Genomic DNA, 143,664 nt, shown 5'->3' with positions numbered 1-143,664 from the left:
CGGCATCTCTCCTTCCTTCAGTCTCTGTTGGGTGAGAAATGACCCACGGCAGACTGTTCCCCAAAATCAGCCGAGCTCCTCCCGAGCTTTGCCCTGTTTGCGAGGCATCTTCTTGGTGCTGCTGTCTTCTAGCTCTTTGCTTTTGTAGTAGTGAGGAGCCACCTCTAAGAGCCAGCTACTGTCTATTTCAATCACCTGAAAGAGATGAGGAAATTAATAGAACAAAAACAAGAGAAGGAAAAAAAAAGGTGGCCTACAGGGCAAGGCTTGTCCAGGGCAATACGGGCAAGGATAGCAAATATTAGTAAATCCATTGTGTGTTCCTTTGGATTCTGTGGTTTCCTCCTACCTTCAAAAACAGGCCACTAGAACATGCCAATTCTATAAATGACACCTAGGTGTGAATGTGTGTGCAAAGAACTCTGCAATTAAATGGCATCCGGTTTAAGGTGTGTACTCCTATCTTACAGCCGGTATTCTCAGGATATGCACCTGATCCACCACGACCCTGACCAAGATGCAGAGGCTAATGGGTAGGAATGAATAAAGGAATAGTTACACCAAATAGCTTACACCAAAATATTACTTAAAATGTAAAGATGTCTGTCCGCCATGGTCCCGCCCCCACTTATGGATGGCAAAAGGGACATTACGTACCAGTGACAAAACCCACAATCATCATTAATCATACAGTAGTAGCACATTATGTCATTTTAAACAACACTAATTGCTTTAAAGTCTGAATTGCCTCTAAACCATCAGTGTTGTGTTTTAAGTTACAACACAGGGCTCTATCGCAATTTTTCAGTTTAATCCTGATAAGGACTGCTGTCAATCTGTAACCTATCCTGGGAAAACAGGCCTCAAAGCAGGAACACACCTTGAATGAGGTTCTAGATCACTCACTCACTTAGCATCCATCTGTATTTTAATTATCATGTTTCCGGGAGGTGGGAGACAAATAGAAAAACCAGAGAAAACCCACTTAGATGGAAAAAAAATATACAAACCTGCATATAGACAGAAATCTGAGGTCAGGATTGACCGTCAACCTGTGAACTGTGAGGTACTCTGCCCAGGTTAAACTTTAATAGCTTATGTTAAAGTCATAGAATCATCAAGACAGACCCTTACGCTGCACCAACACAGCATTATAAAAGACATCCAAAAAAAAAAAAAAACTCCAGTTAAAAGTAAAACTGTAGCACCATTTACTGGTCTGATGTGTCTTATCAATAATGCAGTAAGAACTAACTAATCAGCAAAAGAGGCTGTGCAATAAAACTCTTATAGTGTTCAAACATTAGTTTTTTCCTGCTGGAACCCAGCAGACCATCACAGCTGTAATATACCCTGAAGCTTCTACTCAGAAATGCGTATAAGAGTGTGGGCAAAGCACCTGAGGCTTAGACTTATACTCATGGGAAAAATAAAGTACACCCTCATTAACTGGCATGTTTTCATCAGGGCTAAATAACAAATGTGTGTTCCTCACCAACTTCTCTACACAAACAATTAACCTCAAGTGATGACAAAATCTCATATTTCAATATGTAATCCCTTTTTTTTTTCCAGAAAACGTGATCTGACCAGAAGAAACCATGTGAGAAAGTATACCCTTCCAACTTCTAATATCATTTAGAGTAATTAGCACCCAGGTGTAATGCAAATGATTGTTTAATCCTCAGGAAGTGCGACTACATCCAAAAACCCTTTTGGTAGATTGGTGTTCCAGAAAACTCTGAGGTCAAAGCAAATATCCTTTGTTCTTGGCATGAAAAAGGGATCTATTTATCTATTTATCTGAAGATCTGAGAAGCAACTGTTGTTGCTTATCAAGCTGGAAAAGATTATAGAGCTGACTTTAAACAATATGAAACTCACCCTTCTACAGTGAGGACTGTTACAAATGGACAGACTTCCAAGGAGTAAATGTCCCAGCAAATTCAGTCCAAGATCAAGCCATTAAATCAAGAGCTGAACAAGTAAGCTCAAGAAAATTATGATAATAAAAAAAAAGAAAAAGAAATTGTGGGCCAAAATTTCACCAAAATTGATGTGCAAGACTGATAAATTCCTACAGAAATAAACTTTACTTTAAGTTTACCCATAAAAAAAATACTATCGCCAATACTACGCGGTAGCTCAGTAGGTAGGCTGTTGAACTGTTGGGGCCTTAAGCATGGGCCGTAACCTTAAATTATTCGACTGCATCAAGTTCTTAAAACAATTGAGGTGATTTGAAATTCAGCCCCTGAGTGGCACTGTACAAGCCTGTGGAGGCAGTGTTATGATCCGGCTTTGCTTCACATTATGTGGCAATAAAATGAAGTCAGCTGACGACCTGAATGTAATGAATGGCCAGGTTATCACATCTAGGGACTTTAAATTAACAAATCTTAAAGCATGAGGAATAATTTTTAGACATTGCACCGTAATTAAAGCTAAAGGCGGTCAATGAAATCTTGAAGTGTGTGACTTTTTGCCTTGGCTGGGGAGTGTACTATAATAATTACTAAAGTAATTGATATTATTATTTTTATGGGTGTTACTAAAGGTGGTTCTACATATTACATAATTGAAGGGTGTATTAATTTTTCCCCACCCAGCTAGAGTATACGTTGTGAAAAAAAAAAGTATGACTACATACTGTGACCTGTTGTGTTTTCATGTTGCCTGAGGTTGGTTGTTTGTTTAAAGATATTGCTGAGACTTATTTAGGTCCTGATAAATAAAAACAGTACTAAAGGAAAGAGTACTTCCTTTTTCCCATGGAAAAAAACTGAAAAAGAATGCATAAAGAATAAACAATGCTGTGTAAAACGCAAATAAAATAAGAGTGACGTGATGATGGTAGAACAGACCTGTCTCATAAACTCCTTTGTGGTAAACACCAGCTCATGATAGATGAGCCAGCGTGGCTGTTCCTCAAATAACGAGCTGTTGGGGTGCACAAACACAGTTTGTTGATGTTTCACGGTCTTATAGCCTCCCTTGCTGAGACGGGACGTGTGATAGAAATACCCAGCAGTGATTGCCTACAAGATACACAATGAGGTACAAATGACGTAAAAAACAAAAGAGAAAGTTCTAAATGTTTAACAGGTTATGACAAGACTTATCTAATAAAAGTGTGAGTCAGACTATTTTAATCTCTTCTTTAACTTGAAGCAAACATTCCAGGAAAACATAAAAGTTTTTAAAAATAAGTAATTCGAGTCTAAAAAAGAAATTATGTATTTGAAAGTATTATTAAGTATTAGTCAGTTTGAATTGTGATGTAATATACAATAAGTTTTTTTTTTTAATTACCTTATTTGTCTCAACATCAAGAAAAACAAATGTGTCACCAAAATATCCAAATAATTCATTTGAGTTCATTACTAAGATTAGAACAACCCCAGCAGCATTCCAATGAGTTTTGTAGCTGCTCTAAAGGCAATATGCAGATGAACATAGCAGTATTCTCTGCTACAGAATATTCTTTATTCATTCCCTCCGGTGCTTCTTAACTATTTTACTCACTTTGGCATTTGTCATATTTAGACATTATATTTTTCCTTTAAACCCATTTTTGCTACCTTCTTTTTGATGACATTTTTTTTGCTTTATTCTTGAAATGAAAGAATGAAATAAAATGAAATATAACCTTCTTGCTTCGCCTTAATGTGAATACTATATATTGCTGTAGGTTTGTGTGTGTGGACACAAGTGCTACTAAATGAGAACATCAGAATTTAGGTAATGGCAAGGCAGTATAACACAGGCAATAAAAAAAAGCCATGCACCTATAAACACACATCGTCTCTGTGCGTGTGCGCACGTATGTTTGTGTGCACGTATGTTTGTGTGTACATGTTTCAGAGTCTAAAGATGGAAAGGGGGAAAAAACAGTGGAAAAACACAAAGGAAAAACAACTGTCAGAGAGTTAAGAAAGTGAAAGTTTGATACATTTGACTGCTTAATGACAGTGCAAAAAATTTATTAGATAAATAATTTATTAATTGATCGAATATTGATTAGTTGATTTATTGCCTGGTTGGTTGATTGGTTAAAAGAATATAAAATTAATTTAGTTGTTATATATTTTACTTAAGTATATGACGTTTACTGCATGAATTATTTTGTGCTAGACGTTTAGTCATTATTCATCCTCTGTGTTACAAGAGCTTTGACTACCTTGGGGATACCTTAGGGCAAATACCTTACGAATGCCAGTGTTGTCACCGTTGGCGCTGCACAATTCCACCTCAATTCTGTCCATCAACCCCTCCAGCTGCTCCCTCACATCACGTGCCCGCCTCATCGAGCGGAACTGGATGAAGTTTTCAAAACACCACTGGGTGGAATAACCGCTTTCTACCCACTACAAAAGAAAATGAAGAGAGAGGGAGAGAGAAAGAGAAAGGAAAAAACAGTTAAATAAATGTGATTTAAAATTGACCTCAGTCTATTTGTCTGCTAAGTCAGTACTAAGTGATTGTCATTAAGATTAGTATGTTACTGGTTCTTGATACTACTTTCGAGGTTTAAAATGAATAAACTGAAAATGTATCAAATCTGCACGTCTTGTTTGTATGTAAGTAGATCAAAACAATGTCATGTCAGACAAATTGTGCCATTATATCAGTGCCATTATATCAGGGATTTTTATTGCAATTCTTTAAATATCATGATTTCATAAAAATCTCAATTTGATATAAAGTTTTCTCATGGTTTTCTTACAATTTTAAGATGTTTAACCTTTAAAAAAAAGTTGAGTTATACAGTAATTTAAAACTTTTATACCTCAGCTTTATTTTACTGCTTCAAAACTGTAAAAAACTTTTTATTCATTCCATATACCATTAGTTTTTCTGCTTAAAAACCAAGGACGGCATTTCACCTACCTACAAACTACCTTCACAAAAAAACGGTTTAAAATTTAACTTAAATTAAATGAAAAGAAAAGCTACATTTTACTAAGCAGCATGTACCTCTGTTATGTCATCAGATATAATTGTTATTTCTATACAAACTTAGCAAATAATTCACGCCCATTAAATAGGATGCTATTGCGTAAAGGCCCGCAATTTTCTAGAATATTCATGTTCAAGACTCGTAATGAGTGGGTTTGAGACGGAGTCCGGAGAAAAAGGCAGATCAGAGGTTTTTTTGTGTTTTTTTTTTCTTTCGTGTGTGACTTTTAAAAATGTAACGCAATAAAATTTGTTCCTGTTGGAGGACACATCCGAGGCATATTGGTCATGAATGATCAAGCTGAAAAATAGACAATACAGAGTTCTGGTCACTGACCGATACCGGTTCAACTGTATAATAAATGTTCAAAATAATTTGTGGGGAAATCATTGGCGGTACGTGAATCGCCCCACTAAAGAATTGTAATGCATAACTCTAGCGATTATTTTCCGCCATTTCTAGGGTCCAACACAAGCCGTCCGAAATCAGTACTTCATGTCATCAAGGAACTAGAAACTTATATATGGTGACTGGAAACTAGAAACTATGTGGTCATACTATAACAGTATTGATGCAACCCAAAAGCTTTTTGGAAATGTCAAGCATGAAGTATCAAAAGGAAACCTTATCTTCTAGACGATCCGAACAATGAAAATAGTGTTGTTGCTCCATGTTCATGTCATTATGAGACAGCAAAAAAATAAATCTCCTGCTATAGTTCCTGATGTAACAAGTCAAACCAGTTTCATCAATAACACATACAGTCGCTGCTATGGCTGGCATAAGGAAGTAAAAACCTTCCGCTTAATAACACCACCTGAGTGTAAACATTGAGGAGCATCAGATGGTCTCCTCCTGGCACCACGAAGTTCATCCGGGCATTGTCCGCATGCACCACTTTATCTTTTGGTCTGTAAAAGATGGAGTTGTTGACGGACAGCATGGCGCCGATAGTCAGCACCTCCTCTGTGCATTTATACCTGAGACAGATGAAATAAAATGACAATGAAGCATAATCATAGTGATGGATTATTTGATAGCTTTGTGAGAAACATGAGTGTAGACACTTACTGTTCAGAGGCCAAGATCATCTTACTCAGCATGGGGTCAACAGGAAGCTCAGCCATCTTCCTTCCCAACTAGTACACGGCAACAGAACTATGTTATTCACTTTGTACACAAATGTCACATGACAACTCACAGAATCGCATTGTCTATTTATCTACTGAAAGCCTTAACTGTAAACACCAGTTATTGGTTGTGCAATGTCTAAGGTCAGAACACAATGCCCCAGTTTTATTTATTTTAAACACTGGTGTCTACAAACTTCTGCAGTCTTGTTTATGATGCTAACCACAATGAACTGAGACAAAAATAATTTTTAGGGAGGGTTCGAGAGCTGGGTTCAATGATGGCGCAATTGCATCACTTGTGACTATGAGTAGCACCTTTGTACAGAGTAGACCATGTGTAACTTGAAGGACCTACGTCAATTATGTCCACTTTTGCATTGCTTTTGGTACAGCCTCTGCATTCAGATCAATTTATTTTTTACATACCCTTTCATATTTTGTAGTTGGATTCACAGATTTAGTTTTTCAGATCATTACCATTGATTAATTTAATAATTAAGATATATAAAAAAATAAATAAATGTAAAAATTCAACAGCCCTATGGCATTTGTCTTTACTACAGCTCATTTCGTTAGACTAAAGGAGCGCTGACATACCTTAGTGAGTTCTCCAAGGTGGTTAAGGGCACCCAAGGCGTAGAGCTGCTCAAGAGCCAACACCAGGGTTTCGTGTGGAGGAGGGTCCATGAAGTCAAAATGGACCAGGTCGTTTATGCCTGTCAATCATTCAAACAGGTACCGTACAATTATTTAGAGATCACGCAAAAACAATGTTACAGAAAATACATATCAGTCCATGCAGTCAACTAAAATACACTGTTATTATCATTATTATTATTAGTATTATTATTATTATTGTAAAATTACATAATCCTGTGCTGCTGAGTATTTAAAAAATGATGAATTTATATAACTGAGTAAACTGTTCCATAGACAATATTGATGAATGTCTGTCTGGTCCCAAAAGTAAAAAAAATTAGGTAATCTTTGCCCAAAATAATTCTTTGAAATGTTTAGTAGCAAGTAATGCACCCAATCAAGTTTAACAGGCATTTCAGACATGTGCTTCTAAATTAAGCTTCATTTTGTTTTTTTACCCGCTCTACCTCTAGTTCCTGCATGTCTTGCATGCACATGGAGACAATCAGCAAGTTTACGAAAGAATGCTAGAATGGCGCTGTTTCGTGTTATGAAGCTAAAAGTGTGATGATGCAACATTGTGATAAAGCGGAACTGGAGCATCTATGACTCAGAGAAGTTAAACAACAAATGAGAAGTTCGATATGACCAAACTGATCAAAATCATCCACAGGAGACCTGATTTATGTGAACTTATGTGGTAGCTATGACATTTAAATACTTGCTTAAGGTAAAACAAGACAAACTTCAAGTGATATAAAATACTACTCCATGAAGTAGATGGTGTTTCACGTCATACCCAGACTCTTTAGGAGCAGGACAACGTTGCCCAGGTTGGTTCTCTGAATTTCAGGAACTGTGGATTCCTCCATCTCGTGTTTAAAGGCCCAGGCTGTGTAGAGTCTGAAACATTTGCCCGCAGCCACTCGACCTGCACGGCCTGCCCGCTGATTGGCTGAGGCCTGTCAGGGGAAAAAAAAAAAAAAGCTTTAACAGGACTATTCAACATAAAGTAAAACAAAACAAACCAACAATAAGGTCAAACAATCCAGACATATTTGGTGTCCAAAATCTGTGGCTGGAGCTATAAGGTTAATGCGGCTAAAATTAAGTTGTTTTCCTCCAATTTATGTTTGTCATGTAAACTGAGTGTGATCACTACACGTTATAACACAATAATAAACACAGTTGCTAGTGCTTTAGCAAAACTGAATTTAAATACATGACTGAAATAATTAAAGTTGATTTGAATTTAAAAATTGTACTACTTATCAAATGTTTGTACACAGCTTCTAATTCCATGGTCTTTCCTGATTTGTACTTCTTTCTACATTGTAAAGCATCTAAAATACATTCGATATGCTCTTTAAAGCCTTCATAACGGCTCCAATCAAGGTTAATTGTTAATTTTTGAAACTGGTGACTCTAAATGAACTTCTCCTCTCCAGCAGAAGTACGTTTTGGTCTTGCTTTCCTGTGATAGCCTTGATGAGAGTCAGTCTTATCATGGTGCTTGATGGGTTTGCAAATGTCCTATACCTGTATTTTAAAATAATAGACAATTTTACTATGAGAATGTCTATATGGTGCAACTTATAAGACTTTGTCTGTGACAGCAGTGACATGTGAGTGAAGTAGAGGGAAAAAACATGACTGAATTTGCAAGATGCTTTTAGATAAATCCTGGAGCGACAGTAGAGAGCACGGAGCACTTTTTGTTTGGCTCAGAGACGGGGACATTTCAGTGTGGCTTGAGGTGAGTAAATGAGGATTTACATGTACAGTTTGTGCAATGTTTAGGTGTTTAACTATTAGCTTGTCCTAACCCTGCGTAAGACCATGTGGACGCATGTTAATATCGTCAGTGCAACTATTTTCATTATTTATCAAAAAGCACTTTTGTTGAACAAACAAAAAAAAGTTTTAGCTTTTTTAAAAAAAGATCTCTTTACCCGTGAGCATGGCGTAACAATCAGCGACTCCATCCCTGTTCGAGCATTGTAGCTCTTCTGTTTGCAGAAGCCTGGGTCGATCACATAGATGATGCCGTCGATAGTAAGAGAGGTTTCTGCAATGTTTGTGGCTACCACAACCTGAAAGAAAACAAATAAATAACAGGTTATTATATATTATATTTAGCAAGATTTTCCAGTTACAGTGTAATTATTTCTGTAATTATTATAAATCACCCATCGACAATCATATCAATAAGAAATAATAACCATTACAATCATGCTTTCATGCATTTCAGAAACACACGATATGTCAAACCCTGAGACAGCAGTAGTCCTGTCAGCCAGAAATCTGAGGCTATAGTAGGCTTAAAGTATTCAAATAGCGATTTGGATATAACCGCCCTGTTGTAATTAACATGTACCCACTGTGGCCTCAGACCTGCATATGAAGCTTAATTAATTCTTACATGGAGACTCTAAAAGAGTAGATGGAGTGTTAGTGTAAGTACCTTACGAGCTCCAGGGGGCGTGGGGTTAAAAATCTTAGCTTGCATGTCTGAGGGCAGGTTGGCATAGATAGGAAGGACAATAAGCTCAGAGATCTTTGAGCCAAGCCTCCTACACCTCTCCTGCAGAAGCTCACAGCACGCCTCAATCTCTTCCTACAACACACACAATCTGCTTTTAAAAAGAGATCCAAGGTACAGTGTATAAATCACAACTAATTTCAGGAGATCTGTGTAGTGTAGTGTTTGTTTATCCTGCGCCAGACTGACCTGTCCAGTGAGGAACACAAGGACGTCTCCAGGAGGCTGCGTCACATGTATCTGTAGCACCGATACCACACACGCCTCCAGATAATCAGCCTCAGGAGCCTAGTCACACATATCGATCAAGTCTAAATCATGCAAATAGACCATTCATAGAGCTAATATGTATATAAATTGACCATTCATAGAGCTAATATGTATACAAATTGACATCAGAGTAAATGAGTGCAGTCATTGCACAGATCGTACCTTGGTGTAGTAGATGTCGACAGGAAACCTGCGGCCCGGGATCCTGAACACAGGAGCATCATCAAAGAAACTGGAGAAACGCTCTGTGTCCAGGGTAGCACTAGCAACCAGCACCTTCAGGTCCGGCCTGAAGCGTGCAATGTCTTTGATCAGCCCAAACAGTATGTCTGTATGTAATGTCCTCTCATGAGCCTCGTCAATGATGATCACGCTAAAGAGAGGAGAAAAAGAATACAGATTCAGCAATGTAGAGGTTATGACTGAGAATCATACAGTACTTTTAAGACATGAGATTTTGATATTCTCACAAAACTGGCTTTTACTGTTTTTAGCTATTATTATTATTATTTTTAAATCATGCAAGCAAGAAATCTTGCTATGAAATAAAGGTTTGCCAAAACTGAAAAGTGATCACACTATGGCAGTCTAACATTACGTATCTAGTAGTAGACAGTACATAAATAAAGCTCTGGTAAAATGTTGATGCATGCGCTTCTGTTTGCATTACGTTTCAACCTGTGAAAGTGACACCAAGGCCACTAATATTAGTCTTAGCCTTAATACAGAGTCACAGAAACAGTTTTATACATGGCACATCAGTGACAACTACCAACCAGTGAGAGCGTAGTCCAACATGTGCTTCTAACCAACGGATTTAACGCCACCGACCGCATCTTTTCGAACTCTCTATACCTGGCCAACCTGGTTTGGCTACAGATGTCTGTAGCATCACCTTGGAATTAAACTGGCAATATCTGGATGATAGTGTTCAGGTAATTTTACTGCTACACCACTCAGGAGCTCTACAACAACCATATCAACCACTTGTCTGTTTACCCACATGCACCATTTCTCATCAGGCATCAACTTCAGCCACTATGCAGCGACACGGATGGACTGTATTTTATAAGTGTACCAAAAATGAGATAAAAAGCAGACTGCGTACTTTTTGGTTTGGTCTAATGTGAGTGAATGTTTCAGTACAGGACGTATATAAAACATTAGACTGGCTTGTGCAGCCAGTGCAACAGATATTATCAAAAAAATACAAAATGATCATAAAAATGTGTATTAACATTATGTTACTGTTTAAGATAATGAAAATATCATGAAATTCTGGCTGAATGTCTCATCTCACCTGTAACTAGCCAAGTCGGGCTCTGTTAGGAACTCTCGCAATAACATTCCATCAGTCATGTACTTGAGCACTGTGCGTTCTGAAGTGCAGTCCTCAAACCGGATACTGTATCCCACCTAAGAAAGAAAATAAGATAACGAGCCAGCCTTAACACACGAATATTACAGTTAAAGTCATATTTCTGCGTCACTGTTTCGAAGTCAACCGTCAAGATTTATTGTACAACAAGTGACTCACTAAATACAGGAACTGAAAACCCCACAAAACCCGTGGTACATGTTACAGGTAGTCCCTGACTTACGAACATTTGAGTTACGAATTTCTGCAGATACGAACGGACCACAGTTCTACTTCAGGTTCAACCACGGAAGTGGATCAGCGTGTCGGGGATGCGGGAGAAATGAGTTGGCCTCGCCAGTTTTAATGAATCAGTCCAAAAGCACAATGATAGAAAATGGCTGTCCTGTAAAGTTGTCCTGATTGTGAATTTTAAAAACAGTTCAATACTGTGGAAAATTGCTCAGAGACAAAATGGCGTCCAGGATTCCACTGTTACATTTGTGTGAGATTTATTTGCTTTAGTGTCAAAGGCTCACTTTGTCGGACTTGAAAACAATTCGGACTTATAAACGAGCTCCCAGAAGGGAACTTTCATAAATCGGGGACTACCTGTAATTTCCAGTATACTCACCTCATTCCCTAGCTTCACCGCCACTTCCTGAGCCACTCTAGCTGCTACAGACATAGCTGCTACTCTGCGAGGCTGGGTACACCCCACCTTCAAACCTCCTCTGGTGTAACCCTAAAGACAGATACACAATGACACCCAAAACTGATACATGAAAAATGCAGAAAACAAATGATGGGCATTGATTTGGATTAAAAAGTCACTAATGGGAAAGTATCCCATTCTACAGTAAATACTTACGTCCTCCATGAGGTACTGAGGAATCTGTGTTGTCTTGCCCGAGCCAGTCTCACCCTCGATAACCAGGATCTGGTGGTCTCTGATGGCCGCGAGGAGGTCCTCTCTGTAGGGGAATATGGGCAGGCTGCGTCTCACTTCCTGGATCGACTGCTTTTGTTTTTCAGCCTGAGAAAGCTCAGGTTCAGAATCCTGTCAGCGATCAGAGTGAGAGGAAACATAAATACATATAAAAAATACAACAGGCAGTAAGTATCAGTATAACAGGCTGATAGGATTTTTAACAAAACCTTAAGTTTGACTGATTTTCACAATGAACATAAATTTAAAAATTCCATAAATATGATACACCACAGTGAATCTGAATTCTGATTGGTCAGAAGGTATTGATCAGTTTTCTGTCATCACGCCTGTGAGAGTGCGTGCTGGCTGCAATGGAAAAAAAAAAAAATCACACGCTTTTCTAATACGCTTTATACTGTACATATGGTATCGGTACATATGACATTCCACAGTAAAGGATTTAAGAAAGTGTTATTCTTGCGATGGAGTTGTTTGACTAAAGAGAGACATTTCTGATGTAAACATTATTGATAAATAAAGCCTTAAACAAAGTATGACTAAATTAAAAAAAGATCCTTAAATAATAGCTGCTCTAAACCCAATCTTTTTTTTTATGAAATTTTTTATCACTGATAGGCGTTGCATTTTACAGTGAAGGACTAAACTTATTTATTAGGAATGGGACTCACCAGTCACCACCCGATACACTATGATCACTGTATTTAGGTGGCAATATGATTAATACTGCAATTGTTTATGTATTGTGATTTTATAAATATCATGATTCAATATAAAAAAACAATTTTAGACCTTGAAAATATTTCAAGTGTATCGTAAATCAAACATTTATACATTAGCTTTCATCACCAGCTTCACAACTGAGTTGAATGTAAGTGAATGTACTGTAGTCCACGCCTTATGTTAATTTTCTCACTTAAAAACCAAGGGCAACCTTCAAAATAAATAAACTTATACAAGACAAACAAGAGTTCAACATTTAACTACAATTTAAACAAAAAGCTACATTTTATATAATTATATTCATATTGATAATTATTATTTCATTTCATTACAATTTTATATTTCATTATAATATTAATAATCATAAATATTTCTAAACAAACTTGGCAAATATTTACTCCTACCACATGGTATGCCAGTGTGTGAATAGTGTAGAGTGTACCACCTGTTATAAAAAAAAAACTGTTATGTTTTACCACCTCAAATGCCTCCTAAGTCTTTACTTTTGATAATGTAACGCCATAAAATGTGTTTCTGTTGCACTACTTGAAAGCTCATGCACCCGATGCAAAATCTTATATCTGAACCGAACTGGAGTGATGCCTGATCAAGCTGAAAACTAGCCGATTCTGGTCACTGGCTGATCAACCGAAGCGCATCTATTAATATCTAGAAGTTAATGTGAAGAAATGCAATTCATAGCTAAATAAATTTTTCCACAATCAGTTATTTATGTACCAACCTTGTCAGCGAGCGTTCCTTTCATAGTGATAGCAGTGCTCACAAAGTCAATCATCTCATCATCTTCTAGCACTAACTGGTATTTATCTTTTTCCTCCTTCATACGCCGCTCTCGTTCCTCTCTGGCCCCGAACTTTAGTGTGGCTGTGGCGACCCGTGCCTCCTCCCACCGCCCCTGCTCACCCCCACCCTCTCTGGGTTCCTCATCAAACTCCAACTCCATGTCCCTCTGAGGGATGTTCTGAGGGTGAGAGCAGAACCGTTAAGACAACAAAGTAAGAATAAAAAATATATAATAATTTTTTATTCTCAAACTTAAAAAAAAAAAAATCTACTTTACATGTAATTCAAACTTTGTGACATTACTTTATTGCGTATCTCCTCGGGCATGTAGTAGCGGTTTTTCCTCTCTTCCTTCTCCTTTGCGCCAGCTTTCTTATAGTCTCGAGCCAGGTCTCTGACCTTCTTCTTGTAGTCCAGTTCTCGCTTTTCACGTTCTGTGAGAGCATCACCAGCAAAAAGGTACTCCTCATCATTAATCTCAGCCTCCAGGTCCTCCAGCTTTTCCTGCTCACGTTTGGTAAGGTATTCACGCCGCGACTGTTTACGCAGCTCTGGCAGCTGTGAAAGAAGATGCAAGAACATACATGTTTATGTTGTTTATTACATACAGTGGAACCTCGGATTGCGAGTAACGCAGTTTGCGAGTGTTCTGCAAGACGAGACAAGTCTTGGTTTACGAGTACCGAGTATCCCGTATTACGCATGAGCTTCTTGTTTTAATGCCGTGCATCACGTAATCACAACTGAGATAATGTTTTTTTTCTCTCTTGCGCTTCAGAATTGTGGGTAATCGTCTCCCCTGCTGGGTCTTGGTGCGCGTCTCTTACTGGTATAATCAACATCCGTGCACGTGTGTACTGTTTACTATAACATTGTGACCACGTTGTGTAAAACATATTTTATTTTGTGTTTGTTTGCATGTGTGTACAGCGCGTGTGTACTGTATATTATAAACGTGTGTAAAGCAAAATAAAGTCTCATTAGACAATCTATATGCTATCTGTTTCACCCAATTGCGGAAGGGATCCCTGTTGAGTCTGGTTCCTCTCAAGGTTTTTTCCTATTACCATCTCAGGGAGTTTTTCCTTGCTACTGTCGCCCTCGGCTTGCTCACCAGGGACAATCTGACCATTTTGATTCATACACATTTACATTCCATAAAAACTTAAATAATTCTTTTGATTATGTAAAGTTGCTTTGCGACAATAACAATTGTTAAAAGCGCTATAAATTTTTTTTTATTGAATTAGAGAGGTTAAAGATCCATTTTCTCTCTCTCTCTGTATCAGCCTGAAGTTATGTGTGCACGCGCGCTATTGGACACCATGCCCCTTCACACACACACTCTTGCCTTTACAGACTTCATCGTCTTTCGCGATGTTCCTTGCTTATTTTTCCAACAAAACAGTCTCAGTTTTGGGTGTCATTGTTTGAGGAGCTAATCCCTCCTCTTCTTCCACCTTATCTCCACACACACACACACACACACACACACACACACACACACACACACACACACACACACACAGAGCGCCTGAGTGCAAAAACGGAAATACTGTACTTATTTGTCAGGATTTGTTTTTTACTTTTTAAAGGTAAAGTGCAGGTTAATTTGTTTTATTTTCACTTTAAATTTTGTATGAATTATTTTTATGTAGTTATTTTTTGGGCTGTGAAACAAATAATTGGAGTTTCAATTACTTCTTATGGGAAAATTTGTTTTGATTTATGAGTGTTTTTGGAATACGAGCCCATTTCTGGAACGACTTATGCTTGTGATCCAAGGTTACACTGTACTTCATTACACTCTTTTTTTTAATCCTTTTAACACAGACATTACAGGTAAATAATGTAACATGGCATGTAAGTAGGAAGCATTTAAAGGCAAAAGCTTTTGTGGATTCTTCGGTAGACTGTACATGAACATGCAGGACAGGGTGAAAGTAGAAATTTATTACCATTCTCCTCTTATCTTCTTCAGCCATCTTTAGTCTCTTCTGCGCCTCCTCATACGCCTGAACAGAAGACAGATTAAGATTTCGTTATATGACACATGATCCTAAAGGTTTTTTGTTTTTTACTTTTTACATTGATTCTACCTTTTTGTCATTTCTCTCAAGTATGTGCCTCGTCTTCTCTTTGTCCCTTTGCTTCACTCGTTCTGCAAAGGCATCCCTCTCCTCCAAATCCTGCAGTCTTTCTCTCTCTTCCTTCTCCCACTCCTCTTCCTCGTCATCTTCCTTCTGGCTTTTCTTCTCCTTGTGTAAAGATGATTTGCTGGTGAAGAGTGGAGAAAGTGTGATACGGATGAATAAAAAGAAAAAGCTATTCAAATAAAGCTCCTAGGATTAACTGACTTGACAGAATGTACTTTTATTTTTACTTTTTTTTACACCAATATTAAATAAACAAAATAACAAAATTTTGTTTATTTATGAACATGTTCCACCCACTAGACTGAACTCCATATGTTGCACATTAGTTAACACTCTTGGGACAATGCTATGCAATCATGTACCGATCCACTACTGAGCTGAGAGGAGCCTAAAAAATTTAAGGGGATAGAACGAGGTTTAACTGTTAACTAAATGTACGTAGGATGACTGCTGTACATGTACATTTATTTGCTATGCTAAACCAATGTAGAAAAGGGATGCATTAAAGCAGCATGTCAAAATGCTCCATCTGAGTTATTAAACAGACATCACGTCTCAAAACTTATTTGTCATGTACTAATTTACACTGCTATTCAGTACCATAACTGAAAACAGTTTTCCTATTACAGTTACATGTTTAAGTTTTAAAAGCCTCAGCATTTTTTTTTTCATTTGAAGCAGATCATCACAACCAAGTAAACAGCAGAAAGGACAAACAGAGCTTGGCAGTCTGTTTAACACTGCTGGTCACCTGATAAACAGAGATGTTTTGTCTCTGACGTGGCAGCAAGTGGCTACAATTTTGAATCTTTTAGTCAGTTTCAGATGACTATGAGATAAGCAAGCGACATAGATACGTTGTGCATGTGAACAATGCGGTTCATGTAGGAGCTGCGTGACATAAGCATGCTGAGGTATCTATGCCTTTTTTTTTTAACTCAAAATGAATTATGGCAGCAATGTGTAATTTTATGCTTCCTCTAGAAATGTCAGTATTCGCACCACCATTGGTTATTTCATGTGACTGTCAGAAGAGAGCCAAAGAAAATGGTTGGCTGGAGATATTGTACATAAACACTAAAGCACTGTAAAAACCACATACACTGGCTGCATTATGGGAAGAGCAGTCAAGTATCATGCAAAATCCCTGTGGAGACTCTAGGCAATGTTGTCTGGATGCTATATATAATTAATAATTTAAAACTGTAAAGTTGGCATATCTATACCCTAAAGATATTTGCAAAAAAAATAATTTAGGGGAAGATAAGATGAGTAATAGAACACATCAGGATGTTTTTTTTTCTTCTAGAATTTTTATCCGCCTGTTTGTTTGTGTAGGCATCATAAAAACTGCTGAACGAATTTTAATGGGGTTTTCCCAGATGTATTTGGCCAAGCTTGAAGTAACATATAGGCGATGTACATTTTTAAAAACGCTCTTGTATTTAATTAAATTAAGGTCACAAAGAAAAATTATTAAGTAAAAACACAGTAATTCAAATATTTGGTGTGAAACTCTTTGCTTGATAATAATCAGTAGTGTTAGATACAGACTTGTGCAGTTTTATAAGTAAAACAGCTGTTAGGTTTAACTGAGTGTGTCGGAGAATATGTCTGAGTTCTCCTGGTAACTTTGTCACACTCACTCCTTTCTACTCTTATGCAAATCCCCCAAGCCTACATTAAGTTTTTGTTTTCCATTTGAAAACTGGTCTGTCATGTAATATGTTGCTTTCTTTTCAGGTGTGCAAATATTCTTCTGTAATGTAATGTATTAATTAACTTTTAAGGAACGTTTGGAAATAGTCAGTGTTTTGTACATAATTATGCAGACTTGACAGACAAAAAAAAGAGCATTTGTACTAAATATAACACAGTGCCTAAGACTTTTGCACAACACTGTGCATGTAAATTATATATATATACACACACACACACATTCATTTTTTTTCTCTATCCTCTCACCTCTTCTTTTGATCTTCCTCACTCGACAAGGGACTTTCTTTTCTTTTTTGCCTAAGGTGCTTCCTCTTTTTTCCTCTGTCCTTGTCTCTACTCTTCTTCTCCTTCCCTGCTTCTTTGGATGCCTCTCCATCACTGTCACTGTCCTCTAACAGAGTGTAGGTCTTGTTCTTTCTTTCCATCTCAATCACCTGTCGCTCGATGGCTCTTGATGGTTTTTCTACCACCTGTTTCTTTGGAACCTGAACAGAAAAAAAAACAGAATAATTAAAACTATGGCTCTGTGGCTGTATTAAGCAGTTTCTCTGATTGTGAGACATTGTACCTTGTTGTATAACTCATTAGCAAATGCAGTTACTCTCTGGTCAATGTCGATGGTGCCGGTCTGTTGCAGACGAGCCACGAAGTCCTGTGGGGCGGAGGATTTCTGTGCCAGGCCGATCATAAACTGGGCCACGTATCTGTCACTTAGGCCCAGGATCTCATGGAGCCTGTCGCTGACCCACTGCTCCAGATTGGCCATGGTGAATGCTGCAATATAAAAAAATAAATATAATAATATAAACAAACAGTTGGATTAAGAAAGTATTAGTGCTGCATGATTAATCACATAAAAGCTGAAATTGCAATATGGACCTGTGCAATTATTTAATCACGAAAGGCTGCAATTCATTACTGATAATATACACATAGGCAGGAATTTAAGTACCATTTGTCAACTTATTAAGTATCTGTTTATTTTTAAATACATTTGAGGTGATAAATTAGCATTAGAAGACATCCTATTAATGGGATCATTTGTGCCATTACTTGCTGTTAACCAAAATAAATACGTTTGAATATAAAACAGTACATTTAATGGTTAGATAATAGCAGTTTTATAGCAGTCAATTATTAGAGATGGGGAGAAAAAATGTGATTAAATCAAGAATCGTGATTAACATTTAAAAAAAAATTAAAATTGTGACAAAAGGGAGGGGGGGGTTGTCGAATTGGGATATTTGTAAAACTTAAAAGAATTACAATTTTAATCGAATTGGCACCTAGGTATCATGATTATATCGTTTCAGGAGATGACTTGTGATCCCCAACCCTTTTGATTATATTTCGTTAATGTTAGATAATAAAAGCATTTTCCAATAGTTTGTCAGTTAAAAACTAAAGAGCAAATATCGCGAGACATATCGTGCACCCTAAAAACACCCTAAGTATCGCGAGATTTCCCTCATAACATATATAATTCTGTGAAGTACACTGTGAATGTCTACAGCATTCACAGTTTAAAAAAACAAAAACACAGAGGCAGTTGCACTACCTAAAGAGACGCCAAAACACACAACAAAACACGGGGTAAATTACACCTACTGTAACTGTAAGCAATTTACCTCTAGCAAATTATCCTGATTTAACAACAAGCTAACCGCTAAACAGTTCAAACGAGACACCTCGTCTAACCTAACCTGCATGTAAAATAATTACGAAGTGTATTCAACTCATATCCAAACTAGCTATTAAAAAAACATTAAAAATTAATATGTTTATAGAATAAAGTTCCCACATCTCAGGTTAGCCCTTGCTGTTCACGCGCTCCTCCTTCGTCCGTGATGTTTACTTCCGGGTTACGATTGGTTCCGGTGCGCGGCAAAATAAAAGTCTTCATACTACGAAGGTCAGTGTGAAGAGTGCACAAGAAAACACAATGTCTGTGTAAATGTGTAATTTAGAGTTCTCCCTCTGGTTGCATCCCATGTTCATTTACTTGTCTTTAGGTTTTACATATTATATTTGGCACTTGACATATTCCTTAATTAAAGCAAATCAGTGCACATGCATGGATCACAGGATAAACAAGGAGAAGCGAAATGTTTCGCCTTCTGTTAAAACAAACTAAAACAACCTTAAACAGCCATTTAAAGCAAGAAGTAATTTAGCATATTACTTCTAAAAATTTGATAAAAATTGGTGCCAATCCATCGCAGGGCAGACACATACAAAATCACACGCTCATTCACACACTATGGCCAATTTGGAAACAGCAATTTACATATGGAAGGAAACCGGAGAAGCTGGAGGAAACCAACCAAACATGCGGAGAACATGCAAACTCCATGCACACACACCTGAGGCAGAAACAAACCCAGACCCTAAAGGTGCAAGGTGACACTGCTAACCATTAAGTCGCCATGCCAAGTTCAGTTTGTTAAACGTTAAACAACTATACAAACATGACTGAGCAAAAAAACATTTTAAATAAGTGTCACATATGCAAAGAAATAGCACAAATACACATTTCTTTTTGTTTTCAGGTGTTTCTATAACGAAAAAAAAGATAATAATAATAATATGCTCTTTTTGAGAGATAACTAATACAAATATATTCCCCCTTTTAGTGCTTCTGTACTGAGAGATCTTAATGTTCCTTTGTCCAATGTGTGCAATATCATCAAGAAGTTTACAGCATATGGCACTGTAGCTAACTCCCAGGACAGAGAAGCAAAATTAATGAAAAATTACAACAAAGGATTGTTCGAATGGGGGATAAATGACCCTGATTATCTTCTAAACAAATTCAAGCTGATTTGCAGACACAGAGTAAAACAGTGTCAGCTCGCACTATTCATTGCCATCTGAATAAAACGGGGCACAGCAGCTGGGAGAAGGCATCCTTTAAATCTGAATGACCTGGAGCAGTTTGCAAAAGAGTGATCCAAAACTCCAGTAGAGGGGTCTAAGAAACTTATTCATGGTTACAGGAAGGGATTGATTTGGTGCTACCAAATAATAAGTTAAGGGTGCCAATAATTTTATCTAGTGCATTAAACATGTGAGTACCAAAACATTTGGCACTGCAACAATTTTCTGATTTGAACAGAATTGCAAGGGTGCTGATATTTTTGGCCATTACTGTCTATATTATATTATATTCCCTGCAAATCAAAGCAGGTAAATTTTTTAAGGCTTCTACTTATATGTGCTTATTTTTGTTTAAAAATGGCTACCCTATCTTTAAAAAATTAAGGGAAGTGATGTTTAACTCTGATCCGCCACAACCTATAAGAAAGCAGAAGAGAAACATGCAGCTTCAGGCTCAGATGTGATGAGATTGCCTGTCAGTGAGCCTCATTTCACTTTTCTGCATCAATCTGAGCCAACCTGTGTCACCTGCTTTGACTTTCACTCTCAGTTTGCACCCAATGTGCAAAGGAAAAAAATCATTTCAGTTTATTAACTTTGGTGACTTTGCAGGAGATCAAATGATGAAGAAAAGTCCTCATTTATTGCTAAATGTGATTGTTTTAAGTGTTATATTTGTGATTGCAGATGGATATCGACCCGTCATTATAGTTCATGGATTATTTGATGGGCCAAGACAGTTCATCAAGCTGGCCAGCTTTATCAATAAGGCAAGTAAATAATTTCTTTCATATTTGTTTACTATAAATAATTTACTGGTCAGGGACACTTGTGATTTATAGGCCTGATTAATTTGAATGAATTTATTTGTACTGATATTTAGTTGAATCTACTTTTCTATATTTAATTACAATACTTAATTTTGTGATGCCTTGGCATTGCACTAAATTTGTGATTATGCCAATAAAACTTGTAAAATTTATTTGATTGAACTGACAAAGGGGAGAGAGAATTTTAAATGTATCTTTACATGATGATGAAAAAACATTTGTTTGTTCCATATGAAGAAAAATGTATTAAGGTTTTTGCAACAACAACAAAAAAAGACTTAGAAAAAATACACAAATTTCTATGGGGTACTTATACTTAAGAAAAGGAAAACAGAAAAGTTAAGTACTTGTTACAGTAATTTTGATTTGCTTGGTAAAAGTTTTTATTGATCTTTTTTTTGAATGCTGCCAGCTGGGGGCGTTATAAACACTATTGGCAAGTGCATGTGCCTATGCCTTGTTACTGAACATGCAGTACATGTGAAGTTTAAGCCACACTGCCTGATGTAAAGTGCAACTATGCCACACTAACATGTCAATAATTCTTTTGCCATAGCAACACTATTATTATTTTTTTAAAGGTTTAGCATTGCTGTCATCTTGACATCATTCTAAACAAACTTGCTTCCAATCCATTAGAAGGCATATATTAAAGGTTTGATAAAGGTGTGTTAAAATGCAAACAACCCAAAATGCTGACTTCCTGTTGGGCAGAGATGAAGAACGTGGTGGTAAAAAGCAATATTCCTACCACATTGGGTGTGTATGTGAAACTGGATGCCCCCTGTTGAAAAAAGAGCCTCAGCACCAAGCCAGAAATTCTGCTCAATGTGGCAAGTTTTGCATAGCAAGCATTTAAAAAGGCCAAACTTGATGGTCAAAATTATGTTGCCACCACTGTTTACATGCAACCTGACACCAGTTCATTTTTTTTCACCTTTCAGTTCTGAATGAAACTCTGCATCTTCTCCTTTTTAAATTTTTTTTTTAAAGACTCACCCAGGGACCAATGTGACTACAATAGACATGTATGATGACATGGCCAGCCTGAAGCCTCTGTGGCAGCAAGTCCGGGGTGTCCAAAAATCAATTGGACCTATAATGGAGAACGCAAAAGATGGCATCCATCTCATCTGTTTCTCACAAGGTCTGCCTCACCACCACCTCATCACCTCTATTTCCTGACATTCCTAACTACTAACTTTGTGAGCAAAAATATAACTTACTAACTTTAATTTATCCTTTATTTGTATACATTATTCTTTATTTTAATTACATAAATCTGGATGCATTTTTTCATACATTTCATATACTTATAGGAATACTGTAAATAATACAAAAGATAAATAGTATACCTGAGTTTAAAAAGGTCAGGTTTAAAAATTGGGTGTGAGGAATGTTTTAAGACATAAAAACCTTTACATTATTCTTGAATTTGTGTATACGTACATGCAGTGGTGGCCGAAAGTATTAAGACAACATATGCCATCCATTATAGTTCTCCCTGTGCAGAAAACAGGTGATTATACTAATTAGCTTTAGCCTATCTGGCTAGGAAAAAAAATTTGCTATGTGGCAATGGTCTTCAGCTTTTGGACCGATGATCTGAGACGACATCTAACCTAAACCCAATAAAAAAAACTGTTGGACAATGGTGAAGAATTCAGTAGCTGCTAAGAAAACATTTTATGTACAATACCATCAGGAAACAATTAATCAGGCATGGACTGAGTGAGTGACAGAGTACTGCAGACGTCTTTTTGACTCTATGCCCAGCCAGATCTGGCAGGTTTTGAAGGATAAAGGACTTTATGCTAAATATTGATTGTTGTAGAGCATTTTCAGTGCAAATTAACAAACTACTCTTATCTTGATTATCATTAAAAAGAGGAAGAATGTCATCAAAACATTGAATTTCATTTCTGTGGATACAGAAACCCCGCCTATGACATCAAAAACTAATGCTGGATAAGACTTATGCTTTTTAAAAGTTAACAAAACTGTCATTATCTATCGATAATATAACAAGTTTGATTTTATTTTGGTACTTATAGTGAGGACATGTTCATCCTGACTTTAATAATTGACTATAAAATCTCTGAATCGAATCTCTATGTTCAAATGAAACAATTCTGCAGGGGGTTTGGTATGCCGTGGAGTTATTGCAACACTTCCCAGGCACAATGTCCACTCCCTGATCTTCCTGTCATCACCGCTGTCTGGCCAGTACGGAAGTGAGTACAGAATCTCGTCATAGTCAAAAGTATACTATTTTTTTTATTGTACAGTACGTTCAAATGGAACACTTTTATTTTAAACAGTTACATCATACCTGAGGCATGCCTTTCCTGACTGCTTTAGGAAGCTTGTTTATCAACTGTGCTATAACATCTTTGGACAAAAGATCTCGATCTGCAACTTCTGGAATGGTAAGGGATTGAAATGAGGCCTTTTGCTGTTTTGTTTGTATTTTAAAGCACTCAGTGCTTTATATATATTTTCTCATGCCCATTGTCTAGCTCACACTTCCTGACACTCCCCCCCCACCCCCATTATTTTTTTTGGTCTGTACTTATACTTTAGATCCACACCAGAGAGAGAAGTACTTGAAAAGCAACAAATATCTTGCCCCACTGAATGGTGAGATCAACCATCCCAATTTGACAGGTATTCACACTTTGAAATATATTGTGTAAGAAAAGTTTTATATGAAAAAAAAAATCTGTTTGGAAAACATTACAGTACCCTTTTCATTTTACATTGTTTTTTGATACTGTTTAAACCTGCAAGTGGCCTAAAGCCATGTTCTTAATCTTGCCGCTGTTTATAGCATGGCGAGAACACTTTTTGGATATTAAGCAGTTGGTGCTGATTGGAGGACCAGATGATGGCGTCATTACACCCTGGCAGTCAAGGTATCAAGCTTTATATTTAACTGCATAAAGGAGAAGAATGTTCAGCATGTTGCACAAATAATTGCACAAATTTGACTTAGTTAATACTATGAAGATGGGATTAGTCACATTAACAGTCGTGTAATGTTCAAGTTATAGAATAAATGTTTAAAAGGGTTAAGCTGAGTTAGGACTTGGTAGACCAGAATAAATATGAGAATTTCAGAAAGTGATGTGAAGATTTGGAGGGCTTATATACAGCAAAGCATTTTGATAACATATGATTCCAGCGAAAAAATTCTAAAGATGTGCATGCCTGGAAAAATTCATGTGTGAATCAAGATTCTTTTTCTTTCTCTTTCCACACAACAGTCAATTTGGATTCTATAACAGCAATGAAACTGTGGTTGAAATGAAACAACAGGATGTAAGCTGAAGCAAAAATTTACACGTAACCTATTTATATGATCAGAGTATTAGTCTGATGCCTGCATTGGTAATCTATTTTTTTTCTTTAGTGGTACCAGACGGATGTGTTTGGACTGAAGACACTTGACTCCAGAGGAGACCTGGCCCAGTGTGTTTTCTCAGATGTTGAACACATTAACTGGCATTCAAATTTCACTGTGTACGAAAATTGTATTGAGAAGTGGCTCACATAAGTAAGAGAAATTGTGACAACCATGAACCATGACTGTTACCATTCTGCATTCACAGTTTTACAGAAAAATGTCTGTGCTTGTGCATATACTGTACATCGACTATCCTTTAAATGACGACTATCTGATTTGATTTAGCTATTTATAAATTATTTACAATGTAAAAGAGAGAATTTTAACTGGATGTCAAACATACATATTGTTTTCCACACTAGACAGATGAAGCTTGTTGTAAAAAATAAAAAATTATATTTGTGCAACTACTTCCTGTTATTGTTTTACCTACACTAGTATGTTGCATTAGTTTTTTTTATAACCATTTCCGTACCTCAAGTGGACAAAACATCTTGATAAAAAGTTGTTGAGCTAGTTTATCCTGGGCTAAACATATATGTTGTTGATGTGACTGATGTAGAAAAATGTAAGAGTCATTTTATAGCACTGCTAAAAGCTGAGATCCAATGATTACATTCTGCCATCAATAATAATCTAATGTTGTTGTTGTTGGTCTTTCGGCAAGGGGTCGCCACAGCGGAATACCCAGTCCGCATTCCAAGTTGGCACAGGTTTACGCCGGATGCCCTTCCTGACGCAACCCTCCCATTTTTATCCGGGCTTGGGACCGGCACTGCATCCAGTGGCTGGGGTTTGGGCACTGGCTGGGAATCGAGCCCTGAAAGGAAGTATTTCTGGCTATCTGGCGGGCGAATTTGTGGCTTTACCCCAAAAAGTGCCAGCTATTGCAGCAAGACCGCTTTTCTGGGTCACGTAATTAGTGCTAAAGGGATTGCTACCGATCCAGCCAAAATTGCTGCTGTAAAGAATTGGCCCGAACCTGTAAATGTGTCGCAGTTACGGACTTTTCTTGGGTTAGCCTCTTACTACCGCCGTTTCATGAAAGACTTCGCCACGATCTTAAGCCTGCTGAACGAGCTAACGAAAAAGAACCAACCGTTTCACTGGGACATTGTGTATGCGCGTGCTTTCACTCAGTTGTGTGAAGCTTTGGTCACGTCTCCCGTTCTCAATTATCCGGATGCATCTCACACGTTCATCCTCGACACGGACGCAAGCGATGTGGGGCTGTACTGTCTTAGGCTTCCGAAGGCAAAGAGCGTGCTATGGCCTACTTCAGCTGCGCGTTGTCTGGACCCGAGATGAATTACTGCGTCACACGATGGTCGTCACGGCTTTAAAACATTTCTGGGCGTACTTATACGGGCAACCCTTCTTGCTGCGGACTGTCACGCTTCGCTAGTTTGGCTGCTCAGTTTTAAAGGGCCCAAGGGGCAGCTAGCACATTGGCTCGAGCGGCTACAAGACTACAGTACAGCTTCACCATTCAACACCGAGCAGGAAAACTACACGCTAACGCCGACGCTTTATCCCGCTGGCCGTGCAGCAAAGCGCGTTGTCGGTACTGTGAGCAGGTTGAAGAGCGCGGGTGCGATTGCGACGTAGACCAATCTCCGAAACCATCGATCCAGAGCATTCCCCCCACGCAGTCCTCCAGACTCTCTGGCGGTGATCAGCCGTCCGAGCCGGTGTGCAGCCGAGGTTACTGCGTCGTCTAGGGCATCACCCATAGTCGCTTTGCCTGTGCCACAGCTGGACCGTGATCAGCTTATTGTCGAGCAGGAGAAGGATCCGGTTCTGCATAGGGTACTAGGTTGGGTTACAGCGGGCCTGAGACCGGATTACACTGCAGTCGCTCATCTAGGGCAAGAGGTATAAGCTCTCCACTCTCAGTTTACAGTACTCACCTAGCATTGCACGAAGGTTTACTCTACCGCCGCTGGGAACGGCCGTGCGGCAAGGGCTTTGAGGACATGTGTACTGGGTAGGGCTGCAACAACTAATCAATAAAATCGATAAAAATCGATTAATAAAATCGTTGGCAACGAATATCATAATCGATTCGTTGTGTGAGCGCAGTAAACACACTTGGTCTCGCGCACTGATGCTAGCAGAGTACGGCGCCTCGTAGACAGGGCGGAGCAAAGAAAAAAAAAAACGAGCAGAGGTAGAGGAAAGATACATAGCGGAGGCTGCTGGGTCTTAGTGCGCAACTTCTACTGGTATAATCAACATCCGTGCATGCGTGTACTGTTTACTATAAAACTGTGACCACATGTATGCGCACGTAAAACATATTTTATTTTGTGTCTGTATGCGTGTGTGTACAGCGCGTCTGATAAGCAAAAGTAAGTCTCATTAGAGACGTTAAAAACCCATGTTCTCTCTCTGCTCAAGGCTTAGGCTGCTCTTTTGCTGGTGTGTGTGCGCGTGTGCGTGCGCGTGCATACGCGTGGGTCACTGGACATCGTGCCTCACACACACAGACCCCGCCTTCTTTTGCTTTCACAGACACACACACACTCTTTCTTTCTGCTCTACAGAGAAACACTGCTCTGTTGAGATTCTTTTTGTTTTATTTTGATTTGTTTTATTTTTACTTTACAGCAGTTATTCCGTTAGTGTGTTTTTGAAAATTAAATTTGGTTTTCGAGTGTTTTGGAATATGAGTTGCTTCCGGAACGAATGATCCAAGGTTCCGCTATATCTATTTGGCAGATGTAAAGCATACATGTCTATGTTTTTTGTGTTAGTCTATTTTTATTTTATTTTGTTGTTATTATTATTATTATTATTATTATTATTATTATAACAGCTTAAGGAGCACCATGTTTGTGCACTTTCTAAAGATTTTAGTTTTGTTTTTGAATAAAGGGTTGGAAATGAATGCTTTTCTTGGGTTTTTGGTTTCTATCCGATTAATAGAAGAAAAAAATCTAATCGACAGATTAATCAATGATTAAAATCGAGTTGGCGCGTAAACACTTGGAGGACACCGGTGTAAAGCAGAGGAGCGCAGAGTACTTGAGGAGGATAGCTACATAGATGACATCCTTACATCCCACAACGACCGGGAGAAACTGACCAGGATAATAAATGGAATTGAAGAGATTCTGACAGCTGGCGGATTTGCACTCAAGCCGTGGGTTAGGTCAGGGCAAAGTGGGAGGCAAGTGAGTGGTGCACAAACTCAAAGTCAAACGATCATACTTCCAAACCAGATGAAGTGACCCCTAGAGGGAGATGTCAAACGCTGGAAGAATCACAGTCAGGTTATCAATGAAAAATAACTATAATATTTTAATATTATATTTAGGCCAAAAAGTTTACAATAATTAAGTAAAACTAAACTGCGGTTAGTCCTCATTTATGTGGAAAATGCAATTTATCAGGAAGTGTGCACCATGTGAACAGTGTGCAAAAGAAAGAATAAAGCGCTGCATCGTAACTTTGTAAAGTTAGCAGGAATGTAGGATGAGTCGTAGGATGAACAAAAAACACGATCCGATAGGCTGCTGGGAGAAGCTCCTTCTCAATCTCTCAGTCTTGCCCTTCAGGGAGCGAAAGCACTTTCTCAACAGAGAGAACTTTCCATTGTTAGAGTGGCTAAGGACCTTCACTATCTTTCTTGGTCCAACATTAAGTGCTGGTCAGGGAGCTCAGTGCGGATGATGTGCTCAACTAATTAAAACAGTCTGTAATGTTACCTAACAGGATGCTCTCTATGGTGCAGGCTAAAAAGTTCCTAAGCACCTTGGAAGGCAGTCTAAAGTCTCAAGCATCTGAGTAGGTTTAACTTCAGACAAATACCCAACTGCTGCCAAAGTGTCATTAAATTCTGTCCAGCCACTTGGACAGATACAGTATACAGACATACATTTTTCTTAGCCTCGTTTCAGGTCCTTTAATAAATGAAACATAAAGATATCATTCAAAGAGCGAATCCTGATCAATGTACAGACAAAACCTTTCTTTTTTTATTTTGTATAGATTCTGTGCCAAGTGAATGAGCTTCCGAATGGTGCAGCATATACTGTACACATTTTTCAGCGTTACAAGTTTGTATGTAACAAAGCCTCTGACCAGTCGCTTTCTTCAAACTCTGCACGAGAATTAGTCTGGAAACCCACTCTGGTCTATACTTGGTTATAATTACAATACTTACTTATAATTATGTTCATAGTAGAAAAAGCTGACGCACAGCTTTAAGTACTGTATATCCAAACATGTTCAAGATGTGTAGTGCTACCTTGGTTTAAACCAAGAAATCAGTCTTAGGCACAGTCTGTAGCTAGAAACTATCAGGATCAGTTACTCCAAAATGCTCTCTTAGTGCAATTTTTGTTTACAGATCAATTATTTCTGTCTAAAGCGATCCAGCATGTGCCCACTTAAAGGTCATTAATTTCAAAAACTTAGACATCGCTAATGAGGAGTGAATTCTGGATGAGCAGGAGTAGCTGCTGTCCAAGCCTGAAGCTGTCAAGTTGTCTACTGTAGTTTTTAAATGAATTTACTTATAAAGTCAATATATAGAGAAATGCACACAATCCCCTTGAAGATCTTCCTTGAAAATCCCAGTTTCCTCTGAAAGAAACTGCTGTCATCAGATTACTAATGTAATTAATTCTGCTCTGCAGCTTTAAAACAAGTTCATTTAGGTGTTATGTCTACTAAAAAAAGCAATACTATTCTTTGTGCACTCTTTTTGTAAAAAAAAAAAAAAAAAAGTGAAAACTGTTTTGCTTTCTGACTTTTTGAGCTGTACTAAGAAAGCTGCTATTTCCTTCCAAAGGGACTAAAAGCATTCCAACACATTTGAACACAGGTCCTAACACATTTCAGTGCTTTTTTTGTGAAAAAAAAAAAATCTTACACCAAAAGCAGGTTACATGTGTTGATTTATCATTAGCTATGGAAATGTATACTGCACTCTGAATAGGTTTTTGAGTCGTGCTAGTACATCATCCAGGCAAAATGTGTCATTTTTGTTGCTGTTGAAGCTGACATTGGGATTTGGTTGAATTTTATTTATTTTATTTGATTCCCATACAGCGCAGCATGTCTTTTTGTTTACTTTTTTTCATGTTTCTCCAAAATTTGTGCTACTTTTAAGTGAACATTTATTTGTTGCTGGGCTCTAAAGGAATCTGAAAAGACTCTGGTTGCTCTGTCATACTGGGCTCTCAATTCGGTTATTTTACATGCCTTCACCTTTTGGAGTTTTGTCTCATAGTGCCGCTTCATGTTACTGCTTTTATTATGGACACAGTTTTAGAATATGAAACAAACTGGTTTTAAACTGCCTTCTATCTCTAAGTTCTATGTTTCCTTTTTTTGTCGTATGCCATTAAGTTTCACACTTCCGTTTCTGTTTCTTCCACATATTATGTCTGTACAAGGTAAAGTACACAGTACACTGTCACAGGTGCTTTCACCCCATATTTTTCCTAAAAAGTACCAAAATAAATTAGCTATAACATGCCAATTTAAAATAGGTAAAGCCTACTCTTTGCATCACATAATGTTACTTAGCTAATTTATTTTGGTACTTTTTAGGAAAAATATGGGGTGAAATGTACCTAAACAAACTGAATGCAAATTGTTACCTTACATTTACATTCATGTGTTAAGGGTGATTATATGTTTTTCATGTGGATTCTATTTAAGAAATAATACTGAAAAGCCTACAGCACTTGATATTTTCAGAAGATCTCCCAAGCAAGTACTGTACTAACCAGGCCCAAGCCTGCTTAGCTTCGGAGATAAGACAAGATCTGGCACTCTCAGACTGATATGGCCCAAAGTGAAAGTGGGTTTGAAGTGAGGCCTATTTGAACAATATTTATGCATTCCAAAAAAAAAATTATAATCTATATGGGGAATGAAACTGAAAAGCTTACACCACCTGGTATTTAAGGCAGTCTCCCATTCAAATACTAACCAGGCCCAAGCCTGCATAGCTTCTGAGATCAGCCGAGATCTGGCAATCTCAGACAGGTATGGCCCAAAGTGAAAGCTGGTTTTAAGTGAGGCCTATTTGAACAATATGAATGCAGTTTTAACTTTTTCTTCTATTTTCTTTTATTGAATTTTTTGTCACTATACATATCACATTTTCATTACCTTTTTACATGTTTAAATATAATTCTTTTTTAAGAATTTATTTAAATATTCTCTAATAGTAACATTAAAATATTATCAAGAATACTCAAAACAGTAATACTGAAAATCACAATAAATAAATATATAAATAAATAATACATAATCATTTTAATTTTTTAGCATTATTCAATAAAATTTCAACCATATTTTTATGCACTTCATTTGTTAAAACATATTCATCTAATATATTTCCTATGTTTCATTTTGTTTAAAAAAATATTTCACACCTCTATATATCTTTTCTCATATCGTTGCAGATTCCTCCTAATCCAAATTGCATTCCTTGCTACTGCCATTATAAAAATAAAACCACATGCTTTATGTTTTTTACTGTTTATACCAAATAATTTTTTTTTTCCCATTCTTTATTTGTCATATTTTCTTTCTTTCTTTCTGACATCAATATTTCATTAGTCTCCAATTCTTTAACTGAATATAAGTCTCCTTTAATTTTTATGCCTTCGAGCAGGTATTCAGCTTCTGTTTTATCAGTAACTGTGACTTCATATTCAGAGGTCTGTGTTGGGCGAACTGCCAGTAACAATCTGTGGACTGCGTCATTCATTCATTTTATTATGTCTTCTGCTTTATTCGTTTTCTTTTGACTTACATTGATTACTAGCATTGCTTCTTTTTTAAAAATGAAAGGATTTTTTAAAGAAATGAAAAAAGAAAAAAAAAGAAAAAATTCCCCTAGCAGGTAAACTGCAGGCGAGTTAACGTAACAATGTTTTCAAAAAACGATAAATGCGTAAGTATACTGTTTTAAAAAAAAATTTTTTTTTACAAACAAATCTGTAGTAGGGTGGGCCTCTCCCACCTTCTGCACCCGCTCACAATCGAGATCAATAGCGCCCTCTGGTGCTCTCAGACTGGTATGGGCCTAAGTGAAAGCTGGTTTAAAGGGAGGTCTATTTAAACAATATCAATGCAGTTAAAAAAAATAAAAACAAAAAATCCATATGAAGAATAAAACTGAAAAGCTTACAGCACCTGGGCCCGTATTCACAAAGCTTCCTAGAATTCTTTTAGAGAGCTCCTATCTTAGCCTAAAATGTCCTAGCTGGGAGTCTTAGACTAAAAGTGATTTAGAAAACTTCTTAGAGCAACTTTGAGTAGGGAAAGTACAAAAACCTTTATCTCAGTGAGGGGGTGTGGTTGACCCCGTTGCTAGGGATGATGCAGCAATTCAAGGACTGTGATTGGTTAAAAAAAAAAAAAAACTCTGACCTCTGCAAAGGTCTTGAAATACACCCTGTGAAAATAGAATACATGATATCATATTGTTTGTATATAATTAAATTGTATAATCATGACTACAGGCTACTTTATGCAAATTGTTCGTTATAGACTAAATATCTTAAAAATTATTAAACAGCCAAATGTTGAAAATATGTCTACTTTAGAAGCAACCAATTTTCACACAGTAGTTACTATATTAAAGTTCTTACATTTATTTACTATACTGATTTTATTATTACTTTTATTATACCATTTCAGATTGATTGGAGCAAAATGGCTGACCTTTTGCCAATTTACATGATTGCAGGACAGTCTATTTAAGTTGCACTTTTGGATGGTATAGTGAACAATCCAAGAGAGATGTAAGGGAGTAAAACAACAAGAAAACCAAATTGGACAGAAAAGCAGTGTTTTCTTTTATCTTTATGTTCAGTATTTGGAGAATATTACTTCTTTCCACCATTTTGTCCTCTGCTATAGAAACTCTTAAGCCTATTAAAAGTCCTCCTCTCTACTCTTAACAATTTTTTACCTTAGGAGCTGTTTTTAGGGCTAAGATGTTTAGTGAATTATTTTTATCTTAACTAAGATTTAATCCTAAATTTAAGGGGAAATTCTAACAAAATGTCATAATTCTAAGAATTTTCTTAGAATTCCATCAGAAGGGGCATCTTTTAGGCTTAAAAAGGTTTGTGAATACGGGCCCTGGTATTTAAGCCAGTCTCCCATACAAATACTAACCAGGCCCAAGCCTGGTTAACTTCTGAGATCAGACAAGTTCTATATATATATATATATATAAGGATTATCTTTTATGAGTACTGCTTTTGAATGAGAGTGTGAGTGTGTATGTGTGTGTGCCCTGCGATGGATTGACACCCTGTCTAGGGTGTACCCTGCTTCGTGCCCTAGGTCTCCTGAGATAGGATCCAGGTCCCCGCTACCCTAAATGCTGGATAAAGCGGTATAGAAGATGAGTGAGTGAGTTTTGTTTTTTTAAAAGCATGTTATAAACGACTTAAACGTATAGTGATTTTAGTTTGATAAAGACTTCATACTGTTTAAAGAGCCATAGTACAGTACATGTAAGAGCTGTGCACAAAATCAATTATACATTACACCCCTGTTGTTTATAGTATTATGAATGAAATGTGTGTTATTTGAAAGAAAGCTAGGTGTCACTGACTTAGTTTAGCTCGCCCCCCTCCTTTTGGGAAATGCCCAAAACTGCCTCGGTGCCCACCACACCGCTTGCACATTACAGAACTCGACTGGGAGTTATTGCCACACCCTCCTTACCTTGCTCCAAGCCATTTCCACATGGTTGGGCCATGATGGAAAACCGCACAACTGTGTAGAAGGCTGTAACATTACAGTTTTCTTTTACTGAAATTAAAGGGTACAAACCTGTTTTAGCACAACAGTGTCCCTATGAACAAAGCAAGCTGTACATGGTTTGCAGTAGAGGAACTTAAATGGCCTCACAGATCTCTGAATTCAACCCCACAGAACACATTTGAAATAAGGCAGTTCCTCATTTTCCCCCAGCTGTACAGGACATCAGTGTCTGACCTCACAAGTGCTCTTGATATGAATACCTGAGTTAATGCAAAATCCTACAGACATGCTGTACAATCTAATGGAAAGACTGCACAGGTTTAGTGGCATGTTGGGAGTATGTGTCCACATAATTTTGACCATATTGTGCGTATCATTTTTAAGGTACATTTAAAAGGCGTACCACTACTCACTCATTGTCTAACCCGCTTTATTCTGTATACAGGGTCATGAGGGGGGCCTGGAGCATATCTCTCTTTTTTGCCACTATAACAGTAATGATCTGTGTGTTCTGACACATTTCTATTGGAACTAGCATTAACCTTTTCCTCAATTTCCTTCTGTTAATCCGGACTACACAGACCAGTCTTCTCTCCCCATATGCATCAGTGTGCCTTGGCTGCCCATAACCCTGTCCTCAGTTCAATGTTTTTTTTCTTTCTTGGATCACTTTTGGTATGTCCTGCCACTGCAGCCTGGGAACATCCCACAAGAGCTGCAGTTTTTGGAGTTGCTCTGATCCAATTGTCTAGCTATAACAATCTAGCCCTTCTTACAGTAGCTACATTTTTAATAACTTCTTGCAATGGTGGCTGCTATTGGGTGGGATATATTAGGCAGAAACTTTTTTCCTTAAGTTGATGTGTTGGAAGCAGAAAAAATGGGCAAGTATAAGGATTTGAGAGACTTTGAGAAAGGTCAAATTGTAATGTGTAGAGGACTGGGTCAGGACCTACTCAATATAAGACAGGTAACAATGTTATGGCTCTGTATACCCGCTCTCTCTCTCTCTCTCTCTCTCACACACACACACACACACACGTTCTCAGGACTAATGCGGCGTGGCAGCTGCAGCCTCTGTAAAAACAGGTACGGGCTCTATGACGTCATCAGGGCAGGTACTGCGCCGAGGTGTTCAATCAGGACCTCGGCGCGTGCACAAAGCTCGTGGAGGAGATTTTACCAAGCGGCTCGAGCTCACTAACCTGTAAGTTCACATTTTTTAAAAACAAAACAATAATAATAATCATAAACATTTTGTTCATGGTGGCCGGTAGACTGCAGTTAGTTAGTTAGTCGGTGTTATGTAGTGGAGTTGTAGCTGTTCGTGTAATTAGCCTAAAGTTAACTTCATGTCATTTCTGTTAGCTGTAGTTTGTTCTCAGGGTTAAACTCATTTTAAGGTCTGTTCTCGACAAGACTTTCCCTTTCCCGAGGTTGTCAGTTGACGTGTGTTTATATTAAGGCTTACTTTTACAATATCACCTGCGTAAAATATCGTTTTCAAATAAACCTTTATAGTGTTAAAGTTGTGACAAGCCGTGTTGAGTTCACAGACTTCAGACCCGGCTTATGACCGAGCTGTGTTGCCAGATTGGGGATTTTCCCTCAATACTGTTAGGGTGTTTTAATTTCTAAGACGGTAAGAGGAAAGGTGGGTGATAAATCACTTAAAGTATTTTTATTTCATTAGTCATATTAAGGAAATGGATGCTTGATTAAACCCTGATTCGATACGCGTTTATAAGACAAATCTGGCATCCCGAGGTCGACGTGTCCTCCTGCACTCTGTAAACAGTAGGTTTGTTTGGACAAAGCAGGAGAGCTGTCATGTACACTGACTGCCTTCATTACACACAGCACTGCATGTCCTGTTCAGTACCAGCATTAGAGTTTTAATGTAACAAACTGGCATCACCTTGTCTTGTCATCTTAAGCCATCAGGTCTCCCCTTAGACACATGCAGACGTTTACACTTTTGTTTTTTTCTATCAGGTCACATTTCCAGCAGGATGACAACGAAGAAAAAGCCTGAAGAATGCCGTATATGCGGAGGCAAACTGCAGGGCAACCAACGCCGTTGGCTTTTTGCAGCACAGAATAGGAAAGAGGCCCAGAATCAGACTCCAACACTTTTCAAAGAATCTGCTTATCTGTTGTCACCAACCATGTCTGCCCAGAGCAGTCCATGGGGTATGATAAGTAAAAACAAACACACACGCACGCGCACACACACAAATCCGGTTTGATTTGACTAGATTTAAAATGATCAAGCTTACAAGCCAGGCTCAAGGAATACACCAGTATTTCCTGACATACCAAGACAAATTATTTTTAACAAGTTTCAACAGAAAGTGCATCTAATTAAAACTCACTTAAATGTCAATTACTGGGACAGGAAATACATGTTTATGCCGTTTTATAGAACACATATAGGTATTATTGATTTAGTAATATTTTCTGTAAATCTGCATACCACATAGAGACAGAAAAACTTTAAAATAAAACTTTAAAAAATTTATTATCTTACCATTTTATTTCTTTTGTAGGCTATTTCACAGTCAGCAATTGTATTTCCATCTACCTACTGTAGAATAGTTTTTTTTTTTTTTTTAGAAGCCTAAATTACATTTTAACAATAAAGCAAATATATGCTGAAAGGCAGTGATGTAATAAATAATTGGCGTGGTTTATTTTTTATTTATTTTTGTCAAGTTTATTTTTGGTGAGATATGTTATGGAAAGAATCAGAAAAACCTCGGTTGTTAGTCAGTCAGCCACAGAATTATTATAAGGAAACATTGACAAAAGCGTGATAAGATGAATTCAGTACTGTATTTCTACAGTGCTAGATAGGTGTATTTTTGAATTTGCCTGCATCTAAGTTTTGTTTTACTTTATTGAGTTTAATCACTTCCCTTAGACATTTCATTCTTCGGTTTCAGATCAATGCAGTATTCTTTTTGTTTCTTATTACAAGGAAACATGCCTGTTAATTGGCTGTGTGTAATTCTAAATACACTAAATATGCAGTAGATAGCGTCAAGATTGAAAAGATATGGCCATTTCTTTATATTGTATAATACATTTAACATACTGTATATTCTTTCATTTTTTTATCTTTTATAGTCACCTGGGTAGTTTAAATTTGAAATATGTGATTTATAAGTTTGGAAAAGCAGTTTTTATATTCTTAATTACTAAAGCCTTGAATTTGTATTTCTTTCAGGTAGTACCTTATCACTTGGCTCCTCAAATTCACTGTACAAGTCTCATACTCTTCCCAATCCTAGTAAAGGAATGGACCTACTTGCTGTTCTGACACACATATTAGGGCAGTCTGTCACAAGGGGGACTGGGAAAGGGGAATTTGTTTGCGGCAAATGTGTGTCCTTGCTTGAGCGAGTGTTTAAATTTGACACTGTCATAGCCAGAGTTCGAGTTTTATCCAGAGAGAGGCTTCAGAAACTAACTCAAGAGAGAGATAGCTTAAGACGGTGGGTACGAAATATTTATAGGCAGCGGCACCCATCTGACTTGAAGAGCAAAGGAAGTTCCAGTGACGATGATGTTGACCTGGGAGAACGCGACTCAGGGAAAGCTTACCGAGAGATGCTGGGGGACAACATGGCTCTCGCTGCGTATGAATTTTGGGCTGAGAAGGCTGAGTCGTGTCCATATTTTAAGAGAACGGGTAAAAGATGCAGCAAATTGAAAAACTGTGAGTGTTGTGACTCCTTAAGAGTGTCCGATTCCGATTACGAATTTGTCTGTGGTGTTCCCCGCAACCTACCTGAGCAAATCTTTTCCCCGCTTGGCCTATCTGGGGACAAGTCTCAGAGCATGCCTCTCAATTGGTCCAAAGCTCTGACACACCGCTCCAGTCCTGCCTCCTTAGCTGGTTCCTGTCCTTCACTGAAAGCCCAATCTCGTACCGCTTCAGCACAGTCACTCGACTCTGTCGACGGTCATGATCCATTTGATTGGCCAGATGAGCATATAGTCATCTTGGACTCCATCCTCCTCAAGTTGAAAAGTATTGAGGGAAAGCCAGTCAAGTCTCCAGCAGGAAGTCGCATCCCAGTTTTAGCAAAAGGCAGTGTGGATGGATCAGATGGATCACCTGCAAACAGGGTCACACAGGTGCTGAATTTTGGACAGGGAGATGATTGGGAGGAGGAAGATGTGAATGGAGAGAGTGAGGACGTGCTGACTGAACTGAGGGATGAATATCTGCCGCTGCGTAGAGAGGTGAGGAAACTGGTTTTGGTATGCAGTCACACTGGTTTTACATTCTAACAGCTTTACTGCTAGTCCACAAGGAGAACTTGTTGTACAACCTCAGTTCCAAAAAGGTTGGACAGTATGGATGGTATTGGTAATAAAAACAGAAATGCGTTAACTGTCAAGTCCCATCACCCTGAATTGAATAAAAATAAATTTTATTTTTATAATTCATTTTAGTAATGAAATGGTCAAGTTTAGCTTGCGAGAGTTCCCCCATTCATCCATTATATATGGCTTCAGCTGCACCATACATTCTTAATTTAAGACAGGTCAGGACTGCAGGCAGGCCAGTCAATCCCCCCGTACTGTTTTTACGCAGCCATGCATGTGGAATATGAGCGGAATGTGGTTTGGCATTGTTCTGCTAGAAAATACAGTGAAGACTCTAAAAAAAGATGCTCTTTGGATGGCAGTATAGGTTGGTACAAAATTTTAACATCTTTTTGTCTATTAATGGAGCTCTCACAGGTATGCAATTTACCAATGCTACAGGCACCGGCACACTGCCAAGGTCATATGAGTGATGCTGGCTTTTGGATCTAATGATGATAACTTGCTCTCTGTCTCAGGGAACACAAGGGCTGTTGCTTCCAGGAAGTATTTAATTATTGTCTCATTGGACCATAAAACACATTTCCAGAGTGGAATCTCTAATGAGACAGAGATTTTTGGACATGCAGAGATTTTTTGATGCACGGCTTCCACAATTTCAGATAAAGTCTTCAGTTGCATCTGTAAATACAGCAAGGAATGGTGTTAATGGACAAAGTGTTTACCAGTGTTCCTGAGGCCACATCATGATATACACTCAATATAGACTCATGTCTTCTTTTTATTAACTATATACATACAGTAGTGATGTTTGAGAGATGGGAAATTAAGTGCATTCAGAAGTGGTTCAGTCCTACCCTGTGCGCATCGAGATTTGACTGTTTTCCTTGAATTTCTTGAATTTCTTGTGTACTCTTGAGTGTGCAGTGCTCCAAATCTTTCCCATATTCTTTTTGGAAATGTTATCCTGAAAGTACTGGATAACTCCTCATATACGATAATATAATTGGCTCACCTGTTTAACACCAGTTTCTCATCAACTTTCATTTCAATTTCTCCCATTGTTATTAGTCCTAAATTGGCCCTCATCAAATATTGTGTTGTAGCTCTTTCAATGTAGCACAAGGTAAAGTTTTTACAGATGACTGTGTTTTTGTTTTTATTGGCAATTTCTATATTATCCGACCATTTTTTTTTAAATGGTGGTTTGAGCAAGGATTCGTTAGATAACGATGTACAGTCAGAATGTGCAACTTGGATGCATTAAACATTTAGGCATTCGAAAAATTATTCCTCATTAGAGTCTATATCCTATGGTCTTGTGCATGTCAAATTATTTGTCAGGGAAAACATTTTGGCCTTCCCAGTTGTGTTGCTTCATAAATTACTGTTAATCATTGTCATAATATTGACATGTGTGGTACAGTGTATTCACCTGATTCAAAACAATGTAAATGTTTATTTTCAAAGTAATGTTGGCCAATCTGCCAGATGTTAAAAAAAAACAAGCATTGTTTGACAAATGTTGATTTAAGGAATATCTGAGTAACAAACTAAAGGGGATAGAATAAATACCATAAAGTGTGTCATGTTAGGCTGTCGTGAGTGATCAGAACAGCTTCAGTGCACAATGACAAGTCTCTGGAACTTTACTGAAGAGGGGAACTGCATTCTTTCAAGAAAATCTCTCATAGGTGTTCAGTTGTGTTAAGACGCGGTGACTAAAGGTCATACGTGTTCATACTCCTCGAAACATTCAGTAAGCCCTTAAGGGCGTGTGGGTATGTGTATGTGTCTGTGTGGGTGTGTGTGTGTGTTGTGGACATCCTGGAAGAGACCACTCCTATCAGGATACACATTTCATTATAGGATAATGGTGATCAGTGACACTAGCTCCTTAGGGGACAAGTTGATCCAAACCACGCCAGCAAAAAGAGATACGCATGAGGGAATTGTGCCAAAATCTGTTAAAATGCTTGTTAAAAACAGAATGCGTTTTGTTTGGGTACAAGGAGGTTGTGTTTGCAATGTGGTGTTTTGTTCATATGTTTATCGTCCTTTTTATTTTGTTTTATTGCAGTTCACTACAGCCAAAGTGGACCTTGTCAAGCAGTTACAAGAGCAGCTAGACCAAGCACAAGCTCGTATCAGGATGTTGGAGGCAGGGCTAGAGAACGGCGATCATTCAGTCCCCAGTAATACCCATCAGTCAAAGCAGTCACTACCAGAGGTAAGAATTACATAACAAATGAGGCCTAGTCCACATGCACATGGGTATTTTTGAGAACGTTTCCCCCTACTTCTTTTAAAATAAATAGATTGTAAAAACCATGCTGTTAAAGGATGGGAACCCATCAGGCAGTGTTGTCACCATAACTGCACAGCCATGGCGACTAATTAGAAGCCTGAGAAAAGTCCTTACAAGCCAAAAACCTGTTTTAGCTCTTCACACATCGACATTTTTTTTGTTTGCGTTTTTTTGCCAATTTCCATATTGCCCCAACTTTTTTAGAATGGAGGTTGTAGTTTTAACTTAAGCAGGGATTCATTAGATAACAATTAGTCAAAATGTGCAACTTTATCAAACAGTGAGGCGTTTGAAGAGCAACATTATTGGAGTCTATATCTTATGGTATATGGTATACTCTATATCCCATGGTAACTCTTGATTTTTAAATAACTTTTCTCTGGAAGGAGTTTTTCAAAATGTCTGATTTCTTTGTACTAAAACAAAGTTTGTGTAGGCCAGGGATTTTTATTTATTCCTTTTTTCATATTTGTGTACATGTGGACAAGGCCTTAGTCACTTTACTAATGTTCCCCAGGTATGTTAAGGCTCCTCCTGCAGTTTTAAAGCTAAAATTATAAACCACTGGTTTGCATGTTTATTAGATACAGTAGACATGTATCTGGAAGTTGCTACACAACATATAAGCAGAAAATTCGAATAAACTAGTATTTGTCTTAAGGTCAAGACAAATATCAAACAACATGAAAAGAAAAAGTAAGGTAATGTTATGGCTTAATAGTGAGCACTGCTGTGGTCAAAATGAAATTTTAAAAGAAATGTAGAAATATTTAACACATTGGCAGATAATCGGCCAAAAAGCACTAAAGTGACTAATAGACAACCACTAAAAATCTGTCATTGTGAAAGTACATAGTACCTGAAAGAAAATGAGTATGGAGATTTCAATACATTTATCATTCTTTTTATTATATTAAGCCAAGAATTCCTATTTATTTTATTTAAATATTAAACTGCAAATGATGCAACTGAAAATGCTGTCACTTTAGACATTTGTAATGTAGCTATTATTATACTTTTATTATTATTATAAGACTTGATGGGCTGCCAACTTACACATCAGCCTAATCTGGGTGTACTTCAGCTAGGTGTGCTTCTTCAACATGTGATCTATCAAATGGAACAGGTTTTATCTGTCCTGCAGCTTCGGTCTATCAAGCGTTGAACATCCTTGTGCCGCTGTTTTCATGGTGTATATAAACACTATTATCACTATAATCACTTGTATAATTAATTATGATGACATTGTTTGCAGAGTACTATAAAAAACACCTCTGTTTATCTATTTTTGTACAAATTTGGTTGCATAAGGCATGTATGTTTGTATTGAAGTACTGAGGGTGTGGTGTCAAATAAGGTATTGCACAAATGCAGGTACACACACACACACTTGTGTTTCTGGAATCTTCTTCAGCAGGAGGTGTTTTTGTGCAGAGCGTAGGTAGAGTTTATTAATCATTACTCAGCTATTCAGCTGTGAACCACGTATTTCCCCTAGTAATGTTTTTGAACGTGTGTATGCATGAGTGTATGTTAAAGTGTTGATGTGTAAAATTAAAGTTAAATTTTACAGCTACATGTGAAAAATACTGCTGAGTATGAAGGTGTACATGTAATTATTACTTGTCTTTCAGGAATGCCATCATATGACCATGTAATATTAGAAAATTTTCAAATACACTAAAGACTTGTGCTGTCCTTTTGTTATAAAATATGAGGACAGTAAAAGTATCGACATGATTCGGTGTGTCTCCTTGTCTCTTGCAGTATGCAGACAGCAGTTTGGAGGACGGGAGTGGACTGATCCGGAATCTTAGCCATTCATTAAAAAGCAGAGACCGAGTTATTCAGGTTAGCTCTCAAACTTGCAAGCGTAACGATTCATTTTTAAATGCACTAGTGTCAAGCCTCAGGTAACTGACTTGTGATTGATTCAGAGCTTTCCTCTTTTCAGGAATGTGTGACTTTGATCCGAAAGCTATGTGTGGACCTTGGCTTAGGGTTAGAGGAGGCTGATAAGCTCATCAGCAATGTAACTTTGACTCTGACTGATGCCCACTCGGAGCGGGAGGTAAGAGAGGTGACATTTACCACCATACATGTTCGAAGGCGGGCATATTTGGGCAGATCTGTTGACTGTTGGTTTAGTATATTTAAACATCCAAGATTTTAGGTCAAACATTTTTTCTTGTTTGTTTGTTTTTTTGTTTGCTTGTGTTTTTTTCAGGCATCATTATTTAAAGATACATTCTGCTTATATATATATATATATATATATATATATATATAATATATACAAGCACAAGCAAACAAATAATAAATAAAAAAATATCATATATATATATATATATATATATATATATATATATATATATATATATATATATATATATATTATATTTTGGCCCTTGCATATATGCGAAATGAGACACAAGATGCTGAATAAACACAATTTTAAATAAAAGGGGTTTTGTTTTGTTTTTAAATGTGCAATGCTTGTGCTACTAGGCAAGTTGAAAAAGTTATTAAAGATTAATTTTATGCATTGTCTGCAAAGGGCATAAAAATTAAGTCCTTGTCATCTTTCAAACTATAGTCCACTTTGAACTCTACTTTGATTATAAAGTATATACTGCTCTTCTTTACAGAATAAATTACTGTTTGATTGCATCTCTCTTTTTTTAAACTCCGTCAGCCCTGTTTCTGTTTTCCTTCAAATGTCAGCTAGTCAACAAAAATATATATTTTTTTTATTATTATTATTATTACTTTTTACACATTTATTTAAAGGAATTTGTCCTGTTATGCAAATTATTTTAACGAAGTAAATACGTCAATAAGGGTTCATTTAAAAGGCATCATTAAAATAATTATACATTGTACAGTACTGTTCAAATGTCTTGAGCCACCCCTCATCTCCTTTATATTTCACTTCCAGAGAGTCAGACTTTCTTGTATTTTCTTGTGCCTGACCAGTTCAGAAGAATTTTCAAAGGAACTAACTTAAGGCATGTACCAGAAGAGAAAGTGAGAAATAGGTAAAGACGATGCTGGATGATCAGGCCGGTGGTTAGTAAACTGGTGATGCTGAATGCTGAGTGGTTAATACAGACGAGAGGGAAAATGAGGTTGCTGCTGAGGTTGTTAAATCAACAAACGATTTTAGAATCGTCTCTTTAGACACTTTGTAGCCTGTTGTAGCAAAATATTTGTTCCAATTTATTTCATTTAATCTGCAGTATTTAATTTAATTTGAAGAACTGAAGGTGGCTCAGTACTTTTGCACAGGTCAGGTCTGTATATTGTAAAATTGTAAGGTAAAATGGATGCTAATTACCTCTTACTAACTGCATATAAGCATTAACACAAATAAAAACAAATCATAGTTTTAAAGCAGTTTTGTTTATACGTTTGCTTTGAAATTGAAATGAAGGCTATTTTCCCCAAAGATAATTCTGCACTTAAATCGCCCTTTTCTGTAAACACTTTTTAAAAAAGGTTTTGTTATATTTATGCATTGGATAATTATAACAGTCATTGGGTACAAAAAAAAGTCTCTTGCCTTTGTTTGTTCAACTGTTTTAGGAGGTCTTGGAAGCTGAGCTGATTGAACTGAAGGAGAGGGAAAGAAGCCTACAGAAAGAGCTGGAGGCTCTGCAGGAGTCAGGCAGGGGGCAGGAGAGAGATCTCCTCACTCTCAACAGCGTGCTGCAGAGTAACCAGGATATCATCAATGTAATGCAAACACAGGGCTTAGGTCAAACAAGCACACACAGAGTCTTAGTGTTCATGGTTGAATGGTGATGATTTCAACTTATTTTAAAAGGTCAGTCTGTCCCCTTTTGGTTTTAGCACTTGCGAATAGAATTGGCTGAGCAGACTCGATCACTGCAGGACATGCACAAGGAAAGGGAGTTGTGGAAACAGCGAGACTCCATCCTGGAAAAAATGTTGCAGGAAAAAGAAGCTCTCATCGCTCGGCTGCAGCAGGCTATAGAGAGTTCCCACAAAGATGTCCAGGTTGACAGTGAATTGATTTATCCCTTTTACTTTCTGTTTTACTTTTGTTTTGTGAAATGACCCTGAGATTGATTTATCATATTGTTCTTATGAACTACCAGTAGTTTAGGCCACAGCCAATGGAAATGCAACACCAGGTTGAATTGACTTAAATAATGATGTTGGTTCGCAGGCTTTGTCAGATTCTCTGATTGGTCGGGGATTGCCAGGAGGCGGAGCTGAGGTTGCTTTGGCCAATCAGGTGCGAGAGCAGGAGTCCCTGCTGTCAGTCTGCCTCAAAGATTGGGAAGAGCACACTGCTACCACAAGTCAGGAGGTCCCAAATCTCTGTACATCTTTAGAAAAATCTGAAGCTGTAATACAGGTACAGTGACATAGTGTAAACCTTAATACTTTTACAAATTACTGCTGGGCCAGGCTGACTTTATCGGAAAATAATTTTAAGCAATAGGCTGTCAGTGTTATAACTTGTTTTTTTTTTGTGTGTGTCCCAGCTGCCAAACTTGTAGCGCTTGGAATTAAGGCTCAGTGTTCAGTCACAATTTTTTATGGTTACTATTTTAAAAAGACACACTTTCCAGGAAATATTATGGAAAAAATTAATGGACCTAAATCGTATCTTTTTAATTTTTTTGCTAAAACCAGAGCAACATGCTAGTAGGGTTAGGTTCTTCCCTTTCACTATATAATTGAAATTTACTGGCTTGGAAAATAATTTAAATCTCTTCTGCTGTGCTCATAGCAAACAAAGTATTAATAGTGTGTGTGCCAAGTCGAACAGACATACACAGGTTTTGATGTAAGAATATATGTGGCAATATATACGGCTATACAGTAAATTGTTCCATCATGTAACTGCCTTAATATATAGTTCTGACATAAAGCATCTTTGTTGCCCCATTTGTGATGATTTGTGTGTTCTAATTTTAACTGACACTGTGCAATTACATAACATTTAATATTCTCTCTGAGTCAGTCATAAGCCTCAACATGTAGAGGGATTCATTACATGACTGTTCATGAATCATTTTTCATGTCCAGTACGTGAAAAGTATGAATTGATTCATAGCCAAATTCTTCAAATATTTTTCTAGTAAACAAATCAAAACTGGAAAGCTTGATTTTACCTTGCACAGCCCTTCTCTGAATGCATGTTTCCTCACACACCGATTTTCTAGCTAGTTCCGCCACCTAGTGGCAGTTTCTGAGACTTTACAGGCAATACTGATGACATGCTATTTGCCTGTAGTTACTGTATTTCTGTTTGTATCATGTACTACCATTCGCTGATCTTCCATCTAGTATTTGTTTGAATAATTTTTTTTTTGATTTCCCAACATCTTGACACATTTTCTAGGACCAAAAGCAAAGTCACAAAAAAGCCATTGCAGAACTAACAGAGCAGCTAAAAGACTCCCGCAAGCAGCTGAGGGAGTTGATGAAAGAGTCCAAGCTGGCAGAACATGCCTGGAAGACTGAAAGATCAAAGAGAGATTTGGAAGAAGGGCGACTAAGGGGAGGTTTGCAGAAAAGAGATAAACTCATCGAGGTATGTGCTTTTACATCTTTTCTCATTACACACTAATGCTGGCTTATTTGTGTCCAGTGTCATCTGTGATTACTGATATTTAATGTTTCTTCTTCAACATCTCCTTTTTTTTTTTAATAAAGCAAGTACTCTTGGATGCTGAGAAGCGAGATGGCATGCTGATAGAACTTCATCAGGACATCTTCAGTAAGGTTGAACCAAGGGTCGGCCTCAAACAGACACTATGATTGTGTGAGGTGTGTTTATGAGAACATGTGTGAAAGAGATGGCAGATGTACACTGCAATATTTCTGTATGAATGGTGAATATGTATACTGGGTTAAGTTGATTGTATACATGTAATAGCACTGCCACAGGTTGATAATGGCCCACTTTTGCCTCAGTTGTCATAATGCCTATCTTCATTATTGCTGTTATTATCACTCTTTTTAAGGCCTTGCCTTAGAAACTGCCACAGTTTTCGATGGAGTGCAATGATCTTTAAGCTACTTAAGCTTATTGTAACATATTTACTCTGTGCAGCCCAAGGCACATGTGATGGTTTTTAATTTATTTCTCAGCGATTCACAAGTTTCTGTAAGGAATAATTTATTCTTGATTTCATGCCAAAACCAAAGTATAACTGCTATTTTCTAAGATTTTGCTTTTATTTCTGGGACTAAGTGACTGTTCATCTTAATTTGTTTATGCTTTTAAACCTTTAATTTCTTCCAGGCTTTGTAGAGAGAGATTATATGAGATATTTATGGGTCAGTCTTTGCTTTTTTGCAATTGATGTTTTTATTCCTTCATTTACTAGTGCAATGGGATGTATTGTTTAAAGTTTTACTCTTTAAATATTTCTTTGTTTGTTTGTTTGTCTAATTGATTATTTATAGGGAGTACAAGCAAGTAACACTTGATAATCCCTTTTTTGTCTGCTGTCTCTGACATGTAGGCCGAAAGCCTGTAATCTAACATTTAATATTCGGTTGAGGTTATATTCATGTGCCAAGTGATTGTTCTTTGTTGAGAACGATAACAATAAACACTCTTCTCACACTGTTAATAAAATGGGTGTAGGATGTATTATTTAGAAAAAAAGCTAGTCCAAGGGTCAGAGATCATGTTGTTACTGCTCTTGTGTGACTGGCTGAAAGGTAATGTGATAACTGCTGATCAAGTTGCAGAATGACCTTGCTGCTATCTGACCTCACTCCCTGAAGGGTTTATGTGTAAAGTGTAACCATAACAAACTGTGACTAAATACAACAACATTGTATGTATAGTGTCATCTCAGACGACCAGGGTTGGGGTTTGAATATCACCTATGGTATGTTTGTAGAGTGCACTGTATATTCTCCCCATGCTCATGGGTTCCTCCAGGTGGTGGTGATTAATAATAATTTATTATTTATTAATAATAATTTATTATTTATAAGTGCCTTTTAAACACCCATGGACACTTTACGTTGAACATAAAAGGTAGAAAACATCAATTAATAAGGATTGTCAACCTTTATTTATTGATTTTTTTATGTTAAAGTGAAATGTGTAATTAATATTAAGTAGTTAATAAAATAATAATAATAATAAACCACACCACCAGGCATAACTAACACAATATTTTCACAATTCTCAAAATCAACCAATCAATCTTTATACATCAATGGACAATATGGACAACTCCACGCACATCACATCTACACTACATGTTCACGTTTACATTCTGGACCATTACACAAAGTCACTTTAATAACTATTGCACAGAGTCACTTTTTCTATGCATACTTGCACAAAATTATAGTTCTATGCATACAATATATTTCTATTTTCATGTTCTATTTTTTTCTAGTTAAATTTTTATTTAAATTTAAATTTTTTATCATATTTCGTCTATTGATATTTATTACTTATAAGTTTTAATTCTCTTTTTAAGGTCACTGGCGGTCGTGTAAGCATTTCACTACATTTCGTACTGTGTATGACTGTGTATGTGACAAATAAAATTTGAATTTGAATTTGATTTGATTATAATAATAATAAAAGAAATATACATAAAACAGACACTAAAGCTGATATGCTCATTTAAAAAGATAAGTCTTGGCAGTTTTTTTTAACCCCGGAGACCATATTGAATGTTAAGAGTGAGTTAGTTCCAGATGGATCTTTGTGCCACCCTAGAGAATGCTCTAGCTAGAAAACTGGGAGGTAGTGGAGCAAAGGTATGCTATGCAGAATTCTGATAACAAGCAAGAAAAAGCTTGTTGGGAATGCCAAATAAAATAGAGTAACGGTAGTCAATGTGAAACATTTTACATGCACCCTTTTCCAGAGCAACTTGCATTTTGTTATATATATATATATATATATATTTATATATTTAAGCACTTGTGAGTCTAGGGACTTGCTCACAGGGCCAACAGTAGCAACTTGGTGGTGGTGTGAGCGGGTTGGGGGTTGAACCTGGGACTATCTGATCGGGTTTTCCAATGCCTTAACCACTGAGCTACCTCTTACTTCAGCGGTAACCTAGATATAAGAGCATTGACCAGTACCTCAGTGCTTGCTTAAGAGAGGATGTTCTGGTTTCATCCTATAGTCCAAAGACATGTGGTGTAAGGCTTGAATGGTGTTTACAAGTTGTCCCTTAATGCATGATATTATGTGTGTTCTGGGATCCCATCCGGGGTGTCCCTGGCTTTGTTCTCTGAGTTCTGTGGGATAGGCTCCAGGGAAATTAGTGTTCAGGGAAAACGGTCTTATTTAGAATGTTTTTTATTTTATTTTAATGTACTCCTGCAATGTACTTGGTACATTAAACTAAAAAAATCTTCATGGTAGCTGCCTGTAAATATAATAATAATATTGTTAGTACGAGAATGAGTTTGTATAATCAACAAATACAGTAGAGAAATACTTTGTAATACTTTCCTGTAGTTAACATTAGACCTGTTTGGATGAACCCTATTGCTGGTCCACTCTTTAGAAAAAGAAGGATGCAGTCTCGCGTCACAGTCACGAGCCCAGCGCGTCGCGCGCTTGGCCCGTTGCTCTGGAAACGGCCCAACACTCTTGTCCCGGCACCGCAGCGTCACCTTACTTCCCCGCTCACTGTAAATATTAATACATTAAATCAATGAATTAATGAATCGCGCTTGGTTTCAGCAGTAATGAGAGGAGGGGTTAGGTCAGCTCCGGGTGCCGCGGGACGCCTCGGACCTCACACTCGGCAGGAGGAGACGCTCCGCTTCATGCGGCGCACCGAGCGCCTGGTGCTCCAGTGCCATGTGAACGCGCTGGATTCCTCCGCGCGCTACCGGACACCACGGTTTTCATCCAAGCACCCGGATTTAGCGCTTCTGGCTCAGGGTGTGAGAATAAACCACCAGCGTGGGGAGGAAATTAAAACCCGACCTAAATCCTGCGGTACTGTGGTAAGCTGTCCATATGATCAAGCACATCTGTCATGCACTCTTAATGACTGTAGCCCATCTGTTGCTAAACTATAGGGACTAAACTACTCTACTTAGCCAAACCTGTTAATTATTGAATTCAGGTGTTCCAATCATCTTCAGTGAAGGGAAATCTTAATGCTTTAGCATACCGAGACTTATTGGACAGTATACTTTAAACTTTGTGGCAACAGTTAGGGGAAGTTCCTTTTCTATTCCAACATGATTGTGCCCCACTACACAAAGCGTGTTCCATAAACACATTGTTTGATGAGTTCAGTGTGAAAGAAGAGCCCTGATCTCAATCCTATCAATCACCTTTGGGATCAGTTTGAAAATTGGCCTTCTCGTCCAACATCAGCGCCTGACCTCATAAATAAATGCTCTACAGAATGAATAGCCACAAATTTCCACAGAAACACTCCAAAATGGAAGCTGTTATAGCGGCTAAAGCGTGATCAACTGCAAATTGGAACCTTGGAACCTTTGGATACAATGTCACTGCAGGTTTGGCTAAATATATTTGTCCATAGTGTATGTACTGTATAATACACCCAAAACTATGGAAAACACCTCCACTTTGGGACCAATTTGTTCAAAAAAAGTGAACACCATGTCCGAATATTTTAGTATTGCTGTTGATACACCCGTGTCAGTGCCATAAAACCCCCAGCACTGAAATCAAGTGACTAGAGATTGTCCTGCGCCAGGGCAATGAAGGCTGACGAGAGGCTGACACAGATGGGCTACACTCAGTTCAAATTTAAATTTTATTCGTCACATACACAGTCATACACAGTATGATATGCAGTGAAATGCTTATATGACCCGCTTATGACCTTGAAAATCTAATTTATCAGTAGAGATAGAAATAAATTAGGAAATGGGAATAAGAATTAAATACAGTATATAGACCTCAAGAACAGAGTATAAATTATAAAATATGGGATATAGAAAAAATATTTTTGTAAAACCTAGCTGTACAAAATATACATCGTAATGACTGTACAAATATGCAAAATGGAAAATGTGCAAAAGTTTGCAAAATGAAAAGAATATAAATGTCCAGAAAGTATGCAGAAATGAAGTGTGCAAAATGAAATAAAGTATAACTAAGGTGATTGTAATGAAAAGGTCAGACATGCAAGAAGTAAACAGACAACCATCATTTTTTACAATTAAATATATATTATAAATTAAATAATTTTTTATGTAAAAATATAAAAATCATTTGATCATAGCATGTCTTAGGATTAGGCAAGTGTAACCTCAGACAAACAACAACATGTAACTTTTTATTGTGCCATTATTTTTTTAACAAAAAATGAAATATAATAATAATAATAATAATAATAATAATAGAACAACAATGCAGGCAATACTAAGTACCCCTTACTCCTTCCACAGGATTTAAGAGGGTATGTTGCAGCCAGGTGCAGCTAAACATCAGCCCTTGATTAACTGAACATCAGAAGGTGTGCAGACCCTCTATATAAGATGAAGTTTTGGCAGTTTGCTAGTCTGGAGCAATCAGGTGTGTATTAACACAAACCAAGAGGGAAGGACAAAAGTAATGATAGAGAAGCAATTGTTTTGCACATCTGGAAAGGGTTTGGAGTTTAATATTCTACAGTGAGAAAGATTATTCACGAGTCGAAATCATTCAAGACAGTTGCCAACCTTTCCAGGAGTGGACGTCCCAGCAAATTTACCACAAGATCAGACTGCAACGCTCAGAATTGTTTGGCCCCAATGTCCAGTGCCATATTTGCAGGAAAACCAAGAAAATATTTCAGTCCTTGAGGTCATTGAATCGGCCATAAATTCCTCTGCATATCAAAGTATTTTTAGAGGCAAATGTGAGGCCATCTCTGCGACAGCTAAGGCTTCTCAAAACAGAACAATGATCTGAAACACACCAGTATGTCTACATCAGAATGGCTGAAAAAGATAAGAATAAAGGTTTTGGAATGGCCTAGTCAAAATCCAGACTTTAAGCTGTGCATATGCAAATTCCCCAAAACCTCAATGAACTGAAGCAATGTTAATAGAGAAGAATGGGCCAAATGATATCCCTCAAAATGATGTGAAAGACAGTTAAAGTCATACAGGAAACTATTAATTCAAGTTATTCCTGCTAAAGTTGTATCTACAAGCTATTGAATCATGGAGTATTACGAACATGGTATTTTTTTTCTCTTTGGCTTCATTTTTGTTAAAGAAATAATGGATGGTTAAAGAAAGTAATATGTTGTTATGTCGGAGGTTGTATTTGCATAAACCTAAGACCCATTACGATCAGATAATTCATTTAACACAAAAACTTAAAGAATTAAAAAAGGGCATAATAACTTTGTTTATTTCATAACATCACTGTATTTGTACCTGGGACAGAACCACTCCACCCCTAGCTTCATCACAATCCGGCCTCTTTGAAAATCAGAAATGTCTTAGGAAATTTCACTTCCAGGCATACTTCAAATCCTAAAAGAAGAAAACAAATAGAAGTTATAATGGCAAAAAATGTGGGTGTCTTTAATTCTTGCATGTGTAGCTATGTACAGTATGTTACTGGATTTAACAAACATTTTAAAAATCTTTTTAATGGCTGAAGTTGCAGTCATTGTGTGCGACCAGCCCGTTCCTACCACCTGCACTGCGTGAGCAGAGTGCAAAGCTTAGTGTAGCAGTGGCTGCTGAATACACCCGTGCTGTACGACAAGTAGAAGGACGTTTACGGAGACAGGCAGGAAGGATCACTCAAGAGGCCACTAGGCTGGATCATCAAAAAGAGAAGCTGGAGAAACTGTTGCGAAGTATCAGACAAGCACTGCTCATCAACCAAAAGAACATCGACAAGCGGAGACAAAGACCGGCCACTGAGACAGTAAGTGAAAAGGGATAGGTCTCCAACATTTAGCCATTGTTCACGGTTCAGTATGCTTTTGGAATGGAAACCCTTATTACATTGCAATTTTCCATCGGAATTAATAAAGTAATCTATCTATCTGTTTTCCTGTTTAAAAGCAAGCTAGTTTGTGTAAATCTCAGATTTTTGCTCTAATAGGTCATAGACACTGATCAGCCATTACATTTCAATGCAAAATATTATGCCCAATATTGTGTAGAGTCCCACTGCCTGCCTGGCTTTTTGGGGTCTTTAAAAAACCCTTCGGGCATGCTGTGGTGTCTGGTACCAGGACATTGGCAGCAGAGGTTGTGGGCTGCAGGGTGGAATTGGAATTTGGTAAGTTTGGAAGCCTGTAAACTGCTGGGTGTGGTGCATTCTTTTTGGTGCCTTTCTATGATTTCTATAAAGCCAGCATTGACTCTTTTGGGGTCAATTGCAATTGCATAGATGAGGCTTTATGATGAGGGTGACCATGATCCTGTCATCAGTTATCAGTGGTATTGTAACGTTTTGAAGATGAATAAACGAGCCTATTGGTCTATCCACTGTGCAGGAGAGACGCAGTCAAACACACACATTTTTTGTCTGTCAGGAATGTCTTTATTTATTAATAGTAAAAGACAAGATTTTTATATGTTTGGCCAAACGCCTGGGGTCATGTACATCTGTCACTACAAAGAACATGAACCATTTTACCAAATCCTGAAGAACAAAGGGTGGAAGTTGTAGAAATGTCCCTTTGGAGACGAACCAGGAAGTGCTCAAGGGAGGTGGAGAGAAAAATATAGAGAAAGACAGAGCATGGGAAAGCATGTTAGTATCAGATCCAAGAAGAGACAGAAAGATAATAGCATTTAAGACAGTTATATCAGAGGAAGAGAATAAAATATATATTATATATTAACCAAAACTCTTACAGATATATAAATAATTGATAGTCAGTGTTAATGTGTTAATGTGTTAATGTTATGGCTGATCAGTGTTAATGTGTTAATGTGTTAATATTATGGCTGATCATTGGTAATGGTTGTTTAAAACGTTCCCAGTACTTCCAGTTGAAGCAGAGCTTTTCCTTAAAAAATTATTTTAGGCATTTGTAATTTTAATTTTAACAAAGAGGATGTGATTGGTAATCATTATCAGCGAGGTCTTACATTCAAATTTAGACAGTGTGTGTGAGAAGCCGAGAGAGTGTGTGTGTGAAGTGGCACGGTGTCAAATTCCATGCGCGCACACATATTGACAGGCTGATACAGAGAAAGAGAGAGACAATGGGTCTTTAACCTCTCTAATGAGACTTTCTTTTGTGGTCACGGTGTTATAGTAAACAGTACACGCGTGCACGGATGTTGATTATACCAGTAAGAGACACACGCACTAAGACCCAGCAGGGGAGACGATTACCCACAATTCCACAGCGCAAGAAAGAGAAAAAACATTGGCTCAGTTATGATCATGTGATGCTCGGCGTCAAATCAAGAAGCCCATGCGTGATACATGATACTCGGTGCTCGTAAACCAAGACCTGTTCGTTTTCCACTGTATTTTAAAACTATTATAATTCACTTTACAGTCAACAGAAGGCCCTAAACTTGCTAAATCCTGTTTAAGTGCCATTATATACATTATTTTGATATTAAGTCTCACACTTTTTTTATTTAAGGAAAAAGATGCTGCTGATAATCTGCTCTGCCAAGAGAGGAACGGCTTGAAAGAGCTGAAGCAGGGATTAGAGACTCTGCTAAGAGACACTTTAACTCAGTTGCAGGTACAAACAAGGCTATAGACTATAACATGTGCAGGGGCTTGACAACATGTATCTTTGATTTAGTTTTTGCATCTTTATGATTTGAGGCCCTAGCAAAGAGCAGCAGAGAGCTCCTGGACTGTGCATTTGAAAGGTCCAGTGTAATTGAGCTGCTCCCTCAGCATGGATCACCTTCAGCAGCTGTGCATCTTTCTGTCTCTCCTCTCTCACTGAAACCTGACCCCGCTGGTCCATTTACCCCAGGTACTGACAACGGTGCTTATACAGTATGTGCTTATATTATAAATTCAGATAATACTATTCATTCACATGAATTAAATCTTAAAAGCCTTTTCAGTAAGTTGGGATTTTGTTTAATCCTTATGTGTGCTGAATTAATTTTCCACATCTACACACACAGAGTGCAAAAGGGCACTAGATTCATCAGCAGCTGTGTTGCGAACATCTCAGCAGCTCAGTGGGAGGATTGAACGGGTCATGGGTGAGGCAATCATTAAACAGGCGGCTATACATCGCTCAGTCAGTGAGGGTTTGTTAAAGAAAATCGCAGAAACCCAGAGTCTCCAGGTGAGATGGAAATCAAGAAGTTACTTTTCATATTTTTTTTATCTTTTTTATTATTATTAATTATTTTATTATTATTAATTATTTTAAATAATAACTCTGCTATTAGTGTTAGTTCATACCATTAAGTACGAGCACAGTTATATTCCATTTGGGTTACATAACATATATTTAAGGTGCTGTAATAAATAATAATAATAAAAAAACTCCCCTGTGTCAAATCCTGGTATTACATAGGAAAGTGTATCTTGCAAGAATATACAGTATTGGCTAAAATGCTATTTGTGGCCTTGCTGATGTTGCCTTAACAGCTGCAGTTCACCACACTGGCAGCAGAGGGCTCTAGAGTTTAACATAGACTAATAAACTTCTACATATTTCACAGTGCTGTGCAAAAGACTTAAGCCACACCTCATTTTTTCATATTAAATATAATTACATTACGTAGATTTCATTAAATACATGGGATAAAATATCTTACTGAGACAGGCTGCAAAGTGCCTAAAGATACGCTTCAGCAGCGACCTCATTTCCCTTCTCTCAACGACCTCATTTCCCCTCGCTTCCACTACACAACGTTCTCAGCATTGAACACTGTTTGACTTAACAAACAGAAACATTCCTCTCAAACTGTTCAGGTTCGGGGACTGGACTGAAAATGAGTGACAAAAAACAGCCAAAAATTGGAGTCAAAAGTCTGAAGATATGAAAATATGAAGAAATGAGCTGGGCTCCAGACTTTGGCACAGTACAGTAATTACCAAGAAACAACGTATCTCCCTTATCCTCATGCTATCCCAGATACTGACCCATTTAGCAAATTTCTACTAATTTGTCACACATAAATCACACTGTTTAATTCTAATCTTTAATTTAAATGAATTTTATTCATATTAATTTTTTATAAGAATATTGTATTTTCAGCAATATTTACTTTAACAGTTCATAAAACTCAAACCACATCTGCCAAAACGAGCTATTACAATCACAGCTGTTGAACATTAACATTATTGATTAATGTTCATCTGGAATTTCCTTCTGGATTAATGAAGTATCTATCTATCTATCTATCTATCTATCTATCTATCTATCTATCTATCTATCTATCTATCTATGTGATTAACACTTGTAAAAACAGACTTGCTATAAATTTAGCTTAATTTGTACATACATTATAGTATTGTTTCATACCGTACCTTAATCTTTCTTTCTTAGCAACGCCTAACACTGAGCTCAGCAACCACTAGACAGGCCATCTACCGCAAACAGAGACAGATGCAGTGTGCCACCTACAGCCATGGCAGAGCTTTGGTATGTTTTGGAAGTGAGGTGTTAGTTACAGCATTGTTATTTCGTGTAGCCACTTAGACAGTTTGACTCTTACCTTAGTCCTTGCAAAACATTGCATTCTGTTAATCATGTTGTAATATTGGACTTGTTTACCAAGTATTTCTAAGAGCATGATTTAATGCAATCTATCTTTCCGCTGTAGGGTCCAGTCTCCTCTGATGACCTGTTCTGCAGAGAGAGAATGAACAGGCCTGTTGTACAGGTCTATGAGAGACATCCAAGTCTTCAGGTGCCTGAGTCGAGACTCCTAACACAGGTAGCGTAATCACATAAACCAGCTCCATATTTGTAAGACACTTAGGAAATGTAGCTATGAATTTCAATACCATACTTTAAGTATCAGCATTTTAAATGCCTAAGTGGTTAGGATACCACTGAATGAATGGGAAAGTACGAGTACATAACTATTTTTTGTTTAATGCAACTTGATTTCTACTAACTTTAGAACATAGTGAGAAGTACTATATCGTGTGTGTGTCCTCTAGGGCAGTATGATGCTGAAGCAACATTTGGAGTTTGCAGAGAAAGCAGTAAAGGATCTTCAGGTTGCAAAGTTGCTGATGGATGTTGATTCCTGTGCAAAGAGAGCAGCAGCGGGTGTAGACTCCGCTATAGCCCGGCTTCGAAGAAGAAATCTTCCTCACAATCTTGTCCAGTCAGCATGCACTTAATAATAATGATAAGGCTTAACCCATCTGTGTCAGCATCATCAAACTCATATGTCTGTATATTGCGACTTTTACATGGTTGTGCATGTGAGTGTATTACGTTTGTAGAATGTAGCAACTGATTATAATAACTTGCACGATAAGACATACTCCCCCATATATTTGCTGAGAATTAAATAAAAAATTTTGTAAAATTGTGTTACAGAACTGTTTTTAGCTGCATGAGACACATGGTGGCTAGATTAGTGTGGTCATTATTAAGGGGGGTGGGGGGGTGGGGGGGAATCTAGTGTCTTCTTGTGCCAGTCCCAATTCTTGATAAATGCAGAGGGTTGTGTCAGGAATTGCATCCTACGTAAAACATTTCCCAAATCAATGATGCGAATCACAAATATCATTTCCATACCGGATCGTTGAGGCCCGGGTTAACAACGACCGCCACTGGTGTTGTTGACCTACAGGGTGCTGGTGGAAATTGGGCTACTGTTGGTCGAAAAAGGAGAGAAGGAAGGTGTGTACAAAAGCAGAGAGAGAAAAGGAAAGGCAAGAGTTTAGGAGTGATAGTAGGGACTATGACAGGGAAGGGAAGATAGTTTGTTGATATGATGCAGAGAAGGAAGGTAGATATATTGTGCGTCCAGGAGACCAGGTGGAAAGGTAGCAAGGCTAGAAGCTTAGGATCAGGGTTCAAATTGTTTTACCATGGTGTGGATAGGAAAAGAAATGGAGTAGGAGTTATCCTGAAAGAGGAGTTTGATAGGAATGTTCTAGAGGTGAAGAGAGTATCAGATAGGGTGATGAGTCCGAAGCTGGAAATTGATGGTGTAATGTTCAATGTTGTTAGTGGCTATGCCCCACAGGTAGGATGTAAGTTAGAAGAGAAGGAGACATTCTGGAGTGAGTTAGATGAAGTGATGCAGAGCATCCCCAGAGGTGAGAGAGTGGTGATTGTTGCAGACTTCAATGGACATGTTGGGGAAGGGAACAGAGGTGATGAAAATGTGATGGGCAGGTTTGGTCTTCAGTACAGGAATGTAGAAGGACAGATGGTGGTGGACTTTGCATAGAGGATGGAAATGGCAGTAGTGAATACTTTCTTCCAGTAGAGGCACAAACTCTCGTGTTGACATTGTGATCTGAAAAAGATCAGTGACTGCAAAGTGTTGGTAGCGGAGAGTGTAGCCAGACAACACAGAATGGTGGTGTGTAAAATAACCCTGGTGGTGGGGAAGCTGGACAAAGTGGTGGAAGTTGACTGGACATTTACAGCCAATGTGATCAGGGAGACAGGAAGAAGAGTACTTGACTCTTACCTTAGTCCTTGCAATACATTGCATTCTGTTAGTCATGTTGTAATATTGGACAGGAAAGGGCAAAGTGAAAAAGGAGACTTGGTGGTGGAACAACAAAGTACAGAAGTACAAATTAGTCAAATCTGCATGTCATTGGACTGTGGGAGGAAACCAACCAAGCACGGGAGAACATGCAAACAGACCCGAGGTAATCAATCAAACCCAGGCCCTGAACGTGCGAGCCCACAGTGCTAACCACTACGCCTCTGCAAATGTTTAATTGCAAAATATAATAATAATAATAATAATAATAATAATAAATACCACAGACATGCCAAGTGCCAAGCTTAGTAAAGCCTCTATTAACTTCCATTTGCATTCGCACTTTAAAATGAAAACGAATGCTTAGCATTTTAGGTAGAAAACATCAGTTTATTGCAGTTATAAAACCAATACACATAAGCAGTATTGTACATAGACTTATATTCACCAAAATAAGGTTACACACTCAGTGGCGTTTTAAGATCACTGATGTACCGTGTAAAACACCGTTCTCTCATCTTAAAGTAATTAACTGAAAAGTAATACTAATTGATACATAATTATTTAAAAAGAAAATGTAGATATTCAAAATGAATAAGTGTTACAAAGTGCATTGCTAACTAAACTAATTGAGCAATACTTTTAAAAATAAGAAAGAAACTTCTTATGCTTCCTCTTTTATTCATGGATTGTCAGTGTACAAAACATGTGAAAGATTTAAATACAACATTTAAAGAAAAGCATTTTCAGTCTAAACTGTAACTGAGTTAGATGCAATCACAATATGATTTTGTTTAGTTGTTTGTAAAAGCTTGTATGCAGTAAGTCCCCAAGGAATTAATTCACTAAAGAGACCTTTACCGATGTCCCCTAACTGTCTGGACAGGGATTCACAATGTCCTCTACCTCAATGATTTCCACCACCAGATCTCTGATGCACTTCACGCTATCCATCGCCTCTTCTGCTTCCTGATCCTCTGTGGAAGAGTCTCGGTGTGGTTCTGTGCTGCCTTCAGTCTCTACCTTTGCAGAGGGTGCAGGCATGTCTCCCCCTGCTGGGAGATCAGGGACACAGGGGAGTCCATTCGTGCTGGTATTGGCGGCGTTCTCCGCCACGCTCTCTGCTGCTGTCTCGCTGGCTGTGATGTCAACTATAGGGAGAGAGGAATCACAGGGAAGTGTTCCAACTTCAGTGTCATGTGTGTCTTTTGTCTCGGAAGCTGAAGGATTTTCAGCACTGGTTGTATCAGGCTGGACTGTAACACTTTGCGGCTCCTCGGGGGGTTCTGACTCAGCATGACAGATCTCACAGTGAGACTGATTTGCAGCGTCAACCTCTGTTTCCTCTGAAGTACTGACACTTTGGTCTTCTTTTACAGATTCAGGAGAACCAGGACTTTCCATGTTTGCATCATCTGGTAAGCTGACAGAAATTGTTGGCTCTGGAACTGACTCGGGTTCTGACACGATGATCACAGGAGACATGTTGAAATCAGTCTCAGGGGATATCACAGGTTGGCTCTGAGCTGTAGCATCAGCTGCTTCTGGTAATGAGGTGCAGGACACCATGTCAGGATTATTCACAGAAATCTCACACTTTTGATCTGAGGCATCAGGTATGGATGTTGAAGGGACTTTAGTAAGATCTGGGGAATCTGCCGGGACACAAGATGGTATACTGGGTACAGCTGCAAGATCATTCGGCTTAGATGGTTGAGTATCATCTGTCTGAGGTGATTCACTTGCAGGTTCTTCTTTCTTCTCCACTGGTTGCTTCTCTGAGCTGCCGTTTTCCACTACCAGTGAGCTCGAAACCTGCTCGGCTTTTTGTGCTGTAACAGTTGACTGTACTTTGGCCGGACTGGAGGGGCATGAGCGTGGTGGAGTCCGGCTGTCTGTCAGACTGCTCTGACTAACACACTGCAGCTCGGTGCTGTCCACAAACAGGTTGTGTTTCTTCAGAGTGGCCGCTTCTTTCACCACTGCATGGGAAGAAGACACAATGAGATCAGGGAAGAAAGACATTCAAATGAAATAGGCTAGACAGTGGAGACAGTGGAGAATAGGACAATTATGCTCACTTGGACTCCATAGATTATTATCTCTTCAACTTGTAAGAATAAAAACCTTTTCTTAGGTACTTATCAGTATATTGAGTCGAAAACATGTGAAAGATTTAAATACAACAATTAAAGAAAAGCATTTTCAGTCCAAACTGTAACTGAGTTAAATGCAATTACAATATGACTTGGTTTAGTTGTTTGTAAAAGCCTATGTGCACCAAGGAATTCCCCAAGGAATTAATTCACTAAAGAGACCTTCACTGATTTCCCCTAACTGTCTGCGCAGGGACTCACAATGTCCTCTACCTCAATGCTTTCCACCACCAGATCTCTGTTGCATCTCTGATGAAAGTTGGGCAATAGTACAGTAATACAATAAGAATAAAGCCTTTAAACCTTTGTTGACTTCATTGTTCAGGGTGTTGAGCATTATATCCTCATAGACATTCTCCACTTGGATGAAGTTTGTGTAATCAGCGAAGATGTACTGCTCATAGTTCTGCAGCTCCTACACGGAAACCAAAAGGAAATCTCATTCAGTACAAAGGCACAAATCTTAGTATTGAGAAGAAATGCCGGACCTTTCAGATTCTAACTTCGGTTCTCCCTGCAACAATCCTTAATGGCTTTTTTCCTTATTTATTCCGGTAAAATAGACATGATCAAACGACAACAACTGTTTCTATATGCATCATTTTTGGCACACTTACAGTACGTGATCAAACTGCCATCTTGTGGAAGCGTGTTTTTATCATTTGAAGCCTAACATTTGAATCTGGTAAAGGACTAATTGGCTGTTTAAATAATCAAAGCCAAAATCAAAGCCATTATAGCAAATCTTGGTAGATTATTTCAAGTGGTATTTAAGAGGCAGGGCTCCTGCATGTAACGGAAATGAGTTCACTCTATCACCCGTGGATCAGGAGTTTGATTCCTGGGTGAGGTGACACCTTTTCATAGGTGGGAACCCAGAGAGAGTAGATTGAGTGCGCTGCATCAGAGGTGATATATCTGCAGCGACACAGTCTGTGAGCTCACACAAGTGTCATGCCACTTCCTAATGGTGCATGAGCAGCAGTTTAAATAAGATGCATTGCTCAAAGAAGCGCACGTGTTAGCCTGCACCCTCTCTGAAGATTGGATGAAACCAACAAGATGGGTTGGATGAAATTGGACATGACCAAATTATGCGAAAATCAGGGAAAGCTGAATAAATAACAGATAATAATAAAATAACAGATAATTACAGCTGCACAGACTGAAACCGACTGGAATTCTGCATAATTATAATATAATAAACCATGCCAAATGTGATTTTATCGATTTTGGTGGTCACAAATATATAAGGAATAAAGATTTGTTTAATTGTCAGGACAGAAAGTTGGCGCATCTGTCTGTATCTACTGTATATTTTTACCTATTTACATCAATAAGGTTTCTTTTGTCAACTGTCTGTCTCAAAAGGAACGCAAAATTGCGGGTTGTTAGAGCCTAAAACATCTATTTAACCCTGTTAAACATCTATGTTTGTCATGTCTGTGTTTGATTGTCATGTTTTCTCGGTTTCAAGAAGATATGGCCCTGATCTTGTACATTACTGGAAATAACTGCCCAAGATGTCTGATAAAGGGACAGACTTGACTATAAGACATGGCCAACTGTGCAGCTGGGTTCAGCAAATTTAATTGTCTGTCTTTTTTCATTTCGGTTCTGCCCAAACAGTCAAGCTTGATATCATACATTTTATAATCTTTTATAGTATTTTCCTAGCAAACTGAAATCTGAAATTATGTCTCATTACGTTTTGCGTAATTTTGTGTGAGTGCTCGTAGTTACAGTTTTACAGCTGGGTGCTAGGTTTCTCCTGATGGCTGGCAGTGTGATGTCCACCAGAGCTTCCTGGAAAATCTTCTTCCTTACTGTGCTGCTATCATAGTCATATTGCTGAAAAATAATGAATAGGGCTTTAAGCTGCTAACCAACAGTTATCATTTAGTCTTTTTATTGGTTTTATGGACTTAAGTCATAATATTTAACAAATTAAATATGTGATAGGATAAGCACCTTAAGTACTCTGTGCTTGGCTTTCTCCATGACTGTGGCCAATTTCTCAGGTTCTTCCTTCATGGCTGCCTGAAGAAGCAACTCGAACGTGTACACAGCATTCTCCATCAGCTAAAGAAAAGCAGAACGTCCATGAAACAAACATGCTTCCAACAACTGACAACTGTCTCTTTATAAGATATATTATGGCACATTACAGACAAAGCCACCATTCTAAAAATGTTACATTTTACCCATAACAGATTATTTGAAAAATACTGTGGCTACAGTGAAGACAACGAAAATAGGCATTGCTTAAGAGTTGAAGATCCCCCGAGTGGAGCTGCACCGTGAGTCTTACCTGCTGCATGTGGCTCTGAGTCTTGTGCACCACCAATGTGGAGTTGGAGAACTTGAAGCGGCTGCGCAGCTCCTGCAGTTGTTCCTTCAGAATGGAGACATGCTGATAACAGTCCTCCAGCTGGGCATGAGACACCTCCTCTAATGCCTTATAAAAGATAATACACAAACCAACTTTTACTCTGCAATTAAAGACCAACATTCACCATTAAAAAGCATTAACAATTCTCCAACACCATTAAACAACATTCTTTATCAAATATCAACATTTACATACGCTAAAGTCGACCAAACACCAAACATTTTTCATGAAATACCCTCATTCATAAAGGTAACAAAAGCAGTTATAACACATAAATGTAAGCTAAGGTGGCTTAGTAGTTAACACTGTCGCCTTGCCCCTCCAGGGTCCAGGGTAAATTCCCAAATTGCTCGTAATGTATGAATGACCATGTGTGTGTGTGCCTTGTGATAGATTGGTACCATGTCTTGCGCCCTGTGTCTCCTGGGATAGGCTCAAGGACCCCCGCGACCCTGTAGTCAGGATATAGTGGTATAGACGTATAGTGAGAGAACCTTTATTTTTGAATAGAATGTAATGCACCTTTATTCAGGGCACCTGTATTCAGGATATAGTGGTATAGACATATAGTGAGAGAACCTTTATTTTTGGATAGAATGAAATGCACTTCTGAAGGCAGAAACATAAACACTCAGCTTCTTCTTAGGCTGTAACGGTGCTAAGTTTTTAAAACGTCTCTGTTGTTCTGATGTGGTGCAATGTCCATGGCCATTGGTCACAGTGAATAAAGAGGATTAGTGACACTCAGTTCTATGCAATAGTTGCCTAAGTGCAAATGCTGCACAACTGACTGAAAAATGAACAAAGATTATAGTCCAAGTGTACCGCATACTTGAAAACCCATAACTGTCAGATAAAACATTTGCACCTCATTTAGCTCTTTTCTTTTTTCGCGTCTTACCTTAGTAAGTTCTTCATTAGTTCCTCCAGGTTGGAAGTCTTTACAGATTCGGTTCAGGTCTGTCTCCAAACGCTGCCTCACGGCCTGGAAACCTGAACTCACCGGGCCCATCAGCTCCTCCAGAATGGAGGCCAGATATGGAGAGACACTCTCTGAGCAGAACTTCATCGCTGGTTCTGAGACCAGGCCTGAGGAAAACACACATATAAATACTCCAACATGGAAAAAACTGTCTTTGGCTTTTATGGCATGTCTATCCAGTACTGTTCTCATTTCCATATAAGGAGTCATGAACACACCTACATTCATGTACATGAACCAAGTAAGCCGATAGCTGCAGGCAGACTGTATGGTATCATACCATCAGGATTTAATTAACGAAGTGCATGGAATTGAAAAATATTTAAACTACAGGCTTCAATTGTATTAGGATTGTATAAGAAACAAGTGTATAAGAAACTATTCACTCATTCTGCAGTTTATATATGGGGTGGTGAAACTGGTATGATGGTGTACAGGGATAGGAAAATCTGAAACTGGTATTCCATAAGTGGTATGCACTGTGATAGATTTTCAGGATTTTTGGTTTGCCATTAGATTTTTTAAAGGGGTCAGCCTATTTTTCAAGACATTAAACTAGTATTTCTTTATTATAATAACAGGAGGGATAATACTAAAGGATAAGAATTAAAGTCTTGGATTTGTTTTTAAAACCAGTCTAGCATTTTTACTAATGAATCTCCTGTCTCCTCACATTGTGAAACGTTATATGGAGCGTTAATTAATGTAGTCATTAAATATAATGATAATGCATTGTGACTGTGCATGCTTTTTACAGTCTGCTGCTATTCCAAAGTATTTGCAGAACAGGTATTTTCCACCACATTAAGCCTGAGACTCTCCAAGTGTTTAACAAACCGCAATGCATTAAAAAAAATGATTATTTTATCATTTTAGTTCCTCACCTTGTAGCTTTGTCTTCAGGAAGTTGCTGGAGTTGATGATCTGGTCCATGTCAGAACGAATAAGTGTCTCCTGCTTTTTGGCAATCTCACTGCATTCTTCTTTCAGTTTCTGCAGTCCATCGTTCAGCTGATCCTGCACCAGCTCATAGGTTGCCTCCACAGTCTGGAAAAAGTAAGCATGCATGTTACCTTTATTGTTTTATTATTTTGTTTATTTACTATGGACATTTAAACCAAAGTGGTATACATTCTACAGATATATAGATATAGATCATATAGATATACATACTGGCACGTATTATACTGTATAATATAGAACATATCCAATTCAAATTCACAAACACACACAATTGTAGCTCAAAAAAATATTAATATGCATAAACAACATGTCTAAATATACAGTACATGAAATCAAATCAAACAACAGGAATTATTACAATTATTAAAAACATATTAAAGTGCTAAAAACTCTGAGTAAGCTAATGATAAATAAGATAAATCAGTCAAGTGACTGATAAAGAGCTGCAATGAGTTTAAAAGAGCTGCAGAGTGACCTGAAAGCTGCCGGAACAACAAGCAATAGGAAATGAGGGGCATCATAACCATGTGTGTTCTTACACCTCACATAAAACTCTAAACAATAAATCTCCTCTGCCCTTTTAAATACATTTAGCCTGATTGGTCAAGGAAACGAATCCAGTAAGAAGATGGATGTTACAGAAGATCAAATCAACCATGAACAGTACCAATCAAACGTTTGGACACACCTTCCAATTAAATGTTTTTCAATGTTTTTTCTTTAGTGATTTATGTTCCACATTTTAGAACAATACTAGAGATTTCAAAACTATAAAATAACACATATGGAATTAGATAATTAACCAACAGCTACAACATTCAATAGTTATTTCAAGACACAAAAGTCAGACGTTCTGGAATAGTTCTTGCAAGAACAGTATTGTGTCAAGTGCATTTGTAAAACCCATCAAGCACCATGATGAGCTGTTATGAAGGCTTTACAGAGCATGCATGAGTAGCAGACACATGTCAATATTAACTGTTTAAAGGAGTTTATTGCTGATTTTGGATGCCCTTTGTGTTGTTTTAGTGTAGAAAGAATCAAAACTTTTAGAATTGAATACAAGGTTGTCTCTCTCAATCTCAAAAAACGTATTACCTCACGAACATCTACACGCAACTTCCGCTCTGTGTCAGTACATCTTCTGAAACCTCCTAAGACCAAGCTTGAGATCTGGCTTTTTGATCAGCTGCACCTAGACTATGGAATGCTCACTCAGATTATCTGAGGACGCCACAGACTGTTGAAGCTTTTAAATCTGGTCTTAAAACTCATCTTTTTATCAGAATTCAATTAATTTGTAGCACTTTGAAATTTACTTCAAATATAAAGTGCATTAAAAATAAAATGTATTATTGTTATTATTGTTATTATTAGTCAAAATGCAATGGCGTAACCAATCTCATCACTTGCAACTCATAAAACTGACTAAAATGATATGGTTTATGGTTCTATATGGTATAAGAAACTCCACAGTCTACTCTAAATCTAGTTATTGTATAAATAGATAGAAATATTATCATATATACTTATATATATTATATACAGGTACATTATACTGTATATATATCTTGGGTGTTTAAATCAAATGGGCAGTCCGATCATGGCACTGGCATACTGAGACACATTCCACCCTGATGGTCTCCAAGCACTAGTAAAACACTGGGATAAGTGCATTAGTATAGCAGAAAGAAAGAAATATGGAAAAATAAAGGGAGATTTTACTGTCATCATTTTGTTCTGTTATTCTGCACAATCAAAAGTCCTGGTTTGACTTGAACACTCCCCGTACAACATCCAAAAACATTGTGTAGATTAGTGTTTAATTAAGATGTGCACATGTGCACTAGAGGTATATTTCATTTAAAAAAAAGTGTTTAGATATTTATTTTCGCTTACTATACAAGATACAGGCAGACACAGGCATCCGAAACGAGACTCATCCAACACAATCTTAAATTATTGTATGTTAAATACCTCATTACTCCACATACACAAAGCTATGTTTGACTAACATTTCAGATCGTAATATATCGTTTCTCACTTCTTCATTCTTCTGAGTTGTCGGAAACAAAATATGATAGATTTTTTTTGTACAAACAAAAACAGTACTGATGTAAATATAGAAAAGACTGTCTCCTTTAAAAGCCTATTACTTATTAGTCACTCTGTGCAACAAGAACAAATAAGTACCGTATGATGTTCTCCCTGCAATGAAAGCACATTAGATGACGAATATAAAGCTGCATCAACTCCGATGCTTTCCGTAAATATCTGTTTGAGGGATATAACTTTTTTATTTTTTATTTTATGATGAAATAAATATGATTACAATGTAATGTAATGTAATGTAAAGTCTTTAGCTTGACTTAAATGAAATGTGAGTGAGATTACTGTGTATGAAACTTGAGTCATGTTGCTGCAATTGACTTTCTGCAGTTTTGAGTCACGAGTGTCTATACATAGCAACTCACCGTGAACCACACTCTCTTCCTCTCAGCCTTCTTCCCCTTCAGCCTGGGCAACAGCTCGGTCTGCAGGGATGGCAAGAGCTCCTCCATCACCAGGTTGGCCAGCACCTGCTCCAACACATACAGACAAAAGTTTGAGGCAACTTACAAAAAATATTAGCGATGCTATATTTATAAAAATACATTATGCCTTTGCACATCAGCTGTTTAAGGGTTTTAACTGTGACCTTGACCATTTTTGATTGCATGTACATTGCAGTCTGTGTGACAAAGGAACGTGAACAAATAGCCTTATTCCTAAAACTGAGAAATTTATTTGGGGAATATTTGCCTCCGTGCAGAACAGTTTTAGAAGTGAACTGTCATGTCTAACAAGCAGCCTGTTTTAATATTAAGCACAATATCTATTTGCTGGTTTAAAAAAAAAGTACATTACATAAAATAAAAAAAATGCACGCAGTTAACAAATTGGCAGACACCATTAAATCTATAGATATAAAAAAATATATACTGCTGAAGACCTGAGAAAAAAATAGAAAGAACTTTTGATTCAAAGGCACATCACCTGCAGTATATAAATACTGTATGTTAGACTCTATTATATCAATTATATTATTTTTAATACGAAAGCATCACAGTCATCATATTATACTAACATAGATTATAAAATATTTGATATTAACTACATCATTGTATATGAGCACACTACAGTACGCTCCAACATTACAGCAACTTTGTGTAGATACAGTGCCTTGCAAAAGTATTCATACCCCTTGTTTTTTTCCCACATTTTGTCACCTTAAAACCACAAACATAAATGTATTTCAATCGGATTGTATGTGAAAGACCAACACAGCTGTTCTGTGAAGCCCTGTGAGGTTTGTTGGAGAACATTAGTGAACAAACAGCATCATGATCCCCAATAAACACACTAGGCATGTCAGGGATAAAGTTGTGGAGAGGTTTGCAGTAGGGTTAGGTTATAAAAAAATATCCCAAGCTTTGAACATCTCACAGAGCACTGTTCAACCATCATTCGAAAAAATGAAAAGAGTCTGACGCAACTGCAAACCTACCAAGACATGGCTGTCCACCTAAACTGGTAAGCCGGGCAAGGAGAGCATTAATCAGAGAAGCAGCCAAGAAGCCCATGGTAACTCTTGAGGAGCTGCAGTGATCCACAGCCCAGGTGGGTCATACAATCCACTAATCTGACCTTCATGAAAGTGTGGCAAGAAGTAAGCTATTGTTGAACCATAAGAAGCCATAAGAAGTGGCGTTTGCAGTTTGCGACAAGTCATAAGACGTTTTGTGTTGGTCTATCACATAAAATTCCAATAAAATACATTTATGTTTGGGTTGTAACGTGACAAAATGTGGGAAAAGTTCAAGGGGTATGAATACTTTTGAAAGGCACTGTAGCTTTTCATATGAGTGTATGATAGTATTCATCTTCTCCCAGAATTTTTACTGTTTGCCAATATTGTTCGATTTTCTATAGTTCATAAAGCAAAAATAATGAAGACAAATTATAAAGCATTATAGACAGGGTATCATGATTCCAATATATATAATATAATATTTAAGGTAGTTCAGAATTTGAGTGCGAAAGCACATTATTCATGCTGATGCTCCCTTAGGATTTTAAATTGCTTCATGACAAGTATAAAAGATGAGTTATCAAATGCTCTTCTTATCAAATGCCTTTCATACCAAATCAGTATGTCTTCTGTTGAATGACGAAATAATAAAAGGGCAAAGATTCTGTAAACGAACACAGAGAGGAAGGTGGAGGTGTTTCCTTCACCGCTTATGGATTTCCTGTGGCTGGGCCTGCAGTCACTTCATTTCACTCCCAAATATGGTACAGAATATAGTAATACATGAATGTTAATAATAGCACTACTCTAATGGTTCACAAGTCTTGGTCCGCTATTGTATTCAACATGTTACGCCAACGCAGGTAATGGTTTCTACAGCACACAGAAAAAAAATTCAGATCCTTTACATTAATTAGAAGTGCAGTCAGGTCCATAAATTTTGGAACAAATATAGGTTTTGGCATTTGGCCTCTGTATTCCACCAAACTGAATCTAAAATGAAACACGCAAAATGTAAGCAAAGTCAAGACTTTCAGCTTAATTTAAAGGGTGTTGACAAAAGTGTCAGGAAATCAGGAAATACCATCAGCCATTTTCACACACACATTTTACGGGTCACAAATAATGAAACAAATTAACGTATTTACAAACATAAGGGTTGGCTTTAATACTTTTTTTTAAAATACTAATTGTTTGATAAAAAATCATGTGCATTTAATGATGCCTAATGTCCGGAACCCATGGACATGACCACCTCCTCCCTCAAGATGCTTTGCCAGGCCTTTACTGCAGCTTATTAAGTGTTTAATTTCAAATTCAACTTGCACAGAGGCAGAACCCTGACAGAAAGTCAAAGTGAGTGTATGTTGGTAATGTGGACTCTGTTGCCAAGCAAGACCTCCAAAACATGTGTAGAGTTACTATCCCAGAGAATCTGAAAAAAATCTACATTCACTGTCTGGCCAAATAAAAAGTCACTTATTCTAATATTTCATTTGATGCCTTTAACCTTAATTATGTTGCACAATGTGGTAGCCAAATCACGTGTAAAAATGATTTCTCCCAGAACCACTCTTTTATTATTTGAGTCCCGGCATATGCCTGTGCCATCAAGGAAGAAAAACTCCATGAATGTGATAACCTGGTCACTCGGTACATTCAGGTCATCAGCTGACTTCCCTTCCTACCCTGACACACCTATCGCTTGCTCTAAGGTCAATCTGGAGTCACATAACCTTTTTCCATTTGTCTAAAGTCCAATACTTTATGTTTCCTAACTAGTTGAAAGCTTTTTTCCTGATTAGCCTTACTAACAGGTCTTTTTCTTATTGCTATACTACTGTTTAGTCCAAATCCTGTGTTCTGATCACATTATGTGTGTGGAAGGGCTCTTATTTTCATTATTTCACATAACTGTGATTTTTTTTATACAGTACTTCTTTATGTAGTTGATAAGTTGATAAACTTTCACTGGTTACATAAGTTTGGAAACCATGTATTCTCTTTATCCTTTTGAAAATATATTATGTATCCTATACAATTGTCAGTTTACTGATTTTCACTGACAGTTGTTTATGATGCAACTTCACCAAGTGTTTAACTGAGCTCTATTTATCATTTCCTTCTGACCACATTTCTTTCCTCGTGTTGACAATTCTACACTATCCTTCCAGGTTTTAATAACTTGTTAGACAGCCAATCCGAGTCCCTTTTTTTTATTTGCTAGATGCAGGCCAATATTTTAAGTATACTAAAATGACACTTTAAACAAAACAAAAAAAAAAAGTAATCTGGCCATGATCATGAACACACTTTACTATACTGTGATGAAATGTTCTATTTTTTCAGACACAAACAGATTTATTCAGTTTATATATATTTTCCCCAGACATAAATGACAGAATGATTGTACTGTTATAGTGGGAAACTGGTAGGAAACACTTTGCTGTAAACTGGTTTAACTAAAAACCTTATCTATATAATTCTACAAGTAGGTCCATCAGTTTCATTCTTTCATTAATTTATCTATTTTTTTAAAAGAACATTCTCAGTGGTACTTCTATAAATTTTTTTAAATAATATATATATATTTAATTATTTTTTTTGTGTTTAAGAGAATTTATTTAACCTGTTTTGTTTAATTTGTTGACGATTTGTTTTTTGCCCTTCCCAAGATGCCAATCTTTTGCAATGTTTCCAAATAGCGGGTGTTTTGCCAATTACAAAGTTAATAATTTGCAGAAATGAAAACCACTTACTGAATTAAATGGTTTTTTTTTTTCATACATTTGATTTTTTTTTCCTATTAAGTTTTATTAAAAACTATTAAGCAGAGCCGCGCAAAAATACTGTGCAGTGTTTAGTATGCACGGATTTGCAGGCTGCTACCCCGCGGAGGTCTGCATAGACAGAGGCGTGGCCATTTATACACGCGGTTGCCAGGCAACGCCACCACAAGCCAATCAACCTGGATACGCCGCATCTGGTGGCGTGTCTAATTAAGGGTCCTATTACCTCCGCACGGACCGGTGTGATCATTAGGTAGCACCGGTAAGGTATCAGGGCCAAAAAATAAAAAAATAACTAAAAAAGAAAAAGACCGCATAAAATACAAGAAAGAGACGCAAAGACCCAGGCTTTGCCTCCCTAAGGCTCCGGCGCAGCTGTTTGTTATGTTTTCATTTTTCTTTTGTTACACCTTTGTGTTTATTAATAAATAACCTCACGCCACCTCCAAACGGGAAGGTCTTCCCGTGCATGTCATAAGCACTCGCAGCACCTCCTGTTTCATTTACCCCCTCTTATAAATACTATTACATCTCGGCTCTCCAACCCGCACCACGTAACAAATCGCTTCAATGCTGTTTCAGTGGTTAGGCTTCTAAAGGACAGGACCATTCACTGCTGCTTAGCATCAAAACTGGAACGTAACAATGTTTTTTTTTTTTTTGAAAAAGAAAACATTTCACTTGTGGTCACGTCAGTTAAACGGAGCTCCGACTCAGGCACGCCTGTCTAACAGCTGAGGACACCACCTCTCACCACATTCGCGCGCGCAAACACACACCCACACGCCCTCGCTCCAGAGAGACTATCCTCTCCCCACACACACACACACACACACAGACACAACATCTCTCCAGATCCACGCCTCTATTTTTTACTCAAGTGTTCTAGGGTGCTTGAAGTCAAACTTAAAAACAAATGCAGGGCAACAGACTTAAAACAAGTCAAAGGCGCTTACTTACTTGACATTCGGTGCCCACCAGCATCTCCCATGACTCATAATGTCCTTTCTCCTGTCTGTAGAAATGAATGGCCTTGAGGAATGCTTGGACATCACATGTCGTCTTCTTCAGAGTGTCTGAATAAAGATGGGGAAGAAAATAGACATTGACAGTACGTAAGTCTGGGGTGCTGGATTAGGATTGAATCAGATAGATCAGAGTTGTTTTCATGCAGGATGTGTGTGTGTTAATGATTGGTGATCTGGTATCCGTAAATCGCACTGATGCATCTTTAATGGAAGATACATATATAAGAATTTCACAGCATCACATGGCAAGCTTGTCACAGACTTCTCTTTTGTGGTCAATAAGTTACCAAAACCAAGAGAAACAGAAGGATGAAGAGATGAAACTGAAAAAGTTTTTCCAAAATGTTGAGCACATCATGCACATACACACCCAGTGCTACTACCTAGTAAACATGACTTACCATTCTGAGTAAAGAAAGAATGACTTGTATTTCTATTTCTTAGACATTCACAAGTACCACCCCTTCCATTCACTGTTATTAGGTTGCACCAGACTTGAAGTTTAGCTAGATAATCATCTTCATACATAAAGTGCATCGCTGCATATTCTGTGCCAATCTACAGGATCAGTCACTTTGCATGACTACGAGATCATGTGGTATTTAAAGAATATGAAACACATGCATCAGAAGGTATAAAAGCAGCACAGCCCTACTTAACGTGTGTAACAGTTATCTACCCTGACACTACAGCGTGTGTTACCATGCTCTGCAGAGGAGAGCTAACCACTAAAACCACTGAAAGAAGAGACTTCTCGACCGTCCTTCCTCCAGCACAGGAAGAGCAGCTTCTGTAAGTGGGATATTATTAGCGTGTCACCATGGTCACAGAAAAAAACAACAGAAGCGACCTTAAAGTTTAAAAGAGCAGTTTAACATCTTCACTCTTTCTTAAAAAAAAGTTCTTTAGATGTTTACCAGTCTCAGTGCTTTAAATGGTACTACTTGGAACATATTCTGAAAGGGGAATCCTCTGTTGTTTGGTTTCACCTAGAATGCTTAAGGGCTTCCACATGTGGAGAGAACGATGAAAGTGTTTTTTCTTAGTATATGCCTATCTATCTATCTATCTATCTATCTATCTATCTATCTATCTATCTATCTATCTATCTATCTATCTAATCATTCCACCTACCAATATAACAAGCTGTCTGTCTGTCTAGACAGTTTAGAGTGCAGCACTAATAGGATAATAGAGGAACAACAACATTTTACAACTGCAAATGATAAATGATTCTAAATAAAAAAAAAAATTAAAAAAAACGATTGTGGAGGTACATGAATGCCACAAAAAGAATTTGTAACGCAAACGCAATTTGTTTGTATAGAGAGAGTTTCATATACTGTACTGTACCAGAGACAGATTTATCATGATGGTTTAAGCAAAGATTTAAAATCCCTGCTTAAATCTGACAAATAATGTCTACGTGCATTTCTCCATAACTAATGAAACAATATTTTCTTTATCGAAATGCAAAAGTCTGACAGGTCACATGTTTTCTGTAACAACTTTACCAACAAGAAGATTGCCTCATTTTACCAGTGAGACATGACACACATAATGCAGCTTCCATGTTGAGTTTTACATGCTTTTCCAATCCTGTTTTAAACAGTGGACTATACTTTATAACCAGTCAAACATTTAAATCCACCTACTCATCCGATTTTAAAGAACACCAAGAGTGTGCAGAGCTGTCGTAATTACTTTGCTAACCTTTTTGCTTCCCACCATTTATTTGACAGTTTAATGCCTTCAGTAATCTTCTCCAATGTGGAAAATTGTAAGTTTTAAAGGAAAGAGAAATAAAAAACCCACTAAATGAGTAGGTGTGTCCAAGGTTTTGAACGGTACTGCAAATATCCTCCTTCTTTCATAGAGCTCACCGTGGTTTTGATGGCGGATGCAGTCAGAGAGAATGGAGACGAAGCGAATCTGTTTGTCCTCCTCTTGGAAGCTAAAGTAGACATCTCTCCTGTAGGGCAGTCTCAGAAAGACAGGAAACGGTCCTGGAATGGACACCATGGGCGAAGCAGCCTCCTCTTTTGAGCCTAAGGGATGAGAGGTGATGAATAAATAGATAAGGTGTCAATATTAAATTGTTTTGGATGGCTTGCGTTTGTTGTCTGTTCTTCTAGAAAGATTTTCTTTACTGGTCCTAAACTACAGAACATTATAGGATTCTATAAGTCCATATTATACCTTAAACATCACTATAAAAGGACAACAATATCAAACACACTTTGGAACTCTGAGATACACAAAGATCATACAAAAAAAGTAAATCTCAGTTATTTTTCCAACGCTGTTTCAAATGATTAAATCTGATTGGTTTGTGCAGACTATAATGCAGACTATAGTTGTTTAAATCAATGACGCCAAAAAGGCTGACATTACTCCTTGGAGACTTGATAAGACATGTAAATGGACAGAAAAACTCACTGTTCAGGTCAGGGAAAGCCTTGTCCACTAGAGTACTGTATTTCTCCTCCGAGGTCAGCACAGTGCCCCCTGTTAGCTTAAGTGTTTGACGTGCAGGAGTTCCTTTTGCGAAAGTCTAGATATTATAAAACATGACATTTTGTTATGAATCATCACAAGATTTGCTTGGATGCGTATTATTATGTAATTATAAAGAAGATTAAACAGTAATACTTCAGTTTGCAGACTATAATATCTTTGCGTTTTTAGGGAATTTAACGCAGTTTTATTGTTAGCATGACAAAGATGAAATTGCTTGGGCTTCTTATAATCCATAGTGATATGCTGCATTAGTGTGTTGAAGTGTGATGCACCTCCTGGCTGTCATGAAGCTCCAGACTGTAGTCTGCCCGCACCGTCACAAACCTCTCCTTCCACTTCTTACAGTCATCAAAGTGCTGGACGCTGTCCTTATACACCAAATCAGAGGCCTGTGGATGCTCCTACACACACACACAGGGTATATTGGCATTCCCTGAACTCTTTCTACAAAGCTAAAAAACACACAACTGTCTAGAGTGTATCCTATAAAAGGGGCATAATTGCATTTGGGTTGGTTGTTAAACAGTACCTTCTGTTTGAGGAGCTGTGGGTGAACCGTCTGCTGCTGCTCCACTTCATCCTGCAGCTGTGAGAAAAATGCCACACAGTATTGCCTCTTGTAGTGCGGGCTGAAGTTGTTCAGCTCAGCCTCAGTCCGTCCTGCAGACATAGACACACATATACAGGTTTAATCCATGTGTGTATACTGTACATAGGACATACCTAGATAGTTAAACATGTCATTGTATACATGGAGATTTAATAAAAATGATAAGCTTTACCTTTTAAAAACACAAATTTTACAGCTGTTTTACAGCTGTGGCAATACATTTCATTAGTTAGTGCTTGCATGAAAGTCTTATTACTTTAGAAATTTTAAGAGCACCCTTTTAAAAAGAAGTGAGCAATCCGATATCAGAAATTTTCAATCTGCAGTTTGATTTTTGCTTTTCGTAAAAAATATTCCCAAAGACATTAGACAAAGAGATATATATACCTCTTAAACATCACCTTTTGCCGTCTGTGAATGAACTGTGTTAATCTATCAAGTGTTGAACTGTTTCTGGATCTATCTGAAGTGAACTGTATCGATCCTCCCCTGGCCTCTTTTGTTTTGTTTTTTAGTACAGTATATAAAACGTGCAGTTTTATTTTTTTCTTATTATTAATATAATAATTTACCATTTTAAACGATATTGTCATGAGTAGTTTTAGAAATAAATTCTCTTTATATTGTGCTCAGCTGTCCTTCCGGGGCAAATGCACTACTAGAGGATTGATTTTAAAGTAGTGGACATTTCAAAATCCCAAAACAGTCCTAAAACTAATAACAGACTAAACACTTAGTATTAAGTGTGGCTTTTTATTCACCACATCATGGACAGAGTATAAAATGAATTTATTGTAGGTTATTTATAATGTATTATAACTTCAGCATTTGCTAAACAACTTGCTTTTTGTATGATCTTGTGTCTTAAAAATCCTTCTAATCCTCACAGCCTTGACTTCCTTCTTTTCAGATGTTGCATGTGCAAGAGGAAAAACAGATCTATATTCAGAGCCAACTCTATGATGCATTATGGAGAAATTTGGGCTGAGACTTGACGCTTCACTGCTCTGCCAAAATAACATGGCACAGTGATGTGGAGTCTGCATTTCCTTCTATTTCCACTCTTGTGTCCAACAACTCTCTCCATTTTGAATTTAGCTGCTTATTTTCAGAGAAAAACAGCCTGAGAGAAATAAAGAAAAAAAAAGAATAATGCGTTTTTTCTCCATGCAGAATGATAAGTGTGATAATCGGTTCTCCTGTCTCACTGGCCTCACTGGTGACATCTAATACATTAGCACCTACTTCATACTTCAATGGAGCCATGTGCTCACATTATATTTTGATACTACATTCTGAGTATTTATACTAATATTGTGTTGCAGGTCTATCATATTATATTCGTAAATATTTATTAAAAGCATTTAAATCTAACTGGGACTTTTGATTGTACAGAAAACAGAATGAGAAAAAACAACCTTTATTTCTTTATATAATTCTCTGCTACACTAAAGCATTTATCCCAGCTCTTATCTAGTACTTGGATACCATCAAGGTAGAAAGTTTTTCCAATTCGATTGCGACATAATCAGACTGCGTGGTTCAGGTCTAAAGTCCTGGCCTCCCAGGAACTCCTTTAACCATGAACCCAAACATGTGGAAATGATTTGGAGGGTCTTGGTGGGAATGCCTGCGCATTCCTACAGACGGAAGTGTCTTTTCCCATATAAGAATGACTGAAGTGGGCTCCGAGTCACCTCAGCCAAGATCATAATTCACAGATGGGGCTGTACGGGCTTCTTTTAAATGTTTCCACTATTCATATGTTTCACTGTGCCTGAAGTCTTCTGTTAATGTTAATAAGATGTATGCCTCATATTCATTAGGAATTTCATCACAAGTCCCAGTTTGACTTGAACAGCTCGAATGTCTTTAGGCATTGTGTTTGTAAAAGAAAATAACTAGTTTGAGAACAAACTACAGACTAATTCTAAAGAGATGGCTCACATGGAACTGTCTTCAGACACAGATTAAATTAAATCTGTGCCTGATTTCCTGTTATCTAATCAGCCTGCTCTTCATATTGTCCTGATAAATGAATTAAGAGGCAGAGGGATGAGATAATGGTTTCCTGTAAGATTCCTGACTGACAGATTGTTTGCTTTTCCTCTTCTAGGCATAGGCTATAGCAGGAGCACAGGACAGCAGAGCTCTCTCTCTCTCTCTCTCTCTCTCTCTCTCACACACACACACACACACACACACACACACACACACACACACACACACATGCACACACTGAGGAAAACATTGTTGAATCTTAATTTGTTTCTGAAATGAAAAATGTGCTAGCACTGCAAAATAATTAAATTATACTGCCACGCCGGCACACACACACACACACACACACACACACAGCTGTTTTAATAATGCCAATCCACTTTACTCTTAATTAAACCCAGCTCCTGGGATAATTCTAATACATAATTTTTTGAATAACAATTCGTCCATTACAACATCGACACTCAAAGGCTCAGGAAGTGACTGCGCAGTACTGTGGTCAACTGTGTCGCAATACTGTATGTGCAAACATGCAGAATAAGGGCCCATTTTTACTTACGCTTTCGCAAAAGCCACAGTGTAGAACAAATCTTCACTGAACGACTTGCATATCGAGCCGTATAATTAACATGTGCCCTTCAAGGCTATGCATTTCTTATTTTTTATTTTTTTTATAAGGTTAAACCGATTTCATTAACGTGTCTAATCTATTTTCACTATGGTTAATGATTTTCTATATTGTGCACAGCTTCAACTTTTTCACCAACAATATCATCAACATAATCTCACTTATCGTCTCACTTATCACTGACTAGCTGGACTCAGCTGTGTCCTACAGCTGCCCTGCATCAGGGTGTTTTGAAACAATGAGGTCAACTCAGCTTGTCATATTCCCTATTTCTCAGGTGGATTTCTCATTATTATGATGTTGAGCATTGGTGGGACATGGTGAGTGACAAAAGAAGCCCTTGATATGAAATTCATTACGTTTGTCTTTCATTAAGCATCATTGGAACTGCATTAGTAATGTCTTCCTGTGATGGACAATTGCTAACTTCACATCCAACAAATAATCACCATGTTGTTGTCAACAGTTTTTTAACTACTCCTGGTGACGGTTCGCCACAGCGGACCATCCGATCCACACAACTTTGCACAAGTTTTACACCGGATGCAATTCCTGATGCTAATAATAATAAACATGTTTAATTTATTTTAGGGTGAGGTTTTCTTTTGGGGGGGATATTCCTAGTCTCTCTTACATAAGCATGAAGATTAAAGCTATATCAAGTTGGTCTTTCGGGCTGCTCCCGACTAGTGGTTGGTTAAATAATGCTACATTAAGACTGCTTAAGATGGTTATGGGTTTCGTATCGCCAAACTGCCATGTATATTGTACGTGGCCCAATTCCAGTATACATTATATACAATATTCTCCCCAATATTCCTCACAGTACTGTGTAGTAAAGCATCCCATCTTGATTTAGTACATTACACAGACGCTTGACTGCTCTCCTTTTTTATTTGTACTGTAAATGCAGTTTAACCTCAGACTACTTAATTCCGGTTCATTTACTATAACCTGGAACGTGATTAGTTTTGGTGAGTGAAGCCAAAAACAATGCAAGGTGGCAGCAGAGACAACATTTTGGGAAGTCAAAATGTACAAAAGCCTTAATTTAGGAACATAATTACAGGAAAAAAATGCAGCAAAAGCTAATCAACCTAAACAGCTAGCTAACTAACACAAATGGTGTTTTGTTTAAAGTATTCAGCTTTTAGAGGAAGATTTAAAAGACAGTTAATGAAACATACATACAGTATTACATGTGTGTATTACATGTTTTAATTTGTCCATAATTGACATATAAATATACCAGCTAATAAAAAAGGATAAAGCTTCTTTGGTTGTTGCTAATAATTGTCAGTTAGCATGTGCTAGTTCACACAGGCAACAGATTAGCTAATTATTTTACCGTTTCCTACAACATTTATATTAATATAAACAGCAGTATAACAGTGTAAGACCACTATATGATTAACTGTTATCTTCATCACATATTGTGTTAAAATAAAATGATCACATTGTGTCACAGTACTTCAATACTATGAGTTAGCATTGAAGTATCTTTAGTGTACTGAAATATTTATGTTGTTCATACACTGCATACAGGTTTTACTCTGACTAGTGTGTCAGGAATGGCAGTTCAGAATGCCTCATGGGTTGGACATGTAATTGAATGTAATTGTGCTACTATTATAGTTAAGTATAATTACAGGATGTTGATACGATGATAAGACTGGGACATGGTGAGGGAGCCAGGATATAGCTACAAGCACAAAAGCAGTTGTTTTGTGAGTGTAAAACATAACAACAATACACGCTGAAAAACAAGAATGAAGTAATAAAGTAAATACTATGCATTTTGTAAAAATGGGTTATAATATGCCACTGCTGCACAATAAATCGCATAAAAATCTTAAAATATGGCACTGTGACAGTATTTAATTGCCAAAGGCTGCAATTTAGTAAAGTAATATACACATAGTCAAAAATTTATGTTGGTCAATAATTTATTTTTTTTTTTTATTTATTTTTTTTTTTATTATTACTTTTTTACTTTGAGTTGATATTATAATATTAATAAACATTCCCTTTATAGGATCATTTTTCAATTATTTGGTGTTAGCCTAGATCAGCGGTGGACAACAAGCGGCCCCGGAGCTGCATGTGGTTCTTCCTCTGCTATGGCTCCCTGTGGCTTTTGAAAATAAATAATGAATATTTATTTTAGTTTGTTAGCTTTTTAAGGGTAATTCTACATTTGGAAATTATGGTGATCTTGTTACATTAAAATACAGCTGATGTGCGACATCCGGCGGCAGGCGATTTATATAGATAGTCCTTTTTTATTTAGGTTGACCGCTGACTGCACGCTCGAGTACACACAATAAAAGGATGACGGCACACAGAAGCAGACGGCATTTTTGGTTTGCTGCAGATGGATAATTTAAGTTCAGCTTTTTATTTCATAAATACGAACTCAAGTAGAGTATTTGAGTATTTGACTCCATTGAGTATTTTTTTTTAAAGTAACCTTTAACTCAGTGTCTTTTTTGTTGGAGTTAAAAATATTTTTGTTGCATGCAGAAATAATATTTAGTTTTCTCTGTGGCAGTTAATTGATTTCATAATTGCAACACACTATAGGTTTTTTATACACAGAATAAAGGTTAAAAACGTTATACAGTATGAAAATGATTTTAGATGTGGTAAATGGGTCCAACTGGCTCTTTGAGTGTTTAAATTAGATCCTGCCCTGGTACTTAATATTTAATAGTTAAATATTGCAATCTCAATTTTTTAAACAAATCATGCAGCCCTATGATATACTCTATTTGCTGACACCTAGCCATCATACCCTTATGTGGTCCTTTCCTAAACTATTGTCACAAAGTATTGTATAGGATGTCTTTGTATCCTGTAGCAATTAAAGTTCCCTTCACTGAAACAAAGAGGCTCTGTGCACAAAGCAAGGTCGGTGAAGACATGGTTTACCATGGTTAGAGTAAAAGAATTCAAGAGTCCTGTACAGAGCTCTGACCTCACTCACAACAAACACCTAGTACACTGACCTCACCGCAAAGCCTCCTTGCCCAACATCAGTGCCATTATTTATACAGTAATTAACACAAAAAATGCAAATGTTCCTTCTTATCAGAACTGCATGGTTGTGTCGGACTGGGTAATAATAAAAAAAAGAGGTTCCCGTGGCAACATAAACAACCATGAATAAAAAAAAGTGTGAGACTCTGCAGATATGATGGAAAAGATTTCCGGTCACTTAGTTACAAAGGAAACCAAATTGTCTTAGCTGATTAGCTACATTTGGCATAAGGCAATAAAAATTTTTGGATTTTATTTTGTTTGCTTTAACCTTTATGTTTTAAAGCTTAATCACAGACCTAAATTTGCTAAATTTTTACTATATAGTGCACTCTTTAGGATGGTGCCATTTTGTAGTGTTGTCTGATTTCTCAGCTTATAAATTATGTTCTCTGTTTAGGGAACACATAATTATTGCACTGTACAACCAGTGAACCACTGACACACACTACTTCTGCATCAAAATGCACAAAGATTTCTTTCAGCTCAAAATCCTAGTACGTATCAGGATGGAGAACTTTAGATTTAAATGTCACATGTGTTTCTGATACACTGCTTTGTTGAACTGAGTCAGATGTGTCCTTGCCCACTACAAGACTGAATTGAGTCAGATGCTACTACCTACTCCACAGTGCTCTATGTAGATGTTTATCATTTAAATAATATTACATAAGCTATATAACTGTGTATATAGTAAATAAAGAATGGATGAATGAGGAAGTAACACTGTCTGATTGTACCAGCGTACAGAATAAACTAGCAGGAACTGAACTGAAGATGCTTTTTCACAGAAAGCTAGTATAACAGATATAACATCACCAACAACAGATCTGAGCTCTTCTTGTGAACATCATAAAGCAAAATTTATTTTCTCCATGCCTTCTGTTAGTGCAAGAGCCTTTCACATAGTAAGAGTAAACAAACACAGCTGAGTACTGGGTCTGTATGCTCACATCTGGAGTGGTTTCAAACTGCTCTGCATCCTGCACCACACAAACACACGATGCTTTGTATAACTGGAAATCCTGCAGAGCAGGGTTCCTGGGGTTCTGCTTGTGTACATGTTTATTGCACTGATCGTTGGTTCAATAGTTTGGTCTAGGGTAGGTGTGTGTGTCTAGTGGGTATGCACATGAATGCAGCCAGCCAAATTGAACCAGGGCTATAGAATATGATCATGTGATACTGCAAACCAAACTGTAAAGTCTTGGTTTATTGGAAAATGATCAGAGCCGAGGAGTTCCATTTTAGCAGAGGGTGGAGTTAGTTTTTAAACAAAAGGCAAAAATGAAAAATGGATGAGATGTAATAAATAAGAATGATCACTACATAACACAATATTTGTATATGTGTATGTTCCAACTGCAACATAATCTAAGCAATTTGGTATACATATTACATCTCGTGAAAATACCCCTGTTAAGAAAAAAATCACTTGCCATATCAATTGGTATAAGGAAACTACATTTACATTTATCGAATAACAACCTTTAAAAAATACCTTGTTTATCTCAAACTGAAGGTCATGGTGAGATCATAAAATACAAAGTGAACAAACCACAGCTTTATGATCTGCCTTATGTCCTACAGATTTTGAAACCAAACCTCCTCACTAACACCTTTTCTGCAGGGAGTCAGAGCAGTACTTCTGCACAGGGCTTAAAGCATGAAGTAATTTCCTGTTGTGAGTCTCTCGTCACACTGAAGCAGCTGTGAAACCAGCTTTCATCAAAACAGGCGTGAACAGTAAGTTTAAAATGTTTATCTGCTTTCAACTAATCAGTTATTGAAATATCAGATTTATAGTTTTATATATATATATATATATAGACCTGGAGGCCAACAACTTAAATGCTTGGTTATGTTCCTTAAACCATTCCTAAATGTGAACATTTTGCATTGTGGCAAGGTGCACCATCCTACTAAAAGATGTATGCTATAGCGGAATACTTTTATCATGAAAGGGTGTATTTGGTTTAATACAATGTTTAGGAAGGTTGTATGTGTCAACGTAACATGATGTAATGTCCATATGAATACCAGGGCCCAAAGGTTTCTCAGCAGTAAGAAAGAAAGATGGCAATTAAACATTCAGGCACATGAAGACCTGTCAGAGAGCTCCAAGCTGACCGCTGTGGAAATGCTCAATGCTTCTGCAATTGGCACATTAGAATTGGACCATGGAGCAATGAAAGAAGGTGGCCTGGTTTGAGGTTTTCTTACAGTGGCCCAGAGCATCACACTTTGCCTCCTCGCCTTGTTCCCATAATGCATCCGGTGCCATCTTATCTCCAGGTAGGTGCTGTACACGCACTGGTCGTCCACATAATGTAAGAGAAACTATAATTTATCAAACAAGGCCATCTTCTACGGTTGCCCCATGGTCCAATTCTGATGTGCCAGCTTTGAGCTCTCTGACACGCCTTCATGTGCCTGAATGTTTAATTTACAACAAATTCATTGAACTGCCACAGTAGTAGTGTCATCTTTTCTTTCCTGCAATGTCACTATTGTTTGATGGTCTGCTGATAACATGATGAACAAAAACTTTCTGTAAAGTGGCCAGTCGACAGAATTTTTCTGGAATCCAAAACGTTAGGCCTTGATAGCAGGACTTGGCGCTCCAGGCAACTTTAGCTGCATTTTTTTTTCACCCGGAAAATGTGAGAAACAGACCAAGATCGAGGCCGACTACATCATATTGTAAGATCTGCTTTCAGCTGGCCAACATGCAACAAGGAAGTGGAGCAGCTGGTGCGGATCGAATAAGATTTACGCAGAGGGACACTGAATGTGTTTGCTGGGCAGAGTCAAAGTGGAAAGAACTATTTTGTTATTTTCAAAGTGTTTAGAAAGGAAAATGAATAAAAATACATTAAACAATGTAGGTTGAATATTGGGGTTCCATAACTAGCATTATATATATATATATATACAGTATATATATACATACTGTAGTCTTTCCTCTAGCTAGCAAAGATGCAATCAGATCTGGAATGTCTTCTAATGGACAACTATATGAATCACAAATTTGTTTAGGCACTAGGCACATTGGCTTACCAATACTAGACATTAGCTGATTAACCAAAATGATCTACTAAATTCACTAAAAGTGTTTGACTTAGGTGTCATTGCAGGAGCCAAGCGTTATTGTTGATATCCAAAGGTGCATCTGTAACATTATAGCTTGTCCACCAGGATACGTATCTTAAAAATGCTGAGAATGTTAACTGCAAATAGTGGAAATTTTTAACTCCCAACCATACAGCATGGCATATGGGGAATGTGCCAGCTGTGGAAACACAAACATGTCACATGTGTGCGTGTCTCACAGGGAGGAGGCGGTGAGGGGAGTGATTTTGGAATTAGAACAGCCTGTCAGTGAGTGTGAGTAATTTCCCCAAGCCCTAATGCAAGCCAGAAATCAGGGCCTATCCTGAAGTGACCTTAAAACGCGCATACTGAAACGCATGAGCATAAATGTTGGAAGCTAATCAGGTGGACCACACTGGCAGCTGTAAAATGGGACGTGGCCGATTTGCGGGATGATAATTTGGGGCACAGAGAAGCTCAGCATAGTGACAGCATTCTAAATCATTCTGAGCCGAACTTAACATCTTTGCTGAACATGACAGCTGGAAACAGTTTGCTCACAGTCAATTCATAGAGCCCTCTTTCTCTGTCTTTCTTTCGGTCTTTCTCTAGCCCTGTTTTAATCACACAGTCGACTCCGCAACAGAAGAGAAGCACATCAGGCGATATTCTGAGTCACACATTTCTTTCACTGTGCTCATGTTTTGCGTGATTTCACCCAAACGAAGGCCAAACTTTAATTGCTTGTGATGGTACAGGCAGCCTGAAAGGCCTACAACAGCTGGAGTTCAAATCAAGTGATGTGTCATCTAAATCCCTTTAGAAGCACCTACAATGGAATGCTACTGCAGCTAAGCTGCAAAACACCTACCACTGAGTTAAATCTAGACTGATTCATAGCCTTAGTTACAAACAACAAATCTACATCTGGGACATCTGTAATAAAATACCTGCATGTCTCATTAAATCTCTGATCTCTGTGATAAATCTCTGCCATATATATATATGAACAGATAGGATGGGATGATTTGATCTGCACATGTTCCTAGGTTCCCTTTATCTTTAGACCACATGCTAGAAAAATATTAGGAAAAAATATTTCACCTTAAGAGACCAACATCATTCATACTTTAATGCTGTTAGAAAACCCACCACAAAAACTGTAAATAATAAAGTGCTCCAAATGCTTATTGTTATGTTCATATTATTATTTCAGCTTATAGAAACAACCAAAAAACATAAAACCACGTGAGCAGATATCTGCCCTATTTCTTAGCCAATATGACCTATTTTTAAAAATGCGTTCAGTAGTTCATGAAATGAAACACATCATACTACATAGGTTGTGAAAAAAAAGGGATGTCACGCTTTACTGCATCATTACCCCTGTACATCTTTCTTAAAACTGTAATGGCAAAGAAAAGGCTAAAAGATGCTCTGGATTTTTAAACACACCATATAATGCCAATGCCATGCCACCAATGCCCCTACCATCACATCCCCCACCCCCACCCCCCAAAAAAAAAAAAAAAAATTATGTGCACTAAATGTTCCATAGTTCCACCAATCTTCCATTAGAACTGAGGGCTTATTTAATGATTCTGTGTAATTAATAAATTGTGTCAAAATAATTAACACAGAACATTTGTGAGTGCAAATGATTTTAAAAATACATTAAATCCAGCACAATCAATAAGTCATGACATAAAGCTCAGCCGGAAAAGGTTCCGTACATCTGCTTCATTAATAGCTCATTTTATTCGCCTTTCACAAGCTGTGTCTCTGTGATTCCAACCATATGCTCCTCCAACTTATTCCAATCTCTTTTCTTCAAAACTCCACTTCAGAGCAAAAGATTTGATTCCAAACCATATGCCTTAGATCTTTATGTTTCAGTGATGACAATGAAATTTTTGCTGGCACAATCTGTTTTACAGTTGCTTTTGTGGATCTATTGGACTAACAAGGGCAGCAAATAAGTGTAGCTTATACCTACATCAGTGTGTATCACACACACACACACACACGTTTCTTTGATTTCTCTTTGCTGAGAGCTTTTCAGCTGGGAGAAAGAGATATATTTTTGCAGAGGGTCTGAAGCATTAAGTCATTTCCTGTAGCAGATCTCTTATCACCTTTAACTTAACTGTGAGATCAGACCCCTTTTTTAACAAACACTGCTACACCATATGAACTATGATCCATATACTCCAGTCCCCACCTAGTCCCGCCTGCATAAAGTAAAGATGTCCGGCACTGTGGAAATTTTTTGTCTTAACCCACTGAACATCTGAAAGTCTTTCATGATTACTAATCACTTAACAGACTCTTAACAGAGAGTGTGTGATGATTCAGGTATAATGCTGTACTACTGCCTATTAACTTCTCTTACTTGTAAACTCTCCATTCCTCTTACAGCTTCAGTATAAAAGTATACAGTATAGTATCATGAATAGATTTGGGTTAAGATTAAACTAACATTTGGTATCAGTCAAAACACAGCAAGCGCTCTTCCAGCTCGAGTAACACATTCACTAAAACACTTTATGTCTTCTTTATTTCACTGACCAACAGCTTCCTATAAGAGAGCATGACCAAGATCCTGTGTGTCTGTGAGTTCTGCATAGTTTGGTGATTTGTGGAATCCAACATTCCTGGTTCACATAATCAGTAAGGTTAGTAAGAGTGCTACTTTGAATGATTCAGAATGATTCTAGCTTATCGTTCATTTGACCATTTTAGGCTGAGGGCTAAAACATACTATTGGCAGGTGCTTATCACTCTCTCTCTCTCTCTCTCTCTCCCACACACACACACACACCACCACCATACGTATGAACTTTGCTTTGTGTTAGGTCTGTCGGTTCCAGTGAAGGGAAACTGTAATGTTTCAGCACACATACTTTTTGTTTAAACAACTCGGTCCCTGCAACAGTTTGGCTGTGATAGTCAGGTATCCACACATTAAAGATCTATCCATCTACTGTATCTATTGATCTTTGTAACACTTTGACTTATGTAACTTCACTTGGTTCTGCTTCCCTCACCTTCTCTCCCTCTAATGCAGTACGTCTCTATAGTACACATGAAAATATCAAATGTATATAAATATTTATTTGATTTTTTTTTACTTTTTCCTTAACACCTATGAACTCTGCTCTCTCCTAAGTGTCATCTCTCTCGCTTCATTAATGTTTCTGCCTTTATTATGCTCTGCATCCCCATATTTTCCTTTGCTGTTTGTCTCTTCTGTTCTTCATTCTCTTTATCTCTTCTATGCATTATTCTTTCTGTTTCTTCCTTTCCTTGTGGCTTTCTTACTTTTATCTATTCTCCTTTTTTCTCTTCCTCACTACAAGAGGTCAGCGTGGCCTCGGGATAGTTACCCAACTCTACCCTAAGCTGTAAAAAACTGCAGAAGGAAGTAACTGCTCCTTTCATTGATCAGTCGCAACAACCCAGACGGGTGCAGAACAGAGCTGGTTTCCTCTTTTATCCGGCACTTCCTCTAAATCAGCAAACAATCCTCAGGACCAGCTGCTTTCAAACACAGGAAGGAAACACGTTCTTCTCATCATACTGAACCCCGCATGACATAAAACCCTCCACGTTTCTAGGCCTAAGGAGTCGGACAGATGTGGCAGCGTTCTTACATTCCTGCTGAATCAATTTAAACGCCAGTTAGGACAGAATTTAACGCACACCATCCAAGTGAAATGGATTTAGTGTAGAGTGTGTAGTGGAGGGCAAGACTGGGTTATACTGGATATATGCAGAGCCATGATTTTTCAAGTGAAGTCCAGAGACCTGGCAGGGCGTTCTTGTTTTTTAAGTAATTTCAGTTTTGGAAATCAAAATTATTATTATTAATTTAGAATGAGTTTACTTCACATCTCATAAAATTGGGACATAAAATAAATAGACACCATATAAATTAGACCTCATTTTTGAAAACTCATTGGTTCTAACAAATAGCAAGAAGACTACTGTGTGCATTTTAAAATAACCATAATATTTGAAAAGTTACATCATAAGATAAATATATTCTCCAGGGTCCCAGGTTCGAGACTGAGTTTCTGTGCATGCCTTTCCCATATCAGAATTCTCTACTTCTCTCTCACATTCAAAAACATCCCAGTAGGTGGATTGGTTATGTTAAAATTCCCCTATGTGTAAGTATATGGTCGGTATGAATGTGTGTGTCTGTGGTGTCTTGGATCTCACTCAGGGTGTGTTCCTGCCTCTTGCCCAGTATTCCCTGGATAATTCACCACCACCCTGACCAGGATAAAGCAGCTCCTTATAAGGAATGAATAAAGGAACAGATCTATTTTTGTTTAAATATTTCTCATACACACCCTGAGTCGGATGCAGGGCACCACAAACACACATTCACACATCCATTGACACCTAGGGTAATTTTTATCAAACACAATCCACCTACTGGCATGTTTTTGGAAGTGAGAGGGAACTGGAGAACCCAGACACAAAGAGAACATGCACAGAAACTCAGGATCGAACCTGGGACTTGGCGACACCACAAAAAATGCCACATTTTCAACCTTTTTGTCATCATGAATCCAAAAAGTGGGTTAAACTAATTCATTCAGCAGTCAAATTGGTTAGTGACCATAAAACTCATTTATACACAATCACAGACCTTCACTTTAATATTCCGTCGAACATTTCAGAACATGGCTTTGTATTTATATAACTTATCTATAAGTTAACCATATGGCTTAATTTTACTGCAGCAAAATAATCTAACACACCAAGTTTATGATAATCATTTTCATATTATTCAGTAATACAAGGTGTCCAGATGTTGCATAGACTAGAAGGAACGTAATCGAAGTTAGCTGATCAGCACATATTTAGTTTTTTTTTTTTTTATTCTAAGGAATGGATTCAAATGATGAGTCTATATCTACAGTATATAATAAGAGCCACATCCTTTCCAGAGTTATGCAGGACAAACTGGACTATATGGACATGGACACATCCTAATTATCCTGTCCAGATGTTATAACCAGATCGTTTCGTATTAGACAGAATGCAGAGAGCAGGTTAATGAGAGCACCGTTACTCAGCGCAGAACAGCGAATAAGAGTAAGACTGTCAGCAGGGAATCATTTGTTCAACTCAAAACTTTTAGATGTGCCATTAAACAATACTTACCTCTGATGTAGTTACATTTAGTTTCGTCTAAAAGACTGGAGGAAGACACTCCCATGGTGAAGCGCGTGTCCCGTTAACTCAGTTTAGTCACAAACTCCGCACGTCTTCACTGTCAAGACAAACGACCTGTTCTGACGCGCGAGTCGCGGACGAGTCGAATCTTCACAAACGACTCTTTTTTTTAGTGAATCGACTCCCAAAAGTTTTGTGTGAAACTTAACGCATTTCTCAAACTGTAGCGCCGCCTGCTCATCCTGCTCATCCTCTTCAGCAGTGACACTAACCCCCCTTCTGCCAACACTGCATTTAATCTATTTGTTAATTAATAAAATAATTAATTTAAGTCATTTATTATCCATTATCATTTATCCGAAGTAGGAATGAGAAATTGAAAGAAATGGAAAGAGAATTGTTTGTTTGTTTTAATTTACATGTGTTGTTTAAAGATTAATAATGAACCTAAGCAGTCCTAAAATATTTTCATACGAGAGTGAGTCAAAAATGATCCGTATTTATTTTAAGGAATTCTTAGAAAAAATAAACATCATTTTTCGACATACATTTCTTGCTTTATGATGCAAGAATGCACCGCTGTCTTCACTTTGTCATCAGAAGTGAATCTTCGTCTGCTTTCAGGGAACCAAACCTTAGGTGAAAGTCAGATGGAGCGAGATCAGGACTACAAGGATGCTTTAACACCCCAAAACTAAGTTTTGCGTTTTGTGTAGGCAGAAGTTTACAGACAGGCATTGCCATGCAAGATCACGACACCCTTGTTTAGCGATTAATCCAAAGTTTAGGATTTGGATTTTCCATAAGCATCTCACTGGTGATTTTTGAACTGTAAGCATCAGTTTTCCGGTTGACTTGTGAACTTTTTCTTGCTTAGCGATTTCAATACTCTGCCTCAAGCTCATAGTGATGAACCCATGTTTCTTCACCAGTAACGATTCCCTTTAATAAACTTTCACCTTGCATAGAATATTATTTCAAAATTTGTTTGCAGATATACAAACGCTTTTGTTTATACTCATCAGTGAGTGGTTTTGGCACTATTTACACCCTCAGCTGCACACTGCTCATCTTTTGTGCAAATCACAAGTAGGGCATTCATTTTTGTTTGCACCGCAGTTGCAAATGAACTGATATAACACATTCACACCTGCACAAACAGTAGCCTTGAACGGAAAGTGCAGCCAACAAAAGTTTTAATATAACTGGAGTGCAGATCATTTTTGACTCACTCTTGTATAATTAATTGTATATGAGCTTTTATTGTATATATAGCTTTTATTGTATACATTATTTTCATTTTCTAAAACAATTTTGTTTCTCTATTGAGTAATTTAAAGGTGAAGTTAAGCCTTTATTTGTTACATATACATTACAGCACAGTGAAATTATATCCCAGCGTAACTGGGGTTAGAGCACAGGGACAGGCATTATACAGCACCCCTGGAGCAGATAGAGTTAGGGCCTTTTTCAAGGGCCCAACTGTGGCAACCTGGTCGAGCGGGGTATGGAACCGTCGATCTTCTGATCAGTAACTCAGTGCCTTAGCCCTTTGAGTCTGGCCCAAAAGGACAGCGGTCTCCCCATCAGGGAATGGTCTCCTGGATGACAGGCAGACTCACCCGGTAATTAAAGGTAGATTAGGTAACATTTGTTGTTGTTGTTTCAACATTAAATGTGTAACAGTTAAGTGGGCTGGGCATTTGAATAATTTCTCTGCCCCTGGTTATGAAGCTTTACCACCCTAATATTGGCAAAGCAACCTGGAAATCTGATTTCCAAAACAGTTTTTTTTCAACAACTTTTCCTGAGTACAATACATACTGGTTAACTTTCACATTGGTAACGTTGTCCCACACTCGAGCACCCTTGCATATCTACCTACTCCCATACTTTAACTGAGTATTAACGATATACTGTACTATACTATATAAATACTATCAAATACTATAAAATACTATATAGATTGCATAGTTTGTCATGAAGAAATTTTTCTTTTTCATAATTTAATTGAAAAAAAAGACCTCTCATGTTCTTAATTCACTACACGTAAAGTAAAATATTTTAAAAATCCAGTATCTAAAAATATTTAAATATTGTCTAAGATCAATCCAAAATGTTTTACGATACAGAAATGTCCAAATTCTGAAATGTATGTTCATTTAATGCACTCAGTAATTGTTTTTGGCTCTTTTAGCACAAGTTACTGCAACAATCCAGCATGATGTATAGGCATTTAACCTGTCGGACTTCAATATTGAACACCAGGTGGCTTTGATAGCAGCCTTCTGCTCATCTGTATTGTTGGGTCTCAGGGCTAAATCTTACTTTTGACAATACCCCATATATTAGACAGATTCTCTAAGGGGTTTAGGTCAGGTAAGTGGGCTGGCCAACCAAGAACAGTAATATCTTGGTCAGCAAACTAGTTAGTAATAGTTTTGCCACTGTGGGCAGGTGGTAAGACCTGCTGAAGTGCTTTAAAATCTCCTGGGAGATGTCTACAGTATGTTGATGTTGAACTTAAAACACGGTGGAACGACCCTGGCAGATGATGTAGCACCCTAAATAATCCCAACTATAAAAAAACTTCATACTGGACATTAAGAAACTTGGATTTTGTGCCTCTCCCCTTTTCCTCCATAATGTTTCTCGTGAAAACTGGTATTGAAGTTGCAATATTGCCACCTGCAGATTTTTACACCAACTTGACAATGTGAGATCATTCGACCTCCCGTTCTGACATGCCCATGTCATGTGTTTGAAAGCAGAAGTGGAGATAGCTGCAAACAGCAACTAAAGTGAAACTTCCACTGCAAGCACTAATGACAACCCATAGGCTTATTTATATCAAATGTCAAATTGAATCTAAAAGCTTTTAATGTTAGTAATGACAAAAAAAGAAAAAACTAATATTCACAACAGATTTAGAATAATTACTGGGAAGAGAGAGAGAAATGTATATATCTTTTAACAGGACCTTAAGGCTACAGTGAGCTAATGCAAGTCTACTGTATGTCAACTGTTATTAATATTTTTGGGAAAATATGAAAAAAATACCTACTTTCCTGTCTGCCCACTTTACCGGCTCTGTAGTTTGGAAGATAAAATTGGCATATGTTGTGTGTATATGCAGATTTTGAAGTAGACGAGTGGTGGTGATGATCTTCCAACTACTGGTACGCCTCCGTGTTCATGGTTGCATTAGCTTTCATATCGGATTCAGATCGAACCCAAGAACCCCTTATCATCTTCAAAACCAACTTTTTAACTGAATTTAAGCACAGGTACAGTACAGTACTCCTCAGTTTACTACTTAGACTTTGAGTTAAGGATATTCTCAACTCAGGCTCCATACCTGAGTCCCTAATGTGAAAGTAGCCTTGATAAATTTGCTTATGTAGCCCTGACAGGTTGTCGTTGTTGTTATTGATGATGATCTTACTGTCCTTGTTATTCTTCATGGTGTTATTGTTGTGGGGTAAGCAAACATGTTCTCAGTAATTAAATTCATAAACTCATGTTTTACTTAGCTTTATAATATGAATCAACAAAAAATGTAAAAACAAAATACACAAAGCAAAAAACACACAACAAAACATGAGCAGACAGTTCACAACAGAGATCATATATTTTATATTCATAAGAGAAAAAAGCAATTCAGTTATGAACTATGATTCTTTTGTGTGGCGATTTATGTACCTCAACATTGACTCCAAAATCGACTCTTTAAACTATTTTTATTAGAGATGATTAGATTAGAGAATAGACATAAATCGTTGGATCGGTGATTGAGTCTCAGATATGAAATATTTGTGCAACAGAAAAGCATTTTTATGGTGTTACAATAAAAAATATCACACGCATTAAAAGCCACTAATCAGCCTTTTTCTCCAAACTTTGTGAGCAAATTAAACCCACTCATTACGCACACTTACTCAAGTCCTGAAATGCCTTGATTCAAAAATTAGTCGAAAAATGACATGCATTAGAATGCTTTTTTAAGATTTAAATTTGTAACAAAATCTGGGCGTAATATAATATATTTATAAAATCCTGATACTTCATTTTAATCACAATTTTAATCTAGGTATCGAGATAATATCGTATCGGTGCTTCCCGTTCTTGGTTTACAAGCGCATCTCCGCGTCCCGTTATTCCTACATTCACTACAGCACTACATTTCCCACAATCCTTTGCTGGGTCGTTATAAAATCCGCCATATTGAGATTTTCAGAACGCGCTGGCAAAGGTAAGAGTGCCCACAACACAGAAAAGGGTAAGTGTGTAAACAAGCGCTATTTAAGCCAGATTTACTTGTTCTCACGTCGTTATACGGAGTTGAACGTAAACAGGAAGTGTGTTAGATCGTTATGCGGCTGCTAATGAGTACCATAACCCAGGGAATGATGTTTATGTGGCTAATTAAAGCTACGTCCTTAGCTGCGTTAGCCCCGTCGGTTCGTCGCCGTCGCTCCTTAACTGCGATTTTTCTTGACAGCGCGAGACAAAACGACAGCGCGTGCGCGTTTCCATTATAAATCGTAACATTTGTTCACTTCTGCAACGAGTTTACGGTTTAACGAAGACGTTTATTGGAGATGTTTATGTGGGTTTGTTAGACCACACTGCGTATTCGCTAACACAAAGAGTTGAGAAGCTTCTCTAGCTAGTATTAGCTGTACACAGCCTGTTACTGTGTTTTCCCCAAATAACACACACACACACACACACACACTGTCGTTTTCCTCCTTCAACGCACATGAATAAACTCGATCCAGTATTAGATCCAGAGATGGAAGTGGGTGTGTAAGTGTTGGAAACCACTCAAATGTGGGTAGATTGTGGAAAATCCAGTTTGGACTGTTTGGTTGCAGTGTTTAACCAGTATGCATGGATCATATGCAGTTTTATTTTTAATGATCACACACACAAATCAATCTACGAGGTGACACAATCAAGGAAATGCTTTTTAATATGTGAGACAGTTTACATGAGAAACCCTGGAGGCACTTGACAGGTGTTCATAAAACTAAGTGATTATACATCTCAGCCTAGGGTTTGCTGGAAGAAATTATTACATGTAGCTCTTCTTATTATGGCTGATCATGAGCCAGGAGTATGATTATGAATGTCATCATTTAAACATGAATCATCGTCCTAATGAGTGTTTTCTCTCGTTCTCTCTCTTTCCTTGCTGTGTCACAGACCCGATTCTTCTCTGGTTCGCCGAATCATGACTCAGACAGTGCAGACTAACGGGGTTCAACCCCTCAGCAAGACCTGGGAGCTCAGCCTCTACGAGTTACAGAGAACTCCACAGGTAAGTGCACGGGTGCCAAAACTTTTGCTCGCATCAACTGGTAATGTACGAAAGCCTATTTTCTTTATAGTTTGCTTTCAAAGAGCCAGACTTTCTTGTTTTGCATTTTTAGTAGTTTCGAGGATTACTTCTTCAAGCTTCCTGAAGGACTTTTTTTTCTTTTATTTTTGCCCTGTTTTTGACTCTCATTGATCTTATGATACCTGATCAGTTTCAGAGGAGTGTTTTTTGTTTGTTTATAAGTCACGCAGTGACCTATGAATTATTCAAGTATTCAAGAAACCCCTAATTAAGGCATGAATTAGTGAGAAACAGATGATCAGGCAGGTGATTAGTATACTGGCGATGCTGAGTGGTTGAAATGGACGAGAGGGGAAATGAGATTGCTGCTGAGGTTGTTACATAAACAACCAATTATTTATTTTTTTGTATCTTTAGGCACTTTGCAGCCTGTTGCAGTAAACCATTTGTTTTTATTTCTGTAATTTAACCTCCATCATTTAATTTAATATAAATGAAATGAGTCTAGGCTTTTTCACTGTACTGTAGTAACAGTTAAAACTAGGCTTATGATGTATCATTGTTTCATTGATCATAATTTGTCTTTCAGAAAAAAAGGTTGCACATTAAGACCTGGGATTTGCCAAAGTATAATGTTTTGGACTTTGGTTTCTGTTTCTTTTGGATAATTTTGAACAAGGGCTTTTATTAAATTATTTTTAAACATATTTTTATTACCCATGTACAGTTGTTAAAAGGCTTACAAATATCCAAAATAATCCTTCAGAACAAGGCTTATAATAATACAGTCATATTTGATTAGGGAGCTGCAAAAAGAAAATCCAGATTTTCTTAATGCTTCGTTTAATGTGCATGCTAAAACCGAAATTTAAACAAGCTGATCAGAAATTTGATAAAAAATTAACTAGTTATTATCGCTGTCGTTACTCAGTTGTTATCTAGGACTCCTGGTGTTAGTCTCTGTTTCTGCTGTTGTTCTTCAATCAGGAGGCTATAACAGACGGGTTGGAGATCGCAGTGTCCCCTCGTAGCCTACACAGTGAGCTGATGTGTCCTATCTGCCTGGACATGCTGAAGAACACCATGACCACCAAGGAGTGCCTGCACCGCTTCTGCGCAGACTGCATCATCACAGCGCTCAGATCCGGGTCAGTCACACACTACTTTTTTTCCACCAGCACCCTTTTAACTGCTCTCTACATTTTCTCACTCACTCTCTCTGTCTGTGTCTCTCTCTTTCTCTCTTTCTCTCTCTCTCACACACACAAAAGGCGGCATGTTGGTGTAGTGGTTAGCACTGTGGTTTTGCACACTCAGGGTCGGTGGTTCGATTCCCACCTCATGTCTCTGTGCAGGGAGTTTGCATGATGGATTTCCCACAGTCTAAAGACTGCCTGTAGTGTGTGTACCCTTCAGTGGATTGGCACCCTGTCCAGGTTTTACCCCACCTTATGCGCAAAGACTTCTAGGACAGGAGCAACCCTGTACACAGGATAAGCGTTATAGAAGTTAAATGAAAAATGACTATAGTTAAGTAGCTTATTGACAATAAACAACAAATGTAGTAAAATGAGATTATGGGTCCATATATACAGTTTCTAATGTAAAGAAGGACAGGGTATGGGTGGTAACTTACAGTATAACTGTGTATAATCGTGCTCAACACAATATACATGTACATATATTAATGTCTGAATAATCCAGAAAAACTGTGAACTCATGAATAAGCTAAAAAAAAAAACAACTCAAACCGATATGAATAGATCTGGTTAAAAATAGCTGAAGATATATCAATGTGTAGCGTTAAGTCATCTGGGTGTGTTATGAATCGTCTTGTACTTCCAAACGCTATACATGCATGATGTCAAAAAAGCAGTGAAAATATGACTGTAAAAAGCGTATATATGATCAGGTTAAGCCAAAAAAAAAAACCAGTGAGGGGCTGGAGAAAAAAATGGCGTAGTTTTGTAGTAGTAATTTATTGAATAGATCTAATTTGTGTGTTAATTACTTCTAAAGAGGAATGAATTTGCAAAGATATTTTTGCCTCAGCAGTCAGTTGTGCGTCATTTGGTACAAGTCGTGTTATGAATAACCCATCGTCTTTGTTTTTTCAGGAATAAAGAGTGTCCGACATGCAGGAAGAAGCTGGTGTCGAAGCGCTCACTCCGTCCCGATCCGAACTTTGACGCTCTGATCAGTAAAATTTACCCGAGCAGAGACGAGTATGAGGCGCACCAGGAGCGAGTGCTGGCTCGCATCAGCAAACACAACAACCAACAGGCTCTGAGCCACAGCATCGAGGAGGGCCTTAAGATCCAGGCCCTGAACAGGTCATTAGAGACTCAGTTATTATACACGTGGATGTTTAGTTGAAGTGTGTAGATCAGGCATTTCTTCACATCTTTCACGTATTAACTATGTTTGGGTGGAACCGTGGTTGGGTTTCCCCCCTCAGTGCACTTTATTTGGTAAAAATGCTAGGGTGTGGGCCAAAAACAGAAGGCAAAATCTGAAAAAAACATCTTGTTCACAAACAAACTGTCATTTTTTTTATATATATTTAGCCCTAGAATATTATTCTGCTTCATTTTTTATTATGATTTCTGTACGTTTTCTATTTTTATAAGTACTCACATTTGCATTGAGGTTTTTTACTCCCACCCTTTCTCTCATGCTCTTATCATCACCCTTTCCCCTCATGTAAGGCTCTGCAATGTTAAGCAGTGTCTAAAGAAAGAAAAAATGAACCATCAATTTCACTCTGATTCATGCTACACAAGTTCACAGTTCACACCCACTTGCCCTAGTTTTATAGCGATGCCAGGAAAATGCAAATCGAGTCCAGCATGCAGATAATCCAGCTGGGTAACGAGGAACTGCTTGGCAAGCAAACATGAGTTTTTGAAAGCTCTGGGATCTCATAGTGTATGATTCCTACATTTAATGAACAAGACTATAAGGCACATGGATGTAAGGTTGTATGTGCTTCTGTGACATTCTCTATAGTCTAACACAATTTTCTGGATCTTCCTGTATCTACTCACCCAGACTGCAGAGAGGGAAGAAGCACCAAATTGAGAACGGAAGCGGGGCAGAAGACAACGGCGACAGCTCGCACTGCAGTAATGCCTCTGTCCACAGTAACCAGGAGGCAGGCCCCAGCATCAAACGCACCAAGACTTCAGACGACTCGGGCCTTGACATGGACAACACCACAGAGAACGGAGGAGGGGACACAGCTTTGGATGGAGCCAGCGAGATCGAGCTCGTCTTCAGGCCTCATCCTACTCTCATGGAGAAAGAAGACGCTGCCCAAACCAGGTGAGCGAACACCGAACACGGAGAAAGTGATTTATTTAGGGTTATTGTGGGCTTTGTTTTAGAGTCCAGTCAGCAAGATTAGATAGTTGGGTTTTTTTTACACAAAAGTGGAAGAATTCTAACATAGAACAATATTGCAGTCTCTCTAACGATTATGATGAATATTTTTAACAGTCATACTGAGGTTATGGTCGGGTATTGTTTTCAGTCTGAGAGCAGCAGAATGAAATTAAAATCTCTGGTTGTTGTAAATCTGAGAAAAACAGAGACGTTGGTGTCCCATCATCATTTGTGGTATTTCCACTATCATCTGTGCAAACATGCATGCAATGAGGAGCATGGGAATGGCTTTGAGGGGCCTTAATATTGTTTCAGATGATGATCATTGATATGCTGCTGAAGGTTTTATCAAATTAAATTGAATGTAATCTCAAGTAATGTAATCATGAGATTAGTAAAGAATGTAATCTCATGATGCACCTTATGGAAAAGAAGTATTTGGACACCTGATTATCACACATTCATATATGGTTCAAAATGTTGCCAGAAAGCTGCATACATTTTTTATATGCTGTGGCATTGCAAATTTTCTTTGCTGGAACTTGCCTCAATCTGTTCCAGCATGATAATGCTCCTGTTCACAAAGCGAAAGCCTTAAAGACCTGGTCTGCAAAGATTGATATCTCGAGTTGTCTGACTAGGGCACTGACATAAAACCCCATCGAACTCCTCTGGGATAAAATGGAACTCTGGCCTTCTCTCCTGACAACTCGACATCACTCAAATCCCAGCAGACATGCTTTAAAATCTAATGAAAGGGTGGGACTAAATCTAGCATAAAATGTTTAGAATACACATACGGGTGTGATGGTCAGGTATCCACGTGTTAGCGGACACATTGTGTTTTTTTAACGTTTATTTATTATTGCACATTGAAACTATTGAGGTTAAAACCTCAAAGAGTTTATTTTTTTTGTGCATGCAATTAGGTACATTAAGACTTCGGGCAACGCAACAGTCGATCACCTTTCAAAATACCTGGCTGTGAGACTCGCCCTGGAAGAGCTACGCAAGAACGGAGAGGCCAGTCCAATCAATGTGGAGGCTGCCAGCGAGAAACAGTACACCATCTATATTCCCACAGCCAACAACCAGTTCACAGTGAGTGGTTTAACATCGTATACAGCGTCATTCCCACTATAGCAGTGGTTTTCGACCCTCTTATGCCCTAAACATTTTGGTGTTTTCTCATCTGATTTAAGATAATCAGCTAATTAACAGCCCTTTTAAAAAAATATATAAGTGGGTGTGATAAAACTGGTACAACACAAAGTTGAGAACCACTAAACTACAGTGTACAGGATAATTGTAATAAAAGTTCAGTCCACTATAAGTATGTCACATGGTGTGTCTCCGTCACAGGTCCTCAATGGCTCTTTCTCCCTGGAGCTGGTGAGTGAGAAATACTGGAAGGTCAACAAACCCATGGAGCTGTACTTCGCCCCGACGAAGGAGCACAAATGAATCCAGCAGGCTGTGAAGCTCTAGAATGGACTGATTGATGTTCTTTTGCTCTCTCTCTCTCTCTCTCTCTCTCTCTCTCTCTCTCTCTCTCTCTCCTCCTTTCTCTCTCTACCTTTCTCTAGTCATGGAGCACTTGCTCCTTAACAACTGTGGCTGCTTTTTTAATTGTCTTTTTGTAGGAAAACAGGCCCAGGGGATTATAGATACTGGGGGAGGGAAGACTTTGGGAGTCATACTGGTATTTGATACTCTTTTTTTTTTTTTTTTTTTTTCTTTTTTTTTTTCTTCCCCCTTTTATGTTGACACGGTTGGTTTAGTGTCCCATCCTGAGCAGCAGTCTGTTATGGACAGGAGTCTGATGCGGCCTTCACTAAGGTTCATAATTAATAATACAATCACAAACACCATGTGACCGTGTAATGTATAGTGATTGTTTGGCTTTGGGGAATAATTAACCATCCGTGGCATTCCCTGTCAATGGCAGCCAATGGCAATATCCCCTCACCTTAGTGTACACCAGTGAGATCTCCCAAGCTATAAGAGATCATAAGTGCATTTTTATCGACTAGTCGCTCCTCTCATATAAGCATTTACAAAAGCTGACTTGCCTTTCTTGCCACTGTGTTAAGGTTAATATGAAGACTCAAGTCTGGCCTGCACTGTCCATGCCACATCACACATCGACATTATAATACTACTGTATATGTTCTGTCGGCTGTATTGACCTTGTACATATGACATCACTTCAGATTAAGGCATCTCGGAAACCTGTCACAGTAAGCAGACATCGACTCGCAATGCATCAGTAGCCGTCAGACGTACACGGAAACAGAGTTTTGATATTAGCCGTATTTCATCAAAAGAAACATCGTTCATGACAAACCTTTTAGAGCATGAAGTATTTTTAGTTGGACACCATTTGCATAAGTATGAGTTCATGTTGATGTTTTTGGGGAAAAGCTGTATACCACATTTGTTTGGAAAATAAAAGACCGTATGCAAGTGCTGCAGTGAGAGGGTTTGTCATCTGAATGTGATTTGGGTGATATGAGAATAACTCATTTATATATCGATTGCTTCTTTATTACCTGTTAGTTACTTATTGCTTAAGTAGTGGATTCACATACATGTTTGATGTCCAAAGTTTGCTTTATTGGAGCTAAGATGCTAATCTTAGATGTAATTAACTAATAATGGAAACTATCGACCTACAGTACCAGTGTTTCAAGCTTGACTCAGTAATACCATTTGCACACACAGTTTTCATAAAAGTTATCATATGAATCATGTCTGTGCCAACTTTCATCCTTGAGCCTTTTTTTTTGTGAGCAACAGTTCTTTTGTGTGAGTCGTGATGAGGAAAAAAAGAGTTGTCCGCTTTAATACGTCATTAATTATTTTTATTTTTTTTTATGGAAAATTGTAGGAGTTTAAAGGTAGCCCAAGAAAAAACTGCCTTGACAATGCTCTGTGGTATGTGGAGGTGGTACTGGAAACTACTGCGACACAATGAAAAGTGAAAGAGTCGTGCTTGCTTTTCGAGATTGATTATAGCCAGTGTTGTTTCTGATGGCTTTGACGAAGACTCACACTCTTTCTCTGTGTATTGTCAGAACGCGCAGTGTTGGGGAGGGAGGAGCGTTCTGCAGAAATTATTTCACAATGTGCTGGGTCCACCCCAGGCAGGTTGCTGGCCAGTTCCTAAGCCAAAAGGTGTGTCTGTGTGTGGGGAGAACCTGCAATTTATTTAATTAGATTGACAGAAACTGCGTGAAAGTACAGCAATGGCCAAAAGTCCTGAGACAAAATTTCAATTTTATCTTTTAATGACTAACAAAAATGACAAGATGATTATTTATGCAATGAAATAACAACAATCATGGGTATTACGTTCTTAATTCTTCAAAACCTAGACAAAGAGTTAAAAAGACAGAAAGTCCTGAAGTACTCTAGTGTCAAATGTTCAAGCCATGCCTCCTTGATTGCTTTCAGATTGATTTTTTTTTTTGTTAATTAGCACGTCTCTTGAGTCAGATCGGCTAGAACTAATTAGTCGCATCACAAGATTTGTGCACAGGGAGAGCTATAATACTGTTATAATAGTTTTCCTCATACCTTTGGCCACCAGTGTGCATGAGTGTTGTGCCGGCACTGGCCCCGAAACGCTGCATTAGTATCACATCAGACTTGTTTGGGATATTTCTAATCCTGCACATGAACGCATTATGTACAGTAAATGTGTGCATTTTATGCTGTGCATTAACATTAAAACCTTAAAAGGAGCAGATTTGGTTACTGGGACGATGTCGGTATCAGGAATTGTCTCATACTCTGCTCTGATTTTGAGATCGTATCCAAACGTGTGAAGAAATAAGAAGGAACCTCTAGAATCAATACTTCAAATGTGATAGATTTGCTGAACGACAGTCTCATTAGCTGTAATTTCAAACTCGCTTTTCACTCATGCCAGCAGCCTCTCCGTAGCTGGCACGTCTTCTCACGGCTACCTGCTGTGCCGTGGTACAATTTCGGTATGAAAGACAGAGCACTGTTTTGGTGTTGATCTGTTGTTTTAATCTCAGTCCATCTTTTAATTAGACATCGACTCAGTAACAAGGTTAACTAGTGGCTGAATTTAGAGATGGTTTTTAACCGAATACATACTAAACACTAGCAAGTGCAGTGCAGCCAAGTGTAATTCAGCATAGAATAAATTACTGATGATCTTAAAAGTAAACAGCTCAATCGTGACTGATGAAAATTAATAGACAAATATATAACGGTCTCGAGTATACAGTGGAAAATGGCCTAATCTGTACAAAAGATCATCAAGATACTGCTTTGGTTCTTATATTACGGGCTTTGAAATGGTAATAGGACTGACCTGAATGTAAGAATGTACACATGTATCCATAAACTGTTTTTATTTTACCTGGCTGTTTATGTTTAGCAGACATGAAGAAAAATCAAACCGGAGCAATCACTACAGAGGACGAGAGCAGTTTTCAATTAATACAATTTTATTGCTTCCAAATGGATAACACATTATAAAAGGAATCATTCATAAGGCAGTACACTGGTACATTTTATTTGCACTTTTGATCAAATGAGTGATATGCACAACTAGAACTTCTCAAACATGGCCATGTCAGTCTGTTCATCACATATGGCTTCTTTGATGGATTACACAAAGGCTATGCTAAAAGCATTCCCTAAATACACACACACACACTGACTGGAAATGTTTAGTTCCAGTAATACTAGTGCAGTACTTGAGGGATTGTTCGCACACCCTCTCTTGCGTTATTTGCGTTTAGCTTCTCTGAAATGAAACGGCAGATTGTGAGTCGAGGCTAGCCCCAACTAATGCCTTTATATGTGATATACAAGATATACATAAACAAGTTTGAATATGACACGCAACAGATTTTATTTGTTGCTGATGCTGGATCAGTCTTTGGCTTGTCCTGTCCTGATAAACAAAATGTAAAGTTTATAAAAAGCTGATCCTAAAACAGCAACATTCAGGACCAGACTGTCAGTAATAAAATAAAGCCAACGTGTTTGGCTATAACTCAGAGTTGGAACGGTATTGGAAAAAAAAAAAGAAGAAGGAAAAAAAAAAAGATTATCGTTAACTTTTAATAAGTAGAACTTGTGCTTTCAAAATGGTTGTTAGGCAGCAGGGCAATATATGCTGCTAGGTGTTATAGCTGTGTGGCGGTTAAGTACTATACGGACAACGTGAAGGTGTAGAGACTTTGGAAACAAGACAGTAGGATGAAATTTTTTCCCTGTGATGTCCAGTTTGTAAGAATAGACTCTGAATACACTAATTACACATAGCGTCAAGAAGAGCTGACTGAACCACCACAGTTGCTGCCATAGCGATAAATTTCAATATTGCATCACGTTGCGTAAACTCAGTGGTTACTGACACTGCAGTGACAGTCTGACTGTTCAGTTAAAACCGTTCCACATTTATCCTTCTCAGCATCTAGCAGTTTATTAGTAAAAAAAAAAAAAAAAAAATACAGAGACACAAAAATTCTCTAGGCTTTTTCTGAAATGTTTTAAAACTTGCAGATTTCAAAGAAGTACATTCCCACTGGAAAACATAAGGATCCAAACCAGTACCTCATAACTCATAATCGTGTACCTATTTTTAACCAGTGTACCGTTCCACCGCTAGTTATAACCAAACATCGTCATCTTTATTTTGGTGAAATCTTGAAGTTGACAGATACAGGCGTAGTTTGTAAGACAGGTAAGCTGCGTTGATATCAGCCGAGCACATATCAGTGTTGTGTTGAAAAAACGGACACAGAGTCTAAACAGATATCTCTTACAATCCAGTGGGACTTCTAATCATGGAAATATGCTAAGCGTTATGGCCGACAGGAATTTTGTACCGTGATGAATTACTTTTAAAGTCATTTACTGACACGCGTTAGCGCCAAAGCACCTGATTAATTCGAGCCCTGCAGATTTCATAAGCGCAAGTGATCGCTGTTCGTGCCCTTAAGCCAGCTGATTAGCACAAGGTAGCTGTTTGTGGGGTGAAAGACTGTATGATATTTCATCACACGTGGCAAAACGTACAGGACAACAGTCTACAGTCATACCTGTAACACTCGCACCTTCCGGTATATAACAATCTACTGGAAGTACATGTATACCTTAAGTCAGTTGAAGCTATTTTAACAGTTCGTTGGGGTGAAAGAGGTGGAGCAGATGGAGATAGGGGAACATCTGCTTTTGTAAACATGTAAAGAACAGAGATCAGATCTGCAAATCCGCTTAAAAGGAATGCTGCTGTTCGGGTGATGTACAGATCTGAGCTGCTGTGATTTGCCGTCTCTGGACAAAACCCAGAATGCGAGCAATGTAACGAGAATAGAAAAAAAAAAATCATAGAGGTGAAAAAAAAAGGAGAGAGAGAGAGGCTGACGTCCTCCACAGTGTAATGATGAGCCTGGCGCTGAGCTTGGGCCAGCCAATCCCTGTGCCAGCGCTGCCAAGGCGTCCTGATGGAGAGAGTTAGACGGTTTTTCTAGCTGTGAGCACTCGCACGATGGAGCCCACACCACCTACGGTAAGTGCCTACACACACACACACACACACACACACACACACACACACACACACACATTTAGTTTCACAGTTACACAAGATCAATTATCATATACAGCTTCAAGTAACTAATAAATAATGATCAGCAGTCTGTCCATAAACAGCCACATCACACCATTTATCACGATATACATCATCACATATTGGATTTTTCTTTCTTTATATAGTTTAGGATAAACAGTCCAGAATTACAGGTACTTTTCGCGAGAATACCAAAAGTGAGTAATGGCCGATTCATACTGAAAAGTGTTTTAGTTGCACTTTTGGTCTTGTAGAATGGATCTGTTACAGTTTTAACCGAGGTTTCAATTCACATCAGCTCTTTAAGACATCCTGCTTATTCACCACGTAAAATGTAATTGGGTTTATGAGCAGGAAGGTAAATTTTGCGCTACATATTTATTTATTCCACAGCAGAATCTACAGCACGCTTCTTTATTCATTCAGACACCAGGGGGTACAAACTTTTGCACTCTATCATAACTATATCAAAATGATTAACTCTAATTTAATTTGTGAGCGAATTTTGCTTCTCCCACATTGTAAACACACACACACTGAGTGTACCTTCTCGTGCCACTGGAGCAGCACCGCACTGCTGTTCTCTGATGGTCGTTCAAACCCTTTATAGATGTACTTCATAAGCAGGTCCACTTTAGTCTTATCCAGAGACTGGACCGCTTTCTCGATTTCGCTCGTCTTAAAGGCAGTGAGGACTTTCAGTACCAGACCCTCGGCCCGGTCCTACACACAAACACACACGTTAGGGGGAAGATCTTGTATAAACAAACATACCTATAACAAATCCTTTGGCTGATGAACTGAACATATGTGAGAGATCTGTATCCAGTCAGGTGGTCTACTGTTTAAGTGCGTTTACTATTTAAACGTTTATGAACTTCACCTCATTAAGCATTAAAAAAAAAAAAAAAAAAAGTTTTTATAACGTGGCATCATCATCATTATCATCATCCACTTTATGTTTCTAACTTATTTTTCATTTATTTAGCCATAATGATTTTTTCTCCCTGGTGCTACAGTATTTAAATAGATTTTTTTTTCCTCCTATGTAATGCATTTTATATTTAACCACCGAAAACCTCTCAGATGAGTTCCTGCTGGAAAACACATATTTTATATACACACTCGAATCGATATTTTTCATTTAATAAACAAAATGGAAACGTCATTATAATGTGTAAAAAATCCCATAAAACATTGTGAGGGAATGAAATTTTCTTTATCGTGTTCAACTACAGTGTCTATCTCTGTTTTTTTTATGCCTCTGACCTTGACGTTCTGGTTCTTGGTGTTGATAGGTGGGTTCTTTAGCACGGCCTGGAGCGCGTCCATCAGTTTCCCTGTGCGTGGTGTTAAGAAGGAAACTCCTCCAACAGCATCGTGATATTAACAAGTAACAACCTAATCTACACGCTGTCCCAGGCATCTCTATACACCAGGGTAACAAATACAGTAGAGAAATTACACACATCACACTAGAGGAAGAATTAGAGAGACAACTGGAAATGGAAATCATGTAGACCAGTGGTTCCCAACCTTATTACTGAAGGTCCCCCTTCCCTGCACGTTGTAGTGTTGTGTCTGCTCCTAGCACACCTGATTTAACTAATCAGCTGATTACAATTAAGATTCAGTACCTTACAGCACAATGAAATGATTTTTATTTTATTTCTAAATGATTTTCAGTTAGAAAGCTGGGGTCAAAGCGCAGGGTCAGCCAGGATACAGCGCCCCCTGGAGCAGATAGGGTATAAGAGACTTGTTTAAAGGCTCAACAGTGTAAGTGTGGATGTTAAACCCACAACCTGCTGATCAGTAAACCTTAAGCAATAGAGCCTGTTTCTGAATAGAAGTTGGAGTGGTAGAGCAGGGGTTCCTCCAGGACCAGCGTGGGTAACCACCGATATAGAGGACATCCTGTAAATAGGTACTTTTAGTTTTTTTCCTATGTATAGAAAGTTTTGGTACACTTAGTCTGTCTGTTTTGTCCTGTGAAGTAAACACGATGGCATGGTGCTTGTGGTTTTAGGAGTAATATTTAAAAACACTTACAAAATGAAATGTGCCCACGTTGTCCAAATACAAGGTAAGTTTATGGCTTCAGGTTTATATTTTGGGAGTTCGGCACTGTGCACACTTCAACCAACCAACCAACCAACCAACCATCCATCCATCCATTAGTGATGGGATTCGTTCTTTTTTTTAGAACGAATTTTTAACGTGACTCAGAAGAATGAGTAGTCTCGGAGAGTGATTCGTTCATTTTCTACTGGGCGCGCATGCATCTGTGGGTTATGTACTTCTACTCCGAGTCATTTGTTCTTTTGCCACGTGACTTCCATAGACGCTATGCATTGCAACAACTCAGACTGGAAGATATGAGAGATGAGCTACTCATTCTGTTTATTATAATATGTCCTTAGCTGCATTGTAATATTACTGGAACTATAGTCAAAATTTGTGTACGTAGATGTATTAGGGGTCTTTTTATTGAAAATGCAACATTTTCAATTAAAAAATTATTTTATTTCTGAAATGAACTAGATGACTCAAAAAAAGACTCATTCATTTTGATGAAGATTCAAAGAACCGAGTCACTAAAATGATTCAAACTTTCCATCACTACCATCCAAAAAAATCTAGGAACCTCCTGTAGTTCAGCAAATGGAATCGTGAAGGCCAATGGTGGTGACCGTTTTATTTATTCCCATTTTAAAAACGTGGTAGGACCTCCGGCCAACATTCACAAACTATGAGCAATTTGGGAACCCCAAATAGCCTAAAGGAGGAAACTGGAGTACCAGAAGAAAACCCACCAAGCACGGGGAGAACATGTGTTCCTCTAGAGATGGAGGAAGTTATTTATGGGGTTGGGTAGGTATTTGGGGGAAAGCCACATTAGGTTACATTAAAGCCTAATCTGATATCTTTGGACTGTGGGAGGAAACTGGAGTACCCTGAGAAATCCCACCGAACCGGAAGTCGAACCCAGACCCTGAAGGTGCCACAGAGCCACCACTGTGCACACAGCACAACTACAATGATTAAACGCGACATTTTACTCTTTCTTTACTTACTACTCACACTTTTTTTTTAGGAGGGGCCTAAATGCTGAGATAGACTCAAAGATCGTGTTTAAACACGCACAGATGATGCCTTGCTTGCTTGTCAGCAAGGTCGAGTCCCTAATAGCACCTTTTCAACTATATAGTACACTACACAGACCGTCGAGCGCTCTAATGACGTCACTGAATTAGTGCCCCTTTGTAGGGAGCTTGTTGCTGTTTAAGATTCCGCCCGCGTAACGAATGAATGAGGGCTAACCACACCCATTACATTTCCTCACCGTCAACGCGAAAGCTTTTCGGGCACGGGTTAATAAAGAGAAAGACATAACGTACTCATTTAATAATATCGTAGATAAATATACATAACCGGATGCGAATTTGTTTTATATCATAATAATAAAAGCCCAAAGGATATTGTCTGATGAGGGAGTCGACCTCGGCCTCGTCTGGACCCAGTTGATTCTCTCCGCCTTTTTCCTCTTCATCCACAAACTTGTTCTCGTCATACTCGTCAACGTCAACCCTTCTAAAGCGGTCCGAAACCGTATTCTTCGACATGTTTGAACGCCTCGTTAAAGTTATAATAATACAAAAGAGAAAGAGTAGCTTCAGACCCCGGTACTTTTCAGGAAGCAAGCGATCCTTCCGCAGTCACTTCCGCGTAGAGCGCCCTCAAGCGGTCCAGGACTTCCGCTTTCAGTTTTAATGTAATACGCAGATAAGACCACGAGGTGGCGATGTTTATTCTCGTATGAATAAATACTTTCCAGGAAAGCGGAAAGCGTAAAGTTTGTGAACAGTGATGGGAAGTTTGAATCATTTTAGTGACTCGGTTCTTTGAATCTCGTTCATCAAAACGAACGAATCTTTTTTTGAGTCATTTCGTTTATTTCATTCTTGTGATCAGAAATAAATTTAAATGTTGCGTTTTCAATAAGAAGACCCAAAATACGTCTACATACACAAATTTTGGCTATAGTTCCAGTTATGAAAATATTACAATGCAGCTAGGGACATATTATAATAAACAAAATGAGTAGCTCACCATCATATATTCCAGTCCGTGTCCCGTCCGTTCTTATGAATCTATTGCACCGCAAAGCGTCTATGGGAGTCACGTGACAAAGCAACGAACGACTCGAGACTCGAAGACCCATTGCTGAGAATCGTTCAATTCTGTTTCCTGCGTACTGCACTGCATAGCGTCTATGGGAGTCACGTGACAAAAGAACCAACGACTCAGGACCGAAAAGGCTCAAGGGGAATCACTCATTTCTGTTTCCTGTATTAAACGATGTATTAAGCGCCCAATAGAAAATAAACGAATCACTCTCCGAGAGTGATTCTGAGTCATGTTAAAGATTCGTTCAAAAAGAACGAATCGTTCATGAACGACCCATCACTACTTGTGAGTCGACTCTATAGTGAGTCCATCACACACACACACACACACACGGTAAAATAAACCATAAGTTAAGTAGGTGATACAGTAATTGTTGCAAATATAACCTGAAACTATAAAAAATATATATATATTTTGAGGTCTGTGTACATTTAGTCTGTGTGTGTGTGTGTGTGTGTGTGTGTGTGTGTGTGTGTGCCCTGCAATGGATTGGCACCCCGTCCAGGGTGTACCCCACCTCGTGCCCTAAATGTCCTAGTATAGGCTCCAGGCCCCCTGAACCCTGTACACCAGATAAAGCAGTATAGACCATGAGTGAATGAGAGAATTCTATCTATCTATCTATCTATCTATCTATCTATCTATCTATCTATCTATCTATCTATCTATCTATCAATCAATCAATCAATCAGTAACATTGGCACTGCCAAATTGCCCTTAGTGTGCGAATGACAATTAGGCATCAAGTTGGCAAACCGACTCATTAAGGAGCTGCCACAGAAATGACGGATATATCTCAATCGTCGCCTGATGTGCCAGACGGGCCAAAATAACAAAAAATACAAAGAGAGGTTCCTGTCAGTCAGAGCATAAAAATACTTGAAGTTGTGCAAATTTGAGTCAAACCAGTCAGGATGAAGAAGGCTTTTAAGTTGACTTGAAATCTTTAGAATCGGTTCAATATCCACAGCGTTACCATATCTTTTTGGGTTTTTATCTCAGTCTCAACACCCAGAAACCGCACTGCATTCAGTCATCATGGTGGACCACCATGTACGTATTTTAATGTAAGAAACTACATGTTTAATTTACATCGTTGCAATAAAATATGCAAAGGAATAATCCACTGGATGAAGACTGTCCCACTAGTATAGGCTCCACCCTCCACTAGAACACACATTCAGGTTATCATATCCTTATGAAGACTGAGACGATGTGCATCCCAATATTCAAGTGCTGCTCATGAAAGCGTCTTGGTTTCTGGTGGTTGCATAAACACAGGGTGACTATCTGGGTTTTTGAAACACAAGCGTGATTATCATTATCTGACAGGATCTGTAATTAACCTCATTCATGTTGGTTTTGTAATTGAAAACCAGAGGACTGAGAAGAAACCCAAAAGGCATGGGGAGAACATGTAACCTCCACACACACAGACTGTGAGGAGAGATTTAAACCCCTGGAACGCCCAGGTTTTGTAATTATTTGCTATTTATATAGATTTTTTATTATGTATTTTATTTTTGCAGAAATTGGTGAGGATTTTACAAGAGCCCTTATGATTTCAGGTGCTATTAATGAGGCTACATTTAGGATTCAGAAACTTGATTGTCATTGTGTGAATACAATAAAATTGCAGTTGTGTCAACCTCATCTCAACCAAGTGTTGTATTTTATATATGTCCAGTACAAGGAAAAATAGCAGCAAAGAATGTACAGAATTTAAGCAATGTGAGTATGAATATGAGCAATATAACAAGTATAATACAACTATATAAACAATTAGTTAACTATATAATATAAGTAACACTGGTGTAAAGGTGCAGTAAAGGCGTGGTGTAACAAATATGGACTGTTGATGGAGTGTTAAATAACATGTACAATACTGTAAAAAAAAAACTGGACACATCTAACAGTTGATATTAAAATGTGTCTGCTTCTTATGATCTGTAAAAACTTCATGAAGGCTCAAAAGTGAGGTGCTGTTTGTTAATTGGTGATTCCTGAAGCTGGTAAATTTAAATGAACTTCTCTACAGCAGAGGTAGGTTTTGGTCTTGCTTTCCTGTGATGGTCTTGATGGTAATGAGAACCAGTTTCATTATGGTGCTTGATGGGTTTTGCTAACACAGTTGACAATACTGTTTTCGCGAGAACTATTCCAGAACAGATGACCTTCATGTCCTAAAATAACAACAGACTGTTGTTAACAAATATGGCTTTTTTTAAATTACTTATTCATTACTTCATAGTTTTAAATCTTCAGTATTGATGTAGGATGTAGAAAATAAACCCAAACTTGTGTCCAAACATTTGATTAGTACTGTATGTTGATTAGAAATATTGTATGTAATCTGTGGTAAGTAAACATATATTGCACACACTATAAAGTAAATTAATAGAGTAAATATGGCATATACTGTACATGGGTTTTGTTAATGGTGCTTTCATAGACTTTATGTGTAATGCTACAGAGAAACAAAAAAAAGGATTATATTCAGCACTCATGTTTATCCAACTGGAGTTTTATTAAGGTAGAACAATTTAAGTAATTACAAAAATATTCTGTATAAAAGTTAGTAATCTACTAAAAATCATGCTGAACTTTGATCTTTAATCCAGGATGCATATCCAGCACATACTCTCTAAAACCATCAAAGCCTGATATTGACTTTATCTTTAAAAGATCTTTTTCTTTATGCGCTTTCAATTAATTAAAAAATTAATAATGCACAATCATAACTAAAAAAGCAAATATTTCTTATTCTGCAGTACATATTGTTTAAAAAACTAATTTTCATTATTAGTGTTATCCAGCGCTAACTGTACCATGCTGTATTCTACTAACTGTACAGTTTAAAAGTTCATAAAAACATAAAATAAACATAGGTCATGAGGTCCAATAGCCTTCGAGTTTTCACAGAACTGAGATGATATTAAACGTACTTGATTCATAAATACTACACAAAAATATTAAGAATGTGAAGTGTTGGAAAAGCGCTGTATAAATAGACCTTAGATTTAAATGAAACAATGTAATTTCTGAAATGTTCATTTGCAGAACCGATCTGCGGTTCATGATTACACAGAAACTGACACGACTTATAAATATTAAATCACAACCTCCCTGCCTCCCACACAACTTCACAAAAAAACAAACCAAAAAAAAAAGCAAGTCATTCCAGTCCTCACCCAAACTCTTACACCACATAATGAACAAATTATTGTACAGAAAAAGGTTGACCTGGGTAGACAGGGTTGAATAGCATGAGCAGGTATTATACGAATACTAAAAAGTGTGCATGAAGCCAGGAAGTGCGTGTATACAGAGTATACAACATGTCACATCATGCCATCACTTCCTGATCCTTCCAGGCAGCTTGTGGTTGTTGGAGGGCAGGTATGCGTCTCTTTGTAACTTAATCTTGAGATGACTGGCTGTAAAATGGAACTTAAGAAGAAATAAATGGAAAGTGTGATAGTGAATCGGCAGGATGTCTTCAACTGAGTACACAATTTAACCCTAGATCCATCACCAGTATATTTTTAAAAGAAATGGCTTGAACACAAGACCATTTCACCTATGCCTAAGTTTTGTCATGACATATAGACCTGCACAATCTGTCAGGAAAGACACTAACACAAAAAACATAACCTTTAGCCATATGTTATTAAATAACAAGGCTTTGCTTTTTTTTTCTGTCTACAAATAATTTGATTCATTATAAAACGGGTTTCCTAGATAAATAGGCATCACGGCCAATATACACTAGCCCTCAGCCACTAAAGATACACCACATAAAAGACATTTTGGAAGAAAGGAGTTAAACTCTACATGAATGATGAATTGAGGCCAATACATGGATATTCCTCCCATCATGTTATCCATCCCACAGTGCATTTGAGCATTCGATTGTAAGACTGCAGTGACTTTGTTTTCAGACATCGTTCTGCACTACGGAGTGAACAGCATGTGATTGAATCCATCCGTGTGTGGAAATTACTCACAGTCAAACCCGCCCTAAAGACATCTACAGATACAGATCTCGTGTGTGTACACAAAACACGATCCGTCGTCAAAAAAAAAAAAATTTAAAGCGGCAAAAAAAGTCCACAGAATGCCCGTCACATACTGCGCCTTAATGCGGTGAATCCAGTTCTGCTTGTCCTGTCCTACTTCCATTTTAACCCAGTGTCCAGCAGACTTTGATGTGACTTCCAAACACTCAGGAAACTGAGACTGTGATTTAACCCTCTCGTTGTGTTTATCTGTTAGGCGTGTCCTTTTTTACAGTGCCAGTGCTGCGTTTCAGGAACTTCTTGTTTTCAACCTCATTGAGCGAAAGAGAGACATTGCAGCGTGACGGGTTCATCCGCCTCAGGAGAATGCTGTCTTTGATGGCTTCTTTTATAAGCTGCAAAACAATACAAGAAGAGAAAAAGAATAAGAGAGAGAGAGAGATTGTTTTTTTTTACAATATGTGCACTCATAGACAAAAGAAACTTTGCACTATAAAAAAATAAAAATACAAAAATGTGTACTTTTACAATAATCTAAAATAAAATCTTTGTTACATTAAGAACAGAGGCAAGATAAAATGATGGTAATGTAGGGATGGAACTCACTAGTCACCACCTGATACTATATTTTCATGACACCTAGGTGCTGATCCGATTTTATTTACACAGTTTTCCAATTTTGTGACAGTTTTAAAACCTTGAACCTTTAACGGTGTAAATAAAATTGGGCCGGTCTCTGACAACGAGTCGGCCTACCTGAAGGAGATTGGGAATCTGGAGAAATGGTGACCGAGGAACAACCTTCTTCTAAACGTCAGTAAGACAAAGGAGTTGATAGTGGACTTCAGCACTAAGCAGAAGAGGAGCTACCAGACCCCCATCATCAACGGAAGCCCAGTGGAGAGATTGGAGAGCTTCAAATACCTCGATGTTCACATCACACAGGACCTGTCATGGTCCTGTCACATCAACACCAAGGTGAAAAAGGCCCGACAGCGTCTCTACCACCTCAGACCTTCGAGAGACTTCAGACTGCCCTCCAAGGTGCTCAGGAACTTTTACCCCTGCACCATAGAGAGCATTCTGACGGGAAACATCTCAACCTGGTTCGGGAACAGCACCATGCAGGACAGACGAGCTCTACAGAGGGTGGTGCGATCAGCTGAGCGCATCATCCGGCCCGAGCTCCCTGACCTGCACTCAATCTACAGCAAGCGGTGCTGGACCAAGGCCAGGAAGACTGTGAAGGACCTCAGCCATCCCAACAATGGACTGTTCTCTCTGTTGAGGTCAGGAAAGCGATTCCGCTCCCTGAAGACCAACACAGAGAGACTGAGGAGGAGCTTCTTCCTACAGGCGATACGGTCGCTTAATCAGTACACCACACAGTAATGATCCATTTTGCACATCCACACATGGTTTTTGCACTCACTGTGGACATTCTGGACACTCACTTACTGTACACTAGTGGCCACTGCACAACACATTCGTGGACATTAGTTAAATTACCCAATTACCATATCACAAGTCACTTTAAATATGTCACTTTTAAGCATATTTGCACACCCTCTGGACGTTCTGTTACCCGGATGCACAAGTCATTTTAAATACTTTAAATATGTAGCATTTCTGTTTATATTCAATTTACTTCATTTCCACAAAATTCCATAAACTCTATATCTCTGTATTGCACAACTGTTTCTTATTTTTTTAATACTTTTTCATTTTTCATAAATGTTTCTTATATAGTATATTTTGTACTGTATAGTGTTATTTTATTTTTTTATTTTATATTTTATTTTATTCTTACTTACTCAAATTTACCTTTTGTTTTCCTTTTATATTTATTTCCTATTTATTGTCTATATTTTAAGGTCACGGGCAGTTGTCCAAGCATTTCACTGCATATCGTACTGTGTATGACTGTGTATGTGACAAATAAAATTTTAATTAAAAAACGTCGTCATAACTCAAAGGTTTTATAAATTAACTTCATTTCACAGCTTCACAATTGAATTTAACATAATTAATTGTAGGACGGAATGAAATGTAGTCCATTCCTTATATTAGCGCTCTTGGTTTAAAAACAAAAAGGTGGTATTTAAAAGAAAAACTAATTAAAAATACAAGAGTACATTTAACTTAAAATTCAATTTAACAAAAAAGCCACATCTTTTTCCTGAGCAGTACGTGTCTCTGTCATCCGGCATAATTATTATTTCTAAACAAACTTAAATAATAAATTCGTACCACATGGTATTTTAATATGTGAATAGGTTAGAGTGTACCTCCTGTAGGGTAAGAAATTGCAACTCAAATGATTTCAAAGCATCAAAACTCAACTTGACAATGAGCACACGGATACACGCAGGTTTCAGAGAAAATGCCAGTTCGAGTCTTGATGCACATGACTTAAGAATGTAACGCCATAAAAATATGTTTCTGATGTACCACTCAGAAGCTTGTGCGCTCTGATCGACCAGTCACCAGTCAACTCTGGTAACTGAATGATCAACCGGTGCTCCTGTTTTTTCCTGATTTTATCCCTAATTTAATCATGTCCAATTCCTCCCCATCACTAAGGGGCACCACATTAGGGCTACTACTACCACTCAGTCGGGAGGGCCGAAGACTATCACGTGTTTCCTCTGAACCCTGTGACAGAAGCCGACTGCCTCTTTTCGAGCTCACAGACTCCCTTGATTGGCTGTCGTGCCGTGATTAATGTGGGAGCACAAAGTACCCCTCATCCCTCCCCTCTGAGAGAGCTCGGCCAATCAGCTCTCTCTAGACCTTTGGCTGCGAGGGGTTACAGCATTACCGCAGGAACTGAACTCGCGATCTTCGGATGATAGGGTGACACGCACACACACTATTTTTTTAAAACGTCAGTTAGCATTGCATCGTGGTAAGAAACCCACCAAGCACAGGAAATCAGGCACACGAACCCAAAGGCAGATCTCGCACCCTTGAAGCCACAGTGATATCCACCACGCCACCCAGGCTGGTAAATATCACTATCATATTTCCTAAGATCTATTTTAGTCCTTATTCAGACATTCTTTTCTGAACAAGGGAGACAACAGACCTCGATGTTGTTGAGTGTGTTGAACTCCATGAGGTCATGCAGTTGTTTGAATGCCTGGTTCGAGTACTGGAAGTTGAATGTGGAATACGGGGTCTCGGGATCGTCAAATATGTCGAAGTCCGCAAACTCCTTCTCCTTATCCGTCTCTCTGGGAACTCCTTCGAAACAATGACATAAAAGATACACATTTTATTTCCGTTACTAAACAGCTCAAAAGAGTCTTCAATATCACTACACAACAATTAAACAAAGCACAGGGAGGGTACAGGTTACCAACCAACAATGAGCAAACATCAGAGGTTATAGTTACTGTAGGTCATATTCTCAAGTGCATTCAAGAATCAACATTGTATGCGACAAGACAAATGTGAAGCATAAAACATGTAAATTCTCTTCCAGTATCAAGCCATTCTGTTTAATATAGCCTAAGACCTTTAAGATGAAGGAAGCATAGTGTGAGAGGAGATCTTACGTTGAGCTTTTAGCTGACTAACAGGTGGCTCCTAAGTGATGCAACACAAACATGTTCGCCCTATTGTTCAGAGATGACGATTTCAAATCCCAACAATAGCACAGACATCTATGGCCGGGAGAGAAGGAAGCAAAACCGGTCATGCTCTCTTGTAGTTATCTAGTACTGTTATCTCTCCCGTCAATCACAGAGACACGACCCACTCATGGATGTCTCTAAGTTTATGTATAGGGGGAAAGGCAGATAGCACATTCCTCTAAGTGTTTAATGTTGCTCTCTAATGTTGAGCATTTTAATTAGATTTCAGTGGCTGGCTTTACATGCCTTCACAGTGTACTTTATGTCAAATGATAAGAGAGAACTGCATGATGGGTAGAAATTGGCAGGTGACCAATTAGGGGAGAAAGTCGAAGAAAATGCCTTTAAACTTATATCTTCAAATTATATATACATTACATAGCCTGCTAAGAAGTCATAACTTTTAATCTTTGACATAAAAAACTGAACTATCCCTTTAAAAATGGCAGCTAATAAAAATAAGTAAAGTGAAAAAATGAAAAGATTTAAATTTGTACTAAATACACTAACTTTGAACACATCTCAATTTAGCTCAGTGGGACTGCAAAAGCTTCATACGAGTTTCAGCTAAACATTGAAATGTTTTTTTAGCAGGAAATGAGGTTTGTAAAATTTGGCTCTGATTGTTTAAAGTCATGCATGAAATTTAGTACCCCCTCTTTTTATTTGAAGATTTTGTGCAAAAACATATGAAAAGAAATCTGATCATAAGTGGGTCTTAATGCTACATTATGCAAATACAACATAACTTTTTTTAACCGTGCCATTATTTATTTAACAAAAATGAAGCCAAAAAAAAAAAAAAAAACATCAGGGCAATACTAGGTTGATTTAAGAGGGAAAGTTTGCAGGCTTGATTAATTGATCATTAGACCTCTATAAAAGCAGAAGTTCTCTCAGTTTGCTGGTCTGCAGCATTCAGGTGTATGTTACACAAGACCGAGAAGGAAAGACATAAGCAATGGTCTTGGAAAAGCAATTGTTGCTGCATATTAATCTGGAAAGGGTTATAAACATTTTTTAAAGCAATTTGGAGTTCAACAATCTACAGAAAGATTCTTTACAAGTGAAAAGCATTCAAGACAGTTGCAGGAGTGGACGTCCCACACATTCACTCAAAGGTCAGACCGTGCAATGCTCAGAGAATGCAAAAAAAAAAAAAAAAAAAAAAAGCCCTATGAGCTATATCCCAGACCCTACAGGCCTCACTGAGCATGACAACACAAATAAAATCCATGACAACACTGTTAGGAGAAGAGTGAACATGTAGGGTTTGTTTGGAAGGGTTGCTAGGGGGAAAGCCTTGTGTCTAAAAAGAACGTGGAAGCACGAAACAATGTCCTATGGATAGATGAGATCAAAGTGGAGTTGTTTGGCCTTAATGCTAGTAAAAACCAAACAGCAGAAACACCATAACCATTGACAAGCATGGCGGTGGAGGGGTGATGATTTGGGCTTGTTTTGCAGCCACGGGACCTGAGCACTTTGCAGCCATCAAGTCAACCATGAACTCCTCTTTACGATAGAATATTCTACAGGTACACCTGGTATTCTACAGTACACTCAATATTGTTGAATTTCTCGGTGTATACACACTGAAACTACAAATAAAAAATGTTTGTGTCCTCACCGGGAGCCTTGAATTCCCTGAAGTGGATGTTGGTGAGGACGAAGTGGATGACAGTGGGGCAGTTTTTTTCCCCTGGCCTGGGCTTGAACACGTAACACTCCTTCAGACCTTCACGATCGAACACTTTTACGTCAATCTTAGGGAAAGGCAACTTGTTCATGCGTGCCCATTTTTCAGCCAATAAAAGCTCCTGAAGGGGAAAAAAAAGTCACAGTAATATATTAAATGTTATAAAACTATCATGAGATACAATCATATAAAATGATTTATAATATGCAGCTACATCAAACAGCTAATTTTGTGGACACTGGATCATCACACCCATATGTGCATAAGTTTTGTACATATTCTGCTCATCTTTACATGCCATCTTTAATAACCTCCAATATTCTACTGCTGTCATAATAACTGCCACAGTAACCAATCATCAGTTGTGTGGTACAAAATGGAAACTTCATACCAACCTTAAAAGGAGGACTGGAATCACTGGGCTTGGCTGAGAAATCAAAAGATATGATGAGATCAACACCACGCTGGGGTCGCAGAATCAATGGGTAGGGAAGATTAAAGGTCAGGCCACTGTCCACCACATGAATCTTCTTACTCTTTACGTCCAAAGGCTCATAGATGTGAACAAACTCATTGGGATCTACAAGAAGAATGCATTTATAAGGATTCTAAAACGTGATTAAAGGAATAAACGCTTTAAGGGCGTTTTCACATTCGAGCCCCAGGATCATTTCTGAGAACAATTGAGAAAAACCCAAAGTCTGGGTTATTTTGATCAGTAAGAACAAGTTCATTCCATGCCCAGGAACCGCGCCCGAGTCCGCTGGAAAAAGTGGTCTTGAGGACAACACAGCTTACTCGGACATTTACCAAATCAGATATCAATCATATGGATATCAATGGAAGCCAATCATACCCTAATACGAAGTAGATTCAATGTCATCAGCGCTATCTGTCTCCTCCAAAATCTGTGTGTGTGTGTGCCAATTTTACCATCTGACTTACACAGTCATACCTGATAAAGTAGGAAGGCATGAGAAGCTCTTGACATTTATTCCAAAATGTTAATAATATTAATCATAGCACGAAGACTGACTTCCACGTTCTCTTCTCCTACTTGTGGTTAACACGTGGTTAGTGTGAAAGTGCTTTAAGGTACCTTCCATAAATGTAATCATTGACTATATATCAAAAAGGGTGCACATTAAAAAAAAAACCCTTCTTAAAAACCTTATCAATATGAAACTAAAGGGCGCTATCAAGGATCAAGTTGTCAAAACACAGGCAGAAAAATTATCCTTACATCTTTTTGAAGGTCTGAAGTAGTTTAAAAAAAATTCCACACTCCAGTTTAAGAACGAGTGTTCGCCATGAACTCAGTTTTCTCCTCACTGTAGTGTGAGTGGGAACTAGCACAAAGCTTTCTCAGTCAAACAAACCTTTATGTATTGCTGCAAACTGAAAGCAGCACAGTTCAGTGCTTAGGGCTAAACCTGCAGTGGCATGCAGAGGAGCAAGTCTGTCTGCATAATTGATGATTTAATATGGAGGGGATGAATTCTCAGATTTACAGAAAACCAAATAAGTCTATGCTGCAAAAAAAAAAAAAAGTTTCCACCGATCATCTAATGGATAAAGCATGTTTGTTTGTGTACCTGTGACGGCGTCGACCTCATCTTCAAGGGATAACTGTGATTGGAAAGGATGGCGAGGGGTAAAAGGCAAAGAGGAGTTTAGGTTCAGGCCCAGCATGAAGTTGTGGACTTTTCCTGCACGGCCTTCGCGCGTGTTAAACAGCGTCGTTTCACCCACCATGGAGGTGAACATTCGCTGCACCCAACTGGCCTGAGCATTACGCTGCCGCTCCTCCTCCAACTCCGCAGACTCTGTGCCCACTGAGGGACAGGTAGAACAAAACAAAATATATAATGAGACAGAAGAGATGAAAAATAGAGAGGCATAAACAGACAGAGTAAAAGGAAAAGAGAAATAGAGGAATAGAGATTGTTAAAGAATTACAAAAGATAGTGACAAGATGAGGCGGTAAAGTGGTTAGCACTGAAGCCTTGCACCTCCAGGGTCCGGGTTCGATTTCTGGCCAGGCTCGATTCCTGTCTTTATGTGCATTGAGTTTGCATGTTCCCCCATGCTTTGTGGGTTTCCTCGAAGTACTCCAGTTTTCTCCCAGAGTACAAAGACATGCAGATTAGGTTAATTGGTGTTCTAAAATTGCCCATAGTGTGTGTATGTGTGTGCCCTGCAATGGATTGGCACCCTGTCCAGGGTGTACCCTGCCTCATGCCCTAAGTCTCCTGGGATAGGCTCCAGGCCTCCCGTGATGCTGAATACAGGATTAAGCAGTAATGACGATGAGTGAGTGAGAGTGAGTAACAAGATGACTTGAAAAAAGTGGGAAAGAACAGCAGAAAAGACACAGAACAGAAATGAAACAAGAGAGGAGAGGGTACAAAACAGGGAAAAAAAAAAGCAGCTAAGAGGGAAAAGTAATATGAAAGAATGGCAAAAGAAGACAAACATGCAGAAAAGGGCAAAGGAAGAAATAAAAAAAAACAAACCCAGCTTATTTAATACTAATATGAACATGAATTCAGTTTTAATAAAGTTTACTTAAGAAGTATATAAGAGTGACTCACTCCTGCGCAGTTCCTCTTCGTTATCTGTCGTGTCATTTCCGAGAATGTGCTCTGGTTTAATTTGCTCTGCAAATAAAAAGAACAAAGAAATGAAACGGCCTACGTTAAACAGCTGTACACAAGTTACCCATTCTTACAATTTTCTATTCCACATTATTTGATATACAAATATATACAGGTATGAGTGGTGTTCGAGTCAAGTGGGAACTTGTGATGAGATTTCCGGTGAACGAAGGAATAAAACAGACTGACATTTACAGAAGCCATCAAGTAGCACAGTCTGTGGGACTGTACGCACAATCATTCACCAACACCACTTGCACATTATAAGTAATTTACTGGGAGTTACTGCTACAAATCCTGAACAACTCATTCTCACATTTCTAAGACATTAAGGGAGTTCCCGGGAGGCCAGCGTTTCAGACATGAATAATGGCTTCGGCTTACTGAGAAATCTTTCTACCCTGATTCTGGGATAAGTGCATTAGTGTAGCAAGGGAGTATATAAAGGTAATTGTTACTCCCATAACTGTGCTTGGTTGTTCTGCACAATCAAAAGTCTTGGTTTGAATTGAACGCTCCTCATGTCATATAATATGAAACTTAATATTTTGTGTGTTTTTGCTATAATTTTAATTATACATTACATATTGTAATAATACATGTAAAACACACATAACCTACACACAAGTGTCAGTAACTTGTACACTACTGGGACGGGACATGCCCACTAAAGCAAAAAAAATAAAAAATGAAGCAAAAATCACTCATGCAATAAGAACATCTGGGAATTATTGATTGCTAATGTGTTGCAGATTATCTACACAGGCCACATGGTTTCGAACTGTACAGTTACAGGGAAGCTCATACTGTTCCAGTAATATGAACATGCTTTTCATTTTGTATGGTCACATGGTTTGCTACATTGGCATGTACAAGTGCATTTAAAAAGTGTGATATGGTTTCAACTGAAATAATCTCTGACAGTCTTATCAGTTAGCATGGGAAAGGAAATCATAACACAGACCACACTGACTGTTGATGGAAGGGAAGAAGGTGTAATTTATTACAAAACAAGTACGACCATTTAAATAAGACAGATGCAGAAAAAGTAGCTGATACAAACACCTGCCACACTTGTGTTCTTATTAATGAGACTAATGAATGTCATGTCCATGCAGATGGAGACGTCTGACTCTGTACTAATACTGAAAAGTGTAAGTGATGGTGGGACTCAGGATTCATGTGAGACAGTATGGTATAAAAGTGTTTTCTTTGCGCTAAATATAGCGGCAAAATATTCCTCACAAGAAACCCATCACTGACACTTTTCAATGAGTACAAAGTTGAACATCTTCATCACCGAGCCTTACCAATCTCCTCTTCCATAGTGCTGCAGCCAGTTGTCTCCTTCACGCCGATGACTCGATTAAACAGGATGGAGAAAGCACTGCCCCACACACCTACAAGACACACACAGACGCTCGATGTCATGCTGGACGGGACACCCTGCATACTACGCTCATACCCAAGACTTTTCCGTCATAAAACAATCAATACAGTAAATTATCCATAATACACTGGATTAACCATTTAATGAGCCATCTTCTCTAAAAAAAAACCCTACAGTACAAGATTTCAATGCTTTCCCCCCATTACCTTCAAATCATTAATTAGCTAATAAATTACATTTGTCATTTACAGAGTGCTGTGAAAAGAAATGTTAATACAGTGGACCCTGGGATTACGAGCATAATTCATTCCGGAAGGGGGCTCGTATTCCAAAACACTCGTAAACCAAATTATATTTTTTCATAAGAAATAATGGATACTCAAATTATTCGTTCCACCGCCCAAAAAAAAAAACAAATACATAAAAATAATGAATACAAAATAAAAGTAAAAAAAAAAAAAAAATCACCTGCACTTTAACACCCACACACACACACAACAGGCTAAGGGGAAAACATGGATTTTCAACCTTTTAATGAAAAAAAGTAAAAATAAATCCCGACAGATAAGTATTTCCTTTTATGCGCGCAGGCGCTGTATGTGTGTTTGGGCCTCTCATTATGTGTGTGCGCGCGTAATTTGAGACCATGCCGGTTCACAAACACACACACACTTTAAAGGTAAGAGAGAGAGAGAGAGAGAGAGAGAGAGAGAGGGTGAGAGGGTGAGAGAGAGTGTGTGTGTGAGAGAGAACCGGCACGTTGTCAAATTATACGTACACAAACACAGACAGAGAAAGAGAGAGAAAATGGATTTTTAACCTTCTAATGAGACTTTCTTTTGCTTTACATGTGCGCATACATGTGTGTTATAAGAAACAGTACACGTGCGCTGTACACACGTGCTTACAAACACAAAATAAAATATGTTTTACACACACACGTGGTCACAGTGTTATAGTAAACAGTACACGCGTGCACAGATGTTGATTATACAAGTAAGAGACTCTCACTAAGACTTAGCAGGGGAGACGATTACCCACAATTCCGTAGCACAGGAGAAAGAAAAACCGTTGGCTCAGTTGTGATCACGTGACACTCTGTGTCAAAACAAGAAGTGCATGTGGGATACATGATACTCGGTAAACCAAGACTTGCTCGTTGTTCAAGTCAAAATTATTAAAAATCTTTATAAGCTCGTCTTGCGGAACCCTCGCAAACCGCGTTACTCGCAATCCAGGGTTTCACTGTATTTCACTTGTCATATATGCTACTTAAGAAGTTCTTATTTTTCTTATTTTTATTTTTTTTACTTAAAAAACAGAATGAACAAATCTGTGATATTTGGGTTCACCTACGCCTCCTTTACCACCATCCTCCGCAGTGTATTATTCCTGCCTTTTTTTTAACAGTTGCAGACCTTTGGACGGACTGTGCTTGATTCTATTTCTACAACAGTATGTTTGTATCACCTTTTGTGCAAACACATTTTTGTATGTTAAATACTTTTTAAGGTGTCAATAATTTTGATAAAATAAACTAAAATTACTAATACCAAATTTTTTGTCTCCAATAATCAAAAATAATAATCGTGTGTTTATCTTATACAGATATTTTTAATTCCAATTCTCATTGAGAGCACCAATAATTCTAAAGGCCACTGAAAAGCAAAAATACATGATGAGGATGAGGCATCAGGTGGTGGTGATGATGATGATGATGATGCAGATCTATTTGTCAAAGTTTTTACGTAGCTGTTTCCCATATAAGAATGTAATTTATGGACATAATTATAAGCAACTTATTTTACATATACTGCTAATATGTAAGCAATATATGTTGTTTCCCCATAGTTACATATAGGGGTAACATGTAATTTTTGTATCTGGGGGGCATACATACATCAATATATACCAAAATCGGTAATATACAGTACTGTACAAAAGTTTTGAGCCACCCCTCATTTCAGGGTATAAAATTACATTTAATACATATCAAACTAAAGAAACAGGAACATAAGTTTTACTGAACCAGTTTGCAAAGTGCCGTAAGATACAATTTAGAAATTTGTCTTTTATGTAACAACCTCCGCGGCAACCTCATGTCCTCTCTCATCTCAACATTTCCAACCACTGAAAATTCTGCTTCACCAGCATTCTAACCACCGACCTCATCTGTTATCATCTTCATCTGTTCCTCAGTGGTACATGCCTTAAGTGCAACGTTTTTTTTTTTTTTTTTGCTTTTGCTTTAATGATACGTAGGTAACTGTGCGCCTTAACAAATAAGGATTATTCCACTGAAACTGCTTATGTAGGGACTGGACTGAAATGAGAGCCAAAAATCAGTTTCAAAAAAGTCCTTCAGGAAGTCTGGAGAACTGTTCCTCAAGACCGTATTACAAATACGAGAAGGTCTGGTTCTTTGTAAGCAAAATGTGAAGAAATGTGAGGTGGCTCAAGACTTTGCACAGGACTATATGATTTTAAATACATGAAAACCTTTTTCACATTTACATAATTTTTTTCTTACCCATTAGGAAGTGTAGTGGGTTCTCGTCATACTTTTTCACTACGCTTCCCATGAAGAACTTGCTGCCGAAGAGCTCAGGTGACATAAAGGTGCCATATTTTGCCATGCCGATCTCATAAGGACTAAACTCCACCCAGTCTGTCACAGGAAAAAATGTGTACCAAATTACCAGGAAGTTGCTGGTTTAAATGGTAAGTTCTCAGAAACCTTTAGCTAGTTTCGCAGTTTATTTACATCCTAAAATAAAACAACAGTATTTGTAAAATTATTATGGAATATACCGGCCATAAATTCTGCTTTGTGACGGTCTGCTTTGTTTAGTCAAAGCTGGCAAATTATCTTTTTACAGGACAGTTTCGCTACAAAAGATGGAAGAGCAGCTCCTGTCTCCGTCATAGGTCAGTAGTTTGTCAATACAGCAGGGCTGATCAGGAGCGTGCTTTGCATATCTGCCGCAAGCTATACAAATCTACGCAAATGTGTTTAGCTGGTGCCTTCACACTGCATCAGCTGGACCCATGTTCAACTAAGTGAATGGAATGCTCATTTTTGTTTTACCTGCCTAGACCTAGTTAGTCTTGAATTAATGGCGATGATGGAAATGAGGTATCTGCATGTAAACCAAAGCGAAACTTATTAATAGTATTATGAAAATGAATGGGGAATTAGTAAAAGAATTGAAAAGGCCTAGCTTTAAATTTCATATATCGTTTGTTCTGTGACCATAGTACAGATGAACAAAATATACATGGGCAATTTATTTGAAACAAAATTTCTCAAAAAAAAAAGAGAAAATGAAAGAGGTGTGTTCTTACCGGCAAACATGAGCTCAGACACGTTGGGTTTGACGTGCAGGCAAGTGAACAAAGGCAGAGGACACTGACCTAGCTTTACCTTCTCCTGCATGGAGCTCAGTGTCGTGTCCATTCGCTGTTACACACACACACACACACACACACACACACACACAAAAAAAAAAACAGAATAACATTTCAGTGTTAAAAGATTTGAATTCTTTCCATAAGCCATGCCCTCTTTTCTGGCTTCTGGCTGATTTATGGGATCCAATCATCTGAGAGCGTGGGACACACGTCAGTGCAGGACGTTGTGTTTTTCTCTTAGATATATGTTCTTGCTTCAGTGTGCTTGGCACTGTAGTCATGATTGGTGTCTAAGCGATAAGATATTATTATTACTGTTACCTGAATATAACTTACTGTTAAAAAAATGTGACCTGTGCAAACTGTATCAATCTTCACACACTGGTATCAGTTGGTAAACTGTCAACAGTGCTTGTGGGGTTCTTATATGATATACTATCACGTTAGAACAATCTCAGCCCAATACAGCAGTAGCAAATACCTCTTATATAGAGTTATTTAATATCACCAGAGTTTACAGTGTGATGTTACTTTATGTGTTCATTAGACGCAAATAGGAGATATAGCACAAACTCTTTGAATAATTTCATTAATTACTGTTTCAGTGATGTAGTCATATAGACTTTAATAAGTCCACTTTCCTTAACGTTAATACCTTTTATTTTTGCATATGCATAAACGTGTGTAGCCTTCTCACCCCTGGAATGAGCGTCTCTCCGATGAGCATGCCGAAGATGTCGGTGAAAGTGACGGGCTGGCCGTTCGCTTTCTTCTTCCACAGAGCTTTAATGTAGCGTTTAATGTGCAGTGGCATTAACAGTTTGAGCGGACTGCTGCTCACACACTTCATCAGTTCCTGATTGATGTCTCTGGGGCCTTTCTCAGGAAACTCAGGGTGTGAGTATAGCGTAGACATGTACCTGTGCAAACATTACAGCCACTGATTAGCTTTACGGCATGTCATATATGTGCACTGATTCAGGTTTATAGTTGACATTATAGCATTTTTAGACTAAGTGTGTACTACATTATATGTTGTAGGTTACATTACTGTTTCATATACATTTATTAATTATGTGATGTAAGTAAATATGTATTTCCAGAAGCAAATGCAAGGCTTGACATTTGAACGTTTACCAAAGTTAAAGTTATTTAAGGTCTTGTAGAGGAAGGGAATTATGGATGGATGGGTGAAAAGATGAGATGAATGAACAAATAAAGAAAAAACAACAACATATACAAAAGACTCATATACAAACCATGTTGAGCCAGAAAGTCCAGCCACATAAGTAGCACAGTCCAGTACTCCAGACTCGTACAGAGCCTTCATCACCCCAGAGAAGCCCACCATGGCTCGGAAACCTCCTCCTGACCCCACTATAGCGATAGTGGGAACCTGGACACAGCCGAGACATGATGAAAAACGAATACAAAATTACTGATAGAGATAAGACTACGTGTCTGAGTAAAAATATGGAGATAAAATACTCATACGTGAGTAACATAGTTTGTTTGGTATGTGATGGTATAGATATACACAGGTCAGTCATAACATTAAAACCTAAAAACATTAAGCTCAATATTGTTCAGGTTCCACCAAAACAGCTCTGACCCCTTAAGGCGTGACTCTGTAAGACCTCTGAAGGTGTGCCGTGGTGTCTAGCACCACGACCAAGACGCGGCAGATCCTTTAAGTGCTGCAAGTTGCAAGGTGGGGCCTCCATGGATCAGACTTGTTTGTCCAGCACATTCCATGGATGCTCGTTTGAATTGAGGTCTGGGGAATTTGGAGGCCGGATCAACAACCTTGAACTCTTTGCCTGCTAAGCCGCATACACAGCATGTTGTGATGCAACGAGTGCTCTGATACCTTTCTATCATAGCCAGCATTAACATTTTCAGCAATTTGTGGTGCTTTTTCTGTAGGAGCAGACAATGCAGTGTAGGTTTCTGCTCCACACGGACATAAATGAATGAGGTTATTGATATATAATTGATAGTCAATGTTCTAAGGTCTAATGTTATGGCTGATTGGTGTATGTATATACACATTTTACATTTATCTTTAGTGCATACTTTTGTACATGTGTGTATAGGTAAATTCTATAAAAAGTGCATTCTTAAATGCTTCTTGAAAACATGTGCAATTCTGCATGGGCTCAGTTATGTGTTTTCCTGCTACAAGCACTTTTCAAAAATTGCAAACATTATAGACAACTTAGATATTTGTACATTTTTCCCAGTTGGAGAGACACACACACACACACTTCTAAGTGAGAAGAGCTTACCTCATTCTGTGAGGTAGGCAAGATGCGTGGGTTTTCCATGTCAAGAAATTTTTTGATGCCCAGCATGACCCTGTCCCTGCGGGTCTCTCTAAACATTTTCTCCTGATCACACAGGGCCATACTGAAGCGCAAGTCAGTGGAGGAACTACAGCAAGATAAGAGTAGTTGTTAGTAGTGACAAAACTTTGTTATACTTATTAAAAAATAAAAAACTGATGTACATACCAGACTTCCAATAATAAATCCAGATGCACCTTTGTGGTCTGGGGAAATAAAATAATATTAACTTATTATCATGACAATAATACCTTCCGGACCTGAATGCTTTAATGGCAATGACAAAAATGTAGCATTACTCAAAAGGAAATTAAAAAGACAATCCGTAAGCTTTGGGTAAAGCCCTTGTCACTGACATTGCATATGACTCTCTTCCCTTACTTATCTCTACTAAAATGTTATCCCCATAGATCTGACAACTCATGAAGAAAATGTCAGACAAAACAACATGACTAACTACACTGACGATAAAGAAAACATTCTACATATTTTACATGTGGCAAAACTATTGCTTAATGATATTAGACTGGATTACATCCACCCGGAAAAAAACTGTCTTTTCTGATAAAAAATTTCTGACAACAAAACCGACAGTGATCATAACTCATAGAGCAGAATGTGTTATTACTCCACATTCTTGCTTTTTCCATGTTTCGCAACACTTATTATGTCATCCAGCTCGAAACATTACTACTGATCACACGCCAGGATTATTGTGCTTTTAATCAAGCTCAGTGAAGCTACATCACATACGCCCGTGTGCAGACAGACTCTATTAGCGATGTTAAACCTCAGTATTGCTGTATACTAGAACCATAAATATACCTATTTAACATTTTGCCAACTTAAGTGTTTTTCCAATGTCTCACACATATTCTTATGGAAAACATGGCTCAGTTTATTTGTAATGAAAATATTATTTCCCATGCGCCTTCTTTTATGATTGTTCGGAGCAAAATAACATTTCTTCTAAACCCTGGGGGGTCAGTTTTAGTAGAAAGGGGGGCGGGGGCACACATCAAAAAATCTCTACAAAACACTTGTCTACCATGGACACTGTAGCTCTGGGCTGTCTTTTAAAACCTTTTCATAGATAATGTGACACAAAGCAGAAGGCACAGCTCAGGTCTGTTTGAGATGGTGAACAAATTAAGATGATTGAAAATGGATGCTTCATAAATTTAGTCATGCAACTATAGATTCACCAAAAAAAAAAAAAAAACAACAATTTGACCATATTTGGGGAAAATCATCATAATCATCTGGTTTCATTCCCTATACTGTGCTACTATACCAACTGAATCAGTACAATCTGGCTTGTTAACCTACCTTTCCGAAAGACAGCGTCACCAGTTTCGGCTCTCCTACGGTAAGGTTATTGATTGTATATTTCGCTGTGCCCAGAGTCTCATCCATGACATAGTTGGCATCCATTAAAGTCACCTAAAAGGTAAGAAATTAGGTTGTGAAAAATCAGTGATAGATCCTAGATAACTGCTAATCCACATTCCTAATGACTAGGAGATATACACTATGTGAAAGGATTAAAATATGATAGGCCGTGCTGTTATATGAAAATAACATGTTGCGATGGTTGTCAAAGCACAGGCTGAAACAAAGTGCCATTATTTAGCAAAAGGTTTTAGCATATCGCTTATATCAGAGCAGCTTTCCAGCAGTCACACATTTTTACTGAATAGAGCAACATAATATTCATACACTGTATTTATTTAATATAATTTAACGTTATTTGTTTACTTATTTATGGGAGGAGAAGGAGAAGAGAAGGGAGGGGTTATTGTGTCGGACGACTTTCACACATAGTAACAAAATCACTTCTTTCTATTGGCTCACTAAAATCTTTTTCTTTTTGTGTGACTTTTACAAGGGACCTATGAATGACACTTGTTTTGGGCTCATTGTGAGGATTTTGTGGAAATATGACGTTGCATTGTCATTACACAGATTCATCGCTCACACTGCTACAGCCTTTTTAATATTTTTCTTCATGAGGGCTGTTGTTGCAGTACAGTAACTAAAAAACAGCCATTACCCTTGGACACAAAATCTAAAACAATGCTTTAGCCACAAACATATGTGGCCACAATGTTAAATAAACAGTAGACGGTTGTCGACTATACGAATAAGGCACGTGCACTGAGAACGAGCAAGAGAGACCTTTACCCAAAATCATGACTGGTTGTTTAAATTTTTTTTGCTCGTCTTGCAAAACAGTTGAAGACTAAGTTACTCGCAATCCAAGGTTTTACTGCATTAGTGATTACTGATTCAGACTTGTACCAAAAAACTGAAATGTACATATATGACATCTTGACAGCTTGAGTCGATATTAGATTTACTTATAAACATAGTTGACCAAAGTTTTGTACAGTCCCAAAATAGATGCAGATCTAGTAACAGACTATAAAAAAAGGAAAAAGTATAAATAATTATAAAATTAATTAAAATCTAAAACAATAAATAACAATAAGACATCCACCCTCATTGCATAAAATAAGAAAAACACAATAAATAATAGACAAGTACAAATAAAAAAAAACAACAGAAAGAAATTTGCTTTATTTTACACATACTGTATTCTTATAAAAACCATGCTACTCACTCACTCTCTATACCACTTATGAAGTACAGTGTTGCAAGAGGCCTAAAGCCTATCCCAGAGGACTTGGGGCATGAGGCAGGGTACACCCAGAGCAGGGTGTCAATCCAGCACAGGGCACACAAGCCCACACACTCACCCACACACTTAGGGCAATTTGGAAACGCCATCTAGCCTACTCTGTATGTCTTTGGACTGTGAGAGGGAACCGGAGTACCTGGAGGAAATCCACCAAGCACGGGCAGAACATGCAAACTCCACACACAGTCCCGAGAAATGCAGTTTTTATTATTAGCTTTATATTATTTGAGTGTCTGCCATACAGAATGTGATCGATCTACCACTATGACAACACATAAAAATGAGCACATTAATGTATTGCAAACAGCAATCCTGTGAAAGCTTCAGTTACAGGAAATGAATCAACACATCCTGACAAATCAGAACTAAGACGACATTAGTAAGGTCTTATGAGATCTTATGATTCAAATCTGATAATATTTTCAGTAACAGATTTCTAACCTCCAGCACATTTTCCAGTTGGGGGTCCAGAAGAAACTCAAAAGTCTCGTTCCACATTGGATTGATGTCATTGTCAAAGTGACGTGTTCTTTTTCTCGACTCTGGAGCACTTGGGATGGACAGCTCCACATACGGGTCCGGCGTGTCAACTGCACACAAAGACATGCGCACATAACGATTTATAATATGCAACATTTTGCTGCAACAACTGGAGCTAAAAAAAAAAAAAAAACATCACACTCACGCAAGTCCCCAAGAGCGCCTTTGGTGACATTTTCCGCTCTCACCACAGTCACTCTAAACCTGTGAGAATATTGATGTTCAACCTGACGACACAAAACACTCATATCAGTGACTAACAAGTGACACAAGGGACATAGAAGAGCAGCCACCCAAGAGAGTCTTCTTATGTCATGTTTGTGCTCATGCGTTTGTGAAAAAAAATGAACTGGATTTTTGTAGTTTGGGATGGGATTTAAATGGGTAAATTTCTTCCAAAGAATGATACAGACATGATGGCAACATAAACTCATGTATATGTTGAAGATCCATGCATTGTGTGTGTGTGCACATGCTGTGTTGCTTATATATATATATATATATATATATGCCTCAAACAATTATGTTAAAGCTGTCTGGAGGAACTGATGAACAATGTAATGCACATACAGTATAAGTGATTTTTTGAGCTCATCCAGGTGAAACATGGCAAACAAAAACAATGTCTTTGATTTGGTATGAACATCACATTTCCAGTAATCTATGAAAAAAAGAAAAAAAAGGAAAAAAAAAAAAACAATAACTGCTGGTAAAATAAAGGGCTAAACTTACTACAATGTACTGATAGGGGTCTATGGAGGACATCCTGCCAGCAATGTAAGTTTCAACGTGAGGAAACACATTTATATGTCAGGAAAAGCTTCTGTTTTTCTTGGGCGGCATCTGTTAACTAAAGTGAAAAATGTGATAAACTGTCAGAAAACAACTTCAACCACAATCAAGAAAACTGTAATAAAATAATAAGGACACAGTGCAACTTCTGCATGTAACAATGCAAAGACATCCGATGCTTTTGTAACTAAATTCCCAGAGGTCCAAGTGTGATGTAGCAGCACATTCGGATAGGTCTCCATCTCATTATCTTAAGAAAACTTCATGCTTTTAAATGATCTCAAATTAATTGTCTTTATCTCAGTATGTTGTGTTGAAAGCTTGAGAAATTTGTTGCGTTATCTCAGGAACACGGATCCATATCTCAAAAACGTATCACAGAAAGTATGACTAATAAAATCTGTGTAGTAAGAAAGTCATATATATACACACACATTTTTTTATTTATTTAAATAAAGCACAATTTTTTAGGTCTTATGTAATCTAAGATTATATAATCTATGTCTGTTTTAATAAAATCTTGTGTTTTATCACTGATTATTCTTATAAGAACTAAAGGAAACTAAAAACCGTGCATTGCTGTGTTTGTTGTTTAAAAAAAAACTAATTTTTTATAATTATTATGTATTATTTCTAAAATAGTAGAACAGCAGAAGCCACGCCTATTATAAAGTCGCCTATACAATGAATATAAACATTCACACGCATGCGTATTTCCTCAAACTGTGGTCATCAATTAATGGATTCTGGACGTTTACTTTCATGTTACATAAAAAAAAAAAAAAAAGAACAGCGTAAAACCGACAACTCAAACAAACAACTTTCCACCTACACAAACTTGCTTAACAACTTTGTTGTGATTAACAGAAGTAAAGTTTTACTACTGATGAAAATAAGTTACATTAAATTGAACAGAGAGCTTTCCGTTCTACTTACCTTTACCGCAAAAGCATATCCTTAAACTCAGAGGACTGTCTCTCCTTCTCCTTCTTCTTCTCTCTCCGTCTTTCTGTTGGTGAAATGAGACAAAGTCGAGAGCTGTGAATCAGCTTCCAACCTTTTAAACCCCGCCCACTATAAACTTTAGCGATGGGCCGTTTATAAACGATTCATTCTTTTTAAACGAGTCTTTAACGTGACTCAAAAGAACGAGTTGTCTCAAGAGAGTGATTCGTTTTTATTTTTATTTTTTTTTACTGGGTGCGCATGCGCAAATCACCGCAAACCTTCGTAAATTATGTACAGGTAACAGAAACGAGCAGTTACCTCTCGAGTCTTTAGGTCTGAATTGTTCGTTCTTTTGTCACGTGACTCCCAAAAAAAAAAAAAAAAAACCGAACGACTCGGACTAGAAGAGTCATCACACTTATCATAAAATGTCCTCAGCTGCATTGTAATATTTTCATTACTGGGACTATAGCCAAAATTTGTGTTGGGGGTCTGTCTATTGAAAACGTAACATTTTATTTTATTTCTGATCAAAAGAATGAAATGAACTAAATGACTCCAAACGTCCCATCACTAAGGAAAGACAATGGGTTCACAAGCAAATTTAAATGATTGTTATAATTCCATGCATCCATCTAGGAAACTCGTAATCCATCTAGGGAGACCATTGTATTTATTCCCATTTTAGGACCTCTGGTCATCATTCACACACTACAAAACCAATCCGCCTAATCTGCATTTCTTTGGACTATGGGAGAAAATCAGAATACATGGAGCAAACCCACCAAGCAAGGGGAGAACATCCAAACTCTATGCACACAGACCATGAGGTGGGACTTGAACCCAGACCCTGAAGGTTTAATCCAACGACACATACAGTATTAGGCTCACTGACGTTCTCAAACTGCCCGTAGTGTGTGAATGAATGTGTGAGTGTATGTGGCCTCTGTCCAGGGTGTACACGCCTTGTGCTCCAATTGCTCGTCCTGTCATAGACGATAAGTGTGAGAGAATGAGTAGACTAGACTAATAAATAACTAGGCTAATAAGGTGATCTGCCTCTATCTATAATATTTATATTTTTTGATATTTACCATAGGTAGTCATAGTAGGTAAAATATTCCATTTCCATTCAGACATTTGGCAGATGCTCTTATTCAGGGCGACTTACAAAAAGTGCTTTAAAGTTTCCATTATTGGCTAGATACTTACACTGTCTAGATACTTACAGTCTTGAAATAACAAGTTACTGAACAAGCATCTGTGTAGCCTGTAAAGAAAGAAATGGGAGGATTCTTCTAATGTTGTGAGGAAGAAATCAACAAGAGTGAGTAAGTTTACCAATGTGTGGGGAAAATGACAGATGATTGTTCAGTTACCCCAAGGTTGCGGGCAGTGGCTGAAGAAGTGATTTACTTTTTCATATCAGTAGGTGGCAGCAGATAGCTAATTGCCTCGTATTTTGAGATGTTGCCAAGGTGTTCCCAATTCTGGCAAAGCTATTTTGACATTGTTCCAATTTTCCACGACATACCTGTGTGAACTGAGCTTCTCAACCCTGACTGCTATAAAAACTAAAAACAGAGAGAGACTAAGAGCTGTTGAGGAAGAGCTTTATGTGTGTGTTACTTCAATTTCTGCCAGAATATCAGCTCTGTGTTTATCCAAACAGGACCAGGTTTCACACTGAGTAGGTAGAAATATGAAAGATCAAAAAAGACTGTGCTGTTTTTATTGTGTTTATTTGATTCCTATTCAAGACACTTTGATAAGAATGGCTGTATATTGTTAATATAGGCTACAGTTTCGATTGTTGGTGTGCCTTGTGATTTTTTAAAATTAAAAATGTACCTTGGAACAAAAAAAAAAGGAACAAAAGGAGAGAATAAGTTGCGTGTCATCTGCATAACAATTGTATGAAAAGCCATCCAATGATAGGACCATAACGACAGACCGGGTATAGATGGAAAAAAGAAAATGACCAAGTACTAAACCCTGTGGGACACCAGTAGATAGTGTTGGGCAGATCGTCTCCATGTAACCTCATATGAATTATCTTCTAGGTAGGAAGCAAACCACTGCCACGCTGTTTCACATATTCCAATGCTTGTAAGAATAGATAATAGAATCTTGTGGTTCACTGTGTCAAAGGCAGCTGACAGGTTCAGGAGGATAAGGACAGATGATAGTCTAGCTGATCTAGCAGCAAGGAGCTTCTCAGTGACTGGGCAGGAAAGGGCAGTCTTTGTGGAATGTGCCACATTGAATCCGGATTGGTTGAGATTGTTATGGTTGTTCTGTGAGAGATAAAGAGAGATTTGGTCGTAAACAATCCTTTCAAGAATTTTGGAAATTAAAGAGAGAAGCGATACTGGGCGATAGTTGCTGACATCTGCTGGATCCAGGCAGGGTTTCTTGAGGATGAGAATAACCCTTGCCTTCTTAAAAGCAGCAGGAACATGACTAGATGATGGAATGGTTGATAATGACTGTGATTGAATTGTTGGAAGGGAAGGAGTGGGCTGTGAGATGGCCTTGAGCATTGTGGAAGGGATTGGGTCTAATGAGCATGTGGTGGGATTGGATAACAAGATGATATGCTGAATCTCATCAGTTGACAGGTTGTAGAATTCAGCTGAGGGCGGAGAGGGAGGGCCATTAAGTTCTGGTGTAGGGGTTTGGAGCAAAGGTCTGACGGATTGCTGCAATTTTTCCGCCATAGAATGTGGCAGTCAGAGAGGATGGGGGAGGAGGATCCGGTGGATTGAGCAGTGAGAAAAAGATATTGTGGAGTTTGCCAGGATCATGTGCAAAGGCTACCAGCTTTTCCCTGTAGAAGGTAGTTTTGGCAGAAGTCATGGTACATGAGAATTTGGAGAGAAGAGTACGGTACAAGATCTGCTTGTTCTCTCTGCTGTTCTATAAAACTCTCTTTTGTTGTTGTACAATACATAGAATAGATAAAAATGCTAAATAAATTTGACCAGAATTTTTGTCCATTCCCAAAAATTAATTCTATATTTTAGTATGATTAAACTTGCCCTGCAATGGATTAGCATCCTGTCCAGGGTGTAACCTGCCTCGTGCCCTAAGTCTCCTGGAATAGGCTTCAGGCCCCTCGCGACCCTGAATACAGGATAAAGCGGTATGGCTGATGAGTAAGAATGGGTGAGTGAGTAAGTATGACTAAACCTTTTTATTTTACTTTCTTAGGCTTTGCCTTGCACTGAATCACACAAATCCCAATATTATCAGACAGGTGTAAGTAATTATTGTTTGCTTCCTATAGGAGTTTCCCTATTTAATGCAGACTCAGACTCTTTTGTTGTGTACATTGTAATTTCTGTTTATTAGTCATATTAGCATGTGACAACTATAAACCTAATGAATGTCTTTAAAAAGAAATAAGTTCAGCAAAAGCACGGGGCTGCCTTTTGTATAGTTTCTTAAAAAATGCCACTCTTTTAACTTTTCACTCACATGGGACTTTTTACACAATTAAAAAAGTGTTTTATAATTGACTAAAACTGGTATAGGCTTAAATGATTGACTTAGTAATAATAATAATAATAATTCAGATTATTACATATACAGAAGTTCCACAGTGTGGCGCACATTGTCCATTGCAAGACAGAGGCAGATTTTACATTTTGAGTTAGATAGAAGAAAAAAAAAAATGAATGAGGAACTGCCGCTGTCGACATAAGAGAATTTTGGGGCTGAGCTCATCTCGACTAAACCAGTTGCTCACGGTCTCCCTGTGTATAAATAAACGGGCTTGAGCTTAGTCAGAGCACACAAGTTCTGAAACTCACACGTCTGAAGACTGAATAGTTCCAAACAGCTGGACATTTCTGGAATGATAAAGAAGGTGATTTGCCTGGTCTTGCTTGGAAGCTTGATCTTTTCCTGCAATGGAAGTAAGTTTTATTTTCACCAGAATTCAGTGTGTTATATACACTCTTTTAGCATTTTCTGCCCCAAACTAATACTTCCCATTTACTGCCGAAATGAATTTAACAGAATTTCTTCCGTTTAGGTGCTCCAGTGGATCCCTGCTGCTCGGAGCCTTGTCAGAACAGGGGTTTATGTGTATCTAAAGGTTTAGATGCCTATGAGTGTGACTGCACAAGAACTGGATACTACGGAGAGAACTGCACTACACGTAAGTCACATAACTCTAAGCATCTCATTGGATGTCCACTTTACGGACTACTTTACAGTCCACTTTATGGACTTTTCCATGATTCTAACATTCTCTCTTTTTTGTGCTTAGCGGAACTTTCCACTTGGATCAGGTCCATTGTGAAACCAAAACCAAACACAGTACATTACCTGCTGACACACTTTCAATGGATATGGGACATCATTAATAACATCTCATTTCTGAGGAACGCTTTGATGCGCTATGTCCTCACATGTACGTTAAATGATATTTTTTGAGAAAAAATTATAGAATTTGAGTTTGCATGGCTGAAGTTTAAAAAATGTTACCAAACAACTGTTTTAGTAACAGTTTGCATTTTTTATTTACAGCGAGGGCAAATTTGGTGGACAGTCCCCCAACTTACAATGCTGATTATCACTACAAAAGTTGGGAAGCATACTCCAACCTATCCTACTACACTCGTACATTGCCCCCATTGCCCAAACACTGTCTGTCAATGGGCGCCACATCTCTTCCTGACGTTAAACAGGTGGTGCAAAAGGTCCTCCTGAGACAGAAGTTCATTCCAGACCCACAGGGTACCAGCCTGATGTTTGCATTTTTTGCTCAGCATTTTACTCATCAGTTCTTCAAGTCTGACTTCAAGAAAGGACCGGCTTTCACCAAATCTCTGGGTCACGGAGTGAGTACAAATTTTATCCACATTTCTTTTAATTATTCATTTGACACAGATTTTTGTCCAGGGTGACTTTATTATTAGTAATTATATATATATATATTTTATCATTTTTCTAATTATTGTGTGGTGTTGCAGGTTGATTTAAGTCACATCTATGGAGACACTCTGGAGAAACAGCACAAACTGAGACTTTTCAAAGATGGAAAGTTGAAATATCAGGTATGTCTTTGATTAAAATCATTTGAAGCATTTAGAGTAATAAGTCAAAGCAAATAAGTTCTCTGAGATGATGAATTAGCCTTTTAAGTTTAAATGTGAGACAGCGTATATAATCTTAAATTTGTTGTCATTTAAGGTTCTGGACGGGGAGGTGTACCCCCCTCTGGTTAAAGACATTCAGGTCGAGATGCACTACCCACCTCACATTCGTGAGGAGTTCCGATTCGCAGTGGGCCATGAAGCGTTCGGCCTGGTCCCAGGCCTGATGATGTATGCCACTATCTGGCTCAGAGAGCACAACCGGGTGTGTGACATCCTGAAGCAGGAGCATCCCACCTGGGACGATGAGCGTCTTTTTCAAACTGCACGCCTTATACTGATCGGTGAGAAATTCTCCAGGCTGGATATTGAATATTTACGACTTTTTAGCTACTTACATCTACTTTAAGTAAAATTTAGATGAATAGATAATATTATTCCTTTAATCTTATTGGCTCCATCAACTCTTGTTGATATTTCTTACAACAACAATGAACAAAATACATAATAGGATTAGCTGTTAAAATAAATAATATTGTATAATTGTAAAATCTAAAGAGATTGAGAGCATAAAACTTAGATCACATAATATTTGATCTCCTTTAGGTGAGACCATCAAAATCGTAATTGAGGACTATGTTCAGCACCTGAGCGGCTACAACCTCAAGCTTAAATTTGACCCCGAGCTCCTCTTCGGCGAGAGTTTCCAGTACCAGAACCGCATTGCATCTGAGTTCAACACGCTGTACCACTGGCACCCGCTCATGCCCGACACCTTTCAAATCCAGGACCAGTTCTTTACACACTCCCAGTTTCTCTTCAACAACTCCATAGTGGCACAGTATGGGATCGGCAACCTGGTGGAGTCTTTCAGCAAACAGCAAGCTGGCAGGGTTGGTATCTCATCATATCAATCACTTTTTTATTCATTTAAGTTGGAAACTATAGGTTAAATTAAAACTACTTTTCCACCATTCACTGGACTGCGTTTGAGGCTTGACAAAGTTTTCTCCCAAAGTTTCCCCCTATGCAAAAATCCCAACCTGCAATTTTAATAAGTAACAGGATAGTTTAATTTATACACACAGGAGATATCGATCTATCTAATTCCAAGATAAAACAGGCAACCTTTTTTTCAGTTGAAATCCTGACTTTATCTTGCATCTCTTCAGATCTCTGGTGGAAGGAATCTGCCTGCTGGAGTGCAGGTAATGGCTACTAAAATCCTGGAGCACAGCAGAGAGACACGCTATCAGTCCTTTAATGCTTACAGGAAGCGTTTTAACATGGAGCCATACACTTCTTTTGAAGAACTGACAGGTGAGGCATTCATTATCATGATTTGTTTACGACCACCCTGCTTCAACAATCCCATAGCCTATGGTGCTAATCTTATAGCCCTGTTGTCATTATATTATAACACATTATATTATAAGGGAATGGGGGACCATGCCTTTTCATTTCTTCTGAGTACCCCAGTTTCCTTCCACAGTCCAAAAGACATGCAGATTAGGTTAATTGGGGTTCCCAAATTGTTCGTAGTGTGTGTGTGTGTGTTTATGTGTGTATATGTTGACCGGACAGCCTACCAAGGCGTTATAAAAAGGGAATAAATGCAATGTTAATCACTATTGGTACCTGAAACACTGACTGAAGATAAAATTTGTACTATAAAATCAAACTGATTTCTAATCATCTAAATCCCTGTCTGGTGTGTTTTAGGAGATAAAGAACTTGCATCAGATCTGAAGAGTCTGTATGGAGATGTGAACTCCGTTGAGCTCTACACTGGTCTTTTGGTGGAAAAACCAAGACACAATGCTGTATTTGGAGAGACCATGGTCGAGATGGGTGCCCCCTTTTCCCTCAAAGGGCTTTTGGGAAATCCCATCTGCTCCCCTCAGTACTGGATGCCCAGTACGTTTGGGGGTAAAGTAGGATTTGACATTGTAAACACTGCCTCTCTGAGGAAGCTTGTGTGCCTCAATGTTAAAGGACCATGCCCTTTCGTGTCCTTTAAAGTGCCTGAGGACAAAGTGTACAATTTAGCAGATATTAGCTTGAATTCAACTGCTTCACAAGAAGGTGACGTCAATCCCACTGTCTTACTGAAAGAACGGACTTCAGAGCTTTAACAAACAACAAGTGCACTATTTACAATTTATTACAGAAGTATTGTTAAATTGTTTTTAGTTGTTTGTTATTTATTATATTATTTATTTAAATGTCAAATAAGGTTCATGGGGGCCTAGTGTCATTGACCTATTCCAGGGAACAAGACACGTAAATGGCTGTGATGAGTCAAATCCCTATGCTATTTATTTAAATATTTATTTATTAACATGCTTTATTATGTTTTTTAATATTTGGGAAAGGTAAGGTGTACAGGACAGTGGTGAGACCAAAAAGAAGAATGAACATTTTGTATTGTTTTTAATAAAAGTCTTGTTTTTTTACAAAGAAACAGCCATTTTATGTCATTTATTACCATTTATCCTTTATATCCATTTATCTATTTCATCAAGGCTTGCACATTTACACATCACGCCATCTATAGTTCCACTAAAAATGTTTAAACATCTCTTCAGGATGAATAGTTGGTTAATCCTGTTTACTCACAAAGAGTGGGCGATGTTATTACACTAAGACATGTGTTAATTCAGTTCTATAAATTGACCTATGAGTAAAAAGAATTCCTCACTTCAGGGATTAAAGAGCCTCTTTTTATGATGCACAGCAAACGTTACAAAAGCATCTAAAGAGTAAACAAATCCAAGTGGTTTCTGGGTTTAATGACACTGGAAATAAATGGGGTCTCAAAAAAAAATTGTAAACATTGCAGAAAATCTCCAACATGTTTCACCTGATCTGCGTCTGTTGTATCTGTTTCTTATGTGTGAATACCACAAAAAAGACATTCCCATTTCCACCTCTATTTATTGACAAAAAGAACACTATGCGTTTTTTTTTTTTTTTTAGATTTTTCTTCCTAATTTAATCGTGTCCAATTCCTCCCCGTCACTAGGGGGCTCCCACATAAAGCTACTACTACCACTCAGTCGGGAGGGTCAAAGACTATCACGTGTTTCCTCCGAACCAAGTAACGCCAGCTGACCGCATCTTCTCGAACTGCTCGCTCACGCACCGTTGGGGGGTGGCGTAACAAACTCAGAGGACAGTGTTATTCGCTCTTTCTGCTTGCATGAGCTCACAGATGCCCCTGATTGGCTGTAGAGCCGTGATTGATGTGTGAGCACTTAGTCTTATCCCTCCCCTCTGAGAGAGCTCTCTCTAGACACCCGGCGAACCCAGAATCGAACTCGCGATCTCCGGATGATGGGGGGAGCACTTTACCACATTCATAAAAGAAGGTTTTGTGCACAAATTATTTTGTAAATGTGCAGATTCTTATTGGTAGCACCTCCAAGGTCAAGAGTTCAATTCCCTGCTTGTGTCTTTGTGCATGAAGTTTGCATGTTCTCCACGTACTTGGTGGGTTTCCTCCTGGTACTTTGGATTCCTCCCACAGTCCAAAGATTAGGCTAATTGGCACTCCCAAATTGCCTGCAGTGTGTGTGAATGAGCATGTCAGTGTGTGTATGTGTGGGTTTTCCCATTAATGGAGTGGCACCCCATCCATGGTGTACCCCACCTCGTGCTCTAAGTCTCATGGGATAGGTATCAGGCCCCCCTGGAATTTTTTTAAATTTAGCCACATTGGGGGGTTTTGGAGCATAAACGGCCTGTTTAAGCTCATCTTAGACCAAAAGCGTAATTTATAAAAAATTTTTAATCATTCAGAGATTGCTGGTGGATTGCTGGTGGTTTCAGATCATTGTCCTGCTGGATAAACCAAGTGTGCTTGAGCTTAACGTCATGAACTGATGGCCAGACATTGCCCATTAGAATTTCCTAGTAGAACGCAGAATTCAAGGTTCCCTAAATTATGACAAGTTGACCAAGTGCTGACGCTGCAAAGCAGCCCCAGACCATCACACTACATTGTATGATGTTTTTTTAAATGAAACACTGTTTTAATGGGATGCACACCTTTGCCCAAAATTCTTGAGGATAGTCAACATGGTTTTGGCAGATGTGAGACTAGCCTTTGTGTTCTCTTTGGTCAGTAGTGTCTTATGCCTTGAAACTCTCCATGGATGCCATTTTTGCCCTGTCTCTTTCTTATTGTTGTACTCTTTCTTATCTAATCATTTTGATTTATACACATTCGTTGCAAACTTCCATAATTTCTTTTGATTGTGTAAAGCTGCTATGCGACACACAATGATAAAAGCGCTATACAAATGAAATTGAATTTAATGAATTAAAATTATTGTTAAATCATGAACACTGACATTAAGTAAGATAAGGAAGACCTGCAGTTCTTTAAATGTTGTTTTGGGTTCCTTTATGTGCTCCTGGATAAGCTTTTTTTTCCCGCTTGGAGTAATTTTGGTAGGCCAAAACTCCTCCTGGGAAGGTTGACCACTTTTTCTGCATTTGTGGATAATGGCTTTTGCCGTGGCTTTTAATCTTTAATTTAAGTCCAAAAGCCATAGAAATGGCTTGGTACTCATTTCCAGACTAATAGAGGTCATAGAAGCTAAGGAAATAGTGATCTCATGCGGTTAAAGTATAACTCCTCCCTACCTGCCAACAGTTTTAGCATCATCAGCTGCATTCAAGCAGAGGTGGAGTAGCTTTACGTCAAAAATATTACTCAAGTAGAAGTAAAAAGTAGACATCCAAAATAAGTACAATTACTTAAGTAAGAGTAAAAAAAGTATTCTGTGAAAAGACTACTCAAGTACTGAGTAACTGTTTTCAATTTTTTTTTTATTATAATAATTATATAATATTCTTACATATTCATTGTCACGTTTCGGGTGTCTGGGTTTACGTGGCATAAATGCAGGAGGTAGAGTAGATGATTCAAGAGTTCTATTTATTTACACAACTATAACAACAAATGCTAGACGCCAAGCTAAACATAAAGAAGCTATTTATACACGGTTACACTGAGTAGTTGCTTTGGTTGAGTGCTCTTCTTAACTGACCGAGGTGCATCCTGGTACATGTAGTCCAAATTAAACAAACAACAAAACATAAACATAATCAGTGGCCGTTTGGCGCCCTCTAGGGGTTAACCCTTACATTCATAGACTGTTACAGTAACATTACATGTAAAATTAAAGTAAACATATAATCACACAAACATGAAAGAAGGATTCTATACTCACCGCAAAATTGTACGCTTACCGCAAGATCTCACTAGTAGCTGCATAGATTATGGGCATTCTACAAAATTAGAGTAAGATCCGGAAACTTTTGTTTGCGCATGTGCAGTGAGTGTATGTAGGACGGATTCACAGGTATGATAAATTTATAAAACACCGGCTAAAGACCCGATGGGTCAAACAGAGTCTGCGTCTGATTGATAAAACAGTGATGTGGTAGATCCACCGCCTGCATGTGTAAAATAAATGGTTAGAAAAGTAACGAGTCGAGTGTAGCCGAATGTAGCGGAGTAAAAGTAGCGTTTCTTCTTTACAAAGCTACACACGTAAAAGTAAAAAGTATGATGCAGTAAAACTACTCATTCAAAAAGGTCGCAGCTGGCAATACAACGCATGCCCCCAAGGACACAGGATGATGGAGCCAGGGGTAAGGAGGAACCCCAGCCTGTGTGTCAGCAGAAGGGGCTAGGCGAGGAGCACCTACGGCAGAGGCGAGTGCTCCAACAGCTAGCTAGCGAGCTCATCCAGGATGCCAGGCAATCAACGATCATGAACGCATGCAAACCCTGCTGGAGTTGGGTGCACGGCTCCAGGACCAGCTCGTCCAGCTTGACAAAGGAGGCCCAGAATCTCTGGTCTGCCTCAGAGCGGGCCCAGTTGTTCCAGAGAACCCCGCTGCGGGCCCAGTTGTTCCAGAGGGCCTCGTCTCTGCACTGCTTCCTCAACAACGTGCTGCTCGCTCCGCCGCACGGCTTCGGCGACGACCCAGCTCTAGTGCTCCTAGCTCCGCTGCCCAGCTACGACGACCCTAGTCAAAGTTCAGCCTAGCTCATGTTCAGCCTAGCTCCAGTTTAGTTATTGTTTAGTTACGCTCTGTTTGTTTAGTTTAGATCCTGTTTTGTTTAGCTTTTGGTAGGATTTTTGGTAACCAAGATGGCGCCGGTGTGTGTGGCTTGCCGTTTTCTGCTGACATTGTTATTTGGATTATTATTGTTTTTGTCACTTAACTTCAAAAAGTTAACTCTCTGTTGGTGCATGATCACCAAACACTCTTGAACCTTTGGCCTGCTGTGAAAGATTTACACAGTTTGAGAATAATGAGCAAAATCACCAAAAGCCCCCACTGTTATCGGGAATACCTGCTCACCTCTACTGCTGTTCAGTTCCAGGTCGCCGGTGAAAGCACTCCTGTCGCCAAGGCAAACGCAGCGGTCGCTAAGTGAAGCTTAAAGCCTGTTTGGCGTGTTTTCCTGAGACCTTCCGATCGATCTATGGAACTGATCAGTACCGTATTATGTGGTTAAGGGTTTCATGGACGCAGTACC

General features: G+C 38.1%; 10 protein-coding genes across 11 annotated transcripts in view; 6 read left to right on the top strand and 4 right to left on the bottom strand.

The window, feature by feature from the left end:
* Positions 1–19,112, bottom strand: part of dhx16 (DEAH (Asp-Glu-Ala-His) box polypeptide 16) — a 19,651-nt gene extending 539 nt beyond the window's left edge. Inside the window, exons 1-21 of the mRNA XM_053507250.1 lie at positions 19,054–19,112; positions 17,821–18,026; positions 17,499–17,737; positions 15,477–15,654; positions 15,336–15,392; positions 13,681–13,935; positions 13,316–13,555; positions 11,773–11,961; positions 11,536–11,646; positions 10,845–10,960; positions 9,707–9,917; positions 9,464–9,562; positions 9,197–9,349; positions 8,685–8,825; positions 7,532–7,694; positions 6,691–6,809; positions 6,032–6,099; positions 5,778–5,940; positions 4,206–4,367; positions 2,865–3,038; positions 1–195 (exon numbers count right to left, since the gene is read on the bottom strand). The exon at positions 1–195 is cut by the window's left edge and continues 539 nt beyond it. Of these exons, the coding sequence (XP_053363225.1) occupies positions 67–195; positions 2,865–3,038; positions 4,206–4,367; positions 5,778–5,940; positions 6,032–6,099; positions 6,691–6,809; positions 7,532–7,694; positions 8,685–8,825; positions 9,197–9,349; positions 9,464–9,562; positions 9,707–9,917; positions 10,845–10,960; positions 11,536–11,646; positions 11,773–11,961; positions 13,316–13,555; positions 13,681–13,935; positions 15,336–15,392; positions 15,477–15,654; positions 17,499–17,737; positions 17,821–18,018 (3,165 nt within the window). The 5' untranslated portion in view covers positions 18,019–18,026; positions 19,054–19,112 and the 3' untranslated portion in view covers positions 1–66. The remainder of the gene's footprint in view (positions 196–2,864; positions 3,039–4,205; positions 4,368–5,777; positions 5,941–6,031; positions 6,100–6,690; positions 6,810–7,531; positions 7,695–8,684; positions 8,826–9,196; positions 9,350–9,463; positions 9,563–9,706; positions 9,918–10,844; positions 10,961–11,535; positions 11,647–11,772; positions 11,962–13,315; positions 13,556–13,680; positions 13,936–15,335; positions 15,393–15,476; positions 15,655–17,498; positions 17,738–17,820; positions 18,027–19,053) is intronic.
* A 1,473-nt stretch (positions 19,113–20,585) lies between these two features.
* Positions 20,586–24,769, top strand: ppt2a.2 (palmitoyl-protein thioesterase 2a, tandem duplicate 2). Its single transcript, XM_053507457.1, has 8 exons — positions 20,586–20,899; positions 21,953–22,106; positions 23,098–23,193; positions 23,281–23,388; positions 23,543–23,626; positions 23,790–23,874; positions 24,226–24,280; positions 24,372–24,769. The coding sequence occupies exons 1-8, from the start codon at positions 20,690–20,692 to the stop codon at positions 24,513–24,515; spliced, it is 936 nt and encodes a 311-aa protein (XP_053363432.1). The 5' UTR covers positions 20,586–20,689; the 3' UTR covers positions 24,516–24,769.
* Positions 24,770–33,993: 9,224 nt separating this feature from the next.
* On the top strand, positions 33,994–43,563 carry LOC128533299 (uncharacterized). Its single transcript, XM_053507539.1, has 8 exons — positions 33,994–34,083; positions 34,227–34,320; positions 35,109–35,306; positions 36,343–37,364; positions 39,532–39,681; positions 41,527–41,610; positions 41,714–41,830; positions 43,345–43,563. Exons 1-8 carry the CDS (start codon positions 33,994–33,996, stop codon positions 43,561–43,563), a joined length of 1,974 nt encoding a protein of 657 aa, XP_053363514.1.
* Positions 43,254–46,381, top strand: LOC128533455 (uncharacterized). Its single transcript, XM_053507725.1, has 5 exons — positions 43,254–43,494; positions 43,612–43,779; positions 43,952–44,143; positions 45,137–45,328; positions 45,451–46,381. Exons 2-5 carry the CDS (start codon positions 43,657–43,659, stop codon positions 45,553–45,555), a joined length of 612 nt encoding a protein of 203 aa, XP_053363700.1. The 5' UTR covers positions 43,254–43,494; positions 43,612–43,656; the 3' UTR covers positions 45,556–46,381.
* Positions 46,382–48,465: 2,084 nt separating this feature from the next.
* ccdc105 (coiled-coil domain containing 105) lies at positions 48,466–56,163 on the top strand. Its single transcript, XM_053507890.1, has 8 exons — positions 48,466–48,744; positions 51,377–51,649; positions 53,337–53,441; positions 53,528–53,684; positions 53,842–54,008; positions 55,221–55,316; positions 55,498–55,611; positions 55,841–56,163. Exons 1-8 carry the CDS (start codon positions 48,481–48,483, stop codon positions 56,024–56,026), a joined length of 1,362 nt encoding a protein of 453 aa, XP_053363865.1. The 5' UTR covers positions 48,466–48,480; the 3' UTR covers positions 56,027–56,163.
* A 1,563-nt stretch (positions 56,164–57,726) lies between these two features.
* niban1b (niban apoptosis regulator 1b) lies at positions 57,727–88,447 on the bottom strand. Its single transcript, XM_053507657.1, has 14 exons — positions 88,308–88,447; positions 74,288–74,418; positions 74,031–74,159; positions 73,678–73,792; positions 73,122–73,286; positions 71,171–71,286; positions 66,325–66,429; positions 63,772–63,934; positions 62,807–62,994; positions 61,825–61,971; positions 61,485–61,595; positions 61,257–61,364; positions 59,817–59,928; positions 57,727–59,339 (listed from the first exon to the last, which is right to left on the bottom strand). Exons 1-14 carry the CDS (start codon positions 88,360–88,362, stop codon positions 58,228–58,230), a joined length of 2,757 nt encoding a protein of 918 aa, XP_053363632.1. The 5' UTR covers positions 88,363–88,447; the 3' UTR covers positions 57,727–58,227.
* Positions 88,448–92,558: 4,111 nt separating this feature from the next.
* On the top strand, positions 92,559–99,527 carry rnf2 (ring finger protein 2). Its single transcript, XM_053507934.1, has 7 exons — positions 92,559–92,598; positions 93,528–93,642; positions 94,651–94,811; positions 95,781–95,996; positions 96,715–96,987; positions 97,977–98,148; positions 98,410–99,527. Exons 2-7 carry the CDS (start codon positions 93,556–93,558, stop codon positions 98,509–98,511), a joined length of 1,011 nt encoding a protein of 336 aa, XP_053363909.1. The 5' UTR covers positions 92,559–92,598; positions 93,528–93,555; the 3' UTR covers positions 98,512–99,527.
* A 1,983-nt stretch (positions 99,528–101,510) lies between these two features.
* Positions 101,511–107,404, bottom strand: arpc5a (actin related protein 2/3 complex, subunit 5A). Its single transcript, XM_053507817.1, has 4 exons — positions 107,150–107,404; positions 104,936–105,008; positions 104,213–104,389; positions 101,511–103,614 (listed from the first exon to the last, which is right to left on the bottom strand). The coding sequence occupies exons 1-4, from the start codon at positions 107,290–107,292 to the stop codon at positions 103,552–103,554; spliced, it is 456 nt and encodes a 151-aa protein (XP_053363792.1). The 5' UTR covers positions 107,293–107,404; the 3' UTR covers positions 101,511–103,551.
* A 2,956-nt stretch (positions 107,405–110,360) lies between these two features.
* Positions 110,361–132,111, bottom strand: pla2g4aa (phospholipase A2, group IVAa (cytosolic, calcium-dependent)). Of its 2 annotated transcripts, XM_053507869.1 has the most exons (18): positions 131,986–132,111; positions 130,990–131,107; positions 130,403–130,484; positions 130,159–130,307; positions 128,346–128,459; positions 127,185–127,222; positions 126,960–127,104; positions 125,931–126,067; positions 125,369–125,591; positions 124,606–124,720; positions 123,791–123,928; positions 121,181–121,270; positions 119,808–119,873; positions 118,809–119,048; positions 117,609–117,793; positions 117,145–117,334; positions 114,965–115,122; positions 110,361–112,271 (listed from the first exon to the last, which is right to left on the bottom strand). In XM_053507869.1, exons 2-18 carry the CDS (start codon positions 131,020–131,022, stop codon positions 112,122–112,124), a joined length of 2,253 nt encoding a protein of 750 aa, XP_053363844.1. In that variant the 5' UTR covers positions 131,023–131,107; positions 131,986–132,111; the 3' UTR covers positions 110,361–112,121. The 2 variants fall into 2 exon arrangements, with proteins under 2 accessions (XP_053363844.1, XP_053363845.1); XM_053507870.1 differs by lacking the exon at positions 131,986–132,111 and having other exon boundaries at positions 130,403–130,461; positions 130,990–131,109.
* A 3,626-nt stretch (positions 132,112–135,737) lies between these two features.
* ptgs2a (prostaglandin-endoperoxide synthase 2a) lies at positions 135,738–139,551 on the top strand. Its single transcript, XM_053507075.1, has 9 exons — positions 135,738–135,917; positions 136,037–136,162; positions 136,274–136,417; positions 136,534–136,847; positions 136,980–137,063; positions 137,200–137,446; positions 137,709–137,995; positions 138,275–138,422; positions 138,825–139,551. Exons 1-9 carry the CDS (start codon positions 135,857–135,859, stop codon positions 139,235–139,237), a joined length of 1,824 nt encoding a protein of 607 aa, XP_053363050.1. The 5' UTR covers positions 135,738–135,856; the 3' UTR covers positions 139,238–139,551.
* The last annotated feature ends 4,113 nt before the right edge of the window (positions 139,552–143,664 follow it).

This window comes from Clarias gariepinus, chromosome 11 (genome assembly GCF_024256425.1).
Source record: "Clarias gariepinus isolate MV-2021 ecotype Netherlands chromosome 11, CGAR_prim_01v2, whole genome shotgun sequence".
In the NCBI taxonomy this organism is placed as follows: domain Eukaryota; kingdom Metazoa; phylum Chordata; class Actinopteri; order Siluriformes; family Clariidae; genus Clarias; species Clarias gariepinus.
This window is presented reverse-complemented; position numbering and strand designations above follow the sequence as displayed.

Bases quoted from the DNA above. Each gene is read 5' to 3' on its own strand.
- ppt2a.2 (XM_053507457.1), top strand. From the start codon at position 20,690: ATGTGCAAAGGAAAAAAATCATTTCAGTTTATTAACTTTGGTGACTTT. The intron at 20,900-21,952 runs GCAAGTAAATAA...TTTTTTTTAAAG, and splicing joins TGGCCAGCTTTATCAATAAG to ACTCACCCAGGGACCAATGT. The intron at 23,389-23,542 runs GTAAGGGATTGA...CTTATACTTTAG, and splicing joins GATCTGCAACTTCTGGAATG to ATCCACACCAGAGAGAGAAG.
- rnf2 (XM_053507934.1), top strand. From the start codon at position 93,556: ATGACTCAGACAGTGCAGACTAACGGGGTTCAACCCCTCAGCAAGACC. The intron at 93,643-94,650 runs GTAAGTGCACGG...TTCTTCAATCAG, and splicing joins AGTTACAGAGAACTCCACAG to GAGGCTATAACAGACGGGTT. The intron at 96,988-97,976 runs GTGAGCGAACAC...GCATGCAATTAG, and splicing joins GAAGACGCTGCCCAAACCAG to GTACATTAAGACTTCGGGCA.
- LOC128533455 (XM_053507725.1), top strand. From the start codon at position 43,657: ATGCACAAGGAAAGGGAGTTGTGGAAACAGCGAGACTCCATCCTGGAA. The intron at 43,780-43,951 runs GTTGACAGTGAA...GTTGGTTCGCAG, and splicing joins GTTCCCACAAAGATGTCCAG to GCTTTGTCAGATTCTCTGAT. The intron at 45,329-45,450 runs GTATGTGCTTTT...TTTTTAATAAAG, and splicing joins AAAGAGATAAACTCATCGAG to CAAGTACTCTTGGATGCTGA.
- ccdc105 (XM_053507890.1), top strand. From the start codon at position 48,481: ATGAGAGGAGGGGTTAGGTCAGCTCCGGGTGCCGCGGGACGCCTCGGA. The intron at 48,745-51,376 runs GTAAGCTGTCCA...TAATGGCTGAAG, and splicing joins CTAAATCCTGCGGTACTGTG to TTGCAGTCATTGTGTGCGAC. The intron at 53,685-53,841 runs GTACTGACAACG...CTACACACACAG, and splicing joins CGCTGGTCCATTTACCCCAG to AGTGCAAAAGGGCACTAGAT.
- arpc5a (XM_053507817.1), bottom strand. From the start codon at position 107,292: ATGTCGAAGAATACGGTTTCGGACCGCTTTAGAAGGGTTGACGTTGAC. The intron at 104,390-104,935 runs GTCAGAGGCATA...GTTTGTGTGTAG, and splicing joins CCAAGAACCAGAACGTCAAG to GACCGGGCCGAGGGTCTGGT. The intron at 103,615-104,212 runs GTACACTCAGTG...GTGTGTGTGTAG, and splicing joins TGCTCCAGTGGCACGAGAAG to GCACTTACCGTAGGTGGTGT.
- pla2g4aa (XM_053507869.1), bottom strand. From the start codon at position 131,022: ATGTCCTCCATAGACCCCTATCAGTACATTGTA. The intron at 130,308-130,402 runs GTGAGTGTGATG...CTTTGTGTGCAG, and splicing joins AGGCGCTCTTGGGGACTTGC to TTGACACGCCGGACCCGTAT. The intron at 119,874-121,180 runs GTAAGGCTCGGT...TTTTATTTGCAG, and splicing joins CACTATGGAAGAGGAGATTG to AGCAAATTAAACCAGAGCAC.
- niban1b (XM_053507657.1), bottom strand. From the start codon at position 88,362: ATGGGAGTGTCTTCCTCCAGTCTTTTAGACGAAACTAAATGTAACTAC. The intron at 73,793-74,030 runs GTGCATCACACT...TATAATATCTAG, and splicing joins AGCTTCATGACAGCCAGGAG to ACTTTCGCAAAAGGAACTCC. The intron at 61,972-62,806 runs GTAAGACGCGAA...ATCTTTTATAAG, and splicing joins CTAATGAAGAACTTACTAAG to GCATTAGAGGAGGTGTCTCA.
- ptgs2a (XM_053507075.1), top strand. From the start codon at position 135,857: ATGATAAAGAAGGTGATTTGCCTGGTCTTGCTTGGAAGCTTGATCTTT. The intron at 136,418-136,533 runs GTACGTTAAATG...TTTTATTTACAG, and splicing joins GATGCGCTATGTCCTCACAT to CGAGGGCAAATTTGGTGGAC. The intron at 137,447-137,708 runs GTGAGAAATTCT...GATCTCCTTTAG, and splicing joins TGCACGCCTTATACTGATCG to GTGAGACCATCAAAATCGTA.
- LOC128533299 (XM_053507539.1), top strand. From the start codon at position 33,994: ATGGGCAAGTATAAGGATTTGAGAGACTTTGAGAAAGGTCAAATTGTA. The intron at 35,307-36,342 runs GTATGATAAGTA...TATTTCTTTCAG, and splicing joins TGCCCAGAGCAGTCCATGGG to GTAGTACCTTATCACTTGGC. The intron at 41,831-43,344 runs GTAAGAGAGGTG...CAACTGTTTTAG, and splicing joins ATGCCCACTCGGAGCGGGAG to GAGGTCTTGGAAGCTGAGCT.